The 140,152-nt window shown below is 49.7% G+C and overlaps 3 protein-coding genes across 8 annotated transcripts in view; 2 read left to right on the plus strand and 1 right to left on the minus strand.

Annotated features, from left to right (window-relative positions):
• Positions 1 to 15,363: 15,363 nt before the first annotated feature.
• On the plus strand, positions 15,364 to 110,261 carry IGSF3 (immunoglobulin superfamily member 3). Of its 3 annotated transcripts, none has more exons than XM_027663538.1 (10): positions 15,364 to 15,540; positions 43,196 to 43,573; positions 76,165 to 76,575; positions 77,442 to 77,831; positions 79,509 to 79,910; positions 83,462 to 83,866; positions 99,653 to 100,063; positions 101,666 to 102,073; positions 105,839 to 106,282; positions 107,028 to 110,261. In XM_027663538.1, the coding sequence occupies exons 1-10, from the start codon at positions 15,498 to 15,500 to the stop codon at positions 107,276 to 107,278; spliced, it is 3,543 nt and encodes a 1,180-aa protein (XP_027519339.1). In that variant the 5' UTR covers positions 15,364 to 15,497; the 3' UTR covers positions 107,279 to 110,261. The 3 variants fall into 3 exon arrangements, with proteins under 3 accessions (XP_027519339.1, XP_027519340.1, XP_027519338.1); XM_027663537.1 differs by lacking the exon at positions 15,364 to 15,540 and adding an exon at positions 23,039 to 23,149; XM_027663539.1 differs by lacking the exon at positions 79,509 to 79,910 and having other exon boundaries at positions 15,376 to 15,540.
• Positions 110,262 to 111,189: 928 nt separating this feature from the next.
• On the minus strand, positions 111,190 to 119,064 carry ADPRH (ADP-ribosylarginine hydrolase). Of its 4 annotated transcripts, none has more exons than XM_027663542.1 (5): positions 119,038 to 119,064; positions 117,980 to 118,310; positions 116,561 to 116,907; positions 112,348 to 112,708; positions 111,190 to 111,669 (listed from the first exon to the last, which is right to left on the minus strand). In XM_027663542.1, the coding sequence occupies exons 2-5, from the start codon at positions 118,231 to 118,233 to the stop codon at positions 111,282 to 111,284; spliced, it is 1,350 nt and encodes a 449-aa protein (XP_027519343.1). In that variant the 5' UTR covers positions 118,234 to 118,310; positions 119,038 to 119,064; the 3' UTR covers positions 111,190 to 111,281. The 4 variants fall into 4 exon arrangements, with proteins under 4 accessions (XP_027519343.1, XP_027519341.1, XP_027519342.1 ...); XM_027663540.1 differs by lacking the exon at positions 119,038 to 119,064 and adding an exon at positions 118,540 to 118,564; XM_027663541.1 differs by lacking the exon at positions 119,038 to 119,064 and adding an exon at positions 118,489 to 118,507.
• A 14,787-nt stretch (positions 119,065 to 133,851) lies between these two features.
• The window catches only part of LOC113956743 (T-lymphocyte activation antigen CD80-like), a 22,010-nt gene continuing 15,709 nt past the window's right edge, over positions 133,852 to 140,152 (plus strand). The window contains exons 1-2 of the mRNA XM_027663633.1: positions 133,852 to 133,966; positions 134,111 to 134,190. Coding sequence (XP_027519434.1) covers positions 134,124 to 134,190 — 67 coding nt within the window. The 5' untranslated portion in view covers positions 133,852 to 133,966; positions 134,111 to 134,123. The remainder of the gene's footprint in view (positions 133,967 to 134,110; positions 134,191 to 140,152) is intronic.

Consider the following 140,152-nt stretch of genomic DNA (forward strand, 5'->3'; position numbering starts at 1 on the left):
GGTTCTGAAGCAGTCTCTGCTGCATTGAGACGTTCTTTACATTTTTGTTAACCCAATTTTCCATCCAGTCTTAAGCAAGATGGGAAGAAATATAAGGGGTTTACATGAAACCACAAGACATGATGGACTACCTTGGGGAAGGATTCCTAGATCCAGCTTCCAATTCCCATTAGAAGCCCACACCATAAGTTGCACACTCTCTCTTTTCTGTCAGTCTTCAGTGGCATGACTGATTTTACAAAGACTTGAGGGAGTGGCGAAGATAATGCAGGAGTGGCAGTGTTAAAGGTCTCCTAATGGGAACTGCAATGATGATTCAGATGTGGTAGTTTTCTACCCTTTCTGGAGATATATGACGGATCCTAGTGGGTTTCCATACTTTCCTGATTCAGGAAAATTATAGTGTAAAGCTGCACCAGGCTTTCAGCTTCAGCTGATTTTTGCTGATGTTTGTTCAAGACCAGAGGGAAATTAGCTGGTGGACTACTCGGCTGTTACTAGAAAATTGACTGAGAAATGGAGAACACAGCAGAGAAACAGTTGGCAAATGATGGGATGAGTGGTAATTCCTAGGCAGCAAAAAACATTGATGCAATCCAAAAACTCAACATACTTCCCAAATGTATATAATAATACAAGTCCAAGAGCTGCTTCGAGGGCAGAAATCAACTTTGACACCTTTTTCTGATTGAATGGGCTTAAACAAAGAGCAAGGGTCTAGCATTTCCTTTTGAGCCCTGCTTGAAGCTGCAGATCTATCAGCACAGGTGCTCAAAGCTAGAGCCAAGTGGTGTACAAACATGACAGCTAAGCAAAGTAACTGGCTACCAAATGATGATTGTTCAAGATCTCCATATGAGGACAAATATTTCTGGTAACGACTGAGCGTGCTTCAGGAATGAGAGCAACCCACACGGGTTTGAAAGAAGGGAACAGAAATGTTTGGCAATTCCTACCACATGGCTGTATATTAGCTAAGGATGAAAACAGTCCTGGTAACCATCCAGACTTTCTCCTGGTATCATAGTGAGCGCATCCCAGAGAGATGGTGCGTGAAATAAGAGGACAAACTTCCTTCTTCCCAGGCAAAACACTCACTTCAGGTTACAAGGCTTCAGAGCTGAGCTAGCTGGCTGCCAAGGCAGCCTGGAATGGCAACAGTGGGGGTGGTGTCTAGGGAAGAAGGGACCAAGTTTCGTGGAAAAGAGACCGAGGGATGAAAGAAAGGACTGAGTTTGGAGGGATGGAAATAAATACAGCAGGATTTTGACGGCAGGCTACAGCTCTTGCCTCGGCAAACCAACCAAAGAAAGGTAACCACATCACACGCACACACAAAAGGAATTGTTACTATTATTCCTATTCCAGGGTGATAATCAAATACATACCTGCAGTTTGGTCTGAAACTACCTCCCCTGTTCATCCTCACTTCTCCTGGAAGCCAATTAAGTCCTTCCTGAAGAGATGCTGCATGAAAGAGGCTTTTCTGAGATTGGTAATGGCTGTCACGCCAGCAATAATCATAATGAATCACACTTGGGCTCCTGTTGAGCTCATATTTCCAAAGAGATGTTGGTTCTCAATCCATTCATTAATATTAATTAGCATGAAGTCACATTTTGTTTTCCACTTATGTGCCCAACCTGCAGCATCCTTGTGTGTCCTGCGCTAACGAACCAGATGCCATTTACGGCTGGCACAAAATAATTAGCTAATAGTTAAAGAATACATATCTCAAGTTAGTTAAATATTTATGCCAGACTTTTTATATTTTGGCTCCCAGCCCTCATCTGGGGGTTGCAGTGCAATTTAGGGAGAATATGAGAAAGTTTTCACTGTTGTATGCAGAAAGCTTTAATTATACATTCTCCATATGGATGCAAACTTTGATGTTATACAGATGTTGGCAACAAACTGACCACCAGGTACCAGAGCAGAAACAGCAAACTTCAGCAAGCAGATCAAAATCTAACTCCCTTGTTGTGACTGGATGCTGCATAATGCAACAGTCACTCTTTCACTTCTGATCCAGCCTCTTTTGCTCGGAGACCTCTGCTGCAAATTACTTCCAGGCAAATAGTGGAAAACAATGGCCAAGGCTGGAGAGAGGGCACATGTGGTGGGGAAGTAACTGGAACTCATGTCGTTCATCTTCTCTAGTGCTGATTTCTGGCAGTGGGAGAGGTGTCTGCCATTCTGAGTCTTCAGATTTTGTTCATGACATCCCCGGGGCACCCAGATCTTTTGCTCTGTCTCTTGGTACCCCTCTCATCACAGGGCCCAGTGCTGTACCATCCAAGAGGCAGGACCACGACATGAAAAGCAGAGCAGCCATGCTTAGGGATGAGATGATAACTCCGAGTTGTTGCTCCGTGTGTTTCTGCCAAGCCGCTCTCCCACGGTGCTGCACAAAGCTGCTGGGCAGAGAAACACGCTGCACTGAAAATTAGCTCTGGCAGAGACATCCACCACCCTGCTCCTGCTGGCCTCTGAAGGAGGCTGCGACCACAGGGATGTTTTCAGGAAGAGCAAGGGCATCCAGCACTCCTCTGAGCTGTATGGGAGCTGAAGCTCCTGGTGGCGTGAGAAATCGAGGAGCATATCCCCCCATCTGACTCCTGGTGTCGTGCAGAGATGTTTGTGTTTGTAATTCCTGGTGCGCCTCCCACAGAAGGAGCAGAGAAGGAAGCTGGCAGACAGGCATGACATAGGGCTGTTAGCTGGATTTCTCCTTTAGGATATACATAGAATATCTATTTACTATTTTATATATGAATGACATTGATATATGAGGTCCTACTCAAGGATGATCTTTCGCTTAACGAACCCACCTCTCCTCTGTCCTGACCTTCCACTCTTACCAGCGTAGAGAGGGTTTGCTTTTGTGTACTGAGAAGATCAAAACCCCCAAGTCATCTGTAATGTCTTGAGCACATAATTATATTGAGCTTATTGCTGAGATATCTAGGCACTTTCACCTTACTGACCCCTCAATTAAGCGCAGTCCCTGAACCAGCTCTGGTGGAGATACAGTTCTGCTGAAGCTTCCATTTTCTGGAGCAGGTTTGGGCAGGGAAATGGTGGGAGGTGGGAAAGGGAGATGTTGGTTAATGCCTGTGTTAGACATAATACCAGGAGAAATAACGCTTGTGATCAGTTCTCACATGAGTATCACACCCTCTAATCAGGTAAGACGAGACGGCTGCTTTGTGAGGTGCATCTGGGCCCTGTGAAGGAGCAGTGACCCACACCTTTCCTATTTCACCTGCAACCCTTGTGCTCCTGCCTTTGTGATTGCCCGTTTTCACAAGTAAGCAGAAATGGGCTTACTCACTAGGTAGATGAAAAGACTTCTAAGAAATATGTGGGTGCCCTAGTAGGTAGTGTTGCATTTCACTAAACAGAGCCCTTCCCTTTGAGTCAGCCTGTGCTTTGGCGATTCAGCCTTTACAGGCAGCTCTTTTTTTTTTTTTCTTTGGGTTAAATTATGAAAACCCTGAAGGATTTCTCAAGGTTCCAGCTAAATTGCGGTTTTTGCCATTCCAATCCACTGTTCCATCTCTGCAGGCAAAAACAACTGCATTTTCCCTGCCACTCCTTCTGTGCTGTGAAATAGCTGTCAAGATCTACCCCAGAGTTAGCTGCATTGTTGCGGGGGAAGAAATGTTTTTTTCTGTCCTTGCACGAAAGTGAATAGATAAATCTCCTTAGATGAAGAGGCAGTTATTTTGTCCTAAAGAGTGGGAAGAGAATGGAGGAAACAGTGAGGAGCCTACAGTGAGCTACAGCTTAAGAATTAGTTCAAGATATTTATTCCTTGCAGAGGCAAAAGAAAGCAGTCCCACAATTTTTCTTCTCCTAGGTCAGGAACACGGCAGTGACACCCCAGTAACTCACTTCTTCCCTCTTGAGGGATGGCTGTAAAGGCAGCGGGTTTAACTTATTGTGTTTAATAAGGAGCTGAGAGACAATAAAGCAACAAAATGAAACTTTGGCCCACAACATAGCAAGAAGGGGGAAGAGGTTAGACAAAAGTCCAAATGCCAAGACGGAAAAGTGGAAAACAGGAGTGTACACCTTACAAAGCACTTATTCCACAGATCTGGCCCTGAACACGGTGGATGCACTCTGTCTTTGGTTGCCTACAGCTAACATTTCTCCCACCAAAGTTTTCTGCCATGGCAAAAGCTGTGCTCTTTGCATTGCAGTGCAGAACTGCAGGCACTAAGAAGGAGGAAACCAAAGTAGTCTTGGCAGAGGGGAGAGACAGCCCTTCAGGGTTTATTTAGTCCTTAAGGACCCGGTTTGCTTACTTTAATATGTCCATCAATAATTTGTAGAGCCTTGCCAGAAAGGATGCTTGTGCTGGAGCATTCACCAAGGCAGTGAAGGCTCCTTGGGCCTTGAGAGCCATTCTCTAGATAAGGAGGTAGTCAAAGAGTAGGGAGTGGAAAAACCTGAGAATGCTGACAAGGCAGCTACTTCCTTTTTCATTGCTCTACAAACTTTTGTGGAGGTGCCATATAGATATTAGCCACACTGCTCACGGCACAAGGGGCCAGGTCCTCATTTGCAGTGAGGCTGACTGGAGGCCTGTGCATGTTTCTGCTATCTGTGATCTGTGCTCGAGGCCAGAGCAGCTGAGCTGCATCCCCAGGATGCTCGTGAAGAGCCAGGAGGAGGCTTTCAGTTGGGTGTGTGCTTTCCTTTCTCTTCTGGAGAGCGCCTACGCCGTTCTTTGTTAAGTTGGAAAGAAGAAAGCATGGAGGGCCAAAAAAAGGAGGTGACCAAGCAGTTCTGTAGCAGAAGTTCCTAAGTAAAGGAAAAATCCTCTCAGTCTGGTGAGAATAACACGTGGTGCTCTAGTTACTGAGGGCACGGGTGAAGGGAGCTAGTGAGGATTCCAGAAAAAGAGTGCAGCAGGCGTCATTGCATGGTGGTGATCTACTTTCAAGTGATACCAGAAAAACCTATTAAATATATAACCTCAGTGCCCAGAAAAATGTGTTAAGAGGTTTATTCGTGTAGGAAAAGCTTCATCTTATAAATATAGATAAGGGCTTCTTTTTTTTCCTGCTTCTTCTTCTTCTTTTGGATTTCCTATACAGAAAACGTATTTGGACTGCAGTTTCCCTTCTGGGAAGCTCTACCTAGTTATGCTGCTTTCTGTCTGGCGTGGACTGCAAGGTCCGTGCTGCAAATGGGATAGCTCAGTGTGATGAGTCCTTCCCAACATGTATCCCACTACATCCTGTTACAAACCCCATTCTGCAAAACTTGATGCATGTGCTGCCCTGCAAGAGGGCTGGTAGTTTCACCCAGCAGACGTAGGGCTGATGTGTGTTGAAGCTGAGGGATAGCTGCTGTTCTTTTCAGGATGTATCTGCTGCAGGGCTGCTGCTGCTGCTGATCCTGAAAGAGGGGGAAAGATACACAAAATATGGAGCCACAGTTTTTCCTTCTCTTTCTCAGCATAGATCCTGCAGAACACTTCAGAAGATCAAGTAAATCTACTGTCTTTCAGCTTGGCACCTTCCTTCCTCAGCAACTCTCCTGCCTCTTTGAGAGGGTAGAACAGGACTTCCCTCAGGTCCCCAGCCTCATCTACCAACAAAAGTCCAGCCACTACTTTTATGCTGAACACAAGTCAAGCCACGTCTCACCTTTACATCCCTTGTCTTTAGTCTTTATTTCCGTGTTGCTTCTTTGTGGATGGCTGTCAAAACCTCAAGCTCAGCAATGCTAAGACCACCTTGTTCTTGCCCACGATCCCCACTGATGCCTTTCATGGTCTCTCCACACCACACCACATGGCCTGCACTCAGGGCTGCTGTGCACCTGATCCTTTCATCCTGTCTGCCTTGCTGTCTTCCCATCCACACAACCTTGTCTTGTACTGTGTTGCTGATGTGCAGTCTTCCCTAGCCACGGGCATACTGAAACGCTCATCCAGACACTTGACACCTCAGGATGGCCCATGCTCTTTCCTCCATCCTTGACAGGAGAGCTTTGAAGACACCCCTCACTCAGAGTGATGCTGGACTGGGTCATCCTCCTCACACTTGGCTTTTTGGCTTCCTCTCATTTGCCTTGGCTTCCCATGCCTTGACAGCTCTTCAGCTGTTCCTGTTCCAAATGACTTGGGAGGCATGGAGGCCTTCCCTTCACAGTTCTTCAGACAAACATTGTTGGGCTGTACCTGTATGACCGCTCTTGCCAGGGAGGAGCCTGCCAAGGATACCCACAATACTCTGCTGTCATCCCTTTTCACACCCCCTCTAAGTTCCTGTCATGTGTGTCTACAAACAAGTAAACTAAATAACTGCAAATGTAGACACTCTTGGGTCTTAATCACAATGACTAACGTTGCCTCATGGCTTCTTTATGCTCCTCTATCCACAACCATCTGCTGTTGCTTTGCTTACCAATCGATAACTGTGAATCAGGGCATTTCCTCTTCCCTTCTCTGCCCTGCCTGCATGGGAGCTCCAGTCTGTGCCTGCTGCTCCTACGGGCTATGACAGCTTCCAAAATCACTCCAATCCCCACAGGCAGGGCAACTCATATCCTGCTGGTACAAGGAAGCTTCCTCTTATGAATGTTAAGGACCATCCCATCCGTGTGAGTTGTGAAACAAGATGACACCGTGCTTTCATCATAATGCCATTGTGTTTGGCTGCTGAGGTGAAAGCAGAGCTAGATTATAACCAGGTTGCAAAATTCTTGCATTTCTCCTTCTCAGGTGCTGTCACTGGTCCGTGACACACTTCCAAAAATCCCATTTTGCTGTATTTCTACCAGAGTGCTTTGGGTAATTTTTCCCATTGTTTTTTGTCTTGGGAGTATGATGATATCAAACCTAGTCTCTCCTGGCTTTGTCCAGACACCTGAGGTGAAGCCTGTCTCTGCATCCATGCATCCCAGACCAAGTACCAGTGCAGATATTGGCAGCTCTTCCCCTTCTGGCAGGGATGCTTGCCAGAAAATTCATGAAATGCTGCAGAGAGCATTACTTTTTCCTACTGGGGCGGAAACCAAGGCAAAGAGGGGTGTAGTAGCGAGCTGATTATCTTAAAGCAAGCCAGGAGGAAAGATAAGGTTAGGGCATAGTGTTTGGGCTGACCTCTTCCCATCTCTTGAGGCTGACTGCTGCCATTTGTATTGTCCCCCTGGATGGGGCTGGTGCTGGTAGACAGGCAGCAGATGACCCTCTTTCCTCAGCTCTGGCTCCCCCTTGCAGGATTAGCTCCAGCTTGACTGCAGAGGAATTCAAACAGTACTTGAAAGAAAACAAAGCAGAGTAAACGGCTCTTCTTGAAAAGCAGCCGGTGAACTCCACTGGCTGGAGCCAGAAGCCTTTTTAGGGCAAGTGATGGTTCCCTTCTCCCCTAGGGAATGAGGTTCTGTTACAGCTTATCTGTCATGGGAGGTTAGCAACAGAATCTGGCACGTGTTCTACCAGAGTAACAATTCAGATTTTCAGTTTGCAGCCCTGCTCTAAATCACATTTCCATGTGGGTGGGAAGATCTGCATGGCTCTAGCACTGCAGAAGAAAACCTGTCCAAGCTGGCTGGCCAGGGTCATTTAGCTGATAGCGAGTCACAGTCAGCATCCCTCGGGTGTTTGTGATGGGGCCTTGACTGGGTTCTGCCTCAGGGGAGCCCATGACCTCTGTTCTCTCCTACTGTGTCACTTGAACTGTCTTTTCCATCAGGGTAAAGTTGGAGTAAGATAATATCCCTAGGATTTGGTAACCGTCTGTATCGGGGCCAGCTTTAGTCACAGCAGTTGCTTTCAGGCAGGAAATTGCTGAGGACAGCAAATCATCCTGGCAAGAAGCATCCTGCAAACCTGTTGCCTCTTCTCCCAGCTTCGCCCTGCACCCGCTTCATCTCCAGTGATGCAGCTGCTGCTGGGGCAGGAGGCAGAGTGTGGTGAGGGCAGCAGCAGAAGGCTTCCCTGAGCTCCCTCCTCCACACCGCCGGGGCCTCTGTGAACAAGTGACATGGTGTGGGGGGGGATCCCACCAAAGAAGATTTCAGACTCGGGGAGTTATTTTTTCCTCATTCTTGAGCAACAAATATCCCGTGACCCGCGTGGTGGAGAAGCTCTTCTCAGCGTGCATCAAACAGCATTGGGAAGTGAAGAATCGGCATAAAACCACGCTGGTTGTTGACGTTTCATGAGCACATTGCCAGCAGGCTCAGCTGAGAGAGCTGAGGAAGCCCTGGAGCAGGATGGCCCCTTCGCCTCCCCCAGCATGATGTCCCTGGGGGTGCAAGATATTGTCATGTGGGCAAGACAGAAAGCTGTGAACCAAGGTCACCCCTGCTCCATACCGAAACCAGTGGCTTTGTCAACCGTGGTTTCTTGTTTGCACAGAATTGAAGGGGGTGACATTAAAGCGTAGGGGGAGAAAGGTATTCCTGGTCCTCTAGAAAGGATATTTAACTACATTTTGGTCTGGAGGCATAAGTTTGCTTTTCCATCCTGGCTCTAGTGTTGTGAGGGTGACACAGGGATGCTTGGACAAGCTCCTACCTACGGCTCCCTGCAGGGAGAAGGGGTGGTGTTTACTCTGCCCGTGCACTAATTTAAAATAACTGGCTGCAGTGCTAATGCACAAAACTTGTTGTCTCCCTTGGGAGACTCCGGGAGCTGAAAAGTTGGAGGCAATGAGTCATTTGCAGTGTAGTAGAGAAGCCATTCATTGCCTGTGCACGCTGCAGGCAGATATCTGGCTGCCTGTGCTGTGTGCTTTCAGTTCGGGCTGGAAGCGAGATAGCAAAGCCTGCTGTGTTTGGGAATGGCAACCCCATGGAGGTGTGCTCCTTGGAGTGGGAGATGAAAGCTGAGGGGGAAAGGGAACAAGCTGGGGGAGGGGATAAACGGGGGACCAAGTCTCGCAATTTAACATTCAGGAACCTCAGCAGAAGGTGAGACTCCTGGGCTTTCGTTCCTGCTGTCATGAATATTTCAAGGTTTATATAATGATTCTCAAATGTAAAATGCAAAACAGTCCTTAGAGTGAGGGCATGGTGTCCTGGACTTCTCCCTCCTAGATGAGTCCCAAACCATTTGGTTATGACATAAAGGTGACCAACACCCACAGCAAAATGCAAGCAGAATTGCTGCTATCTTCCAGTATCAGCTGCTGCCTTGCTGTCAGGCCAATATTGAGAGAGGTATGAATTGGCTTCAGTCACAGAAATGAAGGTGTGGGCTCTGAAACCTAATGATAACATATTTCTTCCAGAGTAACAATGAAAGTGCTTATCATAGCTAACTGGTTGAAAGAAATGTTTTAAGATAAATGACAGCAGCTGAAAGACTGCTTTTTTTTTTCCCTTCTTTTTTTTTTTTTTTTTTTTTTTTTTTTTTGGTACAGTTGCCCAGGACTGTTTAGAAAGAATTCAGACACGCCCAAAGAGTCTCACATTGTTAGACTGGGCCAAGAAATAGATTTTCTTTCCTAAAAATGATTCCGTGGAAAAATGAGAAGTGCAACCAGGAGCTGAAACTCTTGTGGGATGAGAGGCTGTGTGTGTATTTGGCAAGGGTGATTTTTTTTTGCTCTTTTTACTGCTGAAACACCAATATTTTTGCTGTTTGCCATTGAAAAAATTGGTTGTGGAAATGTCCATTTCCCCCTTTTTCTATGTCGCTTTTCTTCCCAGAGTGGAAAGACGACAAAGATAAACCTCTGCTCCACCAGTAATCATGAGGCTTGGAGTCAACCTTTTACTCACATGCCTTATTCTGGTACACACTGTAAAGCATGGAGAGGTCTGAATTAACCAGCAAAACATCACAAAACTGAGACTGGAGCTTGAATTTGGTAGGTAGGATTAGGAAGCAGAAAAACAGTGTGTTCATTCCTGCAGAGCACACAGAAGCTTGGAAGGTCCCAGCAGCAGCTGCAGGTCTGGCTGGCCACTGAGCAGAGCCTGCAGCAGCTTGCCAAGGAGTACCTGGGACCTCGCCTCTGTCATCTGTGCTTAATGAGCCCAGCCTTCTTGGCACGGAGGGGCTCTCTGCCCCTGTAATTTGTGTGTGCCTGTGTCAGGACCAAGACATTTTACCACTGCAGTACAGAAGAAGAGTCTCACGGACTGCTTTCTGCCTGTCCTCGGAGATGAACGATGCAACAGCTGAACGCCGCAAAACACAGCATTTGAGAATTAAATCAGGAGCAAAGGAAGCTTTGCCTCGTTGTAGCTCTTTGCTCTCGCAGACCCTGAGGTGGGCACCAAGCTGCCCTGCTGCTGGGGCTGTGTCTGGAGGGGGCGTGCAGAAGTCCTGCAGCTCTCTAGTCCTGCAGCTCTGACCATCAGCCCAGCCGGGCAGCGCCAGCACTCTCCCCTGCACTGGCTTTGCTCTGCCAGGGAGAGAGCCAGCAGCCAGCCAGGGGGTTGGAGAAGGCAGGAGCACTCCGGGTATCTAGTCAGGCAGCCACCTTGCCTCTCGCCTTCTTCATTGTCAGGAAACACCTTTCACTCAGCACATATTCCAAAACCCGAAGCTGCTGTGTGTTTCTCACTGAGATGTTTCCCTAATGTCGTTTCCCAAGCTGGTAGTGTAATGTTTTTCCTGACAGATAGATCATAACCTCAGGCAGAGTGCAACTTCAGATATGGATACATTTATGAAAAAATTGGCATACTCTTCTGTCAAGCAACAGTTAAAAGAAAATCTGCAAAGGGATTAGCTGCCATACACTCTGGGGCTTGCTGACAGATGTCCTGAAAATCTGGAAATGTGTCGATCTATCTTTACACAGGGTTGGTTTTTTTGTTTTGTTTTTTTTTTTTGTTCTCTCTATCTCTCTCTATTTCTCCCTCTCCTCATCCCTCTTTCCAGAGCACACTAATGGGAATTCCTTCAAATCCACAGGGCTGCCTGGGAAGTGCCTTGGTGCCATCCATGGACTGGCATACTGGTCCTGGGGTGCAATCTAGGCTGAGCTAGACCCAAAACCTCAGTCTAGCCAGATGCCAGCTTCTCTGCAATGGCAGCAGTGCTGCTTTGTGCCAGGGCAGTAGGGGTTTTCTTTCTGTTCCAACTGCAACCTCTCAGCTCGTTTTAAAGGAGCTTAAATGTTGGCCATTAAATATAAATATCTTCTTTTTCCTCTGGGTGAAACTGATGTTCAAAACTTCACAGTGTAAATAAGGTCTGGAGAAAATGTTTTAGGCAATGATTCTGTCAAAATAAATGGCTCTGGCCATTCCTCCCCACTTGAGACCAGAGCTTTAGGTGTGTTTCCTCTCAGAGGAGCTTTGACCTGATTGTGACATTCTCCCAAGCACATCTTCAGGCTTAAGACCCCGAGTTCTGTGGATTGTGTTGCGTGATCTTGGGCAAATCACATAGGACGATTTTTTTTAAGTGCTTTCTGTTTCTAGATGGTTTGATTCTGATTGCTCAATCCCCAAAATGCTCAGGTGGCCTCTGAGAGGAGGGGGATGCGGATACACCTCCTCCTGTGTGAACCATACAGACTTTTCTGTTCTCCAGCTCTGGCCGGAGAACTTGCCCTCAGGGAGGCAGTCACTCCTGCAGCTGTGGTTAAATCTCCCCCCTCCTCCCCTTCACCATCTCTTTCCCTCCCCTACAGGAAGGAAATCATTCCCTCTGACTTGCTGAGGAGTCAGGAGTTGCCTGCCTTGCTTGGTTCAGCCCAGTCCTCTTTTTGATTTAGTTTGTTACCATTAGTCACCAGGTTACTGCCTGCTCCAAAATCTAAAGGATGCAAATCTGTCTTGTGATTGTTGCCTCCCTTGCCTGCTAATCAGAGGAGTGGGGCTAATACCCACTGGGTCCAGAAGTTGAGGGAGTGCAGTCTTTTGTCCGGAAGAAGGACCGGCATTCTTATTTAATAACGAACACACGTTGAGCTTCTGCCAAACCTCTTTTCTCTGCGGGCCAGACAACAGTTTTACTTCACTCATCATCTGTGGGTCACGGGAAGCCTGTGCACATCGGGCAAGCAGCATATTCAGAGTCTGGATGTTGATGTCACTTTGCTTCCCTCGGGCAAAGGACGCAGCTCTCAGTCACAGCTGTTGTACTACAGCAGCCTCTGGCAGCCCAGAGGTTTGGGATGTATCAGCCCTGATGGCCCTCGGCCACACAGCAGCCGCCCAGCCTTGCCTCTCACCCGGGCTGCGGGCACCCTTTGGCTGTGCTTCTCCTGCAGAAGAGAAGGGGAAGCAGCTATGACTTGGTATGAGCACAGAACAGCTCGGAAGCACGTGGGATCATTTCCCCTTCTCCCTAAGAGCGAGCTCCCGCTGTCCAGTCTCAACTCCTGCCTGTCAAGGGGAAGCAAACTGCTGGCAGTGTCTGAGCAACAAGAAAGACAGCAGTGTGGGTTGCGACCCAGTGAGTGTATCACCAGCATCACTTGAGTCACACCCGTCTGCCTCCAGCTATTACAGCCACCCCGCTGCCAAAGAGCAACCGCGTGGCCCGACCAAAATGATCTGGCTGCTGCTGAGCACGGCGCTCCTGAGTGAGTCAGTTGTGCTGGGAGTACAAGGCAGCCCAGATCTGTCTTCCTGGAAAGCTACTTCACAGTAACCTTGTGCTTGAAACGGTTTTGTCTTTGAGGTGACTGCGGCGTTCGTTTCCATTCAGCCGCGTGAATAAACCACGCGGACAGACAGACACACGCAGGGAGGCAGAGTCCCACGGCGGGAGCTTGAAACACCGGAGCCGAGCCCGAGGGAGGGCTGGCTGCCTCCCTGGGCTTGGGAGAGCTGTCCTGCCCGAGCCTCAGTTTCTCCACCCATGCAGAAGTGAGGCCAGTGTTTTCCCCAGAAGACAAGAAGGTGTTTGTGGAGTCCTCTGAGGAAGGACGCTCTCGTGAACGCCAAGCTATTTTTATTATTGGGGTCAGGGAGGAGAACGCGCGCAAAGGTGATGGTTGCTTTTGAAACACAGGTTCCCATTAATAGTCTTTAGCACACACAGTTCTTATTATAATCTAATTTGACTGGAATTGGATTAATCTTATAATGCTATAATGTCATTTCCATGGTCTTTTTATATTTTTATTGTTACTATGCATTAATGCAATACTCTGCAAGAGCTCTGAGAAGAGGATGTGAGTTTAGTGAATCTCTGATAACATTTTTGCAGGGCATTTTTATGCTCCTCTTAGGCTCGTACGCTGTAAAGTCATGCAGTGCCTGGAAATAGCAAGAATTTACACAAAAATTCATCTTGAATTATCTTCCAGGAGGCTCCACTGGCAAAGGCAATGCATTCAGAGCCAAGAAACCAGGCTTGTCCCTGACCTGTCCCGGGAGCTCACCTGAATCATGCATTTTTTTCATCTCTGTCTCTTCATCTGAAGGCAGAAATAGTATAGGAATGTTGTGAGTCTGTGGTCTATATCCCTTGCCATCTAGAAAACCTATCTTGTATCACCAAGCTTTAATGATTCCTTTTTATTGAGTTTATCCTGTATTTCTTAATTTGCCTTTTTTCCCTTTTGCTATTATTTATTTCTCCAGTTATAAATCTTTTGAAGCATTAGACTAAATTATCTTTATCCTTTATCCATTTAAAAGATGTTGGACGTTTATTTCAAAGTAGCCCCACAGTGCTTGCTCTGAATACTCGTAGACTTGTCTGTGAGGACTTAAAATAGGAGGCTGCATGTGAAAAATATTGGGCAAGCTGAGCAATATTACACTGGATGACATTTCAACCCTCAAATCACCTAAGAGAAAAGCCAAATAGACTGGTATTTTCTATCAACTCTTATCATTACCCCTGTTCCTTTTCCAAGCCTCACTCGAAGGCAGTCTTGATGCAATTAAAGCTTAAGGGCCAAAGCGTGAGTTTCATTTTCAGTGCAAATACAGCACTAACCCTTTCTGTCCCACGTCTCTGCTGACTCTGTTCTTCGGTTCCTCCGTTCAGAGAGCACGAAAAAAGCTGCAAATTAAACCTTCCACTCTGAAAATGGCACGCTTAACATTATTAGCCTGCAGAAACAGAATTTGCTGGGTCAGTAGGAGCTGGCTATCAACGCATCTGCCACGACAGCCACGTTGGGAAGCAAGACCATATGGTAATACAGACAGCTTCTGACTTCTGCTGGGTACAGCTTCTAAGGACTTGGCATGTTTTATTAGACAGTTTGCGATTGTGCTGGTTCCTGCCCGTCTGTGGCACGGAAGGGCTGGGTTCCTGCATTTGCATCACCAACGCTTCACTGGGATCTCTGTGTAGGCAGAAGGGGCTCCTGCAAAGGGTCTTTGCAGAACGGGAGGACTAGGCAGATACCTCATTCTGCTGTTGTTGTTGCTCCTGGCCTCTTTTCTTATTTTCGTAAGCAAACAAGCTACTGGGGGAGGGGGCTGTTTGCAAACATATTTGAACATCTGCACCCTTGGGAAGCGCTATCTCATTTGTCCTTTATTTATAAACAACCTAAACCCCAGTCCCTAGTGTTGCCATATTTATGCATATTTCAGTGTTACCTGGACGCACTTCTAACGCATTTCTGCCATTGACACATTGCAGTGTTGATTGCCTGGGCAGCATCCCAAGTGCAGCAGTGCCTGCACACTGCTGGGAGGGGGGGGCTCACATCCGTCAGCCTGGCACTAATACCAGGATTCGGGTCTCCACAACAAGCGCATCGCAGCGGGACACCCACGAGTTGGTCGAAACTTAGCAAGCCCGGCTGTTAATTTTTGGTTCGCACGGGGACAAAGGGGCTCGTTTACGCCGCGTCCCAAAAGAAGCCGGGTTTCCGAAGCGCGCCACCGAGGACTCTTTCTCTCTTTTTATTTTATTTTTTTTTTCCTCTTTAAAACAAAAGAACCCGCTTTACCCCTGCAAGCTCTTTCCCCGAGTCCGAGCCGCTCTCCGGAGCCGCGCTCGGCGGCCCCGTCCCGGCCCCGCGGGGGCGCGGCGGGCGCTGCCCTCCCCGCTCGGTGGGTTGCGGGGCGGTGCGGGGCGGTGCGGGGCGGGCCGGGGGAGGGGTTTGGCGGCGGGAGGCAGTGCCGGGCACCCCGCGGCGGCGGCGGCGGCGCTGAGCGGGCGGCAGGGGCGGGCGGGCAGGTGAGGGCGGCGGGGGCGCGGCGCCCCGCTTTATTTTTGAGTAACTTTGCGGGGTGGGGTCTTTTTGTTGTTGCTCCGTGAGCTCTCCGTCTCCCCCTCCTCCCGGCTCCCCCTTTTTTTTTTTTCCCGCCCTGCCGGGGGCCGGTGGGGTTTTTTTTTTCCCCCCCCTCCCCCTTTTCCCCCCGCCCCCCCCGGGGGGGGCGGGGGGGGGGGGGGGGGGGGGGGGGGGGAGGCGCGGCGGCCGCCCCGGTGCGGGGGCGATGCCCCCGCCCGCCTTGGCGCCTCCCCGTGCCGGCCCCGCCGCCTTCCCTTTGTGCCGCCGGGCCCGGCGCGTCGCCTGCCCCGGGAGCCCCGCGGAGCCCCGCGGCGGGAGGTAAGGGCGAGCGGGCGGCCGCCGCCCCGCGCCCCGGCAGCCATGCGGACCCTGCGGCCGCAGCTCGCCTCCCTGCTCCTCCTCGGTAAGTGCCGCCCGGGGGAAAGGGTGGGACGGGACGGGATGGGGTGGGATGGGATGGGATGGGATGGACGGGGGTCGGCCGGGAGAGGCGGGACGAGAACGGGACCCCCGCGCCTCCCGGTGGGTGCTGTCGCTGGCGGGGCGTGCGGGAGGGTCACCCCTTGCGGACGCCGAGCGCGTGTCCCCAGGAGTTGTCGCTGCCCGCGCTGCTCCAGCGGTTGGAGGGAGGAATGGGGTGGGGAAAAAATTAAACATATATATAAAATATATATATATATATTTAGGTATATAACAAATCGGTCGTGGTTTCATGTCCACCTGCAGTAAGTACCCCGGTGACCATCCTCGCCGGGGCGTGGGAGCGGTGGGAGCGGAGGGGACGGGCAGCTCCTCCGCCCCTGGGCTCCGGCGTCAACTTGGGGAAGGGGAGCGACCGGCCGCGGTCTGCTCCTGCCGGGGTCAGGGGGCGTCTCGGAGGGGAGCCGTCAGGGTAGGGAGGGAGTTTATACGGGTCTGTGCTGAGCTTGCACAATGAAGGCAGAGAAAACGCCTGGGGTAAGGTAGGCTGTAGAAACAAAGTGCTCTGCTTGGCTGTCGAAGAGCGCGTTGAAATGTGGAGGGAAGGCAGTCCCTGCTGCCGTGAAATGCAGTTTGATTGCTTTGTGCTGTCTCTCAAACTCCTCCCGTAGTCCCTTCGCTCTGCCTGCGTTTCGTACCCTGCGAACCGTTAAACGTGTGGTTTTGTCCCATCGCACAAGTGCCCGGGGGATGACACTCTGCAGTTCTGTAAAGTCCTCTGGGACCCCACTGCTGGGTGAGAGAGGCTGTAGCAATGCAAGATCCCTTCCTACAAATTTGGGGAAAGCAGAATACAAGACAATTAAAATGCCTCTTACATTTTTAGTGGCAGACCATGTGCCAGGCTTAAGTACTGATGAGTTGATAGGAACATTTGGGGAAAATACTGTACGGCAACCTCATGCTGCTTTCTGCCTGTTTATGTACAGAGCAAACGGGGAGCTGTTTTGATTTGCCTTTTCATTGGTATGATTTTCTGCTGGCGTTAATGCTATGAAGGGAAGAAGCAGCAAGGCTGGCAATTTCACTGTCTTGAGAATTGTCACATACTTACCTGCTCTGCCAATTTGGGAACAAGATCTTTGCTTGAATTGCAGTCGTGCTTCCATGTCTGTAATTTGTGTGTGTGTGTGTTTGCATGCACTCTGTCTGTCTTTAGCAAAGAAAAAGAGAGAGAACTCTTTGAGATGGTTTTGGAGGAGGTTCAAACTTCCCCTAACCACTAGCTTTCCCCTTGGGTTCCCTAAATAAATAAAAAAAATAAAAAAAAGCTGTCTTCAAGCTAAGTTTACCCGGGGTGGCTTTGCTCCTCGAGTCTGTCGCAGCCCGCAAGATGGGTGGAGGCGGAGAGGGCACTCGCTCGCTGCCTTGTCTTCGCACGCTCAGTCTCTCCCGTTGAAGAACAATAACACCATTCTGGATTAGGGATTCCTAATATGGAGCGGTCTGTCGGTCGGTCGGTCTGTTGCCTGCGCCCCGAAGCACGCCCAGCCGCTGCGGCGGCGGAGCAGCAGAGGGCATCCATCCATCGTCTTGCCCAAGGCTCCCCGAGGCGGTACAGAAGTGGGAACCCACCAGCCCGTGTTGGTGCTCACACGGCGCCGGGCCCGCTGCCAAGGCTGCCCCGACCCCCCCCCACACACACACACCCCCCTCCCTGCTTGCAGGAACAGGCTTTCTGGGTTTGACCTGAAACTGGCTCTAACCTGCCTTTGCCCTCCCCACCCCCCCGGGAGGGGATGAGCTGCTGAGGTGTCATCTGTTGCTGGGGAGGATCGGCTGCTTTCCACTGGTCCCAAATCCCACGGATGTAGCTGGTTCGTAAAAACACTGTGCTGGCCTCCCTGTGCTACGAGTGAGGCTGTTTTCAGCAGTAGGAAGCGTGCCACGTGTGCGCTTGGAGTTAGTTTTCTTCTGGTGTTTTTCACCTGGACTTCTTTTAGCCGGTTGATCTGCGTTTGCCCAGCTGCTGATTTTGATAAAACTGGGGATGAGCGGCCGTGCCTCAAAGCCTCGAGTCCCGCAGAAGTGCTTTAGGTTGCTCTTTGTAAAACTAAGACATCATTTGGCTTCGTGGAGAAGTGGCTGGAGTAAAAATCCCTGTTTGGTAACGTAAATATGTGACTGGGTAGAAAAGGACTGTTGCTTTCCAGCTAGAATATAGGGATAACATACTGTGGGTTGAATATGCAGAAAAAGAAATGCAACTCATTTCTTTCTTTCTCCTTTTGCAAACTCATTAAAATCACTGAAGGAGGAATTGTGGTTATGGAAAGAGGTGGTGGATGGTTTAAAATAATATTTCAAGCATTAACTACCTACCAGAATCCAAGTAACTGTGAAGCCAGGGTTTGAAAACCCACATCTGGCATGTGGGTGTAACATTTGTAGATCTCTGCTGGTTTTTTTTCCCCTTCTTGCTGCAGTGTTTGTTACAGGGTTCTTTAAACAAGTGGCACTTCATCACAGCAAGTACAAAATGGGAAAATAGAGCAAGTGCTGTAAATAATCCTCATGCAGCGATGAGACCATTAATACTTGTGCCAGCCAGTGCTAATCCTGTGTGTAGTTGCAAGATTTACCTCCTTTTTTTTACAGGGATGCAAAGTCTGATACTCCTCATATTTATAGTGTAATATATAGGAAACACAATAGGCTTCTGGGGAATGCTGAATTCATTCATGTCAGTGACTGGTTTATGAATAGTTCTGCTTTTGAGTCTCTTGCAGTCTCCAGAATACCACCTGTGAATGCAATTTACGGCTCTTTGTGTTCAAACACTGCATATGTATATATGTACATAGACTCATTACCCTCTTCCTCTCTCTATTCATGCATAGTAATTGGTGATTTATTTGCGATTCCTAGAGGGGAGCAGAGCATGCGTAAGGTCTCGGAAGCTGCAGCTCACTTGTAAGTGGCACGTTGGAGTGAAATAACGATGCAGAGGTGACTCTTGGAGAGAGAAGGGATGGTCTTAGAGGTCTGACTCCCGGAGGGGGACGGGGTGCTGGCTGGAGAGCAGCAGTGAGCAGTTGGCTGCCGCTCAGGTGTTCCGCTCCCGCGCCCTCCTGCTCCTCTGCTGCCTGCCCATGCACAGAGGCCGAGGAGGCTGACACCCAGGTCTAGATGCAATAGAGCTGGAGGGTGCTTGGCTGGAGGGGAACAGGCGGAGAAAACAGCATCGTGGGTGTTTGCACACACGGGGTTTTGGGGGTTGTTTTTGTTTACACAGCTAGCGGCCCAGGAACGTTGCTGGCGCCTCATCTGCTCCTCGATGCATTGTTAGCAGCAGTGGCCAAGATCGTGCTTTCTCCATCTGCGTCTGCCCAAAGTCCTCCGCCGCAAGCTTCGTTTTTCAGGCCAGCTCTGCTGCCCTCCTGCCCGTGTTTGCTGCCTCTGGATCGCTGTGGTGTGCGGTGCCCAACCCGGACTGATCCCGAGTGTGCAGCCGTGGGCTGTGGCTCTGCTTCTTTTGGGGAATGAGGGCTGGCTGTTGCCTCATTTCTGTGTGTGATTCATCTGGCTCTCTGGGTTTCCCAAGTGCGGTGGGAGGCTGCTGTGGCCATCGGTGCTGGGCTGGCAGGCTCTGCTCCTGCGCATCCCCACATGTAATTCTTCACAGGGAGACTCCCTCCCCGCAGTCTTTGGCCAGACTGCCTGACATCCGGAGGCTCCTGCAAATCCTGTTTATTTACACAGGAGGTTTTGGTTTATGCGAATTGTTGTCTTTTAGTTGACCTTCCGTCAAGTTAGATGTCTTTATTAAAGCAGTTTTTATTGTAAATCGAATGTGTACTTAGAACACTTTTACCAGACCCATTATATAAAGTGAAAGGCAGAATGAACAGCCCTGCAGACCACAGGAAAGAGGGTGGGAGAGAGAGGGTCACAGGGAGAACATCTCTTCAGTGTTGGAAGGCCTGTGGAGTTTTTTTGACCAGCAAATTGCCTTTTTTGAAAAAAAAAAATAAAATTCTTTTAAAGCTTTTGTTTTAGTCTCTCTTGACTTCTTTCTTACCCCTACAAAATCAGTGATGGGTTCAGCCATTGGCTTAAAGGTTATACAGTCTAGTATGAAGCCAGAAGTTTTTTCATTGGTTTATCTTAGATGAATCAGAGTGCTATGACCTGAAAAAAGTGCTTCTTGCTGTCTGATAGTTAGCAGTCTGCAGACCCTGCCCAGAAACTTAAAGCACCAGGAAAATTGCCTGAAAGGAGGGGAAAGATTTTCAAGCACAATAGGGTTTTCTTCTTGTTGCTAGTGTTCCTCAGCTCGTGATTTGACTTGTCTACTGATATCAAGGACGTTTAGGCCCTCCAGCCAGTGTCTGAAAAACTGCAGTGTTGCGATTTGCCTCTGGCTTTGAAGTTCCTAAATGCTCTTTAATGATAACCTGCTAAATTGGTTTTGACTCCATTTTTATGTTGGCATCTCTTTCCCAGTCGTACAAAAATCTTCTTAAAGAATAGTCCTCTGTGTTAGAATGTTAGGAGACGTTTAGCATGTGTTTCTTATCAGCTGTGGAAGGGCTAAAATGGAGTCTATCCTCACAAAGTGGGGTTTGACACATTGCAAGGCAAAGAAATTGGGTCTGCAGCTGCCTTTGGTGGGTCTAGGATGTTTGTGTGCATATATATGTTATTTCCAGCTCTAACCTGTTGCTCACCCTGTCTCCATCACTGTACTAAGAACGTTTCAAATGATACAAGTTAATGAGCTTTTTCTTGTTAGGTTTAATTAGCAAATGACAATGAGACAAGAGGAAATCTTGTCTTTCTAGCTGCTTCTACAGTCACATTTCAGTAAGTAATTGAACACTAGCACAAAAGCAGACCGTCTCAGCTAAGTAATGGGAAGCTTTTCTTGAGAAGGGGAAATGCTTGGACACTCGGGACTCGAATCACTGCTGCACAGTACTTGCACAAATGCCAAAAAGCAGGGCTGCTCCTGAAAGGAGGTGTGCCAGCCTGGTTCCTGCCCAGAGTGGCAGGGAAGGGAGGGTGCAGGCCAGGTTCTCACATGAGGACCAGTTGGAGGGATTTGCTTGATCTCAGAGCTAACTTGGCAAACCCAGTAAATGCATAAAGGGACTGGAGGGGTGTGCCTGCTGTGAAAGTAGGTCCATTTTTCGTGTGGTCTTGCAGATGGTTATGGGAGCCTCAGGGTGCTGGGCAGGCAGGTGGCTGGAGGGCATAGTGAATTCCTCTGGCTGGGTTGCCCCAGTTTGCTGGGGGGTGTGTGCTCCATGCCCCAGGGCCTCGGTACTGGGTCCAGAATGTGCCACCAGTTGCTCAGCCCTGCCAAGGGGGTGAGGTGAGTCCAGTGTTTGACCCCAGCCACTCTCTCAACTGTTACCAGTCCCTGACAGAGGCTGCTGCTGTGTCCTGCTTAGTGTTTAATCTGTAGTTTCAGGCTGAAGCCACTGCTTGTACCCTCCTATGCTAGCTTCTTTCTGATTTTACTCTGCTGTTGGTGGTTCCTTGGTGTTTCCAGGTCCGTTTCCAGCTCTTGTTGGGTGATGGTCCACAGGGAAGGAGGGAAGAGCTGGTGCACTGTCAAGTGGAGGAGTGGAGAAAAGATTACAGACACACAGAATGGTTTGGGTTGGATGGGACCTTAAAGATCATCTAGTTCCAACACCCCCTGCCATGGGCAGGGATGCCACCCACTAGACCAGGCTGCTCAGACCCCCATCCAACCTGACCTTGAACACTTCCAAGGACAAGGCATCCATAACTTCTCTGGGCAACCTGTTCCAGTGCCTCACCACCCTGTGAGTAGAGAATTTCCTCCTAAGATCTAATCTAAAACTCCCCTTTTTTGGTTTAAAACTGTTCCCTCTTGTCCTATCACTGTCTGGCTGTGTATAAAGTTGGTTTCCATTTTTTTTTTTTATAAGCCCCCGTGGAGTACTGAAGGGCTGCAGTGAGGTCTCCCTGGAGCCTTCTCTGCTCCGAAAGATGAGCCAAGGGAAAGCAGTGGGAGAAGGAGGAAGGTGGAGAACCTGAATGATCAGAAAGCGGAGAACAGGCTCTAGAGGATGGGTCCTGCTAAATGCTGGGCCTTACACCATGTCCATAGCTTTCACAGCATCAAAGACTCCCAAGTAGGACAGAAACAGAGATAGTGGGGATCTGTCCCTATTTGTTGTCTTGTTCCTGAGCATTGTACTTACCAGTCCTCTCCGCTGATTTCTTTCCTACCAAGATACTGATTCTATCTGGGACTTGCAAAATCAGCTAGTGCTTCTGTCTCTTCTGGTCTTGACAGACTTAAGACTTTACCAGTCAGGAAGGGATGAGGCTCCTGCTGAAGGAGATCCCTGTGCAGTTCCCAGTGACATTGTTGATTGACTCCATCGGGATCCAGAGCATATTCTGCAGGGCAGCACATGGGGCAGCTGCACAGCCATTAGCACCATCAAGCATGACACTCGTGCCAGTTGTTTGGTTTGATGTTCTGGATATTGTTTCTCTGTCCCTTGCAAAACAGCTCATCAGGGTCTGACGGGATTAGAGGTAATTTCTGATGGTTGTTGTGGCACTGCTAAGTTTTGTTGTTTTTTTCTTTTAACTAGTGGTATGAGTCTGGAATTGGTGTAATTTGCCTAGTGTTACCTACTCTGCTCACAAAAGCTGATAGTTTTGCTTCCAGGCAAATATCTTCCCCTCTGGAGTAGTGATTACAGGGGGAATAGCAGGGAATGGTGATGCATCTGGGGTTTTGGATTTTTTTTTCTGTTTTTTTACTTCCTTGGTGATTGTTCCCCACCCCCATTGCATCCCTGTTCTGTTTGCCTGAGGCCCACTGTCACCTTTAATGGCTTTTGGGCTTTGTATGGAAGTTGATAAGCTTGTCAAAGGGAGATGGGAGCGTGGGGTGAGGTAGATACGTTTTTCAGCAGACTCTGTAGAGCTGAATATCTCTTCTGTGTTTGAGAGGAGCCCAGCACTGACCCAGGCTGCTGTGTGAAATGGATGGTTTCTGAAGCCTTTAGAGAAACGGAGGGTTGAAGATGAGATATGAAGCCCCAAAATAGCAAAAAGGTTTTAGTTTGCTTCTTTGGGAAGAAAGGGCTCTGATCTCTCATGACAGCAAGGTTATCGAGATTTGGCTGCTTAGATAAACTGAGATTTTGTCTCCTTGGATTAATCATTCTGTCTCCATTCAGCGTCACTGTCATCAACACAGGAGTCTGCCCAGGTTCCTCCAAATCTCTCTGAAAGGGAAGCTGGACCTTAAGTATAAGGCAAGAGGGGAAGGCAGTTGTTTGTTGCCAGAAGTCATCCAGAAGCTCGATACTCTGCAAAATCATACTGCTGGAATCTGGCACTTATTAACTCAAGTTACCCAGTACCTAGGATCTAGCCAAAGGGCTCTGGCTGGCTGCCAAGCTGAAATTACCAACCTGGGTGTCAGGCCTTGTTGGTTCCTTTTTGATAGCTTGAAATAGGAGCTTCCCAAGAAGTGTGTGCGCCAGCCTTTCTTAAAGACATGTTTCTTCTTACAGCTTTGTGAAGCTTTCGAGGTAATTATAGTACTTACTGATATTTATTCCCTTCTAAGCAGTTATCTGAATGCGTTTATCTCTTTCGAAGTACTCTGCCCCCTCTCACCGTGTTGTTTCATCCCATCTCCCTGACTCAGGGCTTTCTACTCCCTCCCCTCTCATACAGTCCTTGGTCCTCAGCTTCCTCCACCTCCTGAATATGCTGTGGAGCACTGCTTTCCTCTCCCGGAGGTTCCCGTACCCATCTGTCTAATCCCATTGCAGAGGAGGGATGTTTGCTCCCTCTTGCAGGGCGTGATTGTTTAACCGCCCTGCCCGGTGCTAAGGCACTTTTGCCATGGAGGACGTGGATACCAAGAGGAACTGGGCTGGCATTGTGCCATCCCTCAGCTTTCTGCAGACTGCTTGTGGCCTGCAGACAATATCTTAAGAGCTCCTGCTGAAGGGTTTGACCTTTGTGCCTGCAGTGTTATCCGGCGCCTGCAGCAGGAGTCACAGCATGCAAATTCCAGTGCTTTCTTCTGACTTGTGATATAATTGTGGGCAAGTCACTCTGTCTCTGTTCTCAGCTCCTTGAAGTAGAGAGAGTGGCTTAAAAGGTGTCATGGGATTTTTTTTTTTTGTGAGGAAATATGCAGTGCTAGGGCTGAGGTCTTGCTTGCTGTTTTAAGCAAACAGGCTGCTTTTTTCTTACACATGGAAGAAAATGTAGGATGGAAGAGATTGTTGTGCCCTGATTGATTTCACTCCTGGTGTTAGGAAAAGAAGGAAAATTGATTTTTTTTTTTTTTTACTTTGAGCTCTGTGGTGTTACTTACCCGCACAAGCTCTCTTGCTTATCCTGTGTGAATGGGACCAGGCTGTCCTTGCCACCCCGTTAGGCTCATGGGGCACGGCCCACGTGAGTGTAATTTGGAGCTGCTGTGATTCATTCCAGCCCTCAGTGTTACAGCAGCACAGTTAATCTATGGGTCACTGGCATGTAAGGAGCTGTTACGTCTAATCAGTCCCATGCCATGAGCTAGTTGGCAGTTAAATCTAATCTAGAGTGTGTAGCTGCCAAATGCTTGAAGTCACCAAGCACTTACTCCTTTCTGCTGTAAATAAGGCTGACCTGAACAGGATCAGCTTCAGGTGCTTGTGAGTAGGGATCAGAGTTCGGCCTCAGATACGTGTACTGCACAGGGGCAGAGGTTGTCTGGAGTCTGAAGGGCTACAAGAAGGGTGTAAATCTACCTCCTCATCTTCATAAGTAGATACCAAAACACCTTTTTCTCATTTCACATCTCTTTTACTCCCGCCTCCTTCCCCTTGCCTAGAAGTGAGGAGAGGTGTGTTTGAAGGTGATCTCTCAGGTATTGCTGTCGTCATTAGAGCATAGAGAGACCCTGTCTTGATTCTTGCGTGTGTTTTAAGTCTTGCCTGAGATGCCTGGGTTTTATTTTTCCTTTCCTAGTTTCTGCTGCCCTTACGCCTCATCCACTCCTCTTGAATTTTCCAGTTGTGCCTGCAGGATCCCTCTGCAGATGCATGTTAACCCCTTTCCCCTACAGAGTGAGAGCTCTCCCATGATGTGCTTGGAGGTACACCTCCCTCTGCTGCTGAGGGTGGGAGAGGTGAGGCTAAAAACTTCCACTGTAACTGTCTCTGCCTTTGTGGGGCAAGACCTGGGAGATCATCCCATTTACCTTTTAAATGGAATAATTTTTCAAAATTAAATGGTGAATACTGCCAGTTGCTATGCACGTGGGGGTGCCCTAGGTTTGCTTTAGCTTAGGTGCTCTCAGGGAGCTTGGCAGGGGACCTTCACTGCCCCGTGACCACCAAATGAAGGAAGGACAGCACTTCCTGCAGTGGTTATTTGGATTTGTTCCTGGCCCTGGTGCTTGGGTTGATTTGATTTTTTTTTTTTTCTTTTTTTCCTTTGGTTTTTTTTCAGCCTTTGCAGGGCAGCAAATATGTGATGGGAAAGAGATTTGTTTCCTTCTGGAACAGGGGGGAGAGCTGTCTGAGGCTTCCCTGAGCTGTGTGGGGTGGTGTAGGACAGGCAAGAGGCTGAGCTTGGAGAGGTTTGTTACCTCTTCTTGGAAGCCTGCCCATGTTAAGCTTGTACCACCCTTCTTCTGGCTCTCCATTGGATCACAAAACTGTGTCCGTCCCCCTGGGGGTTTTTTGGCTGGCTTGTTTTGGGGGAGGATGTAGGAATGGGAGGGGAGAGCGTGAGGAAAGATTTGCTGTGTGTCAGATGCCTAATAGCTGCTCCAGCAGATCCAGTGGGATACCTTACTAAAAGCATCCTAATGATCTCAGTGTAATGGGCTTGAGCCTTGGAAACCTGTTTGCTGGGAAGGGGAGCCCAGGGCTTTGTGCTGGGCTCCTGGAGGAGGAGGACTGGGTTCCTGGCAGGGGACGGGTCAGGCAGCAGGAGCTGCCTCAGATTCAGTTATGTTGGAAAAGACCTCTGAGATCATTGAGTCCAACTTTGACCGAACACCGCCTTGCCAACGAGACCGTGGCACTCAGTGCCACTTCCAGTGGCACCTGAACGCCTTCAGGGGCGGTGACTCCACCACCTCCCTGGGCAGCCCATTCCATTGTTTAATCACCCTGTTTAGGGTGCCAGCAGGTACCCATCCCTCTGTGAGGAGAAGCTGGAGGGCAGCCATACGCGGGGCTTTGGCATAGCGGAGGAATGACTTGGGAGGCTTGGCCAAGCACCAACTACTGCTGTTACCTCAGAGATGTAGATTACCAGTGAATGCAGTTTGTTTGCATGCCAGCTGAGTCCCTGAAGAGATGTAATCTGAGGAAAGGGTAATTTTCCTTATAGAGGAACGTGGGTGTTGGTCAAAGAGGGAGCATGGAGCATGGCCAGCAGCTTGGCTGCTGGCAGCACATGTGGGAGGGAGAGGTGCTGGGGGATGTGGTTCCCACCCTGGATACAGGAGCAGTACCCAGCTCTGCTGCTCTCCTTCTTCTAACCACTGCAGTTCATGAAGTGCCAACATGTAGCCTCCTCTTCTGGCACAGCTGGTGGCCTAGAAAAGAGGTGGGCCATTTCTTACCTGCAAAAATGATGGAAGGGTCAGGTGAGAAGGGAGGGTTCATCAGTCCTGGAAGATACCAGTGGAGCCATGAAGACCCCTGAGATAGGTGAGGGTGGTGGGGAAGGGATAGAGATGAGCGTGGGAGGCAGCAGGAATTCAGTTTTCCAGTGGATGGACAGATGTAAAAGAAATGCATGTACATGATCCTGAAAGTGCCGCGGTAGAGATTCTCCGTGGTTACTGGGGTGATCAGCATCGTTTCCCAAGTCATCCTCTGTATGTGGATGCGAATCTTGAGTGTGGGTAGGGTGAAGTGAGGCTTCTGGGGAAGTATGCTAGCGGGAGGCCAAAAATAAATTATCAAAAGAAAGAATTGAGAAATTAACAAAGCTAAACGGATGTGTGCAGCTCTAAGAAAAGGGTGTCGTATTTGAAAGCATATTTTTGAAAATCCATTTGCTTAGTCATCTTACTGATAAGTTAGCTATTTTTGCCTTCTTTGCTCTGATGACACTTTGCTGTCTATATAATGGGTTTAGCATCTGCATTCTTTTCTAGCATACAGGGAAAATATATCTGCTAATTTTGAGTTGGCTTTGTAGAATTGCTTTACCTCTTGGCTGTGAAATAAGTAAGATACTGCTCTTAAAACTATTTTAAAGGAGAATAGCTGTAATTATTTCCCTTCTAAGCCATCTTTTTAACCCATCTCACATGTCTGCAATCAAATTTGAATAAAGAATATATTTGCTGTTTCAAGTGTAATAAGGACTGTGCCCTCAACTCCCCCAGACATAAAAGTCGTGATGTTTGGGCTCAGCACAGTGATCTACTGGGGAATGAATGCAAGATCAAGGGCATTTGCAGCTTTTTATTTCTTTGTGTTTGCAGGGACTGTGGCATTGCTAGCAGGTTGCTCACAAATGGTGTCTTAGATTACCTCTCTTGCAGGCAGCAAGATTTGCATCTTGCCATTCCTATTTGATCTGCAAGTGGTGATGAGAGCTGTATACTTGAATTCAGATTTTCTGAGTAGCAGTCTGCAGTCATTAGGGCAGCACTTAGACCCCAGAGGCTTTTTCCATGTTTTCATCCTGTTGCAGTAACTGTGTCTCTTGTTATCTTGTTCCTGAATATTTTCTCTGGTAAGAGGAGACTGTTTGTTGCAGCTGTTAAACCTCAAATGTCTTGAATCTCCCTTAGGGAAGAAAGGGAAGAGTTCCTGAGGTTTCTGCGTAAGTAGACTGTGGAAACACCTACATGTCTTTCCCAAGTATACAGCCAGGAGGGATTATTGGTGCTGTCCTAGTCAGCTGATGGATTCTGAGTGGTTCAGCTTGTGATTCCTCCCTTTTACTGGCTTGGTGTGTTGAAGGGGTTTAGTAAGGAAACTGGGTCTTTTTGTTTGGGTTTTTTTTTGGCATGCAATGGTACTGGATGGCTCTGGTTGATTTTGTCAGAACAGCATAGCTAGGAAGTGTCAGAGGAAATTATGGGTGTTTGTTCGGTTTCCTGGCTGGATATACCGTGGGGGTTTTAGAGAAATGTGCATTGAATAAACATTGGGTGAATCTCCTAGGAGTAGCACCGCCTGGGAGCGGGTGTTGGGAGCTGTGCTTATCTTCATGGCAGGATTTAAAAAAAAAAAAACAAACCGTTTGTATGAGAAGAGTTTTGCGCCCTGTGTTTGGTTCCCATCGGTTCAGTGATTTGTAATGTTCCTCCGTCTGTTCCCTTTAGAGCCAGCTGGCCAACCTTAGGAGAGGATTATCTGAGTAAAATTCTGCAAAGCTTATACTGCCGTCAGAATTCCTTCTTTCACCCTCTTCCACAGTGCCAGAGGCCAGGCTGGGCCCAGTGTGATCCATTGCCATGCTTAATGTGTTGGGGTCAATCCCTGGGCTCTCCAGAGCCCCTTGGGAAATGGGTTGTGCCCCATTCATGCCCCTTCACTGGGTGGCAGTGGGTGAGAGGGCCTAGCCCTGGCAGAGCCAGCGAGGACAGAGCCTGCCAGAAAGGGAGGGAGCTCTGTCCCAGGCGGCGACAACTTGGCACCTTACGCGGAGTGACCTGGCCTGAGATGGGAGTCTGAGACAGTGTGTGCCATGGTCCCCTCACCCCTGCTGCCCCGGGGGGTCAGCCTCCCTCCTCGTGGCAGACCCAGCGGATGCTGTGGTTGCAGGAAGCCCCAGCAGGAGCAAGTGCCAAGTTCCCCAGGGCACGGGGAGCATCTCCTCAGCCAGGGACAGACGTGGCTTGGGCATGGGGGATGGCTTTTGTGTGCTTTGGGGCATTGCCTCGGAGCAGCCAAGCACCTGTGGTGCCCATGCCTTGCCTTACGAGCTTGTGCTGGGCCTTTAATTCTGCCTCCGTGTCAGGAGGTGGCATTTCACAGCTGCTGCAGGCAGGTGCTCACAGAGCTGTGCTCGTGGGTGCTTAGAAACAACCAGTGTCAACCCTCACCACTTGCAGCCCACTGCACTGAGCTGAGGAGGAGGAAAGGCCTCAGCGGCTCCTTTGGACGTGATGTTCCAGCTTCCTGGTCCTACATCCCTCTCCCTCCCTTCTCCCTGTCTTTGTGCTGGTCTCCTCTGGCTCTGTCAGTCCCCGACAGATCTGGAGCGTGTGTGGCATTTTGGTGTGGCTGCTGTATCTGTTAAACTTGGATCAGTCGGTCGCTGTTAAGGCTTATAATCAGTGTAAAAATCTCTGGGGTGCAGCTATTTACAGAAAAAGAAAAAAACACACCACCCTTCCAGTCTTGCATCAAACAAGAGTTTTATTCTCATTAATTGAATTCCTCTAGAGTCTGATAACTTGGGCATGTTGGAATCAGATAAATAAAACCCTCCCTCCCTGGTAGCTATGTAAGCCTTTCCTTAACTCCCTGATCAGAGGGGACTAGGCTCTGCTAAGTAAGTAGCTGAAGATGAAAACTTCTGTATACATCTGCTCATCAGGGAGTGTAGGCAGGAGGATGCTCAGTGTGGTGTATCAGCAGAGGAAGGATTTACCTCATCCCCACCTCTCCTTTTCTCAGCTGAGGAGGAAAGATTTTTTGTTTAGTGACAAATGCTGTTTAGTCACCCTCAGACGCAGTCTTGTCTACAAACTGAGACTCTGCTTTCTTCCAGACCTTCAGATAAACTCGCAGACCTACAAAGTGGCAAGTCTGCTCTTGCTGAAGTCAGGGTGTATCACCTTTGGAGCATCTCTTGGGCTGTGCTGCCCCATCTCATCACATGGATGCCGAGATGTGCTGCTCTGGGAGGCAGGAGAGCATTTGGACTTGTACCCGAGGTGTGGTGTTGCTGAGCTGCTTCTGTAATCCTGAAAAAATCCAACTTGCAGCTTTTTCCAGACTCCATACATCAAGTGAGACTTGTAGTCGTGTCCCTTTCTCCATCACATCTCTTGTGTGTAGCTCTTGTCTCAGTGCCGAAGACTGGAGCCCCTTTTGTTCAGCAGATGCTCTGGGTTAGTCCAGGGTCATTCCTCCCTGTGCCTAGATGTCTCATACTATCACAAGGAACCTGGCTTGCCAGCCAGGCTTTTGTGTGTCTTGGTTTTCAGCCAGCACCACTCTTCCCCTTCAGGATCTTTCTGCTTTCCTCCTCCCCTGGTGTGACCTTTCTTGTACACCCTGGACTTCGATTTCGCCCCACCCTTCTTCTTTTGCCGATATTTCTGCCCCATAGCTGTTCACACCACAGACACAGTGGCATCTGCCCCCATCCCTGGGGCACTTTGTACGTCCTCTCTCCCATCTCCTGGCCCCACCATCTGCTGCTTCTCTGCTCCTGCTGTCCTCCAGTGGCATGGAGCCGGCATGAGTCCTCTGACCATGCTGACCTCCCTGTCTCAGATGGAAGGAGTGCGGCTCCTTCCCTCTGCCTCGTCCCTCATAAACACTGTAACTTCTGCTTTACTGAATACTACTAGTTATACTTCCCCCCCAAGCCTGGGTAGCCCCTTGTCCACTTTCGAGTTTACTCCTCAAACCATAGCAACTTTACAAAGAGAACTGGCGTATAAATTAAGGGCCTGCCTTTACCAGTGTGTTTGCTCAGTCCAGCTTCTTTCTCCACCCTTTTTACAAAGGTAGAATTTCTAACCTTTTTGCTTGTCTTAAGGGTCCCAGGTCATTTTCCCTCGTCTCTGTCATTTGTTTTGCTACTCGTATCCTCTCTCCCTCAATGCAAAGCTGCTTTATCCCCTCCTCCTCAGCAGCTGCTCTGTCCTCCACAAGCCCCATGGGATTCTCTGTCTGGAGCTTTTGCCTCCCAGCTTTCTGCCAATTTAGTCTGTCTCTGTGATTTACTTTGCAAGGGTGTTCTTAATAGCCCCCACTGCTCTACATCTCAGTCGTGATCCAGCATTACCTTCCTCGACTTGGCAATTGCCCATGTGATAACCAGTTCTGGTCTCTTTCTGGAATGATTTCCTTCGAGTTGTGTTGTCTTTGCCACCTTCTGCCTCTCTGACAGAGGTTTTCGTATGTTCTCATGAGTATACCCTGCCCAGCTTCAGGGTTTGGGGTTTTTGAGGCTATAAGGGGCCTATTCTATGGTGTTATCCACCTCTTCCTGCAGTCCCTCCCTCTTGGTAATTTTATCCACTCATAAAAGTTGGACTGCCCTCTCTCTGCTGATACAACAAGGTGGTATTTCTGTTCAAATCAAAATCTTAACCTCTGTTTCTGGTGCTTAGCTATATGCATGTGCATGCCCCTGGGTCTTTCTGCTTAGGAAGTGTAAGCTGCAGCATTTCCTATCCATCTCTGCCTCTGAAATTCTTTCAGGTTTTTTTGTTGTCTGACGGTTCCCGTGAACTCTCAAATTAGTTCCTCCTCCTCTGCTGTGCCAAATGCAATATGCTTGTCTTCCCTTTTAAAGCCCTTCTTACCCTTGTTCTACCTTGTCTTTTTTAGTGCTTCTTCCCTCTGTGTGGTTTTTGATTCCCAGCCTCTGCCTCTCCTTGTGTTTCCTGAGGCTGGGTTCTCAGAGAAAGACGACTTATCTGATGGTGCTGCCTCTGCTGCCCCTTTCTGGATAACCTGGAAGCCCTTTGGCCAATTTTAGTCAAATTTGACAGGCGTAGAGAGCTTGAAAATAAACGAGTTCCTGCAAGTCTTGTGAACCATAAGTAGCTGAGTCACGGGGTCAGCAGGGGACTGAGGGGGACCCTTTTCTTCAAGGGCTTTAGCAGTGCCTCCAAATGACTGTGCCAGCTGTAGGAGAAGCTCCAGCTGAAGCTTGCGGTCAAATCATTAGTCTCAGAGACAGCCTCCCCTCCTGAAGGCGTAGGAAGCCGGGCTTCATTAAGTCTCCTGCTCTTATGGGTGTTTGCTAAAAGTGGTGGCTTGGAGCCCTTTTATTTTTCCTCTGTGTGATTGGGAGTAACCTGCAGCACTGCTTCACCTGCTGCCTTGCCACAAGGCTTGTTAGAGACCTGCCATCAGGGTCTCCCAGCAGAGAGGGACCTTGGCACTTCCTCACAAGCTGCCTTGCTCTCACCTCTTCCCTGGCCTCTCCTGACCCATTTTTTGCCTGTCTGAAGGTGCTGTTTCATAGTACAGCTGAGCTAGTGAAATATTCCAGCTGCTAATGAAAAGGGTTGTTTGCCCCCATCTCCCAAAGGAAAAAAAAAGTGTTCCTGCTGTCTTAGAGAAAACAAATAACTCTTTCCTTGGGTCATTCTTTTTTCAGCTCGTAGGAGGGTCAGGCATGGGGAGGGGAGTGGGTGTGTTGCTAGCAATAAAGTGAGTGGGAAAACAGGACAGCTTTTTTTCCCAAGGCAGCTGGTACCTAGATTAGCTTAACTGCACTGTGAAACCACATTTTTAAACGGAATCTCCTGGGACTGAAAGTGTTTTTGCCACTGTTTTCTCTTTAGGGGATCTGGCACAGCAAGGCTGCTCTGAGTAGGTGTTTTGTGGCTAAAGTAACTCATGGCCTGTAGCAGCAGTGAATGCAGTCCTGTTGGAGTGACCTTCACAGGAGGGTTGGGATTGGGAGGGACCTCTGGAGGCCATCTGGTCCAAGCACCCTGCTCAAGGACTACTTAGAGCAGGTTGCTCAGGATCATGGCTTTTGAATACCTCCAGGGATGGAGATTCCACACCCTCTTTGGGCAACCTGTGCCAGTGTGCAGTCACCCCTCACAATTGTGGGTTGTTTTTTGTTTGTTTGGTGTAAAAAGTGTTCTCCTGTGCTTTCCAGCTGGTCAGTTCCCCCCTGTGCATGGACTTGTTCCTCCTCAGGGAGGAGAATCACATCTGATTGTCCTTCTTATTCATTGGTAGCAGTATTGTGTTATGAATGTGCTTAGAGGGAATGATTGTACCTTTCTCCCATCCAGACTGGAAGCAACAGTAACGTAAATGCCTCTGCATCCTTTTTCTTCCCTTTTTTTTTTTTTCTTTCCTTTTCCAAATACTGGAAAGCACCTGTCCTCCCATTTGAAATGAGAGCCTTGGTAATTTGGTGACAACTGCTGGTAGTCTCTGTAGCATGTCAGACTAATAAATTACAGTGTAAGGAGACGAGGAGTTCTAACATCTTAATTAGTAGTAAGAGGCAGCTGAAGAATCTTCCCGGATCTGTGTCTGTCTTTCAGGGGATGCTGTCTGACTGAATCACAAAGGTTTTGAGAGGCAGCATCTTACTGCTGCTTAGTGAGCAGGGAAGAAAACAGAAAATTTTGTGGGAAGGAAATGGAAATTGTCTGCTTTTGTACGGCTGTGCTTCGTATTCTCGTGATCCTTTGTGGTGGGGTGGGAAAATTTTATTTTGGAGAAATGCATGCTTTTAGCCAATGTGCTTGACCTTAGGGATAAGTCAATTCGCTGTTTACCTGAAAGCTCCTTCTGCTGAAGAAGAAGTACGAGATGGCAGCTTTACCTTGCAAATTGAATGTTCTCTCATGCTAATGGCCATGGCTGAGGGGCGCAAATGTTTCTTCAGCACAGCCAGAAGGAAGCGTGAGAGATTGCTCTTGGCTGCATTCGTTTCTGGGTATTACACTTCATAACTTCTTGCAGTGCCATTCCTGCAGAACCGTGTGCTCCAAAGGAGGACAGGAGCAAGTGCAGACCCATCCCTAAAGACAGAACTGGAGTGCTGGAGGAATGCTGTGCTTGGAAGGCAGGGGGAGGGATGTGCAGCAGGGCAGTTTGTCATCAGCTCTTCCAACCTGTCAATATTTAATAGATCATTGTTAAGTTTCTCTCTGTAGAAGGCAATCGATTTGGGGTTAAGCAATTAATAAATGGCTGCCTGAGGTTGCTGATTTGGAGGTTGAAAAGGAGATGCTCTGGCCCTGCCCAGAAGAACAAGTATGCAAGTAAAGGTCTCAGAGACAATAAGGGTACTGAACTCCTAAATGTCATCCATACCAAAGTAAGGGAAAATCTCTGGAGTCACTCAGAGCAAGGGGGTGGGACAGAAGCCAAATGAGCATCTTCTGGGAGTATGGAAAATGGGCCAAAACACTGGAGGGAGTTTCACTTTGGAGATGAAGGAAGGCACTTGTGTGTCTGCCCTTCCTCCCTCTGTTTCAAATGATGAGAGCAAGCGGCTTTGTTTTTCTTTAGGAAAAATAAATTTGAGGGAAGGGAAGGAACCAGGCTCTCCGTGGATCAGAAGTAGATCTCTTCATGAAAGAGAGGGAATTCCTTTGATGAGAGTCTGGGTAGTAAATGCTGTTTCCTTTTGGCAAGGGTAATGTGAAGGTGAGATTTATGACTCTGCACTCTTTTCTCCTGGGAGAGTATTTTAAGCATCTGGGATGTTATGAGCTGAATTACAGCAATAATAGGGACATTCTGTTGTTTAATATTGGGAGGGATTGCAGAGCATGCAGGAAAACGAAAAAAGAAGTGACATTAAAACGTTATTGACTGTGAAACAAAATGAAGTTTCTTATTGTCCGAGAGTGAGTGATCGCACAGGGAATAATGTTTGACAGTTCTTAGAGTGACCCTGGATGTTGAACATGTAGGACTTGAAGACTAAAGAAGGATAATAAAAAGAAATACAGGGGCTGCAGGGCATAATGAACTATGTCAGAAATTTCCTGCCTAGCTTTGTTGCTCGAACAATTCCATTTCACCTCTTTCTCTTGATAGGCTGGGAACGCGTACCAGCTAAAAGTTCAGCCCTCTGAAATGTGTGTTGATGCTCCATAGCTTTGGTACTAGCATGGCAATTCTGAATCTTTCAGAGATGTGGGAGCAGTGTTAGGGACACCAAGGTAAATGGTGTGTCCTTACATGTGTTATAAGAGCTAAAAGAACAGAAGAAAAAAAAAAACAAACACATGTAGGAATCTTAGGAGACTTCACTTTTCGTGCAGGTCTACACTAAATCTTACAGTGAGTACCCATGGTTACAGCTTCAAAGCTCAGGCTGGGGAGGCAATAATGAAACCATCACTGCTTTTCATTGGAAAATATAAAAGTAGGCATTGCCTTGGGCATTCCAGCAGACCGCTGTAAATGCTGCTGTGTATTGTAGTGCTTAACCAGACCTGGAACCAGCCGTAGTGATATAAGTCACTGGGGCATGTATTCAGTGGGCTGTAAGCAAGAATAAACTCCTGAGGATAAGACACGAGGAGCAGTGCAAGTTAGAAGTACTGCGTGGGCAATCCAACACTTCCTGCCTGCATATTCCCAATATAAAGTATAATCTGCCAGGGAGCTTCTGCTTGTGTACTTTTCCCATAATGATCGGGGTAACGGTGGTATAGTATGTGAAGAACATGCTGATCTGAGTTGGAAAAGGGCTGCAAAACTTCTGTTCTGACCTGGGAGGAAGAGAAATAGTTGACTAAATAGATTCATGGGATGGGCTCTATGTTAAGTACAGAAAAGAGCCTGTAGTGCTATTGGTGCTCTCTGCCCTTCTATGAGGTTAATCAAAAGCTGGTCTTGCCATTGGTGAATACAAGAATTGCAGATTATTAGGGACTTTTTTTTTGTTTCTTCTCAGGATCTTTGCAGGAAAACAGTAAAACTGTAATAAACAGTGAGTGTGTTGCACAAAGATATTTGAGCCCCCAACAATCATTTCCCATTATGGATCTGAACCAGCAGGGCAGCCAGCTCAGTCTCTCCCTGGTACATCAGCATGTGTTGTTATTCACCTTCTATGTCAGGTACACTTTGTTCCACCAGCTGCTTCAAAGTCCATGTGAAGTAAGGAGGGTGAGCACCATGAGCTCCAGAGCTTGAGGACCTGTGTGCCCAACCATCCTCCTTCCTTTTGTTAATACAAAATTAAAGGGTATTGTGTTTTTTTTTCTGACCACAGGAGTGGCCGGCTGGCTTCTGGAGGCTTAACTCTGTGACTTTTCAAAGTAAAGCTGTACTAGATTAAAGCGTAGTTTCAGACTTCAGTGCAGCAAAGTAACTTAAATCTACTTTGTGATGGGATGATCGAGAAGGATAGAACTGTAAGAGCAGGGAGATCTCGTGTCGTGCATCCCCTGGGGCAGGTTCTGCCTTTGTTGTCCTTGAAAAAAGTAAATGTCTATCAGAGGAGGAAAGTAAATGTCAGAGGAAGCTGTAGTGTGAGAGACCTCAGTCTCACAAGGCAGCCTCTCTGGTGCCTCACTTTCCTTGCTCCTGGGAATTTGAACGTGTAGCTACCTCCCATGACCAACCTGAATCTTGTCTTCTCAGTGTCCAGCGTAGATAATGAATTATTCCTTCATCCTTTCAGCATTTTTAGAAGTTTAAAGGTTGTAGTAATACAGATGATCTGTGTGACTCAAGAATGTGCCGTTCTAAGGTGGTGTTAAAACCAGGATATTTTAACATGCCTAATTGTAGACACGGAGAAGGAGCAGTTAGGGGAATGTGACGTCCATATAGTATGTGGTTTGCTTAAAAAAGTGGGGGGGAAAAAATCACAAGGGTAGATCACATTTCACACTGTAGAATACCAGTGCCACGCTGGGGAAAGTCAGGAAGTCTTCTGTCAATAAAAGGACCAGATCTGAGAAGAACCAAAGGATGTAACATGGCTCTGATCTTGGCGAGGGGGTTGGATGTCTGACTGGATGCATAATAATAGCAGAGGTACAAGACCTCTTTTACAGTCAGAACTTGGGAAGCTTGGCAGAGGCCACAACAATCTATGGTGATTAAAAGAAATGTCACCTCTCTCACATTTATTGAAAACATTTTTCTTAAAAGGCAGTAAACATCTGCTGTGGAAGTGAGCTGCTGTGAGACAGAGCAGCGAGCAGAGGTGAGTGGAAGCGGTTGTGTTGGAAGAACAAAGAGCTTCATTGGCAGCTCCTGTCTCGTTTGCCCATGCTTTGATATTTCCCCACTGATTGTGGTATTTCCATACCAATTATTGTATAAATTGACCCTGGCTGACCTCTCCACTTAGCCACCCTTAGTTGGCTTAGCAGTGGGAGGAATTAGAATGAGGAATGAGTTGCTTTTAAGAGTTGGTTCAGGAAGGATGGTCCACGTGCTGGGAGTGGTGGGATGGTGGCAGGAGTGGAGGAGGATAGGGGATCAGGCACCCTTGGCTGCATGATTTAAACATCAAAGCAAAAGGGTGGAGGATAGGGACGGAGTTGTTCTGCAGGTGGCTCCAGCCAGGCTTTCAGTACACTGAACTCAGTGGGCATGACAAAAAAGTATACCAAGCAAAATACTAGATTTTCCCAGAATGAGGCTTTACAGAAATAGGGGGAGGGCTCCCACATGTTTTCTTCTGATAGCTTTGGTTTTTTTCCATCTGGCAGCAGGTTGCAGTGTCCCTGCTGTGACTCATTTATGCAAAAATTAAACTCGAACCTAATTTTTATTTGTGCACCTTAAGAGGAGACTTCACAGAATAGCAGGTGTGTGTTGCTAGAAGATTGTCTCTGTTCTGGTGTTGTCTGTTGGGACAGAGTCTCCCTCAGAGATTATATTAGTCTTCAACCCATGAAAAAAAGGTGATGGGTGCTTGGGGGAAATGTTCTCAGTGGCTGGACAATTGTGAGTTTGGAAGAGCCTTCTTGAAACGAGTTAGTGTTTTGTGGGTATCAGCCCCACTGTGAAGTCCAGAGAAAAAGCAGGGACTAAGTAATGGGATCAGGGACTAAGTAATGGGATGGCTTTGGCAAGAGCCAACTGCATCCTCCCTGGGTGACAGAAAGGAGAGAAGAAGAGCGGTCCTCTGGGAGGCCTCATGCGTGAGGGAGACTGAAAAATTAATCTGAATTAAGATGGAATATGAGCTTGGAGCGCGTTAATTATCCGCGAGTGATTCACTGGGAGCAAAGGCCTGCGCAGGGCTGGATGCTCCTGTTTTGGGGTGGGGGGGTGGAAGCACTGAGGAGGAGTGAGTCAAGAGGAGCCCTGCATGCTGGGCTGGGGGTAACCGAGTGTGCCCCGTCACTCTGTGAGGGCAGCCAGCACAGGGGCTGCTGCAGCTCGGAGGCAGGAGGGCAGCAGTTGCCGCAGCCCGTGGTGCACTTGGCCATGGCACCTGCTCTGGGGCTCTGCGTGCCCAGAGCATCTCTCAAGCTCAAGGAGATAGGACTGCTCTTTAGCACTTGAGTCTGAATTGTCTTCATTACTGGGGGACTTTCTGCCAGGTCCTGTGGTCTGCTGCAGATGCTGGTTTGTCGTAGCCAAACAGGATTTATGCACGCTCCCCTTCCCTTCCCTGAGTACGGGCACAAGCTCCTGTGTCAGGGCTGAGAGTGTGTGGAGGGAGCCAGTTCAGTTGGCCGTGCTCAGAGCAGAGATAGCCACGCTTCTAGAGAAAAAGCTGGAATGGTGCCTTTTTTAAGCTTCTGTTGTAGTACAGCCAGTGCACAGTCTGCAGATCAGATGTAACCGATGTGGTTGAAGAGCGTAGCCTGCGATGGCATGGGTTGTGAAGGGGGCACTGAGGGCAGCTGTGTCAGTTCAGACTAAGCCCTCCACCTAGCTCAGTATCACACCTCAAAAAGCTGTAGGCAGACAGCTGTGCAACTCTAGCTTGTTTTGGAAGCCTCACAAACCCAGTGCGACTTGACTACTTAGTAGCCCTCTTTCAAGTACTTTTCTCACCCGTGTTTCAACCCGTGTCAGCTTTCCACATCCGCGGCATCCTTTGGCAAGGACGTCCACAGATATGCTACGTGCAGCTGCAAGAGCTGCCACATTTGTTGTAAAGCTGGATCTGACCAGTTTCGGTTGACGCCCTTGGTTTTTGAACTAGAAGAGATGGTAAATGGTTGATTCTTGGCCATCCTTTCCATGGAATACGTGTTTTTGTAAACCTTTACCAGATCCCCTTCAAGTCATCTTGTTTTCCAGGCTGCATTATTTCTGACATAGAAACCATTCCCTGTTGTTCTGTCAGCGTTGTTGCTCTTCTCTTGACACATTTTCGAGAGCACCTGTGAATGGAACAAACAACAGCGACAACAACAAAACCCAGATGTGCACTGTGTATTTGTGGAAGGGAAAGGGATCTCTTTGGAAATGTTTTCTGTCTAATAACTGTATTCAAAGGCACAAATTAATTTTTAAAGGAAATTTAGGATTAGTATTGTCAGTTGTTGACAAATACTGCTTTAGAGCTTCTAAGTGAAGGAAAACTGCTGTAGAACTGCAGGGGTAGAAACATTCCTTCAATCTACGTAATCCATTTGTTGTTCAGCGCTGTCAGCCCTACACTTATGGAAGATATGGAAAAATATAAAGATTTTTTTTAGTTGTTCCTAGTGATAAGACCCAGGATAATACTCCTAAGAGCTCAAGTTTTTCCTTTAGATTAAATGACTAGTGGCAATAATTATTGATATGTAAGATACTTTGATGCAACTGCTGTAGTGCCTTTGGATGTGGTAAAGACATAACCTTGGATGTGGTGAAGACATTGTTCTGAGATGGGGAAACTGTTTGCACAAGAGGTTCCTCATAATCCTGTCATGAGTTTTTATTTATTCTTTTGATGTGTTGATGCTGTGGCAGAGTTTCTGTGTGCTCAGCCATCCTTTCTTTCATTACACTTATCTTGCAATAAGCCTTGAATCAATGTTCTTAGGTACAATTTCACACGCTTCTTCTTCTGAAAGGGACCTGAAAATCCACCTCCTTCCCAAAGGTGCAGCTTCTGAAATGCAGCTTCTTCAAACTGCTTCAAATCAGGCACCCGAAATGACCAATTGCATGTGGAAAACCTGAGCTCTGCATGTGGAAAGGTCAGATCTTGCCATAGTTATCTGAGGTTGCTGTGAGGGTACAGATTTTGCAGAGACACTGTGTGCTCAGAAGCTGAGCTACAGCACTCCTGGGTGAGATGCCTGGCTGGCAGGGATGCTTGATTCTTCTTTCTTGCCCATAGGTTGAATGGAGAGGCGTTTGAGTCCTGGCTGTGATATGACAAGGGAGACTCGAATGACTGTGTGACTCTGACATTGCATTTCTCCCTCGCCTTTCCCCTGCTTTTCAGAGCTGCTTCCCGTGACATTTGCTGTGGCCCTGGAGCCTGCTGGGCAGGTTGGCGCAGGGGAGGTGCAGGGACCAGGCATCTGCAGCCTCCTGGGTCCTGCACTGCCCCTTGTTGCCTGACCTTGAGTCTAATCACCCACCTCTTGCCACTGCTGCCTCCTCTTATCCCCCGTGCACCTCCTGACTCCAGAGGGGGCTTGGGAGATGGGTAAGCCAGCAGAAGTGTTAAGAGCTGCCTGACTGTTGTTTTTGGCTTACTCTTAGCTCAAAAGGCTGGCAACAATAGCCCTCATCTGTAGGGGATAAGGATCAGGGAACACTTCCTCCTTATCTCACGGGATTTGCTGTCTTTTGGAAAAAAACAGGCGCGCGAATCTATAATTTCTTATTAATTTTAAAGTAGCGCTTGGCTCGCTACCTCCTCCATATCAGCCCTTGCCTTGTCAGTAAATCACGTTGGATTTGCAATTAAAAGCCAGCTGTGCCAGCGTGGTACCAGCCAAATGCCACCATAACTGTCTCCTGGGCGTCCTAGGGAAGGTGTGGAGTGCACAGCTCCTCCTCCGGTGAGCTCTTCTCTCACTTCAAGAGGGAAAGATAAGAGTTTAAAATGGGATCTCAGGCGCATTATTTTTTGTTAACCAGAATGCTTGCTTGCTAAGAAATGCAGTTCTTCTCTGGATACAGTGTGTTCATGGATATAGCAATTCCCAGGGCTTGAAAAATGCCAAACATCATACAAAAGGCAACTGTTTGAGGAGAAAACTTGTAGTGCTGGATATCTGCCTCAGGCTGATTGTTTTTGTCTTTCCCTTTCTTGATTAAAATAGTTTGTTGGAGAAGTATCTCTGCCTCTGCGCTGTGGAGTTCTTTTTAAGTGTTGAAAAGCATTTGTGCCCAGCTGTGTTGGAGCAGGAGTTTGCAGCCAGGCATAGGGAACAGAACTGTGGATGTGCTGCTCCTTACCCCTCTGGAGATCCAGCCTGTTCCTCCAACTGCTCAGCCTTTGTGTCTGTCTCACTTCTGGGACAGCAACTTGCTGCAAGTTGTAACAGAACTCTGGCTGTTTTGTCTTCTATCTGCACTGGAGCTAGGCAGGAGTTTTTCCTGCGCTGTCTTCTTCTGTCCCCTCTGCTACCTGGGCTCCTAGAGCCAGAACGGGAATAAAGGAACTCTTTGGCTCTGAACTCTCTCCCTTTTGGTTGGATTAGGAAGGTGCAGCAAGAGGGAATAGGAGAGGAGGAATGTCTCTTCTAAACCTGGAGGAGCACTCCGGGTTTTAGGGTTACAGTCAAGGTCTGAAAAACCACTGGCGAGGGAAGAAAGGAAGCACCTGTTAGTGCTGGCCATGGGAGTGGTGGGATTTGACATCTACCAACAGGTTGCCTCCATCAGGGCACAGACATCTGTGCTTTGGTTCTCGAGGTTGTGATCTTGCCAATGAGCTCTGGAAGTGCCAGTCTGATAAAATGATGTTTTTCAACTGGATGACTGGAAAACTCCTCAAAGAATTCCCATTGAAAAAAAATCCAGCACTGTATTAAAAGATTGCACAACAAGGTCATGCACTTAGCTGACAAATACCTGGATGAGTGTTGTGTGTGCAACTTTTAATTCCTACCGCTGCATGTTTGATTTGTGGTGCAGTTTTTATTGTCGTTGCATGTGGGGGTATCTGCGTGCTGTAGCAAGGCTACATGTGAATACAAAAACTGGATTATGAGCTGTCTTTAACTGTGTAATAAAGATCTTACCCTTCCTGCTGCTTTAAAAACAGTTTACTTCAAAGGCTGCAGTATTTGCTTTGTCCTTTGGCCTTTATGGAGTGAGAGAAGAGGCCGTCTGCACCTTAGATGTGTTAGTTGTCTCTAGTGGTGTCTTTCCTCAGGATGAAGGGATTGGTACAGCAAACAGTGGGGGTGTGTTTGCCTCTGTTATTCCTCTCCTGTTTGTTTCAAATGTGCTAGCTTTCCCTGGTCCTCCCTTTAAATCATATTATTTCATAAAGAGTAAAAAGAAACATAATTTGGAGCAGCAGCAAGCTGAGCCCAAGTTAATAGTTTGAATTGCACTCCATCTGTTCAGCTGCATGCCCTGATGGATGTGCTGAACCCATTTTTCACAATTTGTTTTAAGCTGCTAAGAACCATCTCTCCTGGCTCCAGTCCAGGCTGGCTGTGGAGAAAAACTTCATATCTGGACATCCCTGTCCAGAGGGTGGGATTGAATCAATAATCCCCAGATGCAAGGCTGCCTCTTCACCTGCAAGATGCCAGTTTTTGAAAGGTTAAATTCTTCTCTGAGCTTGAACATTGTTGTTGAAAATTGAACGGGGGGGGGGGGAAAACCCCCAACATACGCACAGAGAGGATGAAATTTGCAAACGTGATTATGCAGGACCTGCTTTAAATCGGCTTATTGCTGTTTTATGATGGCAAGCAAGCAGTCACAGAAGCCAGGATGATTGGCCTTGCCATGTGTGCATGCTGCTGGTAACTCAATAACCGATGAACACCCACCGTGGTCTCCAGACCTCGAGCCTTTGATGTAGCAACAAACAAGATAGATTGCTGTAATTTATCCGGCCCCTGGAGGGCTGTGCTGGTAATGTGCCATGAGCCCAGGGGCCAGCCATCCATAATCTGTGTAAAAATACAGTGGATGGCAGTCACCGTGCCGCGGGGTTGTCTTTGTTTGGTGCTGCACACGTCGGTGTGTGTACAACACGCCGCGCTGGGTCTCGGCTTCAGCAGCCAGGGGCGGTGAGCCTGAGTGTGACAGTGCCCACTCCCTCCGTTCACTTTAATTGGTTTTGTTGTGTACTAAATACACACCTTTCAAATGGACTTGGAAAGGCAGTGCTGGAAACCTGGCATTTCTCTGTGTGCCTTTACAAGCGTAGCAGAGACTGGAGAAGGTGTGCTGGGTCTGTGTGTGGGGGAAAAGAATGGGATTTTGTACCAGCTGAAGCCTCTGGCAGGTTTGCTGATGGAGGGCAGGTGCTTGGGGCATTGCAGTTGGGTGGCCCAGGTGCCGAAGGAGAGGGAGTGTGGCCTCCTGGCTTGCAGATGGGCCTCTCTGCTGGTAGAAGGTAATCCTGTTTGGGCTGTACCAGGACGTGAGGGAGTCACTGCTGAACAGAGTAGCCCCAAGCAGCAGCTCTGTGGCCGCCCTTAACATCTCCACATGCCCTCTGGCAGCAACCTGTGCCTGGGATCACAGCGTGCTTGAGTCAAAAAGTAAAAGTAGTCCTGAAAACAAAGACCTGTCACCTCGAGCTTCTGGTTTGTTGCTGCACAGTGCAGTGCACTTTCACGTGTGGATTCTTAATGCCGCCCAACAAGGGGTTTATGTTACCTCAACACCGCTGCTTTCGTGGGGCATTTTAAAAAACACTTCCGTTGAGTCAGCAAGAGAGCTGGGGGTGCTGTGCCTGAGCCTGATGTGCCAGCTGTAAATGGGGCGTGAGGACTTGCCGTGGAAGGGGTAGGACGGGTATATCCGGGTGAGGTGCAGGGATTGCTTGTCGGGAAGTAACGCTGGGCTCCTCTCCTCCCACAGGCATGGCACTGGCCCAGCGGCAAGTGACGGTGCAGGAGGGACCCCTGTACCGCACGGAGGGCTCCCACGTCACGCTGTGGTGCAAAGTGAGCGGCTACCAGGGCCCGGCGGAGCAGAACTTCCAGTGGTCCATCTACCTGCCCTCGGCCCCCGAGCGGGAGGTGCAGATCGTCAGCACCGTGGACCCCTCGTTCCCCTACGCCATCTACACCCAGCGCGTGCGCGGCCGCGGGATCTACGTGGAGCGGGTGCAGGGGGACGCCGTCCTGCTGCACATCACGGAGCTGCAGGACCGCGACGCCGGGGAGTACGAGTGCCACACACCCAACACCGACGAGAGGTACTTCGGGAGCTACAGCGCCAAGATGAACCTCGTGGGTAAGCTGTCTGGGGCAGCGGGGTGTTGGGCACGGCACAAACTGTTGGACCCCTCATGTACAATGGGAGTCTGCATAGCTGTCGAGGAAATAAAAAAAACTGTGGAGGGGAATAGGAGCAGAGAGCAGGTGGCACAGTGGTATGAATTGCAGGGAATCATGGTATAGAGATGCAGGACATACCGAGCTTTCTCCAGTAGTAAGGCCCTTAGAAAAATGAGACACCAGGCAGCATAGCCGGGCAGAGGGATGTTCGAAGCCATGGCTGAAAGAAAGGCGGATGTGAAACTGGTTTATGCAGAGGAAGAGGAGCAGGAAGTCTGCATCAAATGGCACAAGCCACAGAGGAGAGAGCTGTATGTGCTAAAGGTGGTGAAATAGCAGAGCGGGGAAGAGAGGAGTGATAAGGAGCGGCACGTAAAGAGAACAGGAGAGATGGTTGTCTTCAGGATCTTAACAGAGGGCAGTGCTGAATGCAGCCTGAAACCAGCACACTGATCAGATTGAGCTATTTGTAGATGAATGTGGGGAGGTTGGTTTGGTGGTTTGGTTTTTTTGGGGTTTGGTTTGTTTTTTTTTTTTTTTTTGGTCTGTGTTAGGAAAATCGAAAGGAGGTTCTTTAAAATCTGGAGTAATTCCACAGCACCTCTGACTGGCTGATTTGACCTTTCCAAGCTTTAGCTTTGCTTTTTGTGCCTCACAACAGGGTTATATTTGAAGCGTCTAACTCGGCTAACAGCAGTCAAATAGCTTCCGTCAAACTCTTTGGCTGAAGGACCCCTAAAAGAGCTCCCTTGCAGCAGAGACACCCCTCTAGCAAATTTAAGCCCACAGACAGCAAGCAGGCTTGCTTTCCTTGGGGGGGGGAGATGTCTGTGAGCCTGCAGCTTGGAAACCACTTGGAAGTTATACCCAGCTGTGCAACCCAGTGAGGGCGTTGCCGGTTCAGGCATTGTTGACACAGGGAACGCAGTGTGAAAGGAGCCAAGGTGTGTTTTAAATCACAGTAACACCGTTCTGGGTTGTGCTTTCTGCTTCCGGCTTGTGTGGCCTTGGCTTCCACTCTTCAAAAGAGCAGCCACTCTCCCGAGTGAAGTCCCACAGTATGGGTGCAGGTGCTTATTTAGCTACCTGCTTTCCCACCTGATGTCCGTGAGCAGCACGGAAGTAGATGCCTAGATACTTTTCTGTTCTTTTGTAGTTCCGTGATTTGCTTCAGTTGTCCAGATTTGCAGTTCCCACTTCAGTTTAAACAAGACTGAGTCAGCACTGCTGCTGTAAGGTCACCTGAGGGAGTGAAGCCCATTGAAACCAACACCTGCTGAAAAAAAAGTGCCCGCGGGCAGGGTGAGGTTGCGGCAGTCAGAGTTGGATTCTGGGTTGCTCTGCCAGGGAGCTGTTTTCCCTGTGGAAACCCATGAACTGGGTCCTTACAGGAGAGGCACTGGATCAAGTGAGAGTACCTGTGTTAGCCATGGAGTGGGGTCAGGTTCTTCAGGAGGGGGATGCAGGCAAGCACAGCCAGCATATCCCATGGCTGGACTGCGTGGAGTTCTTCCACTGCTCTCCCGGGGTTTGGGATGCCAGGACACTCCTGGTTGTAACCACAGCTCAGCAACTGCTTTGGTGACCAGCCAAGGCTGGGCTGGTTTGCTTTTGCTCTGACCTGCCCTTGCCACAGGTATATGGCTTGTAAGATTTGGGACTCTATAGACACCTACGAGTAATGCTTTGAGGACATTGGCTTCGGGGCTTACATGTGTCAGAGATACTCAAGAAAATGAATCTAAAGTAACTTTTAGTGGATTAGTTAAATCACATTATACCCCTTCATGGATGCTTGCGCTCAGGATTTTGGGCCCTCATTTGGTTTGGCTTAATTCATTTCTGAAAATTCACTCGAGAGAGATGACTTAGGGTCACTTGGCTTTTGAATGTGTGTGTCTGTGTAAGGTGTTTTCTGTGGTTTAGACAAACTCTGACAGAAACTGAATTTTCCAGAGTGCTTCCTGTAGACAACAGGCCCTTACAAAGAGCCTTCCCTCTGGCTCCCACTCCTGTGAACCAGGGCTGACTTCAGCCCTGTTGGACCCTGAAGCCTTGCCGGGGAAACGGGCTTCTCTCTGCAGGGCAGGACAGAGCACGTGTCTTTTCTTTTTTCCTGCTGTTTTAGCTCTCAGCTGCAGGTCCTGGATTTTCAAGCTGGCTTTGTTTCTGCAGACAATGTGTGCAAGAAAAGGTACACAAGAGCTAAATGAGAGTTATTGTTCTCATTTTCTCAGAACCAGAACCAAACTTCTTTTTTTCTTTCATCCAGTTATGAATTTTTAATTGACTCATTAGATTGAGTGGCTCCTTTTTGGCAGTGGAGAAGCCTGAAGGGAGGCAGGTTTGTTAGCATCTCTGTTCTCTCCATTTATGTGTGAAATGGATGGGTTTGAAGCAGTGTTGATTTTAGACTTGCTGCTCTGGCACCTTGGACCTGTTGTGTCCTGTGGTTTGAGTAGAGAGGTGAAGGAAGGTTCCTCCCCTTTTCCACCTGTGTGATACAGCCCTGTGATGGGGGAGCTGGATGGGACACTGGTGCAGCAGCACGTGGGGCTGCTGTCTGCACTGGGACATCTCAGCTTGAAACAGAGCAGCTGGGATGTGCCTCTGCTCCTGCCATCGTGAGCATTATTGACAGCCATGTATCCAGAGCCCTGCAGCTGCTAAAAAATAATCTTGTCAGCTCCAGCAGTGTGCCAGTTGGGCTTGAAAGTACACTTCTGTCTATCTCATGGACAGCAAGCATGGTTGGTTCTCCCTCTCCCATTTTTGGTGTTTCCACTCAAGATTCCTTTTCCTTCGTTGGGATCTTGGCCAGGATCTAATACTGCTTTGAGGACCTGATGGCCTGGAGTAAGAAGTACTCCCCAGGCACTCTGTGGGCCTCTTATCTGAATTTAGGCATGCAGCACAAGTGCTAATCTCATTGAAGCTAGGAAATGAGGCCAGTCATGTGGTTCAAGGGCCTTCTGCCATGCAAGCATGTGTATCAAGGCTTAATCTTTTTCACCACTCTTCAATTTCCTTTCCTTGCTTCAGGAACAAGCCTTTCTGTATCTTGCTGCTCCTTTTCTAATCACCTCCTGAGCTGTGTCATTGGGAAGATGATATACCTGTGCCGTGAGGTGTGTTAGGAGGAAGAGTTTAGGACATGTCAGACTGAATTTTAGGTGCTGAGGGAGGTGGCAAAAAAAAAGGGGGGATGCATCTCTTCAGGATGTGGTGGAACCACAGCCTTGTGATTGATTTATGAGAAAGGATTAGCCCATGTGCAAGGTCTGCAACTTTGTGTGCCCTCAGAGTTCAGTTCCTTGAGACTGATACAAAATTGTTGAGGCTAGTTCATGCTCTTTTACTCAGGGTGGGGGGAAAAGATTTTGGAAGATCTCCCAGGTGGCCTCCTACTCATTTAGCACCAGACTCGTTGCCTAAGGTAGATGTTCAGGCAATATCTGCCATCAGAGGACAGAGAGGGACAAATCTGGAGAGCAATTCACATTTGTTTAAATTAAGTGCATCCTTCTCCACCTTGACTAAAGGGAGAGTCTAGATGTTAGACTCATGCTAGGCAGTAGTGGCTGAAGACTTGGCTACTTTTAGAAACTTCCCCCATGAGTCTTCTGAGCAACTGATGGAAATTTTGGCTTTGTGGTTGAATTGGGAAGGCACTTGAGCATACTGAAGAGGGGAGTTACAAAACTTATGTTTGATTGATTGAATAGGGGATCTGGGGACCATACACACCTGACTGGCAATTGTACTGGGACCCTGACCTGCTTGTTGCAGGCTGTGAGAAGTCTGTGGGCTGTTTATTCACTTTTGGAAGAAGTTAAGGACAGCAGAGGATTTGCAGGTGAAGGGAAGCAGCATCCCAGAAACACAGCGTGACCACTGACAGGACGACAGTATTTTCCAGAAGAGGAGTTTTCTTGTGCAGTTATTTAGGTGGTGAAGCTGCAGGGATGGCTGTGCAAACTGAAATAAATGCTGGTTTGTGCTTCTCACATTGAAGGGTAAACTTGTGTTTTGCTATAGGGTAGAACTGAGCACGTGGCAGTTCCTTCAGTGTGCGTGAGTCACTGTGGATTTGTACTCCACTGTGTCTCTGCGATGAGTTGTTTGTGTGCCTGTACCCTTACTTAGATAACAGCAAAGGGGCCCAGGTCTAACCTCTTCAGAAGCTTCAGACTTTTATCTCCGTGTTTTTTCATCTGTGCTCCCAAAAACGTTGAGCTCTTTTTCAGAGTAAGTGATTTGAGGGAAGAAATCAAGCTTTGAGGTTTTTCTTAAACAGGCAGTGATGGAGCGGGAGGAAAGGTTTCAAAGCACTTGAGGGGCTGGCAGCCCTTTTACTCTTTATTTTGGGGGAAGCAGCTGTACAGCATCAAACCCAAACAAGATAAAGCAAAAAAAATGAAAGGGGTTTGGATGGGAGGAGAGACCACGGTACCACAGACTGGGAAGAAGCCATTTCATTGCAGACTTGAAAAACAAGGAGCACACAGACACAGCTACCTCTGCAGTGGGCAGGAGCTGCTGTGTAGTTGGTAGAGCCTGCAGGGATGGTCACCAGCATCTCCTTCCTGCCAGGCTTAGGTGAAAGTGAGGCAGAGAGGCTTTGTGCCAGCTAGGTGCTATTCAGGGGCTCCCTTGTCTGCCCTCTCAGCCTGGCCACACTTCTGCTCTCTGCTACTTCACTCTGGTCTCAGCCTGCCTGGGTAGGCTGGTGCCTTCACCTCTACCCTGTCCCCCTGGTCCTGCATGGCTGTGATGGCTCCCAGGGGCTGGATGTGTTTTTTTTTTTTGGCTGGCAGCCCCACTGTAGAGGAGTTTCAGTGTCATGCCAGGCTTAGGAGTGGTGGTGGGCAAGGTCATTGGTGGGATGAAGAGCCAGCTGCCTCTTTGCCTGAGGTCATACTGACTGTGGCTCTGCTTGGTGGGGTCTTATCTCCTGATGCTGAGTTGCCCAAGTTGTTTGTAGCTCTCTGCACACCAGTAATCAGTCCGTGGCTTTAGGAGTCTGTCTTGAAGGAGTCCTCTGTGCTCTTCAGCTATGGCATGTAACTATGTGGCCCATGGCTGGGACAGGGAGGATGTCTGTAGGGCGTGTATAAGAGGCTTTGGTGGCACAGGAGCTGCAAGAAGGATTTGTGCTGGCCAGATGCCGAGCACTGGAAGGAAAGGAGCTGCATGTGTCTCAGACAAGCACTCAAGAAAAGAAAGCAAGTCTTTCGTTGAACTCACCACCAAAAGCCTCTGGAATCTCTCTGCCGAGAGATAAAGAGCATGTAGGAGGCAAAGAAAAAAACCCCAGGATTTTTGTTAGTCCATGCCTGTCGCCAGCAGCTCCCCCTCTTCTTTGTCAAGTGCTGCCATACGTGATCTATCTGTGCACAGAGCAGAGGGAGAATGTCACGGCACAGTTTTGCCAGGTTTGGGAGAGCACAGTCTGCTCCTGGGAACCTGGGGGGACTCAGGGTGAGAGCAGTCACTTCTCATCATGTGGACCTTGTGGCTGCTGGTTTATTCCAGCTGTCAACTGGGCTGAAGGTGGGTTTGCTTGAGGGAGGTGTCGAAGAGAGAGATGGCAGTCTCACAGACAAGCATCTACCAGTTTTGATAGAAGTCTTTGGGGGCTCTTCTTTCTATGCTGCCTTTTTCTTTTTCTTCTTTGTCTTCACCTGAGAGACAGGGAGAAAAGTGTTTGTCACTGTACTTGAGCGAGCAGCTTGTGTCCTGGGGAGACCGGGCTTTTTGCAGATGAGCAACAACAGGCAAAAATCGAAACAAGCAGTTCAGCCTGTCCTGAAAGGTTGCACAGGCTTCATCTCTGGAGGGTTTCAAGACCTGACAGGATCAAACTCTGAGCAGCCTTATAGCTGACCCTGCTTGACCCCGTAGTTGCACTACAGACCCCCAAGGTCCCTTCCACACCAAATTGTCCCATGATCCTGTGATGAGCTGCTTGGCTGTGATGCAGTGGGAACCACTCTTAGGCAGCAGTTTGGAGGGGGGAGGGTGCTAAAGAATGGAGTTTGGAGGGTCAGTGCTAAATAATGGCATAACGTTGGTGATCTCAACCTGGTGAGAACAGCAAGGACCTACTGTACATCCCCAAATTCTTGTTTTTCTGGCGTAGTTTCTGTATTTCATATTGTTCTTATTTCTTTAGTGGGGTTGCAGGAGTTTGTCTCTATTGCTCTGCTGTGGTGTACGAAGAAGGTAGAACTTGGGAATCCTAAGCACAGATGTCCTAATCCCTGAGGCCATGTCAGCGGCTTGGCGACCTCTGTGAGGCTTGTGTGTGCCTTATCTGGCCAAGCCCTGTGAGTTAACCACAGTGAGCTGTAGGATTGGTGTTGTGCTTTCTGAGTTACATTCATCTGTGCCTGTTCGGGCTTTGCTTGTTGCAGTAATTAGCTCCCCAGAGGAGTAAAATGTCCTTCACTTTCAAATTACCCTTTAGCTGACATTAAAAAGAGGTTTTAAAAAAAAAAAATCAAATGCCTTCTTATAGGTGGTCCTTTGCAACTAGACACGGGGTATTTTATTCTTACTCTCCCCCTTCATATGCCTAAATCTCCGTAATAACCTCCAAAGTAAAATTTGACCTTTGCTTCTCTGCTTTTTCCTTCTGTTCCTGCTATGAATGGGAAGGAGGAGTTTGTCTGTTAATGAGGGAGGAATGAGGAGGGGTAAACATATCTACCTCTGGCAGTTCCTATGGATGTGCCGTGGGGAATCGCACCAGCAAACCAGAGCACCTGGTTTGTGATCCTGCAGACATCGGGCCCTAACATGCTTCCTACTTGCTGCATGTCCCTGGATATGGCACTCTCCAAATACCCCACCATTTTCCAGCTGGTAAAATTAGGGATAATAGCATACAAGCCTTTCACAAAGTCTAAGCCAAATAATTGTGATGTGCTTTGAGCTCCTCAGATAGCGGGAGATAGAAACAAAGGCTTATATTCCAGCTTTGCCTGGTAATGATGCTGAATAGGATTCATCTCCAGTCCTGCTTAGTCATTTCTGATATCCTGAAAGTATAGCTGCCTAAGCTTACCCAATTTTCCCCTTGCAGAAGCTGTGAGGCTGATGGGCACTGCCTGACTGGGGGGTTGGTGGTCAGCAGTGCCCTGGGCAGGAATGTGGGAGCCTGGCACAGGCAACCCTGCAGCTGGTGACTCTGGAACTGGCAGGAGGGGCTGCTTCCTTACAGCCTGCTGTGGCATGGACACGCAGGAAACCAGTCCAGAGGCTCCATGCCCCTTCCAGATTTGAAACTCCCACTGGAAAAAGGAACGCACCAAGACCTGTTTAAATTTCCTGGGGGTTTTGTTTGATTGGAGATTTTTTTTTGGTGGTGTTTTTTGGGTTTTTTTAAGCCTTGGCTTTAGTCATGTACAGTCTGGCAATGAATTGCAATGGCTGGTTATTCCTTGTGCTTTCTAAACCACTTTTTCGTGGATACAATTCAGGTTATGATTGAGAGCTTATAACAGAAATCTCTGTACGTGTCCCTGCATAGTGAGACGTGGTTCACTCATTTTGTGTATCTTTATCTCATCCCCTGTTACTGTATTTTCCTGCTAAACCCTTCCAGTTGCTCCTGTTTTGTTGCAAGCGTGCCATCTCTTATTGTTTCCTGTTGGAATTGCTTGCCTGATTTTGACTTTCGTGTTGTTGTATTACATTACGTCACTTCTGTACCTCTGTCTGCGCAGGAGAAATGGAACAAACTGTGGGCAAGCCGTGCCTGAAAAAATGGATAATCCATTGTATCCACTCTCCCGTTTCTCTGTTGTGTGGTTTGGTTTTTTCCTCCCTCGCCTTTCTGCCCCATCCCTCAAAACCATGGGCGACTCGGTGGCATGATGTGCTTTGTGGGGAGGGCTCTCAGTTGGGGAATGGATTCTTTCCTTTTTTTATGCCGTCCACCTACCCATTTCTCAAAAGCCTGGCATCAGACACAATTGGGGCAAATCACTGTATTCCATATGTTTTTCCTGTATTGTCCCTTTTGAGGTAGAGGTACTTTTTTAAATTTAGCTAGCGTGTGGAGAAGAATTACAATAGGAATACGTGTCCTTTTTCGTACATGTCTGTGCGCTTGTACCAGTGCATTGTAAGAAAAAAAATGTATTCTAAAGTGCATTTCTAAAAATGTAAATTAACATAGCCTCAGGCAATTGCACAGCCCTCTGCTCACAGATCTAGCCTGGTCTTTAAAACGAGCCCTCTCGCTTCCAGGCTTTCTGTGTCCCTTACTTTTCAGGAAGGGAGGCATGGAATATGGAATGCTGATTTACCTTCAGACTGTAAAGAGCTGCTGTGTTTTGCTTGGGTAGGTTTCCACGCAGTAGCATCAGACCAGTCAGTTAAAATGATCTTTGGAAACTAAAGCAGTCTTTCCTGAAAAAGCCTCTTTTCTGAAGGCTCCAAGTCGCGCCCTCTAGTCTGCTCTGGCTGTGCTTGGCTCCACTTGGACGTCTCAGATTGATGGGACTGTGGCACTTGCCCTTTGCTGAGCCTGTTGTCTGCTCAGTGTCAGTGAGGCTGGAGGCTGCAAGGCTTGGGGTCCTCTGCTGCCCTGAAAGAATTGGCTGAAAACAGCGCTCTGCTCAGCCCACATGCCCTTTTCTTTTTTCCTACTGGTTCTTCCCACATGCTTTGCCAGTTCCTGGTAAAATGAGGTATCAGTAATCCTGTCATAGTGCTTTATAGGATGCCTCTCAGTCTGTCCCTCTGAGAAGAGGGGTTGGTGGTATAGTCTTTCTCTGTATATTACCATAATGTCTGGGTGTTATGCTGATAGGAGTTAGAGTGCAAAGGTTTTTAACTAGGATAGAAAAATCTTTAGTCAGAGACCCTGGTGCATTTGAAGGCCAATTCCACCACAGGTGGGTTACTCAGCACCCTAGGTTCAAGTCATGGGCAAAACGTTGTCTGGTGTGGAAAACAGTTTAATGCTATTTTCCATCCCGAATTTAACATTTCCTCCTAATGTTCTCTGGGCAACTCCCAACTTGTCTTCCTCCCCTCCCCCACATGGTGACTTTTTCACTATAAGCACAACTGAGAGAAACTCTGGAAGACAAAAAAAATATGGAGAACCAGAAGGAGCTGGGCTGGGTCAGGCGAGCAGGTGGTGGAGGCAGCAGGCTGTAATGTGGGATGGGCAGAGCCTGGTACCTTGCCTCCTACCTCCTGCGCCCTTGGCAGCTTTCCAGGGGCTGCCTCCACCTCGTTGGAGGGGGGCTGAGGGGCATCCGTCCCCTTCCACCTGCATCTCCCTGCTTTCGGATGGGTTCTGAGCAGCCAGCACAAGCCTGGTGACTCCCTGGCATGGGGACCTGCTCTGAAGTGTCATTGGCAGGAGCCTGCTGGCATTTCTGGCGGCCTCTCCGACGCGCCGGGTGGCGGGGAGCGGCACAAAGTGTGCAGGTTTTCCCTGCCCGCGCGCCTCCAAACAGTCTCTCGGCGTTAAATGGGGAGAGCGGTGGCTGCGAGTGCAGCTGGTAACATATGGCACCCGTCCCCTGCCTTAGCAATTGCTCAGTGAACTCTGAAAGTGGAATACGGTCCCCGTGGCTCCAGCCAGCTGCAGCACTGAGAAACCCTCCAATGGTTGTTCGATTACCGCCGAAAACTTCACGTTCTAAGTTGCCTGCTTCTCTTGCTGCCTCCCTGGGAAGGTTTTTTGCCGTGCTTACTCTTCCTCCCTCTCCTCTTTCTCTTATTTTTTTTTTTCATTTAATTTGTTTTCCCTGGATCATTGCTTTATTTGTTCTTTAGTTTCAGCCGCTTAGACTGGGTTGCTCTGCATTTCTGTCGGTCTCCTGCCCTAAGAGGCAGGGGCATCTGTTTCTGCTGTTCTCTTGCGTTGTCTTGGAGAACAAGTAGGTCTGGTGGTGAACGATCAAGTCCCCACTAGCAGAGGGGAAGTGCAGTGCCCATTGCTGAGCCAGGCTGCTCCTGTGCCACAAAGCTGCATGCTCACTGTGGTGTGGGTGCACATCTTTTTGTTGAAAAACTAGAAAACAAACTGGTGGCCAATGCTCAGGCAAACTGCAGGGCAGCACGGGCCCAAAATATCCTAGCAGTGCTTCCAATCTACATCAGATCCTTTTTGTCCTCTCAGATAAGATAACAGTAAACTTGAAAGCCTATTGTTGCTGCCCTCCCCCCCCCCCAGCTCTGATGATTTGGAATCCTTATCAGCTAATTTAGAGATGTTGCTATTGAGCATCCTGGTGCCAGGGGGAGACTTCTTCAGATTTAAAGCTCCAGAGGGTCTCCACCCTGCTTCTGCTTCCTCCTGGAGAGGTGGGAAAGGGAAAGCAACTCTTTGGTGCTTCAGAGGTAGGCTTGGAGTTCCAAAGCAACCTATTCCTCCTCCTCCAGCCCAAAGCCCTGGCAGGACTGGCCTTTTCCCTCTTCTCCCTTCAGCTCCTGCCATCATGCAGGGTTTTGCTTCATATGCTGACCTGCACTGGGGCAGAGCTGCCCCTTGGTAGGGAGAAGCTGGGGAGAGAAACCATCTTGGTTCTGTGGATGCCCTGTCAGTTTAGCCCTCTAACAGTTTTACAATCTTTATCTGATATAGGTTTAAGAGGATTTCCCTGGGTGCAGTGGGATTATTATAAGTCAGAGAGCAGTCTCCAGCTGATACTCCTTCAGCAAGTATTTATTTTAAGTGGGTTTAACAGTATTTAATTTTTTAAAAAAACTTTTTTTTTTTGTGCATGGGTTATAAGTAAATTGTTTACATTATCAGAGAAGCAGAGCCTGAATAAAATGAAGAAATGTATTATTTCTTTCCAGGTTGGGGGTGGTGGAAGGAAAGCAGCAGCTGGAGGTGGGGAGGAAAGAAGATAAAATAGTAATGTGGTGGGAAACGTAACATTATTCCATGCAGCACTGATTAGTAATACTGCCAAACAGCTGTTTATAAATGGAAAATGTAATGGGAAGGAGGGCTGCAAGAAACGTGAGAGTGCTGCAGGCAGTGCTGGGTCATCATTCGAGGAGGGGATGGCTTCTGTAGATCTGCCCCCTGGGATACCAGGGGCTGTGCTGCTGCAGCCCCCAGGAGCATGGGGGGCTGGGGGTCTCCCACCCACCCTCCCTGTGGGATAACACTCACTTGTTTTTACACTAACACATTCCCCCCAGTTTGAGGTTTTCCTGCCACCTTGGGAAAAGAGGAGCAGTGGCGACCTTTGGCATTGGGAAAGCCGTGCCTGTAGGAGAAAAGTCTGCTTTGGAGCCGCGTGTGGGCTGTTTCTTTATCCTCTCCCTCCCTCCAGCAGGCTTTATTGACAGCAGACGGCTCCAGGGCTGGATGTGTGTGCACACAACCAGAAGTCGTGCTGGCTTAGCGAGAGCCGCCTTCTGGCCACCTGCACCCCGGCAGCATCCATGGTCCTTGGAGTATTTCAGAGGATGCTAATGGAATGGGATTAGCCGCCCCACTTGCCCTTGTCATCAGCAAGGGATGTTTCTGGAGAGCCTACAAAGAGCAAAGGCAGAGCTAACAGGGCAAACCCGAACAAAGGCGCTTTAGAATGCGGAGAGAAGCGTGATTTTACCCTGCGGAGGCAAGAGGTGGGGCTGCTCTGCTCCCCGTTTGAAATCTGAATGAGCCTCTGTCTTAAGGGATCATTACTGACTGAGTTGGGACTAATGGGCTGGATGCCCTTCGGTGTCCTGCTCTGGTTCCTTGACACTGTCTTTCAACATACTACGCCCTTCGGGGCTTCATTCCTTACTGTGCACTAGTTAAAATGATAGCTTAGGGCTCTACAAAGAAATGTAGAGCTAGGGATGCCTGTCTTGGGGAAGTGTGTCATGGCAGGCAGGGTTTTCTGGACAGGGATGCCCCTCTCCTAGGCACGATGTGCTCTGAGCACTTAACAATCTCAGACCCTGTCACTCTTCATTTTTAGCTGCCTATTCGAGAGACCAAGATTTTAATAAAGTAAGAAATGCTTTCTTACCAAAAGCATTTCCTGACTGTAACTTGTAATGCCAAACATACTGAGGATGAGAAGGTTTAAAGAGGTCAGTTTTCTCTATGGGATTGTGCTACTGTTTGGAAATGAAGAGACCCCAAAGTAGTGGGTTACTTATTGGAGGGTTAATGTTGGGCTCTCTTGTCTGCTGAAGAATTTCATCAGTGTACCACGGATGACCACAGGCACTCTAGCAGTCTGTTGTCACCTTTAGAGCTCTCTCAGGTGTACTGATGCCACCTGTTCACAGACAGTACATCCTTGCAAAACTGCAGGTGGTGGCTGTGTGGCCCACCTGGCACTGGCGGCTGGAAGGTGGGAGTGCTGGCACAGCAACGTTTGCATACCAGGAAGGGAAAGCAGGGGGAGAGGTGGGGGTGCCAGAGCAATGAGCCGAGCATTTGGAGAGGCTCTGTGCTTTGAGGGAGCTCCTTTGTTGCGGGGGCTGGCCAGAAGGGCCACCCTGAGAGGGGCAGCTGCTCTGGGACACTGCAGAAGACTCGCTGTGGCCACAGGGATGCTTCCAGTCTCTTCCCATCTGCTGTCACATCCTGTGCCAATGTGTCACTAATCAAGGGTTGCTACTCAGGCCTCACCTGTGTGGTGGCTCTGCAGAGCTTATTTGATGAGTAGCTGGGAACACTGCTGGCCATCCAGAAAGCCCCAGTGAAGCTGTGACACAGCTGAAGCCAGCTGAGTGTAAGGGCATATCTGGAGGACACAGTGACTGCTGCAGGGTGGCCCTGGGGAAAAGCACCCCTTGGCATGAGGGGCTCCTGCCTCCAGGAAGAGTCCTGGAGTGCAGGGTAAGCTAGGCCAAAGATGGAACCCTTTGGCTGCTGTGGGTTAGGGGGGAATTACTGGGAAAGGGAAGGTTGTGGTCATCCCAGTGCTGGGCAATGTGAAGGGGAGTAAATGGAGGCATGCAAGGTACAGGGTGAGTGGGCTGAAGGAGATGGAGTTGGGGGAGTTAAAAACAAGCAAGAGGTGGGGGAGGGAAAAAGAGAGCTGAAAAGGGAGCAGGAGTGAAAGCAGGAACAGCAGCACTGGGAAAGCAGGAGAAGGAGGTAGTGTGGAAGTGGCAGGTGGAAGACCTTGGAGAGGAGATTTTGTGCTGTGAAGAGCATCACGGGGTGTGTAGGAGGGTAGCTGGAGGTACTGGAGCAGGGAGAGTTGCATGTGGGGATGACTGATGAGGGACTGTGGCTGGGCTGGAAAGAGTGTCCCTGCTCCCTCCTGCAATGGGAGGAGGGCCCAAAGCTACCAGAGACATGGGTCTTCCTCTCCATCTAGCCTCTTTCTGCAGGGCTTTGTGGGGGCTCTTCCCCTACCCTTTCCATGTGTCCTTCGAGTGCCCTAGATGCTGTTTCAGGCTTTTGACTCCAGAGCAGACAATGGGGGTTTCAGTGCTGTCTTCCATCAGGGCTGTCAGGATGCAGTAATTACCTTTGCACTGCCGCCTCCTACCCTTTATTCCTCTCCCTTTGTGGCTGGGGTGTCAGAGGCAGTGATGGTGCTTTGAGGAGCTCCTTTTGAAGTGACTTTGTGAGTCACAGGGACTGGTGAGCAGTGGGGAGCGAGACGCTGGTGCCCAGCACGCTCAGATCATTTCAGCTCCCTTGTGTCTGTGGCCAGAGCAGTGTGTGCTGTGTGCCCTTCCTTGGAGACACCGGGCTCCTCAGATCTCCTCTGCTTAGAGAGGCTCGTGGTGAGAGTCTGATGTGGGTGGAGGGAAAGGAAGAGAAGGAAGCGGGACACTAGAGGTGTGCTGGGCTGGGCAGCAGTGCAGTGGCTTTTGATTACACTCACCCAGTCAGGCTTAGCCAGAGCCTGTTGCTGTAGATAAGCACTGCACGGGCTCAAGGTGCTGCAGGGGTGCTGAGATGAGTTTCTGGAGGAAGCCCTGTCACAGACCATCAGTACAGGAAGATGGACTTGTCTCCTGTGGTATGCTCAAGGCCACAGGATGCGCTGGCAGGGCTAAGTCAAGCTGGATAACTGTGGACAGTTTGCACTAATAAGATGTTTTAGATGACATATGTGCCCCCAGGAGCCACCAGAGAGCCCTCTGCTCCTTGGATCTCTCCCTGAAAGGCTAGAAGGTGCTTTCCATCACTGCTGAAGTGTCATGGGTTTGAGCCAGCCACCACGATCCCAGTCCTATTACTGGTCCACCAAGCCGATGCCCAGGGGCCACCCATCCTGTCGCTTATTATCTGCTGGTTGAAGTTGTCAGGGCCGAAATGCGGATCCTCCTGCTGACTGCTAGGACACAGCACTGCTGTTGAGTGTTCAGGGACGCTTTCTGGAGCAGTAGGACAGCCAGCCTGCCCGTGAAACCCCTGTACGCCAGCCAGAGCAGAGCCTGATTAAGCTTATGAAACCTGACAAGATCACAGCCCAAGGTGGTATTGCTGGAGGCTGCTCGACTGTGAACCATGTTCCTGCTGCAGCAGCACGAGTATTAGGGATATGTCTGTTGAAGCCTGTCATGACACACAGCTAGCCATTGAGTAAGGAGCCTGGGAATGTCTCTCACAGTTGTCAGACTGCTAGCAGAGTGCAGGAGGAGCCTCCTCCCTGAAGAACCCCTGGCTGTGTCTGCCTGCAGATGGGGGTCAGTTCTGTGCTGGATGATGCCCCATCTCATCTGTGAGCAGGTGGTCCCCTGAACAGGCAAATGCTGATCAGGACACAGCTTCTCCAGCTCTGTAGGTACAGCAACCCCTCCTGCTTGGCTGATGTGTGTGTCCCCAAAATAAATCTGCCCCTGTGACCTGTGAAGGACATCCCTACAGCCCCACTGCTCTGTCAGTAGCCCGTGTCACTTGGACCCCAGACGAGGAGCTGTTGCCCATCTGTCAGGGCACGGCAGTGGGTGCCCAAGGGCACTGTGCACTGCCTGCTGTCTGTCTGGGAGTCAGCAGGGTAGGGACTGCTGCAAGGGGCCCTGTGGCCTGCTCACCATCAGCTAAAATAAGCTCCAAAGCAATTCCTCCCGTGGTACAACCTGGGTAGGAGAACACCTGACTCTCCGCCTCTGCCATAGCAGCTATTGCAGGGATCTTCGTGCCGCTGGTTGTGGATCTGCATGAAATCAGAGGCTTATATTTCCTAGCAATCAGTACTTCTCACGCAGGCACTGCCCTCAGATTCCTCCTGGTCGGATTTGTGTTCGTCTGGGAGAAGCAGCAGCTTCTTAAACAGACCAGCTCTTACGCCTTTGTTTCCTTCAGCCCCACAGGGTTAATCTCCTTCTTGGCACCTGATTATTTGCCGCTGCGGGGTTTGCCGGATGTGCGTTTGAAATTCTCATTTTGCTGGCTTTAATCCCCATCTGGGAGCTGTGTCCAGGTCCCAGGGGCTGGGGGCAGGTTAATACCTGAGCCCCCACAGGAGAAGATCCTGAGAAGCTCTGTCTCCTCTGCCTCTCCCCGCAGCCGGTGGCTCTCATGTGTCCATGAAGGAGGTACTGAGGTGAATGGACCACTTTCCAAATGGTTATTAGGCATTTTGTGTTCCCTTTGAGGCTGGTGAGCACTGGTGTTGCTGGCTTAGCAGCAGAGAGTCAAGGATGGGGCCTCACAGGGCTTTGTGGTCAGGCAAGAGGTGCAACTTCCTTTCTCCTGCTTCTCCCAGGAGCTTGCTCTCCTTCACTTCTGAAACACACCTGGCATGGACACAGCTTGCACAAACATTGCTATACCCCCCCACAAGCTACCAGCTTCTCTCCCCCTCCTGCAGCTGCAGCTTTTTGCCTGGCACTTCTGCAGGTAGTGATCCCCAAAACTTTTCAGGCCACTGCTCCATGTTGCTGCCATCTTCTTCTGCCAGGACCCGTGGAGATACCTGCAACTGCCTTTTCAGCTTTCCTCTGCCACTCCCTTACATTGCTGCCTGATCAGGGCTCTCACGCTGTTCCCTTCACTCTTCCTGTGAGGCAAGACCATTCCCAGTGGAGTTCTGTCCCCTCCTGTGCACTGCCCTTTCTCTCCAAGCCCCACGGGAAGCAGGTCTGGTCTCCCTGGCTCCTGCCCCCTGAAGTGAGTTAACCATTGGCTTTTTTTTTTTTTAGGATGCTTGGTGTTTTCCTCCTCCCTTTCGTTTTGCCCCCCTCCAGGTGCTTTTGTCGGTGTGTAATTAGCTGGCACGGCACCGAGGAGTGGCTCCCCGGGGTGCTCTCTCACTGACATGAGCAGCAGACGGTGACTGGAACAGAGACAACTCAGCGAGCGCCGCACTCACTTTGTGCCTCTCGTGCTCCTCGCTGCTCTTGGGAGCTCAGAAGGGATCGCAGATGTGGAATAAACGGGAGTGCTTTGAACAAGTGGCACTGTAATCCCTCCCTGCCCCCCCCCCCCGCCCCTCTTACCCCCCTTTTTGCAGACATTAGTTTGATTAAAATTGCATGAGCCCACACATGGGTGTATTTTATTTTATTTATTTATCTCCTCCCAGCAAAGAGGGTGGTTTGAGGTCTGCCTTGTGGGAAAGCAGACGGAGGGATGCTGGGGAATTCGAGGTGTTTTTAAAAGCTTTCCCTCTGTGGAGCTCGCAGCCGGCTGGTTGTACTGGCAAGACCTGCTTTTCCTGTGGGATGCACCTTCTTCCCAGCAGAGCCTGAGGTCCTTGCTGGTGGTGCGGGGGTGTGTGCTGGGCAGGCAGGAGCCCCCTCCGGCACTGCTGTGGGGCAGCAGCATCTGGAAGGGTGAGGTAGGCTTGCTCTGGCAAATCTTCACCCAAGGCCTTCCACGTTACTGAGCGTATCTCCATGGCTAAGGGCATGGGTGTAAACAGCTGGTGTCAAACCTGGTGACCGTATGGGAATTAATTCACAATCTTGGTAAAAGAAAAATAGATATATTCTGTTTTCTTTTTCAGCTGTGTTTGTCCACCCTGTTTGGGCACAAGTGAAATCTTCACTACAGTTTGCAGCAGCCTTCTGTCTCCTCTAGAAGCAGGGAGAAGGCATTGAGAGTTAGGAGATTACTTTGTTCTGTTCCACTCTGCAAATGCAGTGTGTTTTTGCCAGTGCTGTGGCAGTGCTATGTCAAAACTCCTTGGTGGGCATTTATTGAATAGGCTCTGTCTTACTGCCTCACCCACGGGCATGTACGACTCAGCTTTTGCATGTTTTCCCTGTTTTGGAACAGAAGGATGCTATTTCCTTCCCTTCGGGAGGGTTTACTTTTAATGAAATGTTTGCAAAGTGCAGCATGACTCTCCAGCAAGGGCTCTGTTACACATCAGATGTGGTTTCCTTGTCTGTGTCTTCGACATGCCCTCCTTGTGCCCTCTGCAGGTTTTTCCCCAGGCAGAGCAGTGGGTGAAGGGGACTGGAGGCTCCTGAATGTGATTATCCCAGGGCATTGTGAGCTGCCTGTGGGCTTAATCTTTCTTCTCAGACGTCACTGTGCGGCACAGGGCTCTGGGGAGTTGGGCTGGGGTGGCTGGCATCCCGGGCACCAGCTGGCTGCCCAGCCCTGAGCTCCTCCTGCTCTGCCAGGTGCACGAGCCCTTGCACTTCTCGGGAGGTGGAAACACGATGGGAGCTGTCCCTTACCAGCAGGAGACAGCTTCCTCTCCTCCTCCTTGTCCTCAGGGATGAAGGGTCGTTCCTGCTGTTTGGGGGGATAGCAAGGCTTTGTGCAGTAAAAGTGCAAGACCCAGATGGATGCTCTGTGCGAGGGGTTGGGAACACCCCTGGATCCCCTGCTTAGGCAGTAGGAGCTCCCCGTGCCCTTCTCATCGGGTGGTACAAGACGTGGCCGTCGTCCGGTGTCCCCTGGCACCGAGTGCCTTTAGTGACACCCTCATATCTGCCTCCCTTTAGGAGGAGAGGATCTGGTGATGGGACAGAGATGTGCCCTGCAAGAGGCAGTGTCACCCATGGGTCTTGCTGCAGGGTGCAGTCCCGCAGGTGTGGTGGGAGTGTGACCTGCAGGACACAATCCCCTGGGTTTGACGGGAGTGCTGCTGCTGCTCGCCTTTCACCAGGGACTGGAAATCTTCGGCTGGGTGGAAGGGGTTAGCATAACAAAGCAGCAGGTGAGAGGGAAGCACGGAATTTCAATAAACCAGCAACTGGGGAATGAAATCTCCTTGCTTCTAATTCGAGCCCAGGCGTCCTGTCTCTCGCTTACCTTGGAGCAAATCTGCTGTAATGCATAGGAAACAGCTCAGCAACTGCAGCCCTGGCTGTCATCGAGGTGGAGGCTGAGGCTTATTAAAGACCTGCAGAGCTCTGTAAAAAAAAAATTTATGATCTTCTTGGACTTAGTCATTGCAACTTAAATATTTGAATAGGTAGGGGCAAGCGTTTTGCTGAAATTGGATGATCCCTTTCATATTTATGTTTGGTTACGCTTGCTCGGCGAGTATTTGGATGCTTGGCCGGGGGGCAAGAGGGAGGTGAGGGATGAAAGGGGCTTAGTACAGAGAGGGGAAAACAGGAGCAGGGACAGATTAGAATGCAGAAGAAAGCACAGGAAACTACTGAAGGTTAAAAATAATAACAACAATTAAGCTGGGGGGAACCAAGAAGAGGCAGAAAAATAAATCAGGGCCTTTGAAGAAGAAAGGGGATAGACAGTGAAGCCTTTTATTAAAAGTTAAATGGCTGAATCTGAAGATAAATGAGGCTGCAGAGAGAAACAATGAAAATAATAAGAATTGGAAGACAGGAAGGAGGGAAATATTTAAAAGGAAAATGAGAGGTTTTCACAGGTGTGTACGATTGAGCATGTCAGCAGAGATGCTCTGTAATCTGCTCTAATAATGTGACAGGTACTGGGGGCTTTGTAAAAACAAACATAGCCCAAACCTTGCAATTATTTTTTCAAGGAGGTGAAGTTTCCTCAGCACATAAAGCTGACATTGTCCTCCTTTTGCATGTCTCCAGGGCTGCAGGTTACAATCCAGCCCGGGGGACTGTATGTCAGGAGCTGCTGCTGCCAACAGTAGGCAGAGCCTCTCCCAGGGCACTGATGGCTTTTGTTCCAGGGGCAGGGAGGCTGGAGAGACAGCAGTCCAGTGCTTGCCAGGGACTGCACAGCCAACAAGGTGCTCCCCACCAGACAGCAAAGGAAAGGGACTTGGATCATACCTTGGTGAAATCCTACCATTCTCCACCCAAAAGTATTGGGCTGCGGGGGGCTGTCTGTCCTGTCTTGGTCTGTTTTGATGTATCTCAGTAGAGGTGGTTTTGGGAGAGAAGGGATCATGGCACCCTGCTTGCTAAGGAGTGAACGAGGCACGTTTTTGGGGGATGTAGCTGCCTCTTGCCTACTCTCAGCCTGTGTTTCCAGGGTGTAAACACCTCGTGGGCCATAGGAAAGAGCTCCCAAGTCAGACAGAAACGAAGCCCGTGGGAGGCTGTGTTCCTAATGTTCTCATTGTAGTGGTGTGCACCTCAGCAGCTCTGTGGATAAAGGAGGAGCATTTGTCAGCCTCCTAGGAATTTAATCTTCGCATTTTTCTCATATTGTTCTTGGGCACTCTTGGGGGTTGAATTTGCATTGGTGGCACGAAAGGAATTGCAACTTGCAACTTGTGAGGTAGTGAATTTTTGCATTTGGCCTGTGTGTCTCTTCCACAATCCTAATACCCCAACATACCCTTAAAGTCCTTAAATTAACAAGGTGAACTGTGTGGATTAAAGTCTGCTGCAAAACTGTTTTAACAGGCAAGTATAAGAGGCTACATTAGTTTAACTGAAATCACTTTGTGTGGATTTTTCTGACATAAACCAGACCTTAATAGATCCAGAATGTCGGAGGATGATCGAGTACTCAAATAAACTTGCAATGAATTTTAAGGAGAAATAGCTTTCTGTCTCTTTTATGTTGTGTTTGTTTGGGGTTTTTTTCAGTGATGGCTGGAAGAATGGACATTTTTCTTAAGCAAGGCTGTTTGATTTTTCTCTTTTTTTTAGATCATTTCCCTGCTTATTTATTTTGGGGGAGTAGCGTACAATGTTGCTGTATGATCTGTTCTGCTGTAAAATGGTGGCATTTCAAAGAACCAGCCTCGAAGAGATGTTTGGAGCCTCAGGTGTGACCATCTCTGCTAACAGGCCACAGTCTTTCCCAAGGAATTTCTTTCCCAAGTGTGTCTATTAATAGGAGCAAGCCAGGACTTGGGAGCTGTAAGAGTCTGACTGAAGGTCCCTTCCCTTATTGATTTTTCCACTCTCCCATCTGTGCTGTCATGATTCCACTACTTCTTCAGTGTCCCATGAGTCTGCCAGGGCACAAGAGACCTGAATACTTAATGTGCTCAAGCAAGGGTTTTAGAAAACAAAAAAAAAAAAGCAGAATAATTAACTGGGGAAAAAATCCTTCATGCCATTTTAATGTAGCAGAAAAAAAAAAAAACAGTCTAAAGCTCTTTTCTTCTTCCTTTTTGAAGGTTGTGTTTATAGGAATTTAGCTGTGATCTGAAATACATTAGCCTTTAAAACTGTCCTGCTTTGTTACAGGGAACAAAACACTGATAAGCAAGGAGGGGAGGACATGTCCTAGCTGTGCTACAAAGCAGGGCTCCTGAATCTGCCTGCAGAGATTTTTTTGTTTGACTGGATGAGTGGGTCCCCTGTTCTAAGACAGGATAGCTTGCTCATACCAGTGCTAACCTTGATGAAGATTGTTTTTATAAAAGAAAGGAGAGTAAATGTGAGCTGAGGACTAGTGAAGCTTGAGTTCTCGTGGGTTTTGCTTCATGGTTGAATTGTTAAGTATCTAATCAAGTACAGTCACTGCTTTTCCTTGATTGTGGTACCCCCATGGTTGTCTTCCACGTGAGTTCTTTGGTGTCTGAGGGTTGACCAAACATTGCATTGTTCCCCACAGTTAAATATATTACTGAGGTGGGTATCTCCTCTACTGCTCCAGCTATTTAATGAAACCTGTGAAACTTACTTTTAAACTCCTGTCCATCTCTCACTTTGAGAGCTTTAGTGACTCTCAAAGCAGTAGCCACTTGCTGCAGTTTGGTGGGAGACAGATGCACACATTGTCAGGTGGTGGTGTCTCTTCTGGAAGCCTAAATATCCGTAGGAGCAGGTCAGCCTGAGAACTCTTACCAGCCCAGAGGCTGGTACAAAAGGTAGATCTGCAAGAAGATACTGTCCAAGAATCCTGAGGTACTGAGAAGCCTATCCTGAAGACTCCTGTCTTTCAGCAGTCTTAAGAGCATTATCTTCTGTCTTCCTCCCTCGTTTTTCTTTCACAGGAGTCCGGGACATTTAGAGATCCCTGTTTTCATAACTGCAGGGAAGCTGTTCCCTCTCCCTCCTCCTGCTTTGAGAGTCTTTTCGGGCTGACGTGAGTTGGTGATGTTTCCATTGTGCTGTGCTTCGCTCAGCGTGCTGAGCAGACACCAACCAGCAGAGTATGTGCTGCTGTTCCTGGGCATTCCTCCCTGGATGTCTCAGCCAGTCACAGCTCCAGACCCACCTCTGCCGAGGGCATTCCCGAGAAGCAGCTGCGTGAGCGAAACGCTTCGTGCCGCCCATTTTGCCACTGACCTACAGGACAGTGAGCAGCAGCTGGGAAGTTGGCAGCTTGCAGAGCCTTTTGCACTCGGGTGCAGTGGTGAAACAAGCTTGGACTGGGCAAACAGGAGCTGTCTGTAGACTTGGGGACAGCAGTGTGTCAACTGCGCTTGGCTCTCACTCAGAGGCTTTGCCAGTAGAAGGCTGGAAGCTCTATAAATAAAGTCCTGGGTTCTGCTGGAGTCACTGCTATTGATCCTGCACTGGAGACACCATGGAAACTTCCTATTTACTAGTTTATTTTGTGACTTTACTGTTTTGAGCAGGTTTCTTAATGCACTGCTTTGATCTAGTGTGTGCCCTGGAGTTGCACCAAAGTTGCACCAAAAGCACCTTCTCCTTATTTTAATGTGAGATTTGTTTCCTGAATGCTTATTTTTAAACGCCTGCAGGGTCCTGCAAAGGATTTGGGGTATCTTGGAAAACTTGGAGCACTGTGCCCTAGGAGACCTACCTGGGGGAACAAGAGTCTTTCTTCTCAATACCTTACCAAGGCAGTGCAGAATGTCACGACAGAAAGCTGTCATTATTTCCATCAAGTGATCCTGTTCACAGCTCTTCTCACTGACTTGACACACCTTGTCTTCTTCCTCATCTCCTTCAAACAGAGCACAGTTTGTAGGGAGAAGTGGTGTCCCCTTCTAAAGCTGTGTGTGGGAATGCTGTTTGAGCCTTGCAGACAGTGACAGTGCCTTTTTGCAGGGAGAGCAACTTGGTGTTGGGCCATCTGTCATTGGGGTGATAACGAGAGAGGGTCACAGAAATCTGAGAGGAAGTGGAATGGGAGAAGGGGGAGAAAGGAAGGGTATAGTGTGCTTTGAAATGCTCGGATCAATGCATATAAAAATAAATACATTTATTAAAAGATTTCAATAAGAGGTGATGCCAAGCATTCTTATGTCAAAAGTCAACTATTTGTGAGTGCCAGACTAGCTTTTCCAGACTTAGCTGGTTGCTACAGGGGAGCAAGAGAACACCTTTTTGCACAGTCTCAAAAACCCTTTAAAGCACAGCATTTCACCTCCCTTCTACTTATCCTCTGTCCCCCAAATTACCACCACCTCAACCAGAAGAAGACTGGAGCTTGGATAGGAGAGATGACCATAGCCATGTGTGTGAGAGGCAAAATTGCAAAAGTACAGTAGAAGAACTCTCATCAGGAAAGTAGATTTGCAGAAGTGGATGTTACCTGGTTTTATCTATATTACCTTGACCAGATGGAAGAAGTCTGCCAACTGTTTGGCTGAATTTGCTTTACTCATCTTAATTCTGCTTTCCTCAGTCTCTAGTGCAGGAGGAGAGCAGGTGGTCCTCGTGGCTGGGGAACTTGGACTCCATCCTACAGGAGCCAGACTGTGCCTTTCATTCATCATGAGAGTGCCAGCTTCAGAATGACTGTTCTGAGCTGCCAAAACCTTGTTGGAGGAAGGTAACTTGGAAATGTGCAAAAGAGCCACCACCCTTCATTCCGGCTTCCAGAAAGCCCTCCAGCTCATGCTGACTTTGTGGCTCACTAGATGGTTATTGTCTGGTGAGGATGTATAATATGTTATGAGGAGTTTCCATACTTTGAACAGGACTGATAGGCAAAGAAAAGATTTCCACTGTCTTAGTTTGCTTGGAGGATTCTTTTGTTCTTAGATTTCAAAACTTTTTCTCATCTACTCGTTAGCTACCCTGTGTGTCTTGGTAACCTGCATGTGAAGGATGAGATTCTCTCCTTCCCTGTCTGTGCATCAGGATGCCAGTGTTTTCACTCTGTCTTCCCATGGAAACTTAAGACCCAAACCTGGGCTGAACAGAAAGTTGGGCTGTAGTAGAGAATAAAGCCTAGTTCTGTGCTTCCTTAGGTACTTTCCTTGTGAGGGTTGAAGCGCTCCGTTCTTGCACGTTCAGCAGGAAACTGGGTTTTGGAGGGGATGGACTGAGGATTGGTTTGGGAGCCTTTAGAGTCATTAGTTTAAGAACTGCTGCTTGCAAAAATCATCTCCCAAGTGGGTCTTGGTCTGTTTTGTCTTGCCCCAGAGGCAAAAATAAATCATTGCTGCTGAGCCTAACAAGCCATTGGGACATTTTGAGTGAGTTTGAATGGGACATTGGAAGTTCTGGTCCTGGGCTTTGCAGCACTAAGAACAGCTTAGACCCTCAAAAGCAGATGGGAGAAAGTCACTTGCAGGGTCTCAAAACCTTCATTATTGAATAAATGAAGGAAAAACAGCTCTCACGTGCACACTTTGACCTCCTGTGTGATCTCTGCTGAGCTGTTGAAGTGGGGGCACTAATCTCTGAAAGCAGCTCTTGCTCTCTTATCTCCTGGTGTTACTTGTACAGTTGAAGTAAAGGAGAATGAATCCTCCCTGAAGATTGATTTTTGAGAAGGGCGACTTACCTTACTATGGAGCACCACAAATGTTATTATAGTCCAGGGGGAATATGGCCTGAGATGCATTTTGAAATAATACTACATGACTCTCCCTGTGCTGCTGTTAGTATTGCCTGCCTGAGTGCGCTGGGTGGAATGAAATCAGGCTTTCAAAAAAATTGGAGAAAAGAGGATTTTCTAAGCCTCCCACTTTCTATCATTTCTTAACTTCGGCTTCAGAGGTGTAAAACTTTAAGACAGCATTGCATGCACAGCTTCAGAGGAGCCTGGGCTGTGTCAGTTCCTCAACTCCATGTTTCCTGGGTTTTTTTTTTTTACTTTCCCTGGCTGTCCTGTGGGCTCCAGGAGGCTGTGGCTTAGCGGGTTGCCCTGTGCTGGTTTAAGCCGCAGCAGATTCCCACATCCCTGCTCTCAGCTCACTAGTGCTGTTAAGGAAAACACAGCAGCTTAACCCTTGGTAGAAGAGGTGCGTGCTGATGCGCTCTGCCTCCGTGTTTGCAGCGGCTTAGGCTTGCCTTAAGCTGTGGTAGCTCACTGCTGGTGCTCAGGATCAGTGGGAGAGCTAAACCCTCACAGAGGTGAGACTGTAGGAGAGGGAGGGAGGCAGAGGAGGGATTTGTGAGCTGACTCACCTTGGCTTGCTGCTGGAGGTTGTTTCGTCCACAGGTGAGTGGTCGGTGTGGTGCACAGTGGTCTGCGCCCCGCTGCTGCCCTGCCTGGGTGTCTCCCCTGGGCTCTGTTTCAGAGGGGCCTGTGAGGTGCCTGGCAGTGCTGGGCTGGGCTGGCAACCTGGCCAGGTGACACTGAGCAATGCAACTGGGGCACAGTGGGGTTCCAGGGCCAGGGTCACACGAGGCAGAGGCCAGTGTAGGAACGTCACCTTCAGCAGAGCTCTGGGAGCGGGGCAGTGCCACAGTGTGCCTGGATCTTGTCCAGGTCTGCCTGCAGTGCCAGCCTGCTGAATGGCTGTGCTGTGACCACAGAGCCCATCCAGGAACCGTGTCCTCTCAGGTGGCAGAGTGGGGACATCCAGCCTGTCACCAAGCAGAAGTTTCCTTGCTGTAGAGAAGGAAGAACGCCTGTCCTTTTGGACGTCATCTCTGCCTCCACCTTGAGCCTATTTTTTACTTGCAGGCTGGTTTGCACTGTTCATACGGGGAATATCTGCCTTGCCAAGCAGGATTGCAAAAAAACCAGTGTGCACGTGCAAGGAAGGAAAGGTTTTCCTCTCTGCCATGGCTGGGAGATGGAGGCAGATGTGAAGCCTGTGTTCTCTGCCTCTGCCACACACCTGGCTCACTGTGCTGTTTGGCCACCTCTCCTTCCCCAGTGTCTCTGCCCCTTGGGCTGCCTGTTGTCAGGGTTTGCTCCACCGATGCTCCGGATAATTTTTGCTTAATGAACAAATGATGACTCTCACTGCTGGGTGCCACCTTGTCCTCTTACCACCCCTTTCTGGTTTCTCCTCTTTTTTTTTTCCAATTTTAATGAGGTCACTTGAACTTCTCCACCTAAATTAGCTGTCCTAATAACCAGATGCTCCTTGGGATGCTCTGGGACATGGGTGGGTAGAGGGAGGAGCTTGTTAGCAGGAGCCTGCCTTCTGCTGTTCCCCAGAGTGGTTTTAGTTGAGGGCAGGGGCAGCAGCTGTGAGTGTGCTCCCAGCATCTGTGGCTCTGCACCCAAAGCAGTCAAGGGAAGGGGACCAGCATTTTGGGAGGAGCACCTGCCACTCACTGGGCAGGAGAAAGCTCAGGGAAATCATCTAAACTGTGCTGTGCTGGCAGGGCTGGAGTACCAGAGTGAAGCCTGGGGGGAAAGTGTGGGGGCAGGTGTCCTTTCTCCTGGAGCTGAAGCACTCACGGGCACTTGGGAAATCCTCAACTCCCCCGGGGTCCATCGAGGAGAAGGCGGAGCTGGGGCTGAGCCTGGGCACACAGGGAAGGGGTTGTTACTGGGGTCATAGGGCACCTGCTGCCAGCCCCTGTGGGTTTGTGGTGTGGGGGCACGGGAAGCCATGCAGGAGAGCATCGCTGTCCCACGTGCCCTGGGTGGGCGCACTGGCTTCCGACTGCGGCATCCGACTGGGGGGGTCTGAGACACCTCATGTGTGCAGCTTTGGCTGGGAAGCTCCTATTGCAAGGCACATGGTGGAGACAGAGCAGGTTGAGCAGTGGGATCCTCTGCCCCTGCCTGGGAGGGAGCATAGCCACATCCTCCAGTGGGTAGGCTGGGTGCTTGACTAACAGAGCCCGCAGCAAGCGCGGGGAAGTTCAGGCCCTGAGTTGGAAAGCTGACCTAATTTCCAGTTCTTCTGTCACATTCTCATTTCCCCTTTCTCCTGCATTAGTTACTTCTGGGTTTTTTTCCTGTGCCCTTTCTCACTGGCTGCTTGAACTCGCCCGGTTGCGTTGGGAGACGCATTTCTATTGGCATAATCATTCCAGCTGGTAGTTAGTGTACCAACAAGGATACTATTGTAATTGGAGGATTTATTACTACTGCTGTGAAACAACTGCCATGCTGTCTCACTTAACTCTTCAGCTCCCCTCTTGTCCTCTGCCAGTAGCTGAATCAGTAGCAAATTGCCCTTAATTTAGAAAGCTGCACGCAAACTGGGAATGTGTTATTTTATTTTATTCTGGTTTTTCTTGCTCTTGCCACAGAATGCTGCAGTGATACAAATGCAGGCAAATTCAGTGCTTCACTGTGCATTTCTTGAGTGTGCAGCAACTGAAAGGGACTTCATAGTTAAACTTCTCATTTGAAATAAGGCTTAAATATTTCTGCGAAGATCAAAAGTATATTTTGATTGCTTTTCTTTAGACCACAGCAGAAGTTCTGCTCACCCCTTCAGGAACTTGAAGGAAATTCAGTATTTCAGAAAAGCGTGTTCCTTCTGTTTTAGTTTTCTTAACTAATTAGTAGTCTTTTATGTGTCTTTCATTTAAACCTGCCTTTAACCATCCTTATTTTTAGGTGCAGATGGGGCTTTACTGAGGGAAAGTAATCCCCAAACAACCAGACTATTAACACTTGCTTTTCCCCGTGGTACCAGGAGCCTCTGGCTCTATGTTGGTGGGCAAAGAAGAGAAGAGGTAAAGTTTTGCACAGAGACCCCACACCCTCAGTCACAGTGAAAGCACCTCTTGGGGTGGTAGGTTTGCCTCCTCAAATTCTGGTCTCCGGTAGGACCAGGGGCAGTGGGGGAAACTTAAAAGTAAAAAAGCTTTGCTGTGCCTGCAGCCACCTGTGAATCTCTACGTGATACTTAAAAAAATTAGACAAGCTAAAGATGGCATGATCAGCTCAGATTTTTTCCTCTTGCAAAGGTGACATTGAGGGTGTTCATCAGTTTTGCAGCATAACACAGTTTGTGTTTTCCCCCGTGCTGCAGGCACTTGACTGATGAGGGAGAGCAGTGCCTGGTGTGCTGCAGCAGGTATGGATCAGCATGTACAGCTAATTGTCAGGCACGAGAGCTCCAGAGGATTACACTGCTAATCTACATACTGTTCCCACCCCCTTCCTGCTGCCACCCGCGTGCACTCAGGTCTGGATCCCTTGAGGAATGGCAATCAGGAGCGCTGTGGGGAGGGGTGTGAGGAGCGTGGCTCACCGAGAGCTTGCAGTGGCTGGGAGACAGCAGATCCCTTCCAGCTGTTCCCGCAGCAGACCCTGCCTCCTTCCCTGGCATGGGTGGCCACAGAAGGGTTAGCAGATTGCAGAGGCTGATGGCATAAGGCTGTGTCCTTGTGCCTCACACTCCCACCCGTGTTACCAGTCAGGTGCATGCCAGTGCTCACCTCTGGGCTCGCCAGGGTGGCTCTGGCGTTGCTGTTCCTCTTGAGCAGCTTGCTTCTGTCTTGCACAGGCAACCAGAGGGGCTGGGAAGGAGGTTGTTGGTGGTGCTGGGCTGTGATCCCTGCGGGACAACAACACTTTGTGGGGCAGATGGAAACATAACTCTTGCACTAATTCCCTGCAAAACCCAGAGAGGTATTTTTTAGCCAGAAGCAGCTGCTTAGGAGTGGGGAAAACATGTGTTTGTTCTTCCTAAATAATTCATGCTTGATTTTGGTAAGCTTAGCTCTGTCCAGGCAGTATGAAGTTTGCAGCTGAGGACACAGGGTAGCACAATAGACTGTCTCAAAAGTGTATCAGTGAGTAAAAGCTATAACAAAATCCAAGGGAAGAAGAGATTGGTGGGTTTTGCATGTCCTGCAGTGGCCCTGAGATGGTCCAGCTGTATTGGATAGCGTGTCTAAGTTGTTTTACTCCTGAGGAGCCTGCGGTGTAAACCTACCATGGTGCTAAGTGATTTTCACAGCACTGTTTTACCAGCTTGAGCAGGAGAGCCTCTGGCTCCCAGCCTGATGCTCCCCCTGCATCGCTTAGCAAGGAAATGGCACCTCAGGCAGGTTTGCTGCCTTGCCTGGGACTAGATGAGATGCTGGTAGCGCTCTTGTTTGTGTCTGGCTCATGGAAGCTTTGATAGCCTACCCCTTGGAGCTGGTTGTGGTTTTGGATACCCAAGGCTGAGCCAGAGCTGGCCCGGGGAAAAGGGAGATGCCTGGATCACCTTTGTCTGCGTGGGCAGAGTTCAGCGTGGCACCAGGAGCTGCTGGAAATGGAGCCGGTCCTGGGGCTCGGAGGAAAGGTCTGCACCTGGGAACTCCAGTCTGTTCCCTGTCTGTGTTTTGGGAGACTGTAAGCCAGCTCCTTGTCCTAAAGTTAGCCATAATTAGCTCACCAAGTGCTCTTTGACTGTGAAGTATGTGCATTTGAGGTGGGTTTGACTGGAGCTGGGTGTGCAGCCTTCCTGAGGAGGGATGCCCTGGCGAGAGGGGAGCATCTCCAGGCTCCCTGCTCCTTGTCCTGGCAGCTGAGCCCTGGGACTCTCCCTGGCTGGGTTCCTGACACCCTCTAGTGGAAATATTTATATTTAATATTTCAGGAGCTTTCAAAACTTGGCGGTGGTTTGTGAGCACCCTGTGCTTAGCAGCCCACCCAGCACCGACTGTCTATACCAGTGCCCTCTGCAGTGACCTGTGGCTTGGGGACTAATAGGAGATGCTGTGTTTCTTGTTCTTCAGTGTTGTAAATACAAGCTCAAACGTGTCAGCTGTGACTGGATCTGGGATGGCAGTAGTGCAGTAGGTTTGCTCCCAGTGATTACTTTTCAGTCGCTCATCTCCTTGTCCAGCCACTTGCTGCCAAATCTAACACTGATGCTGGAGAGAACAGATTTCTTCTGACAGCTCTGAAGGGTCCTGACAGCTGCAGGGATGGACTTGTGTTGGAGGACAAGGAGGAAGCAAGGCTGGATGCAGGGGAAGTGCAGAGCAGGCTGCCTGGGTGGCACCTTGACAAGGGGAGAAACGGGCAGGAGCTGGGGGAGAAAGAGTGGGCAAGAGGATATGTCCTGCAGCTATGACTCAGATGTGGCTCTGCTCCCCTTCACACAGTGAAGTGACTCTCATCTAAGCTTACCAGCTTGCTTTCAAATGAAGCTCAGCTTGCAGAATGTCCCCAGAAAACCTGGTTCTTCTGTGGCAGGTGGCTGCAGGATAAATGTGTGGGCAGCTCAGCAGCGTGATGGCTGGCAGCAGAGCCAGGGCTCCCAGGTGAGCACCATGCAAAGTTACTCGTGTCCTGATATGCAAACTGGTGTCTCTGAAGCCTAAACAGGGTGACTGGCTTGGAAGGAACTTCTCATAATGCTGTATCCCACCCTAGTGAGCACCTTTGCAGTGTTCTCTGCTTGCTTTCCTCTCTGTGACTTCCAGCTGTGGTCTGTTCCAGCCTGATGGGCTATGCCGTGCCTGTAGCCCTCTTGTTGGTGCAGGCCAGTGGGGTCTGTGCTGTGGGGTGGTGTGTGGGTCCCAGCAGACCTGTGTCCCTGCTACAGGAGTCCGTAGTGCTCTGCAACACTCGGAATGAAATGCTCATTGGGCTTCTGAAATGAGCTGTGACCTGCTTGGAAAACAGCATTTTCCCCTTTCTCCTGCCAACTTCCCCCCTCCCCAAACCTGCTACCCGAGCTGCATCTTGCAGTGTAAATAAAACAGTTGTTAGTGCATCATTGGCCAAGCATGAGGGTGGTGGTGTGAAGCACAGAGCCTTCCCTCCTCAGGACTCTGGCTTGTCCCTCCCTGATCATCTGGTCCTTTGGAAAATGGGCTTTCATTTAGCCAGCAGGTCTCTAATCCTCCTGGTTAAGAAGGTGACACTGACTGAACGTGTGTTCTTGCCAGGCTGATTTAAGACCATGACCTCCAGGCTGCGTGCAACCCAAAAGCTCCTACAGACTCCTCTAACTGGGAGGATCTTGATTGACTCTTGTAACCAAAAGAGCAGGAAGAATGCAGCACAGTGTGTCAGGCATTCCCACAGTTAAATTACACCTTTAAGTGCACGCTGACACCTCCTGATTCTTCTCCACGAATGCAATTTGCAGTAACTTGCCCGTGTTGTACAAAAGGTGCTAACCCTCCAGCCGGGTTATGACCTGGAAATACGAAGTCATGGTTCCAGCTGGCAAAATGACACCAGTGCCAACCTCCAACCTGCTCAGGGAATGGCCCAGCCTTCAGACAGGCTTCCCTGCATTTTACTCCCAGGGATGGGCAGCTCCAGGTCTGGCAAGCCAAGTGCCTGGCCCCTACTCGAGCATGACCTGGCTTGTCCCGCCTAGCCAGGCAGGCTCCCGGGATCCTCTGCTTTCTGCCTTGTGCTTCCCCAGAGAGCAGCTCTGCTGCTGAGCAGGGCTGGGAGGGACCCGGGGAACTGGTGGGGTACACAGGGCTCTCAGGCTGGGGGAAGGAGAGCAGGCACACTTTCTTCACAGATACCCGCTTTCACCTCACAGGCTGTTGCGTGGAGGCTGCTGTAGCGGGGAGCTCTGCCTTCAAAAGCATCTCAGCGGGAAAGTCACTTCAGCAAGATGATGATCAGGTTTAATTTATTTAAATAACATAAGGAAAGTTGTAGGAGCTCGTGGCTGGAGGGCAAAGAGAAAGGAGCTGTGCAGCTCTGGAAATTATTCAGTGAGGTTTGAAATGAGAAGTTTAAAGCTTATTGTGCAGGCAGTGTGAACTGGCAAGGTTAGTTGCTGCTGTCACCACTGGCTTGGGAGTCAGGGGAGGGGGGAAAGGTGAAGCAAGCGGGATCCTGGCCGTGGTCTGCCAGAAGCTGTTGCCAGGGAGCAGAGGATAGGAGCTCCAGCAGGAAAGGTGAGGGGAAGGGAGGGAGTGGGGAATGTGGCCACCGGGACAGAGGCAATAGCCTGTGATGTGAACAGCCTTACAAAGGTACTTTCCCTGACAGGGGCAGTAACCTGGGTAGTCAGTATGCGGTAAAAGCAAATCCTCCCATCCAGGCTGGATGTGAGAAGATTTCCCTCTCGTTTACTCCCAACTCATGCCTTTTTTCTTTTCTCTCTTCCGTTTTTGACTTTTCTGCCATAAATAATCCCAGTGGTTGTCTTCACTGCAGCTCATTGCTTTCTGTAGCAGTGCCTGAATGAAACAGATGCAGCTTCTGGCAGCTCAGCTAATTTTGTCAAACCACCCAGTGCTGTCAATGAAACTGAACTGAGATATGTTAATTATATTCCACTGGTACGTGGCAAAACCGTGGGCATTAACAGGCTTGCTAACACTGCCTCGTCTGCAGAGCTGGGGAGAAGGTTTACATTCTTCTTTCTTTCCACATGATGTTTCTTGAGACAGCAAAGTCTAGAAAGGCTTCTTTATAAAAATTAAGTCTTATCATCTGGTGGCAGAAGAGCCTCTTGCTAAAATCAAGCAAGGTCGAGGGGCTGCAATTTTTTTTTTTCATCCTGATTTTAGCAGCTGGACTTCCTTTCCTCTGGTTAATCAACTGGAAAAGTAGCCAGCAGTTTTATTACCAAGTGCCTTGACATAGCTGTGTCCCAGGAGCAGGCATTGGTCAGGATGCAATTGCATTGCGGCTCTCAGAGGAGCCAGTTTCCCTCTGAATGCAGAAACCCCTTCGTTTGGCCTGAGGGGGTCATTAAAAGATGAAATGATATAAACAAAGGAGAGGGAAGTTGGATCTCCTGACTTTTTTATGAGGGAAGATTAAAGGGACTGAGTATGTTCAGCTTGGCCCCACCAGTGATGAGGGGCAAAGACCATTCCAGGGCTAAGGACAGGCTGAAGGATGTGGGCAAGAGGGGGAGGGTCACAGAGCGTGCTGGGGGGGCACATGATGAAGGGGAGGCTGCTCGTGACAAAATGCCTCAATGGGAAGTGGATATATTAAGCTGTGCTGCTCTGTAGCGTGATGGAAAACTCTGTTCAATTGCTGGGGCCCATCGAGCAGGAATTTGAGCACTGCACTGGAGTATGTGCAGCAGGACATGGTCTTTCTCAGCTAACGGCTTTGGGGTGATTCCCCTCTTTTTAGGGGCTAGATTTGAGTTAACAGAGCTTTGCTAATACATGATGATTAATTGCCACTGTAAAAAGAAACCCCAGCTCTCTTTTAGTGTGTCTGGGCTTTAGACTCAGCCTTTTGGCATTTCTGACTCCGGGGCTGTGTTTCCCTGTCCCCCTTGGCTGCAGTGATCCCCGACTCGCTGCGAGTGACGGCGGTCCCGCAGACACTGAACAAAGTGGAGCACGACTCCCTGGAGCTGAAGTGCGAGGTGTCCAAGAGCACAGCCCAGCACAGCCACGTCTCCATCGCCTGGTACCGGCAGCGGGGCAGCGAGGCGCCCGTGGAGGTCATCTCCCTCAGCCGCGACTTCGTCCTGCGGGCCGGCAGCGCCTATGCCCAGCGACAGGCCACGGGGGACGTTCGCCTGGACAAAGTTGGGGAGACCACCTCAAAGCTCACCATCTACAACCTCCACCCGTCAGATCAGGGAGAGTTTTACTGCGAGGCGGCGGAGTGGATCCAAGACCCGGACGATTCTTGGTACGCCATGACCCGCAAACGCTCCCAGGGCACCATCGTCAACGTGCAAGCCACTGGTCAGTGTCTCCTCGGCCTCTTCTCACTGGGCTGGGTGGTGGGAGGAGGTGGAAAAAGGGGCTGTGCCTTGTTAGGTGGCTGGGGTTTGGCTTCTTGCTTTGCCACGTGCCCCACTTGCGAGGCTGCTGGCTGGGTGCAAAGGAGGGCCCGAGCACTGCCTGTGGGCACGGTAAATGTCAGCAAAGAGCAATCAGGGGACACCAGGGCAGCAAGGGGGCTTGGGTGGTCTGGGTGTCTCCTGGTGTGGTCAGCCGTCTGGGGCTGACACAGAAGCTAAAACATTTGCCTTAAGCACTTGGTGCTAGCACAGACAGCGAGAATTTTGGTGAGTGAAGAGGTAAGAGTGACACAGCAGAAAATAAAACTAAAACTTTTCAGCAGGCACTTCTGTATTGCACAAGGTCCGTTTGCAAGTTAAAATCCTTCTAGCCCACAGCACAGCTCCTGCTAAGGAGATCCAGCTGAGCTCTTTCTTCCTCTGTGATATCCCCAAAGGCTCTGCCTCTTGACTCCAGCTGAGCAGGGTGTGATTTAGGACTAGGCTCCAGGTCATGTTCCACAGTGCTGCTGAATGCTGCTGTCACATCAGAGCTGCTCCCAGGAGGATAGGCTGGAGGGAAGGGTTGTGACTGAGGAAGCCTCACAGCTCTTTGCTTGCTGGGCAGGAAGCTGCCTCTCTGACAACAGTGGCCCATCTGGCCTCTCACAGCAAAAGCGAGTCCCTAAACCCTTTCACCTATGGATATGTATGTCCAGGGGCTGTTGGCCATGGAGGGAGTAGCAAGTTGTAAACACGTCATGTGAGGTGTGCTGGCTCTCCTGATGGGCTTTGCTGTGCTGATGCATGAGAGATGTCTCTCCCCAGATAAGGAGTTCAGCGTCCGGCTGGAGACAGAGAAGCGGATGTACATCGTGGGGGAGCCGGTGGAGTTCCGCTGCATCCTGGAGGCTCAGAACGTCCCCGACCGCTACTTCTCCATCTCCTGGGCCTTCAACAGCTCCCTCATCGCCAGCCTGGGGCCCAACGCCGTGCCGGTGCTCAACAACGAGTTTGCCCAGCGCGAGGCCCTGGGGCAGCTCAAGGTGGCCAAGGAGAGCGACAACGTTTTCGTGCTGAAGATCTACCGCCTCCGCCTCGAGGACAGCGGCAAGTACAACTGCCGGGTGACCGAGCGGGAGAAGACCGTGACGGGGGACTTCATCGACAAGGAGAGCAAGCGGCCAAAGAACATCCCCATCACTGTCATGCCGCTCAGTAAGTAGAGACGTGCCCATCCCCTCCTGGGGCCTGTGCTGTCCTGGGCAGCTGGCTGGGGAAGCCGCGATGTGCCCAGACAGTGGGGAAGAGGGAGGATCAGAGTTTGCGTGCTGTGGAGGCTTGGAATCCCAACTGGCAAGATTTGTTTTTGTTGTTGGGAAGGGCATGGAAAGGAGGGATTGCGTGTCAGGTTCATAGGTGGGGAATCATACCCCCACCAAACTGGCAGTTTTGTCCTTGAGCTGAAGGTACATGTGACAGCCTCTGACTTGCTCCTCACACCTCTCTCCTCGCCTTACTCCACAGGGAGCTGGGTACTCTAAAGTATTCAGCAGGCCTAATCTGGAGACTGGCTTGGCCTTGGTTTATCCTAATAATCCTAATCCTGGGTTCCTGCAGGCTGTTCAGTGGCGGCTGTTCAGCTGTCTGGCAAGACAGCTGTACTGGGAGAAACCAGGGTTTGTGTGCTCCTTGAGCCCCAATACTCTTTGCATGGAGCTCTGTACTGGTCACTGTGTGTCAGCCAACTCTGATGAAAACAAGCTGCTGGAGTCTTGCCTGAATTCCTTTTGTGTTTGTCAGACAAACATGAAAAATACAGAAATAACAGGATCAAGAGGAGAGGGTCCACTGACTCATCCCTTGTTTTCCTCTCTGAAATTCAGGTAGCCATGGCATGATGAACCATGCACGTGTTGCCCAGGCTACCCTGGCAGTGGGCTTTGGCCAAACAGAGGGTAGCTGAAAGAGGATTTTGTGGCATGTTTGTCTCCTATCTCTTAGGTTTGTAAGGAAATGCAGCCCTTTCCTCTAGCTTTTTTTCCCCCTTCCTCATTTCTCCAAGAGAAATTCTATTTCTTTTCTCTCCTACTGATATTTGGTCTCATTTGTTTGGCTTTGAAAATTACTCTAGCTAGAAGTCTTGCACTGGACAAGTGTCTAAAATGTAGTGCTTCTATGCACAGCCATCTTTCAGACAGGCTTCATTCCTGCCATTTGATAAATCACCAGCTCTAGGAACAAATGTGATGATTTTTCAAGGGTGCTAAGTGTCCAAAACTCCAACGGAAGACAGCAGGAGTAACCAGCACTCACTATCTCTCAAAAACAGCCATAAAGCCTTACAACTCTGGGAAGCTCAGGATACCAGATATTTTTTTTGATGTTGCCAAACAGTGATAGCTACCAATAGTGTCACTAGCTGTGGGATTTTGGGAGAGCTTCTCCCAAAAGGTGTTTCAGGACCAGATGTAGCAAGACGGTGACCGGGGTGACATGAATTGAAAACCCCAGAGAGCTGGAAGCTTTTTTTTTTGGCAGAGCCAGTTGCATGCAGTGCATATTGTAGCAACAGAAATTCCCTCAAGTTTTGCTGAGATCCCGTCCCGGACCTGTGACCAGAAGACACGGCAATGTCTCGTGAGCCGCAGGCTCCCAGCTTTGGCCTACACCTGCTTTGAGTGTGCAAGTCACCAGGAGCAGCTCGCTGCCCACAGGCTGGTTTTGGATGTGGTTAAAACGTGGCATGAGGTTAAAACGTGCCTGGACCCAAACGTGTGGGCAGTCTCCTGCGCCTGGTGGAAAGCGTCTCTGGCCAGCAGCGTCCTTCTTGCAGCCCGAGAAGTGGCGAGTGTGTGTCATCTCCCCTGTGTGTGTATGCGTTTCTCTCCTTAGAGACCAGCATCTCCTTGGAGATTATCAACAACGCCAGCAATGTCTTGGAAGGAGAGAGCCTGCGCTTTGGCTGCAACGTGCGCTCGGGCTTCGGGCCCCAGAGCCGCCTCTCCGTCACCTGGCAGCTGGTGGACAAGCTGAACCGGCGCAGCGAAATCGTGCGTCTGGATCGGGAGGGCACCCTGCACCCCGGCCCCTCGTACGCTGAGCGCAGCAGCTACGGGGGCATCCAGGTGGAGCAGGTCCGGCCCGGCTCCTTCACCCTGGAGATCTTCAACAGCGTCAAGGCGGACGAGGGCCACTATGAGTGCCGGGTGGCCGAGTGGACGCGGACACTGGATGGGGAGTGGCAGATGGTTGGGGAGCGGCACGCGGGCACCCCGGTGTCCATCACTGCTCTGGGTGAGTACTTGAGGCACGGGGGGCCGCGGGGCCGTGCTCCCCCTTGTGCCTGGCTGTCCCACAGAAGGTCACCTGCGAATAACTGGGGCTGCTCTCGGCATGCTTGCCCTTGCTTGGCAGCAGGATGGAGCTGCCCAGCTCCTGGTAGGTTGGTGCAAAACGTCTGCGTGCACTGTTACGTGTGGGGGCAGAGTCTGAGGGGTGGCTGTGGCTGGCAGGAGCTAAGCAGGGGGTGGCTAAGGAGAGGGACAGTGCTTCCAGGGTCCTTCAGAAGGGAGAGGCTTCCAGTCCCATGTCATGCCCCCCCAGCATTGGAGCCGGGCTATGGTCAGTGCAGTGGTGGTGCTCCACTGGCAGCCTGTGGGCATCGAAACCTCCTTGCCTGCCACGGGTAGACCTTACCTCTGCTCACCAGACCAGGAGAGGAAAATGCTGGACGTCTGTTGGCCCAGCTGCCAGAAATGGTGAGCATCTGTGACAGTACCAGAAGCCTTCAGAAAGCCTGAGTCAGGAATGGTCCTCACTGCCTCTGCAAGGAAACACTGAGCTGCTGGTCCAGAACTGCAACGTTGTCCGTGACCAAGGTGAACTAGTGGCTGGAATTATTGCAGCTGGGGCTCTGCTCTGCCAAGGGGCTCCTCCATTTCAAATGCAGTGAAACCACAGCAGTTTAGGAGAGGGCAGGTAGGGCAGTAGGGATTTTGAGTGGATGGTGAATTACTTTGGTCCTGCTCTGGCCTTGCTATATTAAGTCCTGGACTAGTTCCCGAAGTGATTTTCAGGAGGCTGAAGAAGGGATGACTGCTTCTGTGAGGCCACTGATTTGCAGAATGCTGGGAGCTCTATTAAAAGGTCAAGATAGGATTTTTGGGGATTTTGTGTAGTTTTTTGGTTCTCTGCAGTATTAATCTTAAGCTTTGACAAGATGTATGAGACCAGACTTTAAAGTTGTATTGTATTCTGATTAAAATCTTGCTTTTTTTCCTCCTTTCCTCCCTTTCGCTTTTGACCTTCTTTCAGAGGCTGTTTTGTCTGGAGCTAGAAATCTTTTTTGTATAGATTCCAAAAGCACAACAGGTTTTAAAGAACAACAGGCAAATTCTTATCTGGTTTCAATAGTATCTTCCTCATGAGATCAGCAGCATTTGGCCCTCTACAAGTCCCAAGTATCAGCCCTTCCCTTTACTCTGCCACCTGCAGCAGTGTTGAGATTAAGTACTGAGATTTTAAAATGTGACTTTTTTACTCTTATTAAAATTTAAGATGCTCAGAGTTGCACAGCAGTTCCAGAAGATGTGATGGAAAGGTCCCCCATCCTCCACTCCTCATCCCGAAGAAATCACCGGCTGTTGAGCATGTTCTGTCAAGTCCTAAGAAGTTCCTAGGTCCCTTTCTATAACTAGGAAAGCTAAAGTAGCTCGTAAAATATAATAGAGAAACTGCTGAGTATTGCTTCATTGTTACTGAATCCGATATTTTTTGTTAAGCATACTGTTTTTGAAATGTCTTGAGATACTCAAATGGAAGGTGCTAAGATAGAGCAGGAGAGGTTTATGTCTTCAGAAATTGCTAGTTAAAAAAAAAATGCAGTAAATTCAGTGACACATTTCAAGTTAAGGTCTAATCGTTTGCCAATCTGCCAGGGTAAGAAACTCTTTAGCTGAACCAGCACAGATGCTGTTCAAACCCATAAATCTGTCTACAGGGTGGCTCAGAAGCAATAGCCAGAAGAGAGATGTGCTGTCGGATGAGAGTAGATGTCCCTGAACTTTTGAGGATCTGGAGTGCATGGCAGGGCCTTCAGTCCCTGGCTAGCCACAGAAGGAGGGGACAGGAGACTGCTGTATTCTAGTAGTAGGGAGGTTTTACAGAAAATCTCCCCACTTTTATGCGTAGCTTCTCTCTCTCCTTTTGTACCAGCTCCCAAAAGAAGAAGGGCCTTTGCCTGTTAACCTAAGAGCTGTGACTGTGTTGGTGGAATTGAGGTCCTGAGAAACACACCTGGCTTTCACACAGCAGTTGTGTGAAAGTCTCTCCATGAAGCTTCCTTGCCCAGGCCAGCTGGTGACTACACTTGTCAAAGTCAGCTGGTCTTGGTGAAATTAGGTTGGCTTTCTGGGGCCATCGCTGGCTCAATGGCGCTCTGAGCTGGGCCTGGTAACACGTGTGCTGGGGCAGGAGAGTCTGAAAGTAAGGGCTTACGTGGGCATGAGGCAGAGCAGTCCTGCAGGGGAGACAGCCTGGGTCTCACTCTCCTCTCCTGGGGGATCACTGAACATGTTGTGAGAGGTTTTAATCCCGAAGATTGACCTGTTTTCTCAGTAATTACACGTCTTGGAGCTCTGGCACGGTGACGCCGTGGGGTTGCAGAGGCACTTGCTGAAAGTGTGCAGATACTGCATGTGCTGATCAGAAAATGTTCCCGTTCCTACTGGGCACTGTCTGGGGTCTCCCCAAGCAGCAGAGGCTGTGCTGGGGGCTGGCATGGTCAGCAGGGAGAGGGAGGAGAACTGTCAGCCCGTGTGGGACACCCCACAGACCTTCCCAGGAAGGGAGCGCTTCTTGGGGATGTTGGCAGAAGAAAACAAGGTCCCTGCTGAGTCTGCTGGCTACACTGAAGTGATTGGAAGAGAAGAAAATATTTCTCTCTGCAGCTTGGCACAAATGAGCAATGGAAATATTCCGACCCAAAATGTAAGCCTGACTGGCTTGCAGTTGACTAATTGGGAAGATGTTATCTTCAAATTACTAAAGGACTGCTGATTTAAACTCCCCAAAACAAACAAAGTGCTGGGGGTAGACAAGTCAAAGTGTATTGACTGGCCTGCAGAATGCCAGACATGTGAGGATAACTGCATAAAGCCGTCCTGGAGCCGTGATCTGGAAGAGAACAAAAGCCGTGCTGTGGGAAGAACAGGAGCAACCAGCTTCTCTTTTCATTTCCCTCCATCCTGGGGTTTTGTAACCACTGCCACCTCTAGATGCATGAATGAAGGCTGCTGCTTCTTGCTTTCCTCATTTTTCATTCATCTGCATCAACCAGCCGCCCGCCTGGGGTGGGGGACGGGGCGGGACCCCCTGCCCAAGAGGTGGATGTGAATCACGGGGTCTGAGAGCAGCCAGGCTGGTGCTGGGTAATTCCTCTGCCAGGTGCTGCTCCCTTGCCTCCGTGCTGCTGCGTTTCCATATGAAGCTTCAGCACCCTGCAGAGGCTGGCTGGCCGCCCTTGGGTCTCGGGGGATCCCACTGCTCTGGGCAGAAATCGAGCACAGTCCTCCTAACGCTGCAGCCAATGCTCAGGCAGGCAGTCACTGCTGGTCAGGCAGTCACTGCTGGTCAGGCTGTCACCACTATGCAGGCCCTTCAGTGTGTTTTCTCCGCCGCTTTTCATGCACTTCGCACTTGCACACAAGAAGCCAACACAGCACAAGCACAGGCGGCTGATTATTCCAGGCCTTCAGCTGGGTGACCACGCTCTAGCTTTTGCATGCTAACAGCAGGGCCGAACCAGGCAGGCGTCTCTCAAAGCCCCTCTCTCTCTCTCCCCACAGAGGCCGGCTTTGCCGTCACAGCCATCTCCCGCACCCCCGGCGTCACCTACAACGAGTCCTTCGACCTCCAGTGCATCATCAAGCCCCACTACCCGTCCTGGGTGCCGGTGTCGGTGACGTGGCGTTTCCAGCCGGCGGGCAGCACCGAGTTCCACGACCTGGTGACCTTCACGCGCGACGGCGGGGTGCAGTGGGGCGACAGGTACGCGGGTTTCCGGACCCGCACCGCCATCGAGAAGGCCGAGTCCTCCAACAATGTGCGCCTGAGCATCAGCCGGGCCAGCGACACGGAGGCCGGCAAGTACCAGTGCGTGGCTGAGCTCTGGAGGAAGAACTACAACAGCAGCTGGACGAGGCTGGCGGACAGGATCTCCAACCTGCTGGAAATCAGGGTCCTGCGGCCAGGTGAGTGCCAGGAGTGCATGAGGAGGGCTGGGGAGGCTGTTGTGGGGATGGGGCACATGCCAGGGCTTGGTCTCTCCTGAGTCAGGACTGCTCTTGTGGCTGTGACTGACGTCTCACACTTTGTGGTTGGCTCAGGTGGAACTGCCCAGCTCTTCAGCCACAGATATGCTGGAGTTCTTTGTCCATCTCTGGATGGGGAACTGGGTCCTCTCCTTGCCTCTTGTATGCTCTTTATAGGGTTTTCTTCTGGGAAGGGAGGTGGCTGAAGCTCAGTCCAGTCTCTGGACTGTTCTTGTGAGACAGAGGTGGTTTTCAGGTTGCCGCTTCCATTCATCAGGGCAGACCAACCTAGGTGAGGTGCTGCATCTCTCAGTCTGCTGGGGGCACCTTCAAAAGCAGATGGTGATCAAAGAGCCTGACTTTCATCCCCACCAGAAATTGAACCCTTTTGGCTGTAAGTCACCAGGGCCATGGGTGCCCACACAGAGTGTGCAAGAACTAGGCAGCAAACACCTGGTGTGGCAGGGAGAGTGAGAAAACCTACAAGGTGCTTATGCTCCCTGTACAGCCACTGGAGAGAGTGAGGTGCCTTGTGTAGGCCTTGTCAGTGGTATTTTGGTGGTACCTGTATTGTGCATGAAGAGTGCAAAGATACGTGGTCACAGGGTAGCTCTGGGCCATCACTGAGCTGAACAGTTTATTGCTGTCTTGGCCTTATTGCTGGAGTTGATGTTTGGAGTGAGGCTTTTAACACCTTCAGGACTGTTGGCTCAGGTCCTTGCTGCGTGTTAGTCCTCCTTTTGTGTTCCTGTGCAGAAGGACTCCTTGGTGTAGGGTCTGTCTTCTAGCTTGAGCTTTGTGTTTTTCCCATCAGTATCCCTTTCCACACTCTCCTCCACCTTCCCCAACCCTTAGCATGTCTTTAGAAAAGTCAGGGATTGCTGTGAGCTCCAGGCACCTCATAAGCTCGCCATCATCCTTCTTCCCTCTCTCTTCCTCGCCCTCATCTTCAGGTTAATCTCCATTTATCTTGATTATCCTGCCTTGTAATACATGTTTTACTGCTTGCAAGGTCAAGTTGGTGATGTTCATCATTTTAGCTTATTTCCCTAGGAAACAGTGTTGAATGGATATGATCCCTGGAGTAATATGCTTCTTCACAGCCCTTGTATAAGACAGAAAGAGAAATCTTTGATAACAGCTTCCAGAAGAGAGCCTGTGTGTCACAGCTCAGGGTGGCAAGCAGGACATTTAAGCTGTTCTCTGGCAGCCAGTTTTTCTTTACTGGAGCAGTAACCATCAAGTGATGCCTTAACAGAACAAGTCATCTAGGTCTCCGTGGTTTTTACTTTCCCTGTCTCCCAGCTGCTCAACAAACTACTGCGACACAAATCTCAGCTGTCAGTTCAATGAGCCTTGCATAATGTTTGAGGCTTTATGGCTCACAAGTGGGGATGGAAGAGAAGAGGGACTCCTCAGAGCGTTCCCAGCACTGTGGTTGCACTCCCTGTGTTTTGTTTCCGTGTCCCAGGCAGTCTCTGAGAGCGGATGGTTGATGTTCCACATGAATGCAGTTTTGGCAGTCCTACCAGTGACTGCTCTGGTCCCCTCCGGTTTTGCAGGCTGCAGAAGGTTGTGTTGTGTCATTGCCAGGTGTTTGCCTGGATAATCTCCAGAGAGGATCCAGGATGATGTGGGAGATGCCTTCCTCAGACACTTCTGAATGAACGTCCTTGAGCCCCCACAGTCAAACCTGTGCTGGTGAAGGGGGTGCTGGTTTTCAGATTGGTATCCAGGGCTTCTTCAGAAGGGGTCATTCAGGACACCTGAACAACTGAGCACCTGAGAGCACTGTCTGTGCCTGTACATCCACCTTAATCTGAGGTAACCCCAGGCTGCTATTTGGTGTCTTGGTCCTAGCTTTCTCCTTTCCCTTGCCATTACCCCTGGGTTTCTGCCTTGACCTATATGCCAGTAAGCTCGGGGTGAGCTATCTCCACTCCTGATCCACTGAGGGACCCTGTAAAGAAGGCTTGTCTGGGGGTCTTTTGGCAGATGAAACCAGAGTGTGTTTCCGGATTGTTGGGATTCTAGTTTCCTCTTAAACCCCTGCTCCCTATTTGTCAGTGTGACCTTTCTATTTGACAGGTTCCAGGTGCAGACGTGGCAATCAATATATGTCAGCCTTTAAAGTGTGTTCAGGTGAGAAAGGTAAAATAGTGGCTGCCTGATTGCTTCATTAATCTCCTTGCTCTGTGAAATCCCACATCCTCAAGGAATAGGTTGCTGGAGCTTCTCCTGGAATGTTGGTTTGCCATTTCAATGCCCAGGCTGTCTCTCCCTGGCACTCTTGCAGTGGGTAGTGTTTCTAGATTTCATCCATGCTGAGTGATAACTGCAGAGTTGGCAGTGCTGGTTTTAAATTGCATGTATTAATGTGGGTGCAGAGTAATTTCACCAATGGGCCCACAGGTAATGCTGAGGGAATGTCAGCAGCTTGAAACAATCCAGTCCTTTCCTGGTCCCAGGAAGAAATCAGCAGTGTGTGAGAAACGAAACACGCAGATCTTGGAGGAGGGAGGGAATAAGGGGGGTAATGGCATCTCTAACACAGCTCTGAATACAAGGTCTATAGGCAGGATGGCACAAGTATCTTACATGACAACTGGCCACATTTAGCCTTTGAGTGTGACATTCCTGACCCTTTGGGCATGAAGCTGTTCTAAGGACTGGCATTGTGAGGAAATGCCCTATAAAGAGTGCTGGCTGTATGTGTGAGAGCTTATAGAGAATTTTGGTATCATGAAAACTCACCAGCAGCAGCAATGGCATCTGAAGCTCCCTTTCATGGCCTGCTCCTCAGTGTCACACAAGCCTGCACACCTTGGGCTGCAAAGTAGAGGGAGGGTTGTGCACAGGTAGGGGCACAGGCCCACGTAACTTGTGTGTGCTTTTTGGGGACAGACACCTGCACTGCTTTAGGGCGAGTGCTGGGTTTTAAATTCTGTGGGCTGGGGCAGAAATCCAGCGTGGTGTGAGGGTCTGTTGGATATGATTGTTGACCTGACTGGCTAGATTGCCTGTGGCTGTTTGATGTCCTTCCAGTGCTTTCCTTTTGACTTCCATCTCTCAAGCTGCCTGTTGTTTCTTGGTGAGCTCATGTTGCAGCAGGGGGGGAGGAACAATAAAAGCACATCTCGGTTCATGCCAGCTGCTTTCCCGAAACCAAAGCTGGCAGGAGACCATGCACAGGAGCACAGGCTGAACTTGGAGTGAGCCCTAAGGGCAGGGGTAGAGATTTCTCCCCTCCTACATCCTCGTGTTTGGGGCTCCCCTTCTGCTTCGGTATCTGGCCTGCCTCTGTAAACCTGGTTCTTTCATCAGGGATAGTGGAGGCCACCATCCCTGTCCCCTGAGGGTTCACCACCATTTTCCCTTCTAGAGACATTGCCTTGCCTCTTTCCAGGTGGAGAAGAGCATCCACCATGCAAGCTTTACCAGGCTGATCTGCAAGAGATCTGTCAGGATAGCTGTGTCCTGTCTGTGGAGGGGACAGGAGAGGTGACTCCCCGGCACTTACAGGTCTCCTGAGGTTTAGGGGAAACAGAGGTACAGGTGGTTCCTGTTGAATGTAGGTGACCCTGGAATCACTTGGGTTCAGGCTGAGCTCTCAGTGCTCTTCTTGCTGTTCTCTGCCCCCTTCCTCAAGCAGCATGGGGGGAAAACAGTACTTGGGCTCTGTCTGGGTCCTGCCTGAGGGAGGAAGGTGGTAGATAGATGAATATGGGTCTAGAGGAGACCTCAGGGCTGTCAGGCGGGCTCTGTTCCCATCTCCTCCTTGGATCTTGCTTCTCCCTGCCAGGTTTTCTGGGATGGAGTGGCTGAGACAGCAGGTGCTGTCTGGGAGCAGTGCGTGTCCCTGTGGTCTGCAGGGCTCAGACAAGGGCAGCAGACAGTCTCTGGCAGCACAGTGCACGACGGGGACTGTGCTGCAATCTGGCCAGGCCAGGGTGTCTGGGTAGGGCTCTCTTTTGGCAAGGAGGCTTCAGCAGATTTGTTCTGGTGTATTAAATTGTCACTGTCCTCATGTGTATTACCACACTTGCCATTCCCTGCAGCACAAGTGAGGGGGTGACTCGGCAGAACTTTGAGAGGGACTGGGGTCTGAGTACTGAGGAGTCTCTGTGGCAACAGCCGAATGAAAAAGCAGGGCTTTCACACAAGCAGGGGGTTGTGGCAACACCTCAGAGCACCTTCTCCTCCCTTTCATCCTCAGGCCCAGACCTCAGCACACCCACCTCCCCATGCATCTTCCCATCCCTCCATCCCTGCGTTGTCCCTCGTCCAGTTCCTTTGTGACTAATCCTGGATCGGGCGCACAGGGAGAAGCTGTAATCGCCTCTATAAATCTGTCCTCTTGCTGCTGGGTTTTTGACAGTAATGAACATGGGAGGAGGGATGGCAGGGGATGATAACTGAGCAGACGCCAGGGGTGCTGGGCTCCTCGCTGCTTTTTTGCAAGCCTGTCTACAGCAGATTGATTGACCTGGGAGCCATCAAGCAAATAAGGCAGTCGTGCTCTTCATTAGAGCATTAATTAGCTTCCAGGGGCTCTCCAGGGGCCACTTCTTAAAGTTTGGTTTATTAGGAGCTGTCAGGTTGAAAACATCATGAAGGGGGAGGGCAGAGGCTCGTCAAGCTGGCCTTGGAGAAGGTGGAGGTGGCTTCTGCCTGAACCTTGCTTTGAGGGTGGAGTGAGCCAGAGTTGTACTTCCTCTGAAACCCTGCACTCAGGTGAGTGCAGAGTGCTCTGCCACTCTCCTGCTGTCCACAAGAAACAGCAGGGGCTGGCTGTGCTGAGCTAGCAATGTCCAGAGAAACCGAACAAGGAGAGAGTGGAGGACCCTTACCTCTTCCTCCAAGCCCATCCCTGGCAGCCAGAGAGACTGTTCAGTATTGCACTCTTCCTTCTCTCTGAAGACCAAGAAGACTCTTCTTGGTCTTACCAGCGAGCAACCAAGCAGGGGCTGGTTGTGACTGTGCAGAATGGGGATGCTGGCAGGAAGAGGAGGAGACAAGGCAGAGGAGAACTGGACAAGGAGACTGCTTTATGGCACACTTAATGGTGGGAGAGGAGTCTCACTTTTCAAACAATTACCAAGACACTTGTGGAGTATAAGGAGAGGCTTTTTCTAACAGATGAAAATCAGATATTACCATTATTGCCTCTCTTCTGTTTAATTTCTTAATTCTGGAAAGGAATATCTGTGTGTGAGGAATCCCCTGATGGATAGATGTGAAAGATGCCTTTTCTGTGATGGGTGGCCAGTGGGGTACTGACCAGACTCCAGAGTGGAGGCTCAAACAAGTGTTTTCAAGGGCCACAAAGTGCCTTCTTAAAAACCTGACACTTCTTGCTTCTGGCAGCATCCAGCAATAAAGTTAAACAAGGAAAGTTAATGAGCTGGAAACTTCCTTACAGAAATGAAGTCTGGAAACTTAAGTTTGCTGCTTGCTTGATCCCAGAGTGGTTTTGCTCTGCAGAATAGCACTGCTTCCCTGCTTTACAGCCGCCTGCTCCATCTGGCAAATAGTTGTGCTCCTGTTTGAGTGATGAAGGAGTTTGAGAAGTGCTCAGGAGAGATGAGGCTGTTCATCAGCAACTGGGACTGTGGTGCAGAGCAGTCTCCTCTTCCCAGTGTGCTCAGGGATTTGTTCCTTTTCCTTCATTGCCAGTGGGGTCAGACCTGCTGTTCTGCCTTTTCTGTCAGCTTCCAGCACACTGAACAAATAAAATGTAGGGGCGCAGTGTTGCATGACCCAGGGCTGTCCCCTTGCATAGACCTGCATTAGTGACCCAGTTGGAGCCCATTTTCTTTTCAAGGTAGCAGAGGTGGGTTTGATTCTTCCACCTCATACCTCTGGAAGTCTCCTACCCCTGCCCATTTGCTCTGGGGAGCTCTGTCCCCACACTTGCCAGGCCCTCCGGGACAGATTTCCCACTTAGATTTGCTGTAATCTCCTTGGCACAATTGCTTATCCCAGGCCAGCACCCCGGGGTGCTGTTTCTCCACATTTGGCCATCACACCCTGCTCCAGACATCCCCACTCCCGCATGTACCATCACTGTCACACACACCTGAGAACCTCCTCTTCTCACTGCCACTGTGGGGTTTGCCTGCGGGTGACTGATCCATGTGAGGATGGTGTCAGCACTGGTGTCAGCAGAGCTGAAGTACCCAGAGAAAATGCCATCTTGACCCCACAGAAAAGATACCACATCAAAAGGAGTCCATCAGTGCAAGCTGCAGGGGAGGGGGCTGGTGCTGGATGTGCTGGCTGCATTCCTGACCTGTGCTGGGGATGGTGACACTGGCCTTGTGGGGTCAGAGCTATGACTGACCATCCCCTGCCTTTGGTTTTCCATCTGGGAGCAGTTGATACGTGGCTCCTCTGCAGGTTTGCCTGTGAAATGTTTCTGTCACAGCCAAGCATGTTGAGCTGATTGCAGTTGGTTACACTGGGGCTTCAGCCTGAAAAATACACCCAAGGCTGTGACCTGAGAAGTTGAACTTTTAATGTATGAAGCATCTTGGATGCATTTCACAAGAGTGTGTGAAGGCATCCTTGCACCTGGTGGGACCCTAACCCGACTCGGTGTACTCCCTATGTGCCCACTGATCTTACTGCAGGCAGTCTTGCTTTTCAGCCCCCAACAAGACTGACAAGGCCAGGAGGCCTGGACCATGTTCAGAATATGCTGCTCTGTTCAGATTGACTCTCTTCATGGTTACTTTTTCAGGACCAGTATTTTCCCTTCCATTTCAAAACACTCTCTGCTTCGGTCTTTGATATCTCCTGAGCGGTTTTCCTCTCCCGTTTGCAGCATGCATATACAAAACCACGGTGTCAGCCCGTTTGCAGTCTGTGCACCACGCAGCTTCTTTGATGTTGTCTTGAACAGCTTCTCTCCACACGCTTTAGCCTCTCATCGATTCTCTATTTGCTTTCCTTGGACTAAAACACTCTGCAGTGAACAGTACTTAGGTGGTGTCCAGCTCTAAAGCTTTTGTACATCCCTCATGTCCTTGAAGACTTGAAAAGCAGAGTCAGCAGGGGCAGCCCTTGGGGGACGGGGAGCACTGGTGATGAGTGGGTTTCCAGCAAAGTGTTGACCACCGTTCTCCTTCCCCCAGGCCAGGTGTGGAGCCTCAGCCCCTCATCTGCCCCACTGGTGTTCACAAGTTGAGTGCCCTTGGAGCCGTTTCTTCCCGTGGTGATTTTTACCTTGGGAGATTAATGCCGGTGTGTCAGCAGAATATATGAATTTATATGCTTTTTCAGAACTTTGAGTCATAAGGGGCTGATTATTTTGGTATTTCTTCTTGTTTTGGTGTTGGTTGAAGACTGAATTCCTGGGTTTGCTGAACCTGAGATCTGCTTCCTTACAGCAAAATGGCAGACCCCAAATATGCTGACCCTATGGCTCAGGGTGTTTTATTTTAGCATGTATACATGAAAGCTGTCTCTCAGGACCATCTTACTTTCTTAAATAGGCATTTGGGATGCTGGTAAAGAAAATTCCTATGGTTGCATATAGCAGAGAAGCAGGGATCTGTAGCCCATCCTGCTGAAATACTTCCTTGGTTCTTAAGACATTCAAGACAATTTGTTAAGCAACAGATGGCTTATCTCACTCGACTGTTCTTCTGCACAGCAGTCAAATTTGCCAGTTATGGAGGCAGCAGCACCGTGAGCATTCAGGGTGCAGGTGGAGCTGATGTAGCCCTTGGCTGCACAGGAGGAGGTGATCCTCATCCCTGATGTGTGCTGCTGGCTGCAGGGTCCTGTCCCATTCCTTGTGCCAGCATCAATCCCGCTGTGTGCCAGCTCAGTTCAGTAAACCTGCAGAAAACTGGCCCAGTGGAAGGGAATTGTTGAAGGTGAGTGGAGTGAGGTAGTGCTTGGGTGGATTCAGCTGGGTCCTTCTCAGAGGACTTTCTCTTTGCACGGAGGGCAGCGCTGACAACCCGGGGCTGGCAGGGCCGGTGTAGGCAGCATCCGAAAGATCTCCCGATCCTGCCTGAGGTCCGTCTGGAGACCTTGCTCTCTGCATGGCAAGAAGATGACATTTCACACCGCCCTCAGCAGCTCATCCCTCCCTGCCCAGCAGTCAGCCTTTCAGCAGTAGTGCAGTTTGTACTCTTGGCGTGCACCTACACAAAACTGTCGAGTGTTTTTGTGACACCCTGTTAGGAAATCCAAGCCGTTCACGGCCAGCCTCCAGAAGGCATGGGAGTTGGTGTGTGGTGCTGCTGTGTGTGTGTGTTACAACTTGCTCTTTGGGTACATTTAATTACTTTTTTTTCCTCTAATTGAGGGAGTGCTCCTTTGTTTGAAATCTTTCTGACAAGGAGTTGATTAAACATGTTGGTATGTTATTTTTTTCTTTCTTTATCCTCAGTGGCTGTAGCTTGGTACTGAATTTATCTTGCAGTGATCCTATCTCCATATTTTAATTTACAAGTGATCAGTGAGCCGTATATTGTTTTCTGACAGCAGGCACAACTCACGCTGGGAATCTTTTATTCCTCCCTCCCCTCCTCTCTCTTGTGCAGAACTTTTATGTGCCTTTTAGAGTTTTGCAGGAGGGTTTGTGGGGCATTTTGCTTTGGGGTATATTTGTTTCTTGCTGTCCTTTACAGAGATGTGGTTTCAGTTTCTTGGGGAAGCTCTTGCTTTTTCCAGGCCAGTGGCACATCCCAGCTGGTGGTCTCTGGCTTATCCATGGCTGGACCTGGGAGGCTGTGGGTTTCCCAGCTTTCTCCCTCCTTGAAGCTACATACACAGCCTTTTCTGTATATGCTGACAGATGTATGGCTTCTGGGCTTTAAAGAGACTTTCTGGGTCACATATGCATTCCTCCCCAAGGCCTCACTTGGTTACCTGCTAGTTTGCTGGCTGCTCCACAGGCTCAGGCATGGCATGGCTGGTAATCCCAGGCTGTTCCCTAGCTGAGCAGATGTCCTTGTCACTGCCTGCAGTCTTTGTGCCACGGCACGAGGCGTGCAGCGATGGATTTGACCCACTGCCTCTGTGTTTGGTGGGTCTGCAGGCTGACTGTGCTGATTTCGGGGAGGGGAGGGCATCAGGCTGCTTGCGGTGCTCGCCTTCTGTGGGGCTGAAGCTGGCAGGGGTACGGATGAGCAAGTGGGTCCCACCACAGGGTTTGAGGGGAGATGCCTGTTCTGCTTTGCCACAGCTCCCTGTGGCAGCATTTGGAGTGCACCAAGCTGTGCTTCCCAAGCTGCAGTAGTGCAGTGTCCTTCAGAGCCCGTGCCTGTGCCTGGGGCTGGATGTTGGGCGGGTGATGGTCAGCATGGGCTTGCACAGCTGTTTGAGTACCCAGCTCATCTTGCTGCAGCAGCAGGCTGGGAGACTGGGGGATGTCTGGGCTGCCTGCTGGGCTGTGGACCTTGCAGCAGCTTGCTGAACATGTTGAAGTGCAGGTCACTTGGTGGTGTTTGAAGTCAAAGCCTCTTTTGTTTGCTTGCTTGGGAGGGGGCAGCAGCTGAGTCTTCCTCAGGAAAGGGTTAATGTTGTCTTTCCTTCCAGTGGAGCTGCTCTCCCAGTAATTCAATCATGTCAGCCTGTTTGCAGGCAATAATTCATTGTTATAGGAACACTACAGTAAAGTGACAAGTTAATAATGGCAGTAATAATGGCAGGCAAAGTCTAATGCTATTTCCCTTTCTCCTGCTCCTGTTGCACCAGCAGCCTCCCAGGTTGGCTAATGCAATTTGCAATCCCACTAATCCAGTTTCAGGAGGAATTGTGTTCTGTTAAAAGAGAATAGCGAGAGTCAGGAGCTGTGCTGCCATGTTCCTGCCATCTCTGGGGAGGTTGCCCTGGTGCTGGATGTCTTTGTCTTTGCTGTGATTCCTTCTGTGCTGCGGTAAAGCCTAATGAGCACAGTCCTCCGAGGAGTGCCTCCTCTTCTTCCCTTCTGCAAACGCCTTTCCTCTGATGCCTCTTCTCTGAAAGGGCTTGCACATCTTTCCCTTTTGAACACTGGTTTGCTTTCAAATAACCTAACAAACGTGAGTCACCCAGCTCTCACCGTGCTGAGTCAGAGGGCTGGTGTGTGCTTGCTTGACTCCCATTGCCCCAGTTCCCCACGGTCATTGATGCAGGAGCCCTGGCAGTGTCTGCAGAGGTGGAGGAGGCTCTTCAGCCATGCTTTGTGGAAGGGAGAAGGGCTGGCAGAGGACTGAGCATTAGTACATGTCTAAGCCTGTGGCAGTGACCTGCATGCTGGTCTCTTGAATCCCAGGCAAACATCCCCCAGAGGGGAATTCTGACACCGAGTGCTTTCTGGGCCGTAGTGAGGGAAACGATGAGGCACCTCTGGGTTGTGATCACAGGCTGGAGGGATGGCTGAGTTTGAGCCAAAAGCCTGGCCAGTGCCCTTCAGGGTTGTACACTGAGGGTGCTGGGGAGAGATGGGTTCCTTGTAGGAAGTCACCTTGGGGCTGTGCTCCTGGAAAGGAGTCTCTCCTGATCAGCCAAACTGCTAAACCCAGTGCGTGGTGTTAAACCAGGGCTGGGTTCAGGTTGGGTTGGCCTCGTTTCTGCTCCCCCCTGCACACACACCTCAGCACAGTGAAATCCCGATGGAGGCTTTTAAAAGTAGGACGTTCCCTGGGAAAACTTTTTGCAACACTTCGTCAGTTCTCTCCAGGCGAGAGTGTCTTCTGGAGGAGCTCTCCCCAGAGGGCAGCAGCCTCCAAAGTGGAACACTGCCTCCCCACTGTGGTGACAGGGCTCCCTGGTGGCTCTGTGGGCTGGTGGTGGCCATCCTCCTGCCCATTCCCTCTGTGCCATGGCTGCTGGCTCGTGTGGAGCTCACTCCTTCCCTGACTGCCCCCCTCCTTCCCTGCAGGGCAGCATCCTGGGGTTTTGTATGGGGCTCTTTTGGAGGAACGGTATCTTCAGCTGCAATTAAACGTTGCCATTCCCGGGATTTGGTAATAGTGGCTCCCAGGTGGCAAGTAAACTCCTGCTGTTTTTCTTGCTGCCTACAAGGCAAGATGATGTAAGGAGTCTGAGATGGGGCATCTTTTCATTGCAGCATTTTTGGGTACGGGTTGCAAACCACTTTGCTAAAGGTGAGTGTTGCAACCCCAGCTTGATGATTAGGAAACAGAGGGGAGGGAGCCAAGTGGCTTCAGTATGGCAGCAAGTCAGCAGAAAAGCTGTGAATCACATCACCGTCTCTGTCCTCCTTCTCCTCTGATGACTGCTTTCCCTTCCCTCAAATATTTGTATAACTGTGCTTACCACATGCTCAGCTGGAGGAGAATGATTGCCTGCTTGATGGTGTGTGGAAAACCCCTACTAAATATCAGCTTGTAGAGGACCTATCTGTGTCATAGCCTGCTGTGGTTGTAAGGTGTGACTGACCTGGCCCCCCCAGCCAGAGGTGCAAACTTTGAGGACCAGAAGATGCCACAGGCATCCTGAGACAAAGGGTGTCTGTGAGTGAGGACATTTTTCTCAGCCTGGGAATTAGTGCAAGGGGACTGTGGTGCTGGAGAACTGTATGTGAGGTGAGGTGTCTAAGTAAGTCTATGGGCTTGCTGTGGACACCAAACATCTTTACCAGCCTTTCCACCCCAACAAGCATGTAACAGCCATCCCCCACGTCCTGATCAGGCTCTGGAGTCATCACCCATTGAACCTCCTGAAGCTCCTCCAGCAGTTGCTTTAGGATGCCCTCAGAGAGGTCCTGTCCTGGTGCTGCCTGCTGGGACCCTGCCTGAGCACCGCTGCAGGGTTCGTCACCTACACATGTTCCTCACACATTTTCAGTGGCTTCACGGGGGCTGGGAAACCCTGGCTTAGAGAAACTAAGAGGGTTGTAACCACGACTTGTTGCCGGTGTAAATTGAAAGCCTTAATAGCATACGCAGGGCCAATTACAGTACATCAAGGTACGATATCCTCTTTACTGGCACTCTTCAGGGAGCCAGGAGACATTGTGGCAACACGATTACGGTTTGCAGATGATATGCACGATAACTTCACCTAGACACACGCACCTGTTTCCCTCACTAAGCAGATGTTCGGGAGGCTGTTAAGAGAACATCAGCCTCTTGACAGCACAGCGGAAAACGCCGCGTAACCCTGCGTGTTCACACCGCTGTCCCCACCACCTCTGCTGCTTGACAGGGAAGCTGGAGCAGCCCTGCCATGGGTCACCGAAACCCCATCCCCTGGGGAAGCCTGGATCAACTCCGTATTTGAAGGCCAAGCCCTTTACTGGCTCTCTGCCCAGGCAAATCCTCAAGCCAGGAAAGGGAGTTTCCCGTGTGTCAGGTGGGTGAGGTTCAGCTGGCTCAGTGCCTGGGGTGTCAGACTTCTTGCAATCTCACTCGTTTACAATCATTTCCGTGTCACGGCAGCATCTTTAAACATGACCTAGCAAGCTGCACAGGGCATAGAGAGACTGGAGTAGAGTTATCACCAGAATGGGGAGAGATGGACTCCTGGCATTGTACTGGACTGTTCTCATCACCCTGGACCGCTAACTTCAGCATTACTTTTTCCCCTCTTTTAAATAATTTTTCCCAAATGCAAAACGAGCCTTTTGGATTAATTTGCATGTCTGTGAATGGTGGCTGATGGTCGTTCCTGTGGGAGAGCAGAAGTGCGGGTTGCACCACAAAGCTTCCCATGTCTTAACCACACTGCGGGCAGAGGATCTCTCTCCTCTGCACGAGCAGGCAAACCAACCAACAGCCCAAAGGCGAAGCTGCCCCAAGGTAAACCTGTGTGCCACAGTGCTTCCAACATAGTAGTTTTCAGCCTGTGGTCTGTAAAAGCCATGAATTATTCCTATAGGATCTGCAAAAGGCAATGAAGAAGAGATGGGTGCGTGTACACTATGCAGGAGCCAGCACCTGGGTCTGGAATCATTTGGCGTTCACAGATCGGAAAAGACTGAGAATGTCCTCTCTTATTCTGTGGGAGGGAAACAAAACCTAAACCTGCATCTTCCGTGGTGTGCCTGAGTTAGGAAAATAAGTCATGTTTGGTGAAAAGTGCATTGGCAGGGGTGTCATCACGTATCACTGATGCCTCTAATCTAGAGGAGACTTTGTGCGCGGTGTTGCGAACCTCTGCGAGTGTGTGCAGGCCAGCAAAGGGAAAACCTGTAATTCCCTGCCAGGGCTGGCTGGACTGGTAGCAGCAGCAGAAGTGATCTGGGGGACTGGGTGCAATTTGTGGGCAAATTCCTGACTGCTGGCTGCAGTGGCTGCCAGGGGTGGCTTGGAGAGCTGAGGTGCGCACGTGGAATGTAAGATCTCGTTTTTGCCAGAGTTAATAAGGTTGGTTCCTCATCACTCTCACCCCCACAAAAGAAGACCTCTTCCCAAGGGTTGAATGGAAGTGGGGAGAGCTGCACAGGGGCCGTCTAAGGGTCCTTGGGTGATCTGGGGGGGGTCTGTGCTGTTTCTGTGAGAATTGCTGTGATTATGGTCTGGGAACAAGCCCTTGCTGCTTCGGTGAAATTCATCTGTCACGTACAAGGTGCAGGTCTGTTGCCCCAAACGCTGGGCTCAGAATTACTCCCATGCCCATCCTCCTTGTTCTCATCTCGTGGAGGTGCCACGATGTGTGAAGAGCACTGAGGGGTGCTTGCATCTCAGCAGCTCTGCTCTGTGCAGACCCTGGCTTTGTCTGCGTGGGTGTGTTGATACTGAGCAACCCCACCACACACACACGGTGTGTGTATATACTGCATTTTAATAGATATAGGGCTACTGACTTAACATACACAGTTGCTATAGTAACAGAGGTTTCCTTAGTAACGGTTGCAGAAAATAATCCAGTACCAATTAAAAATAAACTGTTTGGAAAGGGGGCTGGGGGAGAAAGGAAACTGCTGAGAATCACCTTCCCCCTTTATTGGTTCATCTCCCAGGGACTTGGAAAATTGATTAATGCTCAAAACAACCCTTCTTAACCAGTGGTGAGCCAAAAAGGTGGGATGAGTGTGGGTGTGGTGGCTAAAGCTGCCATCCTAAAGTGAAACAAAAGGGAAGAAGTGTGTCTGGGGTGTGGCAGAAATACAACAGGGTGATGCCGAATCTTTCCATTAGGTTGAAGTCCTTAGGGAGGTAAAACAAGGGACGATTTCCCTCCTTCCCTTCCTCCAGTGTCTGCATGCCATACCACAGCCATGGAGTCTTTATTAGCATACTGATTAAAGCCACGGGCAATCCAGGCTCCAGGGGAATGTCTGATGCGGTACCAGGATGCCTGTCTCAGATGCCGTGTTGGAGCAGAAAGTGTCGCTGCGGTGGGAGTTCCTCCCATTTGAAGTTGTTTGCCTGTGCCCATTCTCTCCCTTGGCACCATCACTCATCACTTGTGCCGACAGGCATCCGAGACCCTGGTGCCCAAGGGAAGCTGGAAGCAAAGCGTGATGGAAAGCAAGGAGCCCATGCCTCGGTGAGGGAGAGGAGACAACGTTGCTTTCTCGCAAAAGCAGGATGCGTGGGATGTGTTTCCAGGGTTTGGATGGGCACAGCTCCCCTGGCAGCCTTCCGTTGTTCGTGCCTGTGGGGCCGCACTCTTGTTGTGCCACTTGTGCCCTGTGCTCTCAATTAGATTTTGTTAAGAGATTTGCTGCTTACCAGCAGAATCCCTTCGCCTGGCGGCAAGACAGCATTTCCCCTTCCACGGGGGAGCTGCCGTGTGAGGAGAGGCAAAGGAGGGGAGGGCCGTGGTGGCAGAGCTGCTGGGAGGAGTGGTGTGTCTGCCTGGCTGGGTTACCCCTCTCCCCTGTCTGTGTCCAGCAGGGCTCCAGGGCACAGCAAGCACAAGTGTCACAGGAGGGCGCTTCGTGCCCTCCCGTGCTGACAGGAGCGCCTTGGGCCAAGGCTTGGGTCACAAGCACAGCCTGAGCACACACTGCAGCGAAGGCTCTGGCTTTTGATCCTGCAGGGAGAGAGGAAGTGGAAGCCCCTGTGTCTCTCTCCGTGCAGGGACAGGAGCTCATGACATTGCCGTGTCATCCTCAGCGCTGTGTGACTGCTTTGCTACCTGCGTGGCAGCTGCAGTTGTGCTTGGGAAGCCAAGGGAGGTGATGTACCTGTGACTTGTCCCAGGCTGTGCAGTCTGTGGTGGACCTGGAGCCAGATCTCCTGGCTGTGGGAGCAGAGCTTGCTCCCTGCTGATCCCTTACAGTCTGGTGTTCTTTCTTCTTTTCCAGTTGTGCTCTGTGTTTGCTCTCGTAGGTATTGCATGTGTGGGGGTTGTATCTCCCCGAGATGGCTGGCTTGTGACAGCAGTAGAGTCTTGTTAATTCACTCGTCATGGAAATGGTTTTCTCTGGAACTGGTCTACAGTTCATTGCCCTGAGGTGCAAATGGTATGATTTCCCCATCAGAAAAACCACTGAGTTTGGGTGTAGTCTTCTTGCTATGTTTGGTGCCTGAGACCACTGTGAGTTAAGAGACTCTTTTAAAGGTCACACTGTGAAAAAGCAGCCTCTTGCTGAGGGATACACTGGGAGGATCCAGGAGTAGAGTAGGAGAGAAAGAGGAGAGAAGATTTGGTAGAAGAATATCTAAATAAATGCCTTTGTCTTAAAGGCAAGCGGGACCCTGGCCAGAGCAGCCATGCCTGCAGTTTTGGAGGTACTCACTGGCCTATCCCAAATCAGGTGAGTTTCTTTTCTGTGTTCATGACCCATCCTCCTCCCTTTCTCCCTCACAGTGACCAAGCTGCAGGTGAGCAAGTCGAAGCGGAGCATCACCCTGGTGGAGAACCGGCCCATCCCCCTCAACTGCTCGGTGAAGTCCCAGACCAGCCCCGACTCGCACTTTGCCGTGCTGTGGTACGTCCACAAGCCCTCGGACGCCGATGGCAAGCTCATCCTGAAGACCACCCACAGCTCAGCCTTCGAGTACGGCACCTACGCGGAGGAGGAGGGGCTGCGGGGCCGGCTGCAGTTCGAGCGCTCCGCGTCCGGGGGGCTCTTCAGCCTGACGGTGCAGCGGGCGGAGGTCCGAGACAGCGGCAGCTACTACTGCCACGTGGAGGAGTGGCTGCTCAGCCCCAACCACGCCTGGTACAAGCTGGCAGAGGAGGTGTCGGGGCGGACAGAGGTCACCGTCAAGCAGCCAGGTACCACGTGCTTCTGCCCAGTGGGGCCCTCTTGGCATCGACTCCTGTGCGCTTGGCAAGCTTTTCTGGGGCAACAAGGATCCTCTGCTCTTCTTTCCACTGCAGCCTTGTCACCCTCTCCTTGCATCCTCGTGCCTACATGTCCCTGCACAAAAGGAGCGTTTTTCCCTCCTTTGATGGGACCCTCATTCCTTTAGGTTGGGCTGGTGTGCATTTCAGTGTCCCCAGGTGAAGGCTGTCCATCCCCCACAGTCTAGAGGGCCACTGTATCCAGCCAGGTTTCATTATCCTCAAGAGCATCATGTAGCAAGAGTGTCGACTAGCGACCTACTGAGAGAGAACTGGCGTGTGCTTGCCTAGGAAAGCATTTTTATGTCTTGCACACAGTTTAATTTTACTCAGTCTCTGTATCCTGGCAGGCACGGGGAGCCTTGTCTCTTTTCCCTCTGTGCTGTGCACATGAGATGGGAATGACAAGTTTAATGAGGTGGGGAGCTGGCTGCCAGGAAAAGAGAAATCTGCTCTGCTAGTGATTTCCGTGGCAGCGGACAGCACTGGTAAAGGTGGGCTGATGAAGGAGCTAAATATGGAATATGGCCCCCACAAGCTGGGACAGAGCCTTCCTTTGTGCAAAGGGAGAGGCAGGGAGGCAAGCACTGTCTCTTGAGAGCAGCCTGCACCCCATGTGTGCTGCTGAGGCAGAGCATTGGTACTTCATGAGGAAGCCTGCCTTGTCCTTGCTTGCTCCAGGTGCCTGTTTCTGGAAGTGCAGCAGGCCACAGCATGCTGCTTGCCACCAGTCCCCACTCCTCATTTCTGTCTGCAAAGTCCCAAGACAGCTGAGGGATGGTCAGGGAAGGGAAAGCTGTGATCTGCCCCCTCTGCATCACCCAGCTCTCTCTGGGAAGTACGGTGTCTCTTGCTTGCTGAAGCAGCCGTCCCAGGGAAGTCCTGGCAGTGCCCCTGGAAAGATGTCATGAAGGAGTCAGGAGTGTACAACACGTCATTTCGCATAAATGAGCTGATTCCACTCATCCCCACTGTGTTATCAATGAAGTTGTGGAGCAAAAACCAGGGACATTCCCAAGGCAGCAGAACACTGTGTGTCACTTTGCCCTTATGCCACTTCTCGTTTTGCAGTGGCAGTTCCCTGTACAGCTGTCTGTTCTCCACCTTGCTTTTTTCCTTTTTTTTTCCATAACAGGAAGGCTTACTGGTCGGGGTGTGACCAGGCTACTGCCTTTCCCCAGGAGGAGAGTGAGAAAAGAATGAATTGTGATCTCCCTTCATAAGGTGTCTGTGCACGTAGGACCTCCCAGGTCCTACTGGGAGATTGTGAGTTTCCAGTTCCCCATGCCGAATGGGGCATTGTTGGTGTCTAGCCTGAGATTTTCAGAAGACCCTAAAAAAACACGAGTCCTATTTTCTTCTCCTCTTTTTTTTTTTTTGTTCCTTTCCTTTCTCCATCGGTTTCTTCCTCTACTTCCTTATTGCTTTCATCACACCCCAGGATTGTGGCCGTGCAGGAAAAGGCTCGTGGGGAGACAAAGGAGCCTTGCAAGCCCTCGGTCACCTCTTGTTTCTAACGGCCTTTTCCCACAGATAACCGCCTGCAGGTGAACCAGACCCACAAGAACATCACAGTGCTGGAGAACGAGTGGGTGACCCTGGAGTGCCTGGTGAGCAACCGGACCAGCCCCTCATCCCAGCTCTCGGTGGAGTGGTACGTGTGGCGGCCGGGCCACCCGGAGAAGGAGGTGGTGGCCTGGCTGAGCCGGCAGAGCACCCTGCACTACGGGGACCTGGCTACGCCAGGAGACCTGCGGGGCCGGCTGCACCTGGAGAGCCCATCCCCGGGTCTTTTCCTCCTCTCCATCCAAAACGCCACGGTGCGGGACAGCGGGGCCTACAACTGCCGCGTGGAGGAGTGGCTGCTCGACCCCAGCGACCGCTGGTACAAGCGGGCAGACGACCTCTCTGGGCTCATCACCCTCACTGTCAAGCAGCCAGGTGAGGAGGATTTCGTGCCATCGGCTTTGAGCAGCGCTGTGCCCTCTTGGAGCAAATGGATGAGGCACCATCTGTCAGCAGCAGTGGGTCTGGACTGAGGGCAGGACTGCTGCGCGACAGACCGTGCTGATCCTTCTTGACTTGTCTTCTTGGGTGCACCCTTGCTTTTCTGGGAAGGGTATAGAGCAAGTCCTGCAAACACGACTATGTGGGCTTGGGATTTTGTCACCGCTGCATCCGCAAGTTATTTTTTTTTCGACACTTTTGGCAGGTTTAATAGGATAGGCTTCTGATTTTACTTGTCTTTTGACTGAGAGTAAGACGGAAGAAGCTACCTGTGCTTCCCAGGTGTGTGCCCCGGGGGCAAGGTCCTTGCAGGAAAAGAGGGCAGCAGAGGCACACTGCTGACTCATATTGAGCTCGCTGTCAACCAGCGCCCCCAGATCCCTTTCTGCAGGGCCTTTCTCCAGCCATGTCTCTCCCAGTTTTATTTCTACCTGGCATTACTCTGTCCTAGGTGCAAAATCCAGACACTTCAACTGCTTAAATTTTTAATTCCATTAATCAAAGTCCAGTGCTCCAGTCTATCTCGATCGCTCCATGAGGCCTCTTGTTGCTCAAGAGAGTCAACAGAACCTCCCAGTTTGGTATTGTTCAGAAAACTTGCTAATAGTGCATTCAACTCCTGCATCCAGATCTTTGATAAGTACATTGAACCCTGAGGAACTCCCCTGGTGACAAGTCACCAGCCAGATGTAGCCCCATTCACTACCACCTTTTGAACCCTGCTCTTCAGCCAGTTCCTTACCCAGTGCACCATGAACCTGCTCATCCCACAGCTGAACAGGTGAAAGGATGCTGTGAGGGACAGTATGAAAACCCTTACTAAAATCCAGAAAAACTGCATCCAGTGCCTTTCCTTCATCCACTGGGTGAGTGACCTTATCATAGAAAGATATTTAGTTAAACGGGACTTTCTCTTTGTGAACCCGTGTTTCTGTGCCTGGTGATTGTGTTGCTCTTTAAATGCCTTTCAGTAACACCCAGTATAATCTTCTCCATAATTTTTCCAGAAAATGAGGTTAGACTAACAGGTCTGTAGCTTCCTGAGTCTTCCCTCATGTCCTTCTCCTAGATTGGAATAACATTGGCCACATTCCAGTCAGCAGGGACCTCCCCAGACTCCCATGGCCTTTGGATTGTGTTCGAGACGGGTCCTGCCATAACATCTGCTTTCTCTTTCAGTACTCTGGGATGAATCCCATCAGGCCCCTTGGCCTCGTGAACCTTCAGATGATACAGCTGATCCCTCACAATTTCAGTGTCTGCAGATAGAAAGGTGCTGTTCCCACACTGGTGGTACTCTGACTCAGGGGAGTGGGCACCCTGAGGTCTGTCAGTACTGTTAAAGATTGAGGCAAAAAGCATTGAATGCCTCTGCTTGTTCTTCCTCCCTATTAATCAGGTGACCATCTTCAACAAGTATCAGACCAGCATTTTCTTTAGACTATTATCATCCTCAAAAAAGCCCTTCTTGTTAGCTGACACAGCACTGGCGAGTTTCAACTCTAGATGAGCTTTGGCCTTTTGTGTCTTCTCCCTGCATAAATGAATCACAGCTGTGTAATCTTCTTAGGAAGCCTGACCTCACTTCCAGAGATCATACAATTTCCTTCCCCCCTTGAGCTCCACAAGACGTTCCTGTTCAGCCAAACTGCTCTTCTGGCCCACTTGCTTAACTGAGGACACTGGAATTGTCTGCTCCTGTACTTCTGAAAGGTGGTTCTTGAGACTGACCAGCACTGATGGACTCCTAAACCCTCAAAAGCAGTTTTCCAGAGCACTCTGCTAAATTCTGTCTGCTTTAACAACAGATAAGCTCCAAGGGCGGTTTACCTTTGCAAATACAGATTCCCTAATTTTTGAGGCATATGACTCAAGATTAAATGTCTACCTTAAAGGCTGTGGGTCAAATTACAGCACAGTCCTCATTCACTGGGTACTTTTCCAGCCTGTAAAGCAACCACTCTACAAAGTACTGCTGTGGTGCTTCATGCCTGCCCATCCCAGTGAGGTGTCAGCCTCTTAACTCTGCAGCAGAGCTGGCAAAAGGGTGAGGTTCTGGAAAGGCTTCTGTGGTCATTCCTGGCGGAGATTTGTGCTGTGGAGGAGGAGCATTCTCGTGGGACAGCAGAGCTCCTACCTGCCAGGTCCTTACTCGGGAAGTTTTGCTGGCCAAAGTGGCTCGGGCAGAGACACCTCCCCAGGCAGTCCCTGTGCCCTGCATGCCCACTCGGCTGTAAGTGCAGCTCTCCATACAGTCTGAGAAAATTGCCAGCCCTGATGGAGGGGGGAGTGAACTCTGAAAATCCTTGAGGCTCATTTTGAGTTGCAGAAGGATGTGGAGTGGGAAGAAGAGAGGAGATAATTTTTTTCTAGAAGTGCTTTGTTGTTGTTTGTTTTTGTTTCATAGCAGTCAGTACTTAACAAAATGACTAATCTTGCTTGTGACTCATGTCTCATTAGCGAGGATCTCCATGCTCATCTATCAGGACTATAATCATGAGCAAAGAGGGGGAAAAAAAACCTCTGAGCACCTTCAGACAGCAGTTCTCCTCTTTCTGCTGAGATGGGAGAGGCTTTGTGTTGGTTTTGACGAGCCATTTCCTTCCCTTCCTCCCTTTCACCTCAGTAGTCCCTGAAATCTCAGGATTTACCTCATTTCTGCTTCTACTCAGGAGTCTTCCTGGGGAAGATGTGAACTGAAAATACTCACATTGCCTATGACCTGAAGAGCTCTGGCCTTAATGAAGGTTTTCCTTGTGGGACCATTTAAAATAAGCGTTAGGCAGGGGCCATAATGAGAAGCCCACTGGGCACAGCAGCCCTGGGGCTGATGAGAGCTGAGGGACAGCAGCCCCTTCCTGCAGGGGGGGTCTGCACAAGGGAGGTCTTGCCCAGCTATCCTTGCTGGAGGAGAAAGCACTTCTCTCTTTAGTGAGCTGTTGGCTGGTCCTTCCTGCTCAGCTGCCGCATCGGAAAGGGCTTTTTAATCTTTAAATGAAAGCTTAGATCCAGACTGATTGTGATCCCTGGAGTATGTGTTCCCTGGCAAGATGACTAAACCAAATGTTAATTGCTCTTGAAGTCAGCCTTTAATCAACTCGTCTTGGGTTCTGGCCACTGTATCTCAGTTAGGTAAAAACATCTCTTTAGCCTCGCAGAAAGCACTAGAGGGAAAAAAAGCGAGAGAGGAAGACTTTTGGAGTGTCCTTGCTGTGTCAGTGTTGAGGCCATCTCCATGGAGGAGCCTCTTACCTAAATAACTTTCCAAACTGCTGGAAAAAATCCTCTCCTCTTCTGTCATACTGATTTTCAAGTCCTCTGAGTGCTCTCAAAGCAATAAAGAATAAGCAGGGAGTGCAATACTCTTTGCAGGAGTAACTGGGGAGGAGCAGTACATTGCTTCTCAGCGCAGGCACCAAACTCTGGTATCTCCTGACACATTCTCGTAGTGTGTTGGGATGAGCTGCAGCAGCTTTGTCCTCTCCCACACACACCCCTCAGCTGGTGTGGGGGTCTGTATGGGCAGGGGGGTACGATGCTGTGCCTGCAGGGTTGACCACAGAGGTCTTGGCAGGCTGCATCAAGCCTTTGGGTTCTGTCTGGATCATGCCCAGCACCAGGTTCGTGCCAGTCAAGTTTGCGGGATGGCTTTGACGACAGCATCTTGCTAAGTGCTCACCTCCCCTTTTGTCGCCTCAGATCCCACCCTGCAGGTGGACACAGCCACCGCCAACCTCACGGTGCAGGAGAAGGAGTCCTTCCCGCTGGACTGCAGCATCCTGTCCCGCTCCAGCCCGGAGTCCCACTTTGCAGTGACGTGGTACAGCCTGCGGGCCAAAGAGGCGGGCGACCACGCGGAGCAGCAGCAGCAGGAAGAGGAGGAGGAGGAGGAGGAGAGGGAAGCGGTGCTGAGCGTGGGCCCCGACGCCGTGTTCAGCCCCGAGGCCGGTCGCTGGGAGGGCCGCCTGCGCTTCCAGAGGCTCTCGGCGGTGCTTTTCCGGCTGACGGTGCTGCAGGCTGGCGGGGCCGACACGGGCAACTACTCGTGCCGCGTGGAGGAGTGGCTGGCAGACCCCAAGGGCGTGTGGTACCGGCTGGCAGAGGAGGAGTCGGGCACGGTCGCTGTTCACGTGCAGGGCACAGGTGAGGAGAGGTGACGACTGCCTTGGGTCATGGCCGTGCCATCCCCTGCGTCTTCGGTTCAGCCAAGAGGAGAAGGCCAAGGAGTGAGCGGGACCTGGGTCTCACCTGCACCAGGGCGGGTCTCTGGTGCCAGTGCTTTTCCAAATCAGCTCGATGGCTCATTGCCTGGCTCTTGCTTTGGCTGGAGTATTCACACTGCACTGGACTCTGTGCAGGGGCTGCCCAGCCCACGGCACTTACCACCTAGCGTGTCTCACTCAGTAGGGGCAGACTTTGTCCCCCACTGAGGTTTAACCCTTCCCTTTGGGAAACACCCTGGACATTGGATTAGCTCTGCACAGGATTACAGGCTGTGCCACAAGAGTCTCTGGTGGTATACAGGCCCCAGAGATAACTGAGGTCATGAGGGTTTTGTGGGCCCTTAAGGGAGGGGGTCCTGCTGCTTTTGTGTAGCACCACTGAGGAAATCAAGGCTTTGCAAGGCTCCTCCTCACTTTATAAGATATTATAAAATCTCCACCAGGGAGGACTGTATCACTCATTAGACTCTTGGGGGTAAAGCTGAAACATGCTCTGTGATAACTTTCTTGTTGCTGTTTTCTAGCATTGGTATTTTTCTCAGAGCCCCACCTCCTGCACTGACATAGATTAATGAGCGTCTGATTTTTAACATTTCTGAAGAAGTTTTGTGTGCCCTGCATTACAAACAAACCGTGAAATGTGACTGTCCTGTGTCTCTTTCCAGGCTCCACCCTGCAGTCAGTCATCTGCTCCAACGATGCCCTCTTCTACTTCGTGTTCTTCTACCCCTTCCCTATCTTTGGCATCTTGATCATCACCATCCTCCTGGTGCGATTCAAGAGCCGAAACTCCAGCAAGAACTCAGAGGGCAAGAACGGGGTCCCCTTGCTGTGGATCAAAGAGCCCCACCTCAACTACTCTCCCACTTGCCTGGAGCCACCAGTGCTCAGCATCCACCCGGGAACCATGGACTAAAGAGGCAGAGGCACCTGGGGGGACGCACAGAGGGAAGAAAGCAGAGACACGCTGGGAACCCCAAGGAACAGAGTGGGTTTTGTTGTTCTTGTTTCATTTGTTTCCCTGTCTGTGCTCTGATGCAGAGGCTGAGCTGTGTGGGGTGCCCAGCCAGCAGGAGCGGGAAGGTCCAAGACTTCTTCCAGCACGCAGGAAATGCACCCCCTCATCCTGATGAACAGAGGCACTTGCTGTACATAGAGGATGTTCCTCTTGGACTCATTTTACTCCCATCAGTTGCTGTCTTTTGGGCTGTTACTTTTTTATTGTTTCTTTTTCAGTCATACAGAGAACTGTAGGCTTCCCCTGCCCTCCACACAGTGTGGAGTTCCCAGGGGTTGTTTGGTCCTGGGACAGTCTCTTTGGAAGTAAATGTACATGTTTTCCAAAACAGACGGTTTTTCCTTCTCAGACTCAGTGCCATGATGAAGAAGGTCTTTTCTCAAGGTGTGCTCTTCCAAAACAGATGAAGCCAGGTCTATCCCCAGAGGGGTTAACTGGGATGTCTTCTGGGAGGTCCATTACAAAGACTGGCTGTAGTCTCATTCTCTTCTTGCCTCCACCTTACTGTTCTCTTAGGAGGGAGCAGTTCACCTTTTGGGAGCGTTCCCAGGTCTTGGAGAGACTGAACGTTCAGCACGCTTGTGATCAGGACAAAAGCAGTTCAGTGTGTCTCAAAGAACTGAAGGGGGGAAAGGAAGGAGGACACCTGAAAGCCCTGACTTGGTTGGTAGCAAGGAGGGTCCTCATGTGGTCCAGCTTACCAGAGCCATGTTCCTCCCTGGTGTCCATGCTGCCACCTCTGACGAGGTGGATCCCCTCTGTGCCCCAGTCGTTTGGGGATGGGAGGCTTGATCCAGTCTCTGAAGGCTTCAACATGACCAAAGTAATGACTCTAGGAAGGAGGAAAGGGGAAGCTCCACGGGTTGGGTTCACAGTCCCCGGATGGTTCAGCCAAGGAGCCCAGTAGCAAACATGCCATGCAGCGGGGACATGCAGTTCACCACCACGGGTCACGAGTTTTCCTGTGGCTTGCACTACTTCCTGGTGCAAGCCTGGACAAGGCAAGAAGCCTGCAGCACATCAGCACCCTGAGGGTGCTGCCCTTTGGCGAAGAGAAATCTTCCCCTGTGTGTGTGTGTGTGTGCATCTGCTGATTTTCGTTTCTGGGACTTCAGGAGGAAAAACCATTTCTCCGTAAGCTCCCCCTCCTGGCAAAGTCACCTGCTCTTGTAAGAGCCGCTGTGGCAGGAAATGCTGTTCTTTCTGTGAAAGATATGGCTCTCATGAACCAAACCAGGGCTCTCGCCACGTGGGGCACCTGAACTCCTGTACCCCTGATGCCAAGAACCCCTGCCCTGTCCTGTGGAGGAAACCGCCTCCTCACCCCTACGGCCTAAGCGTTATGTCTGGCGGAAGGAAATGTTTGCCAAAAACGGCCTTTTGTTGTCTTCCTCGATGTCTTCCTGGCAAATCCGGCCATTTATACTTTTGCAGCATGGCCGAAGCCGACCAGGGGTGGACGGGCACAACCACAAGACCCCCCCCTGCCTCGCGTGTGAGAGGTGCCATACCCACAGCCGTTGTCCTCTCTGGGAGGGTCGGACTGCTCTTTGTGAACAGAGGGGACCTCAGCAGATGCTCCGTAGCACTAGTCAGACCCTGATGCCTTGGTGTTTCAGAGGTGGTGAAGCTTCAGGTAGGAGATCTGCACCACGCAGCCTCTCTCCTGTCCGGGAGAGGACCCCACGTGGCTGCAGATCAACCCACGCTAAGGCATTTGAAGTTGGCCACCTCTGCACCTCTACCAGAACAGCATAGGTTTCTTCTTCTGCTGGGAAGCCCAAATTTCACTCGTCCCCCTGTGAAGTCTGCCTCCTCGAGACGTAACTGCTTGCTGGCCCCAGCATATGCATAAAGTCACACTCCTATATATGTATGTATGTATCGCACACCCGCACACTTGTCTTCCCTTTCTGGCTGAGGTGTCTGCAAAGAGAGGAGTGGGGTGAGAAGTGAATGGAAATGAAGAACCGAGGTGCAAACAGCAGCAGCTGCAGCCAGTGGGTATTGTTTCATATGTACTGTCTCCTGTACATACTGCTCCCGGGCAGGGACCGCCACTCATTCCAGCTCCAAGGAAGAAGAGAAAATGAAGTCAGCAGGAGCTGTTCTTCCCTGGGAGAGCCCTGCTCTGCGTCTGAGCCACGCTCCTCCTCGCCAGCCTGCCTGCCCCGCAGCAGGGCTCTCCTGGAGGGCTGTCCCATGGCCTCATCCCCCTGGATGGAACGGGTCCCTTCCGTTCCTGCACAGAGCCCAGGCTGTCCTGGGTAGCAGCTCCCACGCTGGTCCCTGAATGTACCTTGCCAGTGACATTTCTCCATTCCTCTGGCAGTGTGTTGCCCAGTCTCAAACTTCTCTCTGTTTTTATAAGGCAGACTCTCTTCCTGTAACGAGTTTTAACGCAGAGCTTTTCAAACCACTCTCTCTGCTGTAACTTTCTGTAACGAACCCGACAAGAAAGAGAGATACCCTATCCATGCATGATGTGGAAAAATGTTTGGGATTTTTTTTTTTTTTAAAGAAAACGACAAAAACTTTGTACTATGTTGCACTAAAACATGTTTTATACAACACACCCGAGAGCTGTAGTAAACTGTGTTGAAATTGTGAATCCTATTGCTGCTGCTTTTTGTCAGATTTGGGCTTTTGTTATGCCTTTATGTGCACTCCCTGCATAAAGGTGTGGCAGCCCCCTCTTGGGCAGCCTCTCCCTCTTCCACTGCTACCATTCCTTGATGCAATAACTCCCCTCCCACCCTGGTAGAGCTTCTCCTCTCTTGCAGGTTGGAGCTTGCAGACTCCATGCACCCTCTGGCTCTTCATACTTCTCCCTTCCATCTCCCTTAATTCATACCGTAACAGAATATAACATTTAAAAGAGGCCTGTCAGGTCTTTTTATTGAATGGGATACACTGGTTTTTGAATTGCTCCAAAACCAGTAAGTACTTTGCTGTGTCATAGCCTGGATTTGAAGAAAACCCTTCTTTTATATAGAATTATGGATAGCAAATGTGAAGCAAGTAATCTTTAGTAACATTGATGAAAGCAGAAGAATATAGTTCACTACAGAAGTTGATGCAAAATGCAACCTGTTCATTCTCATTACCCACTTTTACTGTGAGTAAGGATTTGATCAGGAGTCTTGAATTCCCACACTGACTGAAATGGGGAAGTAGCATGATGCATCCCTACCTGCAGTGCAGAAGTGCTGTGGAATTGGGCGAAACACACTGCTCACACAGGTGGGGTTTGGGGTTTTTTCCACATTCATTTAAAACAAAAAAATACTCTCTGCTAGAATAATCGTATGGCAAAACTCTTGTCATCCCCCCTTCTCCCCGCAGTAGGTTGCCTTGGGATGCATCTCCTCTGGTCTCTGTGCTAAGCAGCAGAGGTTTTAGCTCCACAGGTGCCCAGTGCTGTGGCAGTATGTCCCTGTATCAGGTGACAAGCTTGGACCAGAACTGTTGCAGCTTTGCCAGGAGGCATCTCTGCCAGCCCACTGTACGCTCCCTGTGGTCAGGTGTGCATCCCTGATCCCCTGGCACGCTCCTATGGGCAGGACCCTGGTTTGGGGCAGCCTGAGTGAGTCCTGCAGCAGGACCAGCAGTGCTGCAGTGGGTGCTCCTGCTCCCCCTGAGGACCAGACGATGCGCAGCCACCCTGCAGCGGAGGAGGGATGTCCCGGGGCTTGGCTGCTCAAGGGACTGCTGCCTGCTCCCATCAAACCACCTTGTGACTGCTTCCCCCCACCCACCAGCCCCAACCGAGAGCCGACATGGCCTCCCCACTGAAGCCAACACACGTGCAGAGAGAAAAGGCTCACAAGCTTTAATCCAGTGGGTCTGCAGAGCGAGCGAGGAGGGGGCGGTGGGTAAGCGCGCCCGTGCCTCCCCCCGCCTAGACGAGCTCGTACAAGGCCTTGGCTACCTTCTCCAGGCGGTTCTTGTACTCCAGGTGGGCGTAGAGGGGCAGGGGAACCCCCTTGAAGCCGTGTATGACCCCCCACCAGCAGGCCGCGATGGCGGCAGTGGAGTCGCTGTCGCCCCCGTGGAAGAAGGCGCGGAGAGCCAGCTCAGTCCAGGAGTCGCCCGCGCCCAGCAGCGCGTCGTAGGCGATCATGGGGGCGTCGTGCCCACTGCTGCCCGCCCAGCCGTCGTAGCTCAGCGATGTGTAGAATTTGTCCCTCTCTTCCACGCCGTACTTGGCGGGGAAGGTGGGCAGCGAGACCCCGTCTGATATGCCCCTCTCCACCAGGTATCTCTTCCATTGGTCTTCAAAGTAGTGCCTGTAGAAGAGGAGACGGGATGGAGCGGCTGTAAGAGCTGTCCCAGGGCAGGAGCACATACCTGAGCTCTGCGCAGGCACCACGCCAAGAGCTCGGAGCAACGGCTCGGCAAAATGGTAGGTGTCCCCCCTTGGTCAGACTAGGGATGTGATTTACAGTAAGAGGCACAAGGACATGTTTCGGTGAGTTAGATTTCCCCTCCCTCCAGCCACATGGGAGAAGGCAGCCCAGCACCTGCTGCTGTCATGCTGCACAGGATTCAAAGGCTCAGAGTGAGAGCTGAGTCATCCTCCCAAATTCAGAGTAACTCTACCTCTGTGCCCCTGCACACAGAGCCACAGTGGATCTGCAGCCACATTTGATTATAACTTTCAAACTGAGCTCAAACCTAAGCCTGATGCTGTTCCCCAGCCCTGCTTTACCTCCTTCATCAGATCACGGTTGCTTGAGATGACAAGTCTACCTACCTCATACCGGATCCAGAAAAAGTCACAACTACGTGACTCAAACACAATCTGCCTTTGTCTTTTTTTTTTTTCCCCCCCAAGTTAGAGGTATTCTGAACTGATTTGATCCCACAGCAGGCATGTGCTGCTCTAGAGTTTACCACAACAGAATTACTGACACTTCAGGGTAAGCAGGGCTTTAGGAAGGCGCGGTGCTGCGAGCGCGGCTCACCAGTGCTCCATGTTCTCCTTCACGAAGAAGCCGCTGTTCCGCACGTAAGTTTTCGCCAGCGGCAGTGTGTCCAGCAGCCCCTTGCCCCAGGCCTGGGGGGGCATGCGGTTCACCGCATAGGCCGTGAAGAGGGCTGAGGCCAGGGCCCCCAGGTAGCCCGTGGGGTGGTGGTGGGTCATGCGGCCGCTCTCGATGCTGACTTTGAGCAGGGTGTGCCGCTCGTCGGGGTGGTAGAAGCGCAGCCCGATGCACATGGCGCGCATGGCACCCCCGCAGCCTCCCGCCCGCGGGTTGAACGGGATCCTCCAGCCGTTCGGCTGCTCCGGGTGCAGCTTCTTTGTGCCTTCCACAGACGTGGCACCTGGACAGGGGCGGCAGAGCCCAGGAAAAACAAAAGGGAACACGCATCAGTAGGACGTAGGGTCGCGTAGCTTGGGATCTAGGGGAAGACGGGCAAGGTGGTGGGGAAGGAAGCGTTACTCTGCGTAAGGGATTTGAGATTCCTTTTAAAAACACCAGTTGTCTGCACACCTAGGTATGCTGCCTTAAAGTGCTGCAGCATCCTGTATCCTCCCAAACAGACCTGATAATTACTGCTTTGTGAAAATAATGAGAAAGTGTAGGAGGTAAGAAACACTCCACTGCTGATTTACTGGCATTGTTTATGTTTACATTTCATGATATTTAATAACTTATCTATAAAATATATACACTAATAGATTAGATATATACACATCTCTTTCTCTCTCTCTCTCTCTCTCATCCCTCCCACCCAAAAGGGTTTGTAGGATCCCTAACACAAGGCAAGTCTAAGTAACTCTGCTTTTTCAGTTGTTTAACCTCTTTACAGGATCTTTTAAAGGCAGAGACCCCACGAGCTCCTCAGGAATCTTTCCCATTGCCTCACTGTTAGGAAATGTTTTCCAGCTCTCCCTCACTGGAGTTTAGGTTTGTCTGAACATCCCATGGTAACCAGACCCACAGTTTTGTTATGGAAGGTGTTTCCTTTTGGTTTAAACCACCGTTAGACAATTTCCTTTAAATCCCCTCTAACCCTTACAAGAAGTATCGACTTTTCGTGTTCTGGCTGGAACTTCGAGAAAAACGTTTCTTCAGGACATGTTTGGGCAGGTTGAGACCACACACCTCAGTCCTTGATAAAAAGTGAGATTGTTCTTGCATTAACTGTAGTTAAAACGAGGAAGATGACCAGGCTTTAAGACTAAAGAAAGACTGGTTATTTTGCATTACAATTTGCTTGCAGCTTTAAGCCTGTGCGTATCGTTTTAGGAGATGACTACTGATAACTTGCAAGTGGAAAAAATTGTGTAAAACAAACCAGCATATGACAGCTAAGACTCTTGAGGGTTTATGAAGTATTACAAGTATTATCCTCGTGCTTTTAAACAGTTAAAATATTAAAACATTTGAAAGCTGATTTAGGAAGACTAAGCTGGAATCACGTCAGTTCTCCTTTTAAAAACAACTCCTTTTAAAAAAAACTGCTGTAGGAGTTTTTTTATCAGGAAATTGTTTTGGAAATCCACCAAATCCTTGTTAGGAATCCTTTGTACTAACAATAGGAAACTAAAAGTAACCTGAGGGGGGGGGGGCTTGTCTGATAAGGGGAGGAGAAAAACACACAGAGTGAAGAGTGTGTGAAGAAAGGCAACCTGAAAAGGTTTCAAGAACAACTTGAAACACTGTATTTCTGGAATAGGCTTCCATTCCACTTATCTAGACTCATCATGAGCACAGACAGTAACAGTTGTTTGAGACTGATCAATACACTTAAAAAAGGTGAGTTAACCACACAGTGGTAAATAATTCCACAGGCAGAGAACTTGGACTGAAAGACAGAGTTTTGAAGCAGAAGGCCTCCTGGAGAGGTGATGTAGCTTGAGCCATGAAAAAAGAAGTACCTCCATGCTTGTGTTGCTTAATTCATTGGCTTTGTAATCTGCGAGGAACAATGAATTTGGGGCTGTGGTGCATCACGAATAGCAATAATGACTTCACTCCTGGGGCTGCATCCCTGAGGGACTCTGCTGTGGCTGCCCAATGACTCATAACGTTGTGGGAATCCCTTTGTTTCTGCAGGTTTTGGTTTTCAGGTCTGGGCTCCCTCGTGGGCGATCAGTGTGACTTTCCCCTACTGTTATAGGGAACTTTCTTCTCTGTTTGATTAAAGTTCCAACAGCAACTTTCCATTCTCAGCCTTCAGGGCTGCAATTCCCCAGTGAGCACTCACTTAGGCCAGAACAGCACCACCATGGTTTATTTTCTCAGTTAAAATCCATTTATTCTGAGCTGCCAAAAGAAGTTATTGGCATGCAACCCCTATCATCAGGACCTATCAATATGGAATGGAGACTCCAGACTGCAGACAGCTTTTGAGGATATGGATTAGGTATTCCCTTTGATAGCACATCAGTGGGCATTAAACTGTTAAGGGTCAGGATTTAAGCTCTCAGAACTGAGTGCCTTTCCTGTGGCTGCATCCGGAACAATCCAGAAGGCTGCTGCAAAAACATTCCCAACAGACTTCCATTTTTTTCCACATTTCTTTCCCCACTTCCCCCAAACTTTTACGATGTTCAAGTGTCCTTGGACCCACTAAAGAATGTGCATTTCTTTCCTTGTCGCTCCACTTCGTGTCCATAGCAAATTTGCTTTCAAATTCTTCACTTCCAAATGGGAGCTGCTTTTGGGCATATTGCTGTTCAGTTACTCCCAGAAGGACTGCAGCAGGTGTGCTGTTATCCTTAGCTATTAATTACTAACATTTAAACTTTAGGTCCTTTGTCTTTTCATTTCAGGGTTTAGTCACCAAGCTTAGATGGTGGAGGTGAAAATACCTCCCATGTGCTGTCTCGCTCCCTGCTGTGGTTAGTCCACCTTGGCAGACCCCATCAGCTGGGGAAACTAAATGATGCTCCTTTGCCAAAACAGCAGTGAATCTCTCGGAATTTTAACCTGCCAACTCCTGCTATCCTGACAAGCATCATTACTCCTTCCTAAATATTTTATTAATTAGGCCAACAACTGGAACTACCTGTGTTAAAGAAGACTGATAATTTAATTCTTTACCCATGGGTAGGAGGTCACTGTGGAAAGGTAAGCAGAATAAATTCCTGCTCAAGTCTCCAACGTGGTTTATTTTGGAAATGCTCAGTGGCAGTGCTGGATTTTTGCCTTTCCCATGTTTAATGTCAAGCAAGAACATTCTTCACGTATTCTGGCCACTCCAAATAAGCAGGTCCAGGCATACATACAATTCCAATGTATAAACTTTGCCTAGGATTGCTGAATTTGAGTGTTTCCTGGATACTTCACGCTTCCTGCACTAGTCAAATTAGAGGTCCAGCCTCAGCAGCTCCAATTTAATTCAAGCATCCAGAACAGGCTGGACCATGGGCACAGAGACAGACAGGATCCTCGGGGAAGAGTTGGGTCAGCAGGTCTGGCTGAACTAGGAACTACAGGGATATGTTGTACATGGCTTGGCTACTGCAGCCTGTGAAGGTGCCCTTCCTGAATACTACCAGGCCCACTGCCTGTGACACAGACCCAGCACCACTGTGTCCATGCAGAAAAAAGAGAGATGATGGAAATAAAGGGTTCAGGGAAGAAGACTGTGGCCTGACTGTCCTGTCACAGAAAGCAGATGTGCCAAGCAAGCCACAAGCAGACTTTGGGTTTAATAAACATAATTACTCAAAGCAAAGATCTTTGTGACTTTAATTATATTTTTCATGTAATTTTGGCATTTTTTAGGAGAAGTTCTGTATTAATTCTCTGTTTAAATGTGTTGCATTAACACAGCATCTCAGGGTGTGCGTTACATGTGGTTGGATTTGCATTTTTTTTATCCACTGGGTGTAGGCATCCCCAGTGCAAAAGCCATCATCCTTCCCTTGTGTTCAAGGCTAGGCCTCAAACACACCTGTAAGAGTGTTCTGTAAATGTGGGCAAAACAGTATCTTTTTCACCTACTTCAGGAGAAGCCCAAACCACTCCAGCTTGCCTTATTCTGTCCTCTTTAGCTCATCCCGAAACAGATACTGAGCATGGAACACTTTTGCCTTTAGGTGAAACACAGTTAACGCTGTGAACAGCCAAAAGTGGAGCCAGGGCCAGCCTCAGCTCCAAGCTGGAGGAGAGACACCAGCGACAGCACAGCCCTGCCCAGACAGTGTGATGGAGGGGTTACCTGGAGCTCTGCCCTCCATGTCATTCATGCACTCCTTGTAGTTCTTTGCAAGCAGAGAGTAGAGATCCTGTAACCTGGGGTGACTTCCAGCAGCTATGAGGGCTTCAGCCGTGGCCAAGTGCATCACCGTGTCATCGCTGACTCTCCAGCCTTCGATGCTCAAGTTGCCGACTCCCCCCATCTCTGCCAGCTCCCTGTGGATGACTGCGCCACTCTCCTGGAACTCCCACTTCCCATTGTTATAGCCCAGCGTGTCAGCGACTGCGCTCAGCACCATTGATGCCACATAGTTTTCCAGCCTCTTAAGAGACGTTTTTTGCCCCCGGACTGATTCAAAGTAGAAAACCCTATAGGAGGAAAAAAAAAAAAAAGAAAGAGAGGGACATTGAAAATAAAGTCTTTCCCAGTTCAGTACGGGCCTGTACTGCTGAGCTCCAGCAGGCTGGATACCCTGCCTAGCACCTACGTCTCACTCGGAGGATCTCTTTCTTCACAGCACATGCTTCCCTGTGCACCCACCGTCGGTAAGTGGCAGCTCCCAGACAGCCCAGCCCTGGGCCAGGGGCAGCCAGACATGTCCTGCTGGGACGGTGGCAGCAGCCCAAGGCAACGCCACGTGTCGTACCTCGCTGAAACGTAGGACTGCAGAAGCGTGTGCAGATTATGTGACCACAACCATGTTCCCCACCCTCTTAAGGGCAGCCAGCTCAGAACTGCACCCAGTGACTTTTGTACTCTGGGGTAAGGCAAGGCTGACCCTCAGGACAAAAGTAAAGGGTGTGGGGTAACTATGGAAGTAAGGCAAGGCTGACTCTCAGGAGTACAAAAGCAAGGGATGTATAGGTGAGTGAGACTGACCCTCGGGGGTATAAAAGCAAGGGGTATGGGGTAAGTATGGAAGTAGGGCAAGGCTGACCTTCAGGGGTACAAAAGCAAGGGATGTATGGGGTAAGCATGGAAGTAAGTTGAGGATGACTGTTGGGGGTACAAAATGAAGGGTTTTATGGGGTCAGTACAGAGTGAGACTGACCCTCTGGGGTACAAAAGCAAGGGGTATGGGGTAAGTACGGAAGTAAGGAGGGACTGACCCCCGGGGATACAAAAGCAAGGGGTATGGGGTAAGTATGGAAGTAAGGCAAGGCTGACCCCCAGGGTACAAAAGCAAGGGGTATGGGGTAAGTACGGGGTAAGGCGATGCTGAGCTCCTCGGCTTTGGCAGGCCCGGGCCGTGGCGGTAACGCCCGGCCCCGCTCCTCGGGCCTACAACAGCCGGGTGCCGGCACAGGCAGAGCTCCCACCCGCTCCCCAGCTCGGCGTTTGCTCCTCGCCTTCCCTCGGGACAAGCGCAGGCGGGGCAGGACGGCGGGGCCGGCCGAGCCGGGGAGCCGCGGCCCCTTCCCGGCCCCGGCGGCTACTTACGCGATGAGCCCTGCGAGCGCCCCCAGGCCGGCGAGCGCCGCCAGCGCGGCCAGCAGGTACCGGCGGGGGCTGTGCCGGCCCGGCAGCCACCGGCGGTCCGGCGACATGGGGCACGGCGCGGTCTCGGCAGCCCCGCTCAGCCCGGGACGCGTCCCCCGGCCCGCCCCGCCGGCCCTGACAACCCCCCCGCCCGCGGCCGGCCCGTCACGGCGCGGGCGGGGGGTCGGCCCGGCGCGGGTTGTGTCCGCTTTCATTTTCGGGACGGTCCTGGGCGCCCTCGGGAGCCGGGGCTCCCGGCACGTGGGAGGTGAAGTCACCGCTCGGAAACGGGCTGTTTAATTAAAAATAAAATAATAAAATAAAATGAAGTAAAAATGAAAGGCGCTCTCAGAGTTTCCCCTGCTCGCGGGGTTGCGTGAGCGGCTCCCTCCCTCCCTCCTGCTGGCTGAGCCCCTGAGGGGTGGTGGGTGGGAGCAGGGCCCCGCTCGGTGTCTGCGCTGGGGACAGACCTTTCTTCCCTGGCCTTGGTTTGTGTTTCCCCTCCTTTCTCCAGCCTTTACCTTTGCTCATGTGCCTGCCCACTCATAGGATCATCGAGGTTGGAAGAGACCCTCAAGATCATCCAGTCCAACCATCCACCCAGCATCACCACCCTAACCCACTAAACCACATCGCCCAGCACCAGATCCAGACATTTCTCGAGCACTTCCAGGGATGGTGACTCCCACCATCTCTCTGGGCAACCTATTCCAACGCCTGACCACCTGAACAGTCAAAAATATTTTTCTAATATCTAATCTGAATCTCCCCTGTCTCAACTTAAGGCCATTTCCTCTAGTCCTCTCACTGTAGGCACGGTAGAAGAGACTAGCCCCCACCTCACTACAACCTCCTTTCAGATAGTTGTAGAGAGCCTTTCAGGTAGCTGTAGAGAGCGATGAGGTCTCTCTTAAGCCTCCTCTTCTCTAGACCATTTCCTTCAATGAGAAAACCTCCTTTGGTGTTTGGTCTCCCCACAGCCCCAGCGTGGCCCGGCTCAGCTCCCTGGTGACCCCAACCTCTCCCAAACCAGGTCTGGTCTTTGCTGTGTCTCGTGGTGCTGCTTTATGTAGTGTCCTGAGGTGCCTGGTGATCCCACTGCCTTGCTTTATCCTTTGTTTTTAATGATGGTGGTGGCTAGGTGGCTGAGGGAATGTAATCAGTGGGTGAGGAAGAGACAGGAGCACAAATGAGGAGCAAGAAACAGGGCAGAGCACGGCTGGGCTTGCGCTTTGTGGAGGACAAATTTTTTTACCGACCGGCAGTCACTTGATGTTCTGCACGTCAGATCTCCAGAGCCCTGGTTCACCTCCGAAGGCAGCAGCACCTCTTACATGAAAGGAAAGAAAAAAATCCCCCCTGGATGCCTATGAGAGAAAGCCATGGTATTTTTTGAGCTGCGGCCCTGGGGGATTTCAGGGCAATCACAAATGTAGCACTGGGTCAGAGCAGAGTCCCTGGGGAATTTGGGGGCAAGTGAGAGTGGAGGGCTGGAGTGGGGTCCTGAGGGAATTCAGGTAGCTGAGAGCACAGTGCTATGCAGAAGCAGTTTGGTATGCCATGCCCATTCATGTGGGCAGCCTCTGCAGCCTGCTACAAATGTGGAGTTTGAGAAGCATCTGGTAAAGAAAATAGTAACAGAAAAGGAAGTGGGAAAAGAAGCTGACAGTGTGGCAACACTGCCAGCAGTGCCTGGTGACCTTTTCTGCTTCTCTGCTTCATTTTGTTTTCTCTGGAACAGCTCTGAATTTATTTAGGTCGGTGCAATGCTTAAAAGCAAAGTGAGGTTTTTCTCTCCTAAGGTTTGGGCCTGTGAGAGGGAAAACCCTTCCCACTTTTGACTTGCAGTCTGTGAGGAATGGCTTCTACTCCAGCCTGAAGGGCAGAGGAGCAGAGAGGAAAGTTGCAGGGTTCCTCAAAAGGACAGGAAGATGGGAGAACACCTCTATGTCAGCAAAAAAATGCCTGTGACACTGGGATGTTTGGATCTCATTGTTGCTTCCTGTTTCCTGGACTCTTTCAGCTTCCTAAAAAGTAAAACCAAGGTGCACAGTGCAGTTAAGTGATGTCTGAGATATATCACAGAAAAATGTTGAGGGCTGCTCACAGGCAGACAGCAGACGATGAGCCAGCAGCAGGAACCAGCAACAGGAGCCTGCAAACCACGGTTGGGGAGAGCAGCAGTCTTCAGGCTTTGGGATCAATGCATGCATTGATCCCCAAGGGATCTCCTTGTGTAAGTCCTATGAGATGCCCACAAGTGGACAAGGAGAACGTTCTCCATCAGGGAGCACCTCCAGCTCCGAGATGTTGCAGAGAAGCATTGCCCTGACTGAGCCCATGGCATGGGGAGGTGGGCATGATTGCTCCCCCTTTGCAATAATGGCTTTCTAGTGCTGAGCCATGCAAAGAGTTAAAGACTTACTATGTTGCACCATTCTGGGGGTTTTGTTGTATTTTTTTTAATGAAAATTTTTTAATGAAAATTTACGCTGCATTGGACCAGTGGCCAGGATATGCCTTCTGGAAAGTACCACCTTGGAGCAAGCTTGCTGGCATGCCCCTGCCATGTGTTGGACGCTGTGGTTAGCATTTACTTAGAATTTTCCTTTATATTCATCTGGAAAAAAAAGGGTAATTCTTTCTGACTAAAAAAATGTACCTTCCTAGATGAGCCCAGGGTTAAGGGCTGCTGTTCAGAGGGGCTGTGAAGGGCAGCACTGCAGCACTGGAGCTACATACTGGTTTAGACCCTGTGGGACATTTCCTCAGAACTACATGAGGCCTTCAGGCCAGGTGTTGAACACTAAAAATGCATGGTACACTTCTTAAACATGGCTGGGTCAGAGCAGAGTTCTACATCCTACAGTTGTCCCCAAAACAGGACTGTAAAGGAACATCTAGAATTCTGATTTTTCACCTCTCCTATTCATCTTTTTGCCCCCCCAAGGTTCAAAGGTGCCTTTCCATGGGACCTTTTGGGTCTCTAAAACATGTTCATTCTGCACCAGTGCCAAACTCTTAACAGTCCCTCATTCTTTTAATAGCACCTTTTTCTCTGTAATGAGAGCAGGAATTTTTTTTTATTTGAGTGGGGAATATTTCTGGGCTTACCCCAATTCTCAGTCCCCAGGTGCACGTCTGTCACTGGCCAGTGACAAAGATAACAATCTACTATAACAGGGGCATTCAAAGCAGGGGCAGCAAACACCACGTGAGGTCTGCTTGGGACCAGCAGCTCGGTGAGGAGCGCTGCTGAGGCAGCGGTGCGTGACCCTGGTGCTTGTGTGAGGGAAGCACTCGCTGTTTCAGGATGCTCAGGGCTGCTGTGCTCGCTCTGGCTGGATGTTTGCAGCAGGGAATGGGCGCCCAGCAGCAGCAGGTGCTTCTGGCTCTGCACTTCCTTCGCCCTCAGCAGGACAGGGCCTTGCTCTCTCCAGCTAACCCGGGTAGGGTGAACCTCACTTCTTGCCTGACATCCCCTGGGAATGGCATCCCTCCGTGCTGTCCAGAGCAGCACAGCTGGTAAGAGCTTCAGCTGCAAGTACAGCCTGAGCCTGAGCAAAGCCAGTTGCAGAGGCTTTTGCCTGGACATGGGATCCTGCGTGGAATAGTGGGAGAGGAATTGAAGGGCTTGGATGAAGCAAGTCCTGGACATGGCAGCAGGACCAAGCAGCAACTTGGTTTCAGGGAACACTGGACTTTGGTCTCTTACTGGAGAAAGCAGACTTTGTTGCAGAAATAGCTGCCTCTTTCTTTCCAAGCTTGCCTTCTTCCACAAACTGTCCGAGAGCAGGCCTGACTCACTGCCCAGGGCAAAAGGGAAATGCTGGAAAATCAGTGTGATCTGTTCATTGTGGTGCCTACCATTCTCCTCAGAATGCTTCCAAAAGCCATCCTTAACACAGACTTAAAAAGAAAATGTAAACAAATACAGCATAGTCTAACTTGTTCAAATAACCATAATTCTGCAGGGCAGAAGATAAGCAGGATAATTGCTTTACCACAGATATAGGCACTGCAATGCCAACTTGGGACAACCAGAAAAGTCAGGGACACAGAGAACATCTGTGGCGAGCTGAGGGCTGTGATTGCCTCTCCCTTGTCCACATCTAACAAACAGAACTGCAAACTCATCTTTACTTACCCTTTGTTAGGTTTATAACTGATATATTGGCAAATGAGAGTGTGTGGATCCAGAGGCCTCCCTAGTAGTCTCCAAGTCCTGCTTCTGAGCTTGGGGCCATCAGCGAAGCAACCCTGGACGGTTCCTGTGGACCTGGGGTTTGGCTCAAGCGGTGGATCTGAGGCTCCAGGGTTGACAGGCCAGTTGCTCCTTGATGTAAATCCAGGGACATTTTCATTTTGGGTTGCATGCCAGTGCTCCCCACCTGCATGGTAACAGAGTCTGAGGGTCTGTGTTGTTGTCCCTTCTGCCGTTTTCTCTCCATGTGCTGCTGGCAGTTGTGTCCATATCCTTTCTGAGGGTATCGGGACTGGGGGGAGCCCATCAGAGAGGTGTTGTGCCTGCAAGCAGAGGGGCCCACCAAGCCTGCCTTACACTCAGTCTCAACTCACCATTCAGCACCAGCAGGCTAAACTTGGATGTTCTCAGCAACGAAAGTAAACCCTGGTGGGATGTGTTGGGTTACACGTGGCCATCTGCTTGACGATGGGAGGGAAGAAGGTTGCATCATGATATAGGTTTTGAAACAGTGATGCTCTTCCTGCATTGTGCAAGCAGCGATGTTTGATGTGTTGAATGTGCTTTCTGCTTTCAGAGCAGGTTTCTCCTTTCTGTGGGAAAAGACACGGTCTGAGGAACATAGTTGCGTTCCACAGCGTAGAAAAGATGTGTCAAGTGCAAGGAATATGAGGAATAGAGCCACAGGAGAGGGAGTTTGGCCTTCTGGGACAGAAAGCACAGCAATCCCAGCTGTAGCTCTGCTGAGGCTCTGGTCTTACAATAGCAGCAGATGTGGCCAAGCATGTGTGGTTCACACAGGCAGAGTGTGCTTCCACATAACAGCCAAGGAAAATCAACCACTGAACTCCTCCAAAAACTACTGCTCCTCCTCTTTCCCTCCAGCTTCCCCCCCTCCCAGCTTCATGCATCCACCTCCTGCTATGAGGGTCTGCAGTGTAAAGCTCATTTGACCCTCAGTCCTGCCAAACTAGAGTTAGGTGAAGAGCCAAGCCTGAGGAGGGAAGATTTGGAGGCACTAGCTGAGGTCTGGGAAAGCAGGTGGATGAGAATGGTGCTCAGAAATTCACACTGGCTTATCAGGGAGGGCTTATAGTACCAGGACCAACTAGGCTGAAGGATGACTTTCCTCAGCTTGAATGACTTAATCTGAGACTAGGCAAAATCATAGGTATGATAGGTTAGGAAAAGCCCTGTGGCTTTAAGTTACTTAACTGGGTGGTTATTTTCCACCACAGGGATTTCTTTGATGTTGGGTTGTGACCAAAGCCTTTTCTCCTGTCTTTCTCTTCTGGCTATTTCTTCACCAGCTCTCTCTAATAACACTGTTGTTCCTGGGAATGACCCCTTCTTTTGACCATATGCCAAAAAAACAAAGGGGCATGAAAATTCGTGGGAAAGGGCTTAGGGACAGGAGAACAGGACATTCGAAAAGTTACTTCTGCATTTGATTCTTCATGAATTGGATTTCAGAGAATTGGGAAGTTCTGGCTTGTGACAGAAGAGGAACATATGAGCAAGAACACTGATCTGCTCGTATGTCTGACAATATCCATTGGTCTGACAAGGCTTAAAAATATCTGCCTGTGCTTCCTTTCTCTGTTTACGCACTTTGTGTGATGCCATTCAGTGGTGACATTGCCTTGATGCACGGAAAAGTGCTCCTGGAAGGAGGAGCAAGGCCATCAATGGCTGACATTCCCTCTTCCAGCTTCACCATCACCCAAATTTGCAGGGCAATGAGGGCCTTAGAGGAGGCCACCAAAGACCTTGCTGTGCTATGGTTAGTCCCCTGGTGTGTTGCCAGGATGACCCTGGTCCAGCAGAAAGGATAGGCAAGCTCTTGGCAGCAATGACCAGGCAAAGGAAGCTGCTGACTGTGAAACCTCTTGCTCTTAAAACTGAGGTAATATTTGAGGTCTGGGAGGAGCTGGTCTGTCAGTGATCTGCCAGGTATGTGACTGCACAAAGCTGTAAGACACTGTTCTGGTTTGGGGAAAAAACCAAACATATTTGATTGGTGTCAGACCACACATTATCAAAAGTCTCTTGAAATTTAAGGAAATAACTGCAGGAGACAGAGAGAAGTGTGGGAATAAGGATGCTACCCCTCTCATAGGTCCAGCACTGCTGTGATCCACACCTCTGCAGTATGGATCTGTGGCTCTGCAGGGCCTCCGAGCAGTCACTTCTGCTTGAAGCAGAGGAGAAAGTCACACTCGTGATTTCATCCTGTATGAAAGCACCTATCCCTGTGCTCTACACCAAACCCTCAGCAGCTGGAGCACAGGACAGCTTCTTGTTTGGAATGGATGTGACAAGAGCACGAGCTCAGGGCTCTGGCTTTGTGTCAGAGCAGGCATTTGCTGAGTGTATGAATCGCGTTGGTTCCCGGTCTGTCAAAGCTGCCGCCGCGCTGGCGTAGCTGGGGAGCTGTGAGAGGCAGAGGAGTGTGAGATCTTTTTGCATGCTGTTCAGTCATCTGTTTGCACTGACACTGGTGCTTGAAAAGCAAAATGTTGCTTGTCCTGTCCTCAGCCTCCAGAGCCTTCTCATTTTCTTCCCCTGAATATCCCTGACATGCCAGCCGCTCTGATGTGACCTAGCCATGCGTGGCTCCACTTGTTTTGGCTGTGATAGTGAAACCTGTGAGGCCACGCTTGGACAGGCACAACTGTGTCCAGCCATAAACGAGGAACCTGTCAGCACCTTGGGCCCTGGCCAGGAGGAAGCAAACCAGAAGAGCTGATTGCACTCCTTGCTGAAAAGGGTGGTATACGTGGGTGATGGTAGCGGGAAATCAGGGGGCAGCATAACCCCCATGTTCAGGAACTGGCATGTGAAAACACAGTCCAGTGGTAAGAATTTCTACCAGCAGTGAGAAACATAGCAAAGGTCATTGTTATCATTAAGAAACTAAGGCTGTTGAGGTGTGTGAACTGGGATCCCCAAGCAGCCAACTAGCCTGACCTCGGTAAATGGGAAATGAGATCAAGTGCAAAATGAGTTTACCAAGGCTATCTCATGCCTGGCTATCATAGGAGGTTTGTTTTGATAAGATAATTGACTATGTAGGCAGTGGACTTCAGAAAGGCAGTCCTTACAGTGCTACAGGCAAAGACATTAAGCTGGAGAAACAGGGGATTAATGTGACCATTGTAAGGATTTACCTAAAGAAAAGATGTCAGGAGGTTTGCCTCAAGGGAAGTGAGCTGGGTGGAAAGGGGTTATTAATGATGCTCCTCAGAGGGGTGATCTTGTTTACCCAGCAGGAAAACAAGCTGTAATCAGATTCGGCCAGGGCTAAATAACTGCAAAGATTTCTCAGCCTACAGGACAAGAAGAACTGATGGCACCAAGGACTGGAATAGGGGAAATAGGATACAAATCAGCAAGTCAGCAGCACAAAGTGCAAGCTTGTGCATGCAGAGAGTAACCATAAGATGTTTTGCTCCCAGCTTGTCCACTGTCATTCGGAAATTAGAGAGTAAGGGGAGTTTGGAGTGATTGATGATGAATTCTCCCCATAGTGTAGCCAAGAAAAAGAGGAAGGTGATCCACAGCTAGTGGATGGGGCCTTTGAAGGAAGGCAGATCCGAGTAACAGGTACCCATGCCCCAGTGCTCTGAGAGTTTCCGTCAAAAAAAGTGTAATGCCCATGTAAAGGGGGAAATCCCACATCTCACGCTTACAGAAAATTATGCTTTTTATGTTCAAATGGAAAAGAAACAAACCAAAGCTGGACACCACATTTAGGTTTGAGGTTCGAATGTTTTCAGGTTTGGTTCTTGTTTCGGGCTTTGGGGGCTTTCGCTTTTGTTTGTTTTGTCCTGAACTCCCCCTCCCACCGTCAAATGTCAACCTGGCAGGTTTCTGGAATTGAGTCCTTTTGAGCTTTGCTTCCTGAAAGCCCTGAATTTGCACTTCCCATGTTGCCAAGAGATTTGTGTGTACACCAGAGTGAGCTATGTCTGCTGATGCATCAGCAAGGACAGATACATAGCCGTCTCTAAGAAAGCAAATCTGCCAAAAGAATGTTGTGTTTGGCAAGAAAACCACTCCAGTGCGAGGACTGACCAGTGTGCAGGTTGCCAGCACAACCTTGCTGCAGATGGAGGTTTTGGAGGCTTTCTGTACTGATCCCTCTACTGAGCATATGCAAACTGAGACTGTCTAATGCTTTCTAACACACATATGGGCACAGTTTTTCAAAGTCTTGGAGAAAGCAGGGGCCCTGACAATGCTCTTCTGACCATTGAATTTCTTGTTCCAACGCAGAAACAAGCCAGAGCCCGTTAAGGATATACAAGTACAACCGAAGCATAAGGAAAAAAACTTTCTTACTTTCTTATTGTTAGTCTTAGAGATAGATGTTTCTTTTCTTTTCTTTCTTTCTTTTTTTTTTTTTTTGGTGGATTTTTTTAATAGATCAGTCCAAACCATATCTGACTAGAAAAATTTCATCCCAGTAGATGAAATTTTTAAAATGAAACCTCATGACAACCAAAGCAGAGAACAATGCCTAGCAGCACTGATTGCAGGTAGTGCTTTCAACTCTGCTTTTAGCAAAGGTTATAGTTCTGCTCTTTGGAGGTGACTTCCATGGAAATCAGTGTTGCATGATATATACCAATCTGTGTCAGAATGGTGTTCACACTTGAATATGCAGTGCTTGGCCATATGGGAAAATTGCAGGTAGGAATGTGGGCTGCAAGATAGCAGCATGATCATTGATTCTAATTAACTCCTCATTTACGTGCTCCTAGGGCACACCAGGGGTGATTTTGCCTTACTTCACTCTTAAAGGCAGGAGAGGACTGAACACAGTGGTTTGGGTGAAATTATATACAGCATTTGGAGCTGATTTAATGCCTGTGTTTTGTCAACAGGGATCTGTCCCTTCCCTCTGCCCTCAATCCACCAGATCTCTCTGCTGATCCTGGTGCCAGTAAATTGATGAGACTCACAAAGGTGTCCAAGAAAAGCGAGTTTGTTTAATTTTTTTCTTTCCTGGGTTAGAGTGTTGAACCAGATTCCGAGGGGGCACTGAGGGATAAATGTTCCGGAGTGAGATTTGTCCGTCTCTGATCAACCATGTGGAAGTAATTCTTGGGATTTTTGCAAGCCTGCATCTTGGAAACCAAGCATCGTGGGAATCAGCTGTGGGTTACTAAAATCAAAACAACATTCTCACAAGCAAAACCCACTTAGGGGTTGTCAGTCTTTAGTTGTACTGACAGATTTCTCAAGTTGGCGAGACAAATACCCAGCAGACCTCATGCAGGAGGCAGAGCCGAAGTGCTGCTTCTCAGATATGCCACTTTACACCTTGATTCATCCCTTTTACATGGGCATTTTCATATCTGCATGTTGTCATCTTGACACACATTTACTTGCTTATGTTTGCTCTGTGTCGGTTTCTCCTTGTCACTGTGGTTTTAAGATTAGAACAGTTTGAACTTCTGTGGATCCCTGCAAAACCCCTAGGACCAAAGTCCTCAGGCCTTGCCTCTGTGTGATACACTCTGAAACCAGCTCAGAACCTCACACTTTTCCCCCTTCCCCCGTGAATGCAAGGCCAGGCTCTGCTCCCCAGGTAACACAGGGCAATGCTGTCCCGTCTGGATAAGAAACAGGCTGAAAATCATCTTCCCCTCGACGCAGTCACTTGTGCCAAATTGCAAAATGCCTGATTAGGCAGGCTTTCCAGGGAGCTGGCTGTCCTCAGCTGCACCCTGGCACTGCTGATGCCCAGAGCAGGGAGCACAGGTGCCCCGCCTGTGGGGAGAGGCAGGGCTCCAGCAGCCCTCTGAGGCAGGGGAACAGGGCAGGGCACGCTGTAAATGTGCACCCTGGCCTATACTGTAGCCCTCTGAGCTCAGGCAGGTCCCTTTTGAATGCCTGCTCGTTGCTGCATTTCAATCTTTCCCATGTAATAGCACCAAAAAAAAAAAAGAAAAAAGAAAAAAAGGAAAATGCAGCCCAGGCTGTACTAGAGGTGCTGGGTACCAGCAGTGTCTACCTGATCTCTTGCCTGGTTTAGCAGCCAGTGCTGCTGCATGTGGTCCTGTCTTGTCCCTACTCTCTGTCCCGGGGTCACGGTGAGGGTAGTCTGGATGAGTCCATCTCAGCCACAGAGCTGCAGTTCCCTGCCAGCCTAAGCTGCTTGTGAAAACAGGACCAGTGCTCCCAGCCCTACGAGCCAGCAGAGGCCTACAACATACCAGCTCAAATAGTAACTTACAGCACAGCCAGACACAAAGTTTGAGCCACCTGTGTGCTGAAATAGCTGGTGTGAATGTTAAAAAACAATAAAAATCAGCCTGTGCCTTCTTCCCAGCTTGGTACTGTGACTCCCTGACAGGGAGGTCTGGCACAGCCATCCCAGGCAGCACATCCTGCTTTATTGAGAGGAATCAGTGTGTATTTGCTGCTCTTTCTTCATTCACTGGGATGGAAACCGTGGGAGATTGGGTTCTCCTTTTGTGAGCACCCTTGCTGCAAGGGAAGAGCTTGCAGGATCCAGCCTGGAGGGAAGGTGTGGATGAGGGCAGCTGTAAGTGCCAGCTTGCATGCAGAGACCTGCTCATTCTTTCTTTCCTGCATGCATTGGGTGAGCTGGGTCCTTCTGCCTGGTGGTTGCACGAACAGGGATGCCTCACTGCAATAAGGTACAGCAATCCAGTTTGCTGTGAGGGTAATTGAAGAAGGTTAATCCCAGATTATTCTGGCAGTTTTGTCAAGAAGCCCTGGTGCTTTGAGCAGTAAAAATCAAATATCCACGCAGTAATCGGGTCAAAGTTACACTCGTCAAACAGTGTGTGTGCATTTTTCATTTACATTACTTGAATTAATTTCCCACATTTCCCCCTCTCTGTTTCTGAGTTCAGGAGATTTTTTTTTTTAAGCTTTATCCATCACTCTTGACGTACCATGGCACAGCAGACATGCTACCTGTGCTTTGTAATGTGCCATGTCACCAAAGCACATTATCTGCCAAGCAGTGCTGCCTGTCCTGGGCATGCCTGGACTCTGGTCCCAGCCACGCACTGATCTTGTGGCACTTGTCCCATCCCCAGCATGCTTTGATAGCAGAGACACTCTGCCTTGGTCTTAAGAGGGCAGAGTTTGGCCCCTTCACATTACTGAAATAAAGAATCTGTGGGATTGATTAGCAGAGGGATAATGGGAAGCAGTCTGCTAGCTTGGATGTTACCTGGCTGCAAAGCTCTCTGCCCTTCCACAGCACACAAACCACTCCTGAGGGCCAGAGGACCGCTGATCTCTGGAGCATGGATCACTCCAGACAGGCTGCAGAACAACAGTGCACCAAGCCCAGAGCACTCTGCAGGGGCAAACACTGGCTCTGAGCCCTTCTCCCAGGTTTAAAACGGCTTTCACAGGTCCAGTGAGGACTTCCTCGAGCCCAGGGTGGTGGAGGAGCATAGTGCCCAGGGAATGATGCCAGGTGAAGGATTCCCAGCAAACATTTGCTGAACAGAGGGAGAGAGCTGAGCCCAGCACAGGGACACTGCCCGAGATCTCCTCCTTCGGTGTGCCTGAGCACCAGTGCACGTGGAATGCCAAATCTACTGAAGTGGGCCATCACCCAGCAGCATCTTTGGGTGAAAGTAGTTTTGAGACCTCTCAGTGAAGGGGCTGGAAGAGGAGCTCCATCCCAAGCTCTGAGGGGTTGGTGCTGTCTGTTCTGCCATGCTGAAAGTAGGTTACACGAGTGAAATCTGTCCTTGTTTCTTAAGTCTCTTCTTTTTTTCTAATTCTTTCTTTTTTTTTTTCTTTTTAATTTTTTTTCTGTAAACAACATCATGCTTGGGCTCCAGTCTGTGCCAAGATGAAGCATTTAACTTCTTCAAATCTTGCCAGTTTTGGAGTCTGAAGGTTGGGGACGGCTAGGGGGAAAAGCAAGAACAAGAAATCTCTTGAGCTGTGGGGGGTTTGTTATTGTTATTTTCCATTGTAAGATGAGAGGGATTTTCTGTAACGTGAAACCGTTGGATTTTCCTCTTCCTTCACAAAGTAATTTTATTTTGTTATTGATATGGTGCAGAGACAATCTCTCTTTATGTGAAAGGCCTAACTTCTCAGGATGCTGGGAGTATTTTTGTAAGGCTGCCTTCACCCCTTCTCTTACAGGAAAAGAAAAAAGGTGTCGTTTAATTCCACTGATAAACAGATGAGTATTACCAGCTGAATTGAGTTCCATTACTCCACATACCTTGTATTCCACATGCTGGTATTGAAACCATAAAATGCTGACAGGACAAGAGGAAATGGACTCAAGTTGTCCTAAGGGAGGTTTAGTTTGAATATCAGAAAAAATTTCTTCACCAAAAGGGTTACTGAGCCCTGGAACAGGCTGCCCAGGGAAACAGTGGAGTCTCCATCCCTGGAGGTATTTAAAAGATGTGTAGGCATGGTGTTTAGGAACATGGTTTAGTAGTGGAATTGGAAGTGCTGAGTTAGTGGTTGGACTCAATGATCTTAAAGGAACTTTCCAACATAATTCTGTTATTCTAAAAAAAAAATAATAATAAATCCCTAAAAATGTCACTCTGTTTTGCAATGGGATAATTTCTTTGACAAAGATGTTTTATAGGGCACTTGCACAGCCATTTTTTGGTGATGTACATCTCTGGAAACATATCTTGGGCACTTCCCATTCAGCCTGGACATCCTTGTATTAAAAGCATGTGGACGTGCTTTTAGTTCAGAGTAGCACAGATTGGAATATCTGTCCACCTTGAAAACAGTAAAAGGTATCCCAGTTCTGTAGGAAGGTTTATGGTTATGAATCCTCAACGGAGAGTAGGTGCTGTGTTTTGGTTTTCAGTATTTATCCAGTTCTGACCTTTCTGATATTTTTCTGAGATGTCAACTCGGAAAGAGGGGGAGGTTGTGGTTTTTTGTATGCTCCTACCCAACAATAAATGTTCAAAATAATGATGTCTGGCTGCGCTGAAAGTACATTTCTGCAGCGGTGGCTTTGCCACACAAAAAGTTGGGTCTACAGGAGAAATGTAGCAGCCATGTATTTGAACAGATTTCCCTTTGAGTGCAAAGGATTTCTACCACAAGTGCTGATTAGCGAACTTAATTTTCCCTACACAGCACATATGCTGCAAGATTTCACTTGTCTTTTCTGCTTTTTCCCTAACAGTTTCTCTGAAAGCGAAGGAAAAATGTAGTGTGTGTGATGCTCTCACATCTTCCTTTTTCCACAGGAAATGTTTTTAGCAGAATTTAAAAGGCCCTTCCTTATTATATCCAAGCTTCCCTTTTCAAGCTGCAATATTACTTCTACCTGTTTAAACCTGTTTCTGGAGCACACATAGATGAAATGCCAAAGGCTTATTCAAGTGCACGAGAAAGCTTATTTCTATGGGGATTTTGCTTTAAAATGGAGTGCTTATATTACCTGTTGCAGTGCTCATAGAAAGCAGTGTCTTCTGAACTGTGAGTTCAATATGTACGAGTCCTGCAGCTTTGTTAGCGTCCTAAAGATGCGTAATACCTCTTCCCTTGAACCCATGGATTCCAAGAATCAAGGGTATGTGCTTAGGGAAACTTTAAGTGATGGAAAAATTATGACTTCTGCCTCTGATCAAAGCAGAACAAAGCACTTGATTGCTACCCTTCTCTCTGTCATTGCAGTCTCCTTGCAATCAGGGAGCTCTCCGAAGGAGAACACACCAAGAACTGCAGTACCTAGAAAAAGAGAAGGAGCTTTAACTGAGAATAGCATCCGTGAGTTCAGCTGCCTATCTAAAATTTAGGCAGCCTTAATGAAGTGACTAGCTGGTCCAGGTTCCTCTGTGTGTAAGAAAGGGTTGTGATGCCTCCTTACTGCAGACTGGTAGCTGATGACCTCAATTACTTTCCCTGGGACTGCTCATCTAAAAGCAGGGTTGAGTCCTGAGGAAGAAGTGCAGACTCAGATGTAACAGGCTGGAGTTTCCTTCTAGGTGTAATATGCTAATGGCAGAAATATATATTTTATGAAAAGCTTGAATTTAAAATGAAGGTGAGGTGATAAACCATACGGCTGTAACAGGGCTGCCAGTAACTCTGAAATAATAAGGATACATGATTAGAGTAGCAGCAGAAAGTTCATGGGCCCATCTGACTTGCAAAGAGGCAGTTCCTGCCTGAGAGCAAGGGCTGTGACTTTGGAAAACAAGGCAGGAATGCCTATGTTAATGATAGTTTTTTCTTCTCTGAGTACCGTGAAAATGCTTGTATGTAAACACATGGTGCCACTGTCATCTGCACTTGCAAACCATCCCGGTGGTGCTGTTAGAAAATGCATGGATAGAGTACAAATGTACAGGATGTAAATCAGAGCCTGAATCACAAAACACATGTACTGGAAACTGTGGAGAGACGATAGAGAGACACAGAGTCCCAGTCTGACTCAACAGCAAACTCCTCTCTGCCATTTAACATAGAATGATTTTTTTCTCTACCGAAACGTTATAACCTGGTATTTGATTTCTCTATGGAACACCATCCTTTTAATTACGTCCAAATAAAATTCTGATTTGTATTACAAACCAGTCCATCTAATCTGTCTGTTTCAAGGAATCTATACCGAAGAAAAACAGGAGCAATGTAGTGGCAAATCACTCCTGATTTAAATCAAAGTAATTTAAACCAACAAACCAGAAATCTGCATTTAAATAAATTATTTTAATCTTGATTTGTATTTGCACTTTATTGTTTTTTTCCTTGAAGAATGCCAGGTTTTCATTGGTGTGCAGCCTTCTCACTGTGATTATTATGGCTAAATATAACCCCTTACACTATATGGGGGTTTGTTTTATTTTGCAGGAGGGGGTGCAGCATCTGTACAGATCTGCATCACTCAGCATGCATTTACTCCGTCAGGCTCTTGTTTACTCTCAATCAGTTTGTTTTTCTGCTCAGGATTTGCTTCAGACTGGCTTTGTTTGGCCACTTGGGTTCATGAGGTCTGTCCTTCCAGGCTTTAAAGCAGGGACAGTCCATGTCTTTCCCCTTCCCCATCCAGAGCTGAGGCCTTGGGTGAGCAGTGGGTGCCTTCTGGAGGAGGGGGGACCCGGCATGGGAAGGCAGATGCTCCCTCCACCTCTCCCTCCAGGGCCGGTGGATGCTCTCCAGAGCCCGTTTGGTGCTGGTGGCACATCTGAGAGTTGTCCCTGCCCAGGTGCTTGGCCATAGCAGCCATCACGTGCAGCTTAAGCAGTGCTTCCTAAATGTTCGTTATGGAACTGCACTTGATGGATTACATCCAGCTGGGCCTGAAACGGTAGTGGAAATTTTTATTTTTTTTTTTTAAATTTCAGATGTAATTTTACGGGATTATCCCCAAAGTTATCACCGGGGTTTATCTCAGCTGTGCCTCTAAACTCCAAAGCCCCACCAAGTGTCGGGCAGGTCAACAAGCAGGGCCCTTCAGCCTGAAATTGTCCCGGCTGGAGGCACATCCGAACCACCCCCGAGGGATGAAGGCAGAGCCCGCGGCGGGGGCGGCGGGCACTGCAGCCTTACGCATGCCCTGCGAGGAAGCCGTGGGCGGACGAGGTGACTTAGGAGGATGGGCACCCGCCCGTCGCACAGACTTCCCCCTGCACCCCGGCGGGGAGAGAGCCTTTGGGCAGCCCGTGGCAGCGGCCAGGCACCCATGGCCCGGCGCTGATCCCCTGCCCTGCCCCGGCGGGGTGGCCGCTCACCCGAGGAACTGAGAGGTACCCCTGGGGCACTGGCGAGGGAAGCGGGGCAGGCTGGGCTGGCGCTCGTGGTTTTTCGGGGTGGCAGCAGGCAGGAAAGGAGAGGGATGCAGCGGCGGGTGCTGTGGTTCCTAACCGTGTCCCCCTCTCCCCCTATCCCAGGAGCTCCAGGAGGATGGTGTGCCTGGCGTTGAGGACGTGGCTGGGGCTCGGGCTCTTGGCGCTGCTCTGCCTTGGTTTGGGTAAGCAGGAGGGGCCGGTGCGGGGCCGCGGGAGGGGATCGGATCCCAGCAGGCAGCAGCACCCGTGTGCCAGTCAGCCCCCAGGACACTGCGTCTGGTGTCTTCTGCCAGGGCTGAGCCTGGGCCAGGGTTTGGGTGACCGGCGCTACTCACCGCGGCAGTGAGCGCTGAGCATCCCTGAGCTCTCAGCTCCCCAGGCCAGTTGCACCAGCCTGACAGCTCCCAGAGGGGTAAATTGGTCTCCAATCCCAGCCAGGGTGAGAGAAACGAGGGTGTTTTGGGGGCAGCCGATGTCTGTGGGGAGCACGCGGTACAGCCACTTGGGCTTCGGTTTCCGTGGTGGGGTGGTTTCTGCAGTTTTTTGGATGGTTAACAGTGGGTGTGTGGTGGGAAAGATAAGGAAAGGCAGCAGGTCAGAGCTCTCTGAACCTCCCGGTCAGCTCAGAGCAGTGCAGAGCGAGTTCTTTCTCCAACAACACAAATTCCCTGGACTTTGTTGAAGTCCTGCCTGGGCTGTCCCCTGTCCTTTTTCGAGGGCCTGCCGCAAAGCTGACTGGAGCCCACAGATCCCTCCTGACCTCAAGAGGCTTGGGATGAGTCTTCTCAGCTGTGTGAAATGTTAACCTTGAAACCACACAAAAACTCACTTCTGAGCTGGGGTTCATTGTGGATGCAAAACAGACTGTGCTTGTTGGCAACTTCAGTGTTTCACTGCAGCTAACGATACTCTAGAGCAAACCTGGGCAGAACTGAGGCTTTGATTAAAAATCAAGTGAGGCAAAATTAGGAGTTTTTTGTGCTGATATTGTGAAACTGGGAGATACTTGGTGCCCAGTTTCATTTTAAGTTTCAGTCTCTCTTAAAACAAAACTCAGAATTTAACAGGGAGTGAATCGCAGAGCTCACTTGAAAAGAAAGCAGCTACCTCAAATGCCACTCTGACATCTCGGCTCTCCTGTCTTCCCCTCACTCTTTCCCCTACCTCTGTGCTTGCAAACCATGTGTCAAGCACAGATTATTCTGCCCGTATTGCAATGAGCAAACGATCTATCATGAGCAGAACTGCTTCTCTCCCTGTATTTTAAGGGCTTGTAGTAAGTTATTAATGTAATTACGAGCACGTGGTAATTCGCTGGTCACGTATCTTCTCTAAAAAGGATGCTTTTTCCTTGGCCAAAGATGGGTAATGCTTGAATATACAGTCTGATGCCTACAAATATCCACTACTAGAAACAGGAGTTTGATAATAGAATAATAGTTAATAGGTGTTCCTCCAATTGTACTTTTTTTAATATGGTTTATTAAATGCTTTATTTTAACATAGTTTACTAAGTGAATTATAGTTTATCCTGCTTTCCATCTCTTCCTTTTTGTATTCGTCCTCTGCTTGTAACTTTCAAATCCCCTGACCAATTTCACCCAAATTTGACAGGAAGGCAGAGGTGGCAGAAATGCAGAGGTCCTTGGCTGCTACTTGGAAGCCACAAGCAGCACCCAAATAGCCAAAGCCTGGGCTAACCCTCCCCATGCCCCAGATGACAGGAAGGGCAGGAGGCAGCTGCAAGGGAGCTGTAAGGAGCATCGTGGCACCAAGAGCTTGGGAATGGGCTGGGAGGCATGGGGAGATGTACCTGGGCTGGGAAACACAAGGCACAAACCCATAGGCCAGCAGGATTTGGTCATCCTGTTGATGAGAAAAATAACTTCTCCAAATCTGACTGATTACAAAATTCTGGGCTTGAATCCTGGGGTTGAATTCTGCAGGAGACAGAGAGGAAAACCAAGCTATTCTAAAAACATTATCTCAGGTTTTGGAGCACAATTGTTAGATGTGTCTCATGCGAGGAGGCTGTGGAAGTCCTGGTGCTGCAGGGGCAGATGCTCCGCAGACTGATAAGAACAGGACGGCTGATGGACCTCCTTTCTCTCTCTGTATGCACACACACACACCCCCTGAAACTTTTCTCTCTGAAAATCAGTATTCCTACGTTAACGACACTTGAAAATACTTGGTGCAGTACCCACAAATGAATGGGTTTTAAAGGTTTTACTGCTGCTTGCCGGTGATGCCTTCCCTAGGTCGACCACAGGGACTGAGTTCTGACTTGGCTGTGGCAAAATAGTGAAGCCCTGGGCACCTGCCATCGTCCTGCCAGCGACTTCCCACACAATGTTAAGCGAGTCACCAAGGCCAACATTTACAGAACTGCCACCATGTGGAACTGCTCGTGACCACGCCAAGGCACGGTCAGGGCTGGTTCCCAAAGCCTGTGTCCTTGGTTTGGCCCAGCTGCCCTGATGCTGGCACAGCTCCATGTTGTAACACTCTGAAAGGTCAGGGAGCACGCTAGGATGGAAACAACCGCTCTCTGTAAACCCTGTGTGAGTAATACAGGGAATACCAGGCTGAATTTTCACATCATAGGAGTAGAAGGCATTAATGGGGGGCTTTATTTAAAAGGATGATTTGAAGTTTGTATTTCATAGGAATTTCATGTATGTCCAAGCTGTGCAGACCCATTTGTTTCCCCTTGAATTGAATTTTGCTACTCTGGCATTCACCTGAGGTGCCCCACTGAAATGCCAGTGTAATTTAAAGCTGCTTCTGAGATGCCATCTGCTGCTGGAGACACAGATGTCCTGCTGTCTCAGCACAGTGGAAAAGTGGCAGAACAGCCTTGATTGCAGCACAGACTTTTTGATTTATGATCTGAATGCACTGCTGGTATCCCCATGGGCTTGTTTTTCTCCTGCCATTGCACCTTCACACCTGCCTACAGATTGTAGGATGTTCTCAGTCACAGTTGTTAGATAGGACAACGTGGCTGGAAGTCACTCAGCATAACCTTTCCCTGCCCCGTGTGCAGACATGGTGTAGGCACTGACTGCAGGGATCAAGCAAGCCGGGCTTTGTGTCCATGGAGTATTTTTAAGCTTCCCTGGAGTTTTTTCTTCCAGCTGGGGACCACTTAAATGTTGGTTTCTTCCCAGTGGTGAAATTTTTTGAGAAGTTTTGAGGAAAATTCCCTACAGCTTTGGAGAGTTGGGAAGTGGGGGGGAATATCCACTTCCCTCTGCATTACAAGCGAGCGCTGGCTCACAAGTAACTCACTCTGGGAATCCCCTCCCTCATGTTACTGCCAATAAAGAGCTTGGAGTGGAGCTGGGTTTCAGAAAGGGACAAATAGGGTTGAGAAAGATTCCCTGTTTCATGGCCACCCCCAAATACTGAAGTGTCTAACAGTGAGCTGTAGGTGCTTGGTGTCTAATTTCCATTCCAGTTCCAGTAGCTGTTGTGCTGGGGCAGATTTCATGGTGGCGGTGGCAGAAATTTTTCTTTACATACCAGGTTTGCCCACTTGATCACATGGTGCAAACTGAGTTTCTGCCTCATTCCTCTTAGTGCCTTCAGCTGTTGTTTAAATTTCTTTTTTCGGATGAGTTTCTGTCTCACCCTGTTCCAGATATGCAGAAAAAGAAGTCTTTACTTCAAAAACAAGGACAGTGAAACTAAGGAACTCTTCTTCCTGTCTGTCAGTCTATCCAGAGTGAAACTTGCTGTAAGAGCTCATCTGGAGAAACAGAAACCCAGCTAAAGGCTCCTGCTTTTGCTTATAGACTCTGTTTTACTTCTTCTGTTGTGTGTTTTTTAAATGAAAGAATTCTTTAGGAAAAAAAGAAAAAAAAAACCCACAGAAAATTAAACTTAGACAAGCCACATCCTTACACAGTCAAAATGCAGTTACCTGCCTAAACACCAAGCTTGTAAAGCTACAGGTCAAACATTCCTTTCTCCCACATAGTTTCCTTTTTCCCTGTTAGATCGGAATGAACCCGGATAGCTCCAGTGACCTCATGTTGCACTGAGGGCAACTGCTTTTTTGCATTTCTTGGATCACTGAGACATTTGTATCCTTTTTGCAATGTTAATGTTGGACATTCCTGCGTTTAAACATGCAAAGTTTGGGGTAGAAGTTTTCACTAACCGTGGTAGGTTACCAGCAGGAGTTGCCACCCTGTACACCCTCACACCTTTCCCGCTCATCGTTTCCTCGACTCTGAGTTTCAAATGTGCTTTAATGGGTGTAATTAATCTGACATAAATGAAGGATGACACTGATGGAATTATCCCCCTGCCTTGCTTGTGGTGAGTCAGTTTTCTGTTGGGGCCAGCCCTCTGTCTTTGGTGCCCGTTTGGTTTTACACCGGTGCTGTGTAACCCGGAGGGGAGTGGATACAGGCAGGATGCACAGCTGAGGGGACAAAGAAGGTCATTACCATCAAAAGGCACAGTCCTGCTCCTCTCTGGCTACATTGATTCTCCTCTCCTTTGTACTAGTTCTAGCACGTGTCTGATCCTTGGATGATCTACTTCACCTTCCAGCTCAGCAGAAAGTCTCTTTTTCCCCCTTTTTTTATACCAACGTGGTGTATTGAACCAGACTCTGGAGAGCCCTGCAAGAGTGAGCACGTGGGATTAGAAGGGAAGGGGGAGACACATCTCCTATGCTTGTGTTGGGAAGACATGAGATCAGTGCCAGTTTGTCATCTGGCTGCATCCCAAGGTTGTACCAGGCTGGGGGAGAACTTCCACATTCAGAGAAATTCTCGTAGGATTTCTTCCCACTTCCCACTCATAGAATCATACTGTGGTTTGGGTTGGAAGGGACCTTAAAACTCATCTTGTTCCAACCCCCCTGCCATGGGCCTGGACACCTTCTGCTGGACCAGGTTGCTCAGAGCTCTATCCAGCCAGGCCTTGAATACTTCCAGGGATGGGGTATCCACAGCTTCTCTGGGCAACCTATTCCAGTGCCTCACCACCCTTATAGTAAAGAATTTCATCCTAATATCTGTCCTTACCTTCCCTCCAGCTTGTCCTATCACTACCTGCCCCTCTCCAGCCTTCTTGCAGGCCCCCTTTAGGTACTGGAAGGCTGCTCTAAGGTCTTCCCAGAGCCTTCTCTCCTCCAGGCTGAAGGCTTCTCCTTCCTTTTAAACATGTGCTTCCTTGTATGAATACCATGCACATGTAGATGTGGTGGTTTTTTATAAGTTGTCAAAGCAGGTGTGCTAGATGCAGCGAAGTCTGTTCCCTTGGCAAAAGGAGGTCAGTTTTGTTGTTAAATAGGTTAACTTTATGTTTAATTGTAGCTGTTCTGCCTCCTTGGAGGGACATCACCATTGGGAGTCTCGGGAGTTCATTCGAGAATACGTAAATCTCTCCCAACGCGGAAATACCACGGGCTTTGCTTCTGCTTTTTCACTGTTGTGCTTTTAAAATATCATTGGTCCCAGGGGACTCCCTGACTGAAAAGAAAGTGCTGACTGATGGCTAATGGTGGCACCTACACCTACACCTATCCCGAGGTGTTCACCTTTTGGTGAGCCCAGATTGCTACCCTGTCATATAAAAAGTTAATAGAAAAGAGCATTGAAGCAAGTCTCTCTGCACAGCGCTGCTGTTGCCATAGCACGTACCCTTGTGCAGTTTTAAAGGCCCAACAGGCAAGGATTTCATCCCTGTGCTGGGGGAAGTGCCAAAAGAACTCCTTCCATGCACCAGGATGCTCCCGGACGGTGCCTCCAGCAGCACATGCCCAGGTCTCTCATTTCACTCTTACAGACACCTCTGGACTGCTCTTGGTCATCCTCCAGTTAATTCCTGTTCCCTGTCCTCCAGTTAATTCCCATTCCCCGTGCTGTGTTCTTATCTAGGGCTGTGTAATCTCTCCTCCAGGCAGTCCTCCAGCTGCGGGGTTACTGTCAAGTCTGTCGTCTGCAGAGCATCCTGTGAGTCAGTGCCTGAGCAGAGACCGGTTTTTCTAACAGGATAATGGCTGGCAGGCCTGCAGCATCATCAGCTGCACTGGTGAATGTCACTATGGCTGTGGGCAAATACTTTAGCTACAACAACAACAACAACAAAATTATAATTTTTCTAATTCGGAGTGGGCTTATG

Source organism: Corapipo altera, unplaced genomic scaffold (assembly GCF_003945725.1).
Source record: "Corapipo altera isolate COAL_440 unplaced genomic scaffold, ASM394572v1 165, whole genome shotgun sequence".
Lineage (NCBI taxonomy): Eukaryota > Metazoa > Chordata > Aves > Passeriformes > Pipridae > Corapipo > Corapipo altera.

Bases quoted from the DNA above. Each gene is read 5' to 3' on its own strand.
- IGSF3 (XM_027663538.1), top strand. From the start codon at position 15,498: ATGCGGACCCTGCGGCCGCAGCTCGCCTCCCTGCTCCTCCTCG. The intron at 15,541-43,195 runs GTAAGTGCCGCC...CTCCTCCCACAG, and splicing joins CGCCTCCCTGCTCCTCCTCG to GCATGGCACTGGCCCAGCGG. The intron at 43,574-76,164 runs GTAAGCTGTCTG...CCTTGGCTGCAG, and splicing joins CGCCAAGATGAACCTCGTGG to TGATCCCCGACTCGCTGCGA.
- ADPRH (XM_027663540.1), bottom strand. The intron at 116,908-117,979 runs GTAAGTAGCCGC...TTCCTCCTATAG, and splicing joins GCGCTCGCAGGGCTCATCGC to GGTTTTCTACTTTGAATCAG. The intron at 111,670-112,347 runs GTGAGCCGCGCT...CCTCTTCTACAG, and splicing joins AAGGAGAACATGGAGCACTG to GCACTACTTTGAAGACCAAT.